Here is a 134382-nt window from a genome sequence, read left to right as displayed (position 1 = left end):
AGGACCATTGTCTTCTCCCACTGGCCCCAGATGCTCCCTTGCTTTAAGAGCCTTGGTGCAACCCAGCCTTCCCAGCCCACTGTGCCTATGAATGTCTGTGGGACCAGAGCAGGGCCTGCCCTCGGGGACTTCTTTGTCTGCAGCCTACCTTGGCCTCCTGGATGAACTTGGAGATGACCACAGGGTGCTCCTTGGAGACGGCTGCTGCGCTGCTCAGGAAGCGCTCCAGGTCCCCATCAGTGTAGGCCACGTTCATAGCAGCGCCACTCAGCACGTAGGAGGGGCGCACCACGCAGGGGTACCCCACGGTCTGGCAGAACTGGCGAGCAGACTAAGGGTGCAGGGAGCTTAGCTAGATTGGTCGCACTCACCCATGACATCCTACAGCCTCCCACGAGGTCCCAGCCCACCTCTAGGTCGCTCAGCTCCCTCCACTGAGGCTGGCTGATGCCAATGGTGTCAAGGAGCCGGGAGAACTTGAAACGGTTCTCAGCCGAGTCGATGGCTTCAGGGGAGGTGCCCAGCACCCGGCACTGCTGCCGATGCAAAGCCATGGCCATGTTGTTGGGCAGCTGCCCTCCCATGGAGAGGATCACGCCTTCGGGGTTCTCCAGCTCATAGATGTCCATCACCACCTACAGGGCAGGAGGAGAAACAGCGGTGGGGACACGTGGGGTCGGGGCCTCAGCCTTCTGGCTCACTGCTCCTCACCCTCCACCACATCCCTTCACATCCCACAACTTCCAAAGGATCTTAGGTCGGCCAGCTACTCCTACTTGATCCCGGCCCCTCAGGCTAAGAGAGCCTGCATCCCTCTCACCTCAAAAGAGATCTCATCAAAGTAGAGTCGGTCACACATGTCATAGTCGGTACTGACTGTCTCCGGGTTGTAGTTCACCATGATGGTCTTATACCCCATCTGCAATGGGGAGGGACTGATATTAGCCATCAGGTGAGAGGAAGGGGTGGAGAAACCAAGCCAAAGCCCCTACTCTGGAGAGCACCGCCTCAGCTTCCTCAATTACTGCGCAGCGCACCCCGCCGGTAGGTATTGAAAAGTGGGCACCAAGTGCTGGAAAGGAGACACATGCCTGTGAGGGGCACACGATAGGCTAAGGGGACCTTTGCCCCAACCCAAAGCCCTACAATAGATGCAAAGAGGAGCAATTAACAGAAAGGGCCAGGATGGAGCATGGGTGGAAGGCAGCGTCTGGAGCTGAACAGAGCAGCAGGGGAAACAGAATGAGAGACCAGCTCCCGGACCTTCCGGAGCTGCTGGATGCAGCCCACGGCACACCAGTCGAACTCGACGCTGGAGCCGATACGGTAGACGCCGGAGCCAAGGACCAGGACGTGAGGCGTCCGAAAGGTGAGGTCATGGGTGGTGCTCCAGTAGGTCAGGTACAAGTAGTTCGTCTGAGCTGGCCACTCAGCTGCAACTGTGTCAATCTGTTTCACCGCTGGGCAGATCCCCAGTTCCTGACGCAGCTTGCGAACAGCCAGCTCTGTGCTAAAGGGAAGAGGACAGAAACAGAGGCCCTGGGAGAGGGGTACAGACTGAGCAGTGGAGGAAGATCCCAGGGCCGGGGTCACAGAGGAAAATACCCTAGGGAATCCGGTCAGAGGCCGCCAAAGCCCCCACTCTCCCTTTCTGAGGGCCTCGCACTAGTACCAAGGGTCACTGGCCCACATTGCTCAGCCCAAGGCCCTCGCCGCCATCTCTCACCTGAGAACCGCAAGGGCGATCTGCTTGTCTGAGAAACCAAGGCGCTTGGCCTGGTGCAGCAGGTGCGGGGGCAGAGGCTGCCCACGGTGCTGCTCCAGCAGCTGGGCGTGTGCCACGATCCGCTGCATGCGGTGCAGGAACCAGCGGTCGATGCGTGTGAGCTCATACAGGCGCTCCACCGAGTAGCCAGCCCACAGAGCAGCTGCCACCACAAAGATCCGCTTATCTGTTGGCGTCTCCAACTCCTAATGGGAGAGGGCAGACAGATGGAGACAGCACTGTGCAGAGGCAGGAGACGGCAGAATGTTAGGCAAAATGTTCCCAATCTACTGTCAGCACCTCAGACGGCCTGGAGCATGACTGTCATCATCTTAGAAGAGGGAACTGCAGACCAGCGCAGAGGCTCTGCAGTCGTAAAAACCTGGCCGTGGATCCTGGCTCTGCCTCTCACCGCCTACGCGGCGCCGAGCAAGTTCAACAACCTCCCTAAGCCTCAGTTTCCTCATCTATAAAACCAAGTCTAATCCGTCCTCATATAACAAACGAGGTGACATCCCAAAATTCTCAGCAGTGAAAACACAGCAAGTGTCCACTAATGACTGCTGCTACTATTGCTGGGAACGGGCTCCCGGGCTGGGACAGAGAGCTGCAGCGTCCACTTTAGGGGGGTTCCCAGGGGGAGTGGTGGCCACTTACCATGTCACTGACCGGCTTCACTGTGTGATCAAAGCCCACACAGTTCTCGTCCACCATGCGCAGAGCCTTCTGGAAGGCCTCCTCAAAGGAACGCCCAATGCCCATGACTTCACCTGGAGACACAGGATGTAAAGACTGAGGGCCTGGTGGTCGGGGAGCTGCCCGGAATGTCTATGGTTTACAGTCAAGTAAACCTCCTCTCCGGGAGGTTCTCGGGTCCCATGGTGGTGAGATTTATGGTGTTTCATTATGGAGAAATCTTAAGCTTTCAGCTCTGCCCTCTACGATTTTCATGTTTTATTAGTGAATATGGAATTCAAATGCCTAAAATGGGCCCTGGCCAGGGTAGCTCAGTTGGTTGGGCAACGTCCTATTCACCAAAAGGTTGCCGGTTCAATTCCTGGTCTGGGCACATGCCAGGTTTGCGGGCTCAATCCCTGGTAGGGGGCATGTAAGAGGTGGACAGTCAATGTTTCTCTTTCAAACTGATGTTCCACTTATGCATTCATTGGCTGATTCCTGTATGTGTCCTGACCGGGGATCAAGCCTACAATCTTGTATCAGGATGATGCTCTAACCAACTGAACTACCCAGCCAGGGCTGTTTTCTATGCTTTGGGTTAGACCCTTAGGATAAATTTCCAGAAGTGCAGGGGAAACAGGTAAGATACATTGTCTGGCTCTTGTTAAGTATGAATTGCTTTATAATACAAAGTATACGTTTAACCAACCTTCTAAGAAATGTGTATCATCATTTAAAACAATTTTTGTTAAGCCCTAGCTGATTTGGCTCAGTAAATAGAGCATCAGCCCAAGGACTGAAGGGTCCTGGGTTTGATTCCAGTCAAGGGCATGTACCTTGGTTGCAGGCTCAATCCCCGCCCTGGTCAGGTTGGGACTCACGCAGGAGGCAACCAATCGTGTTTCTCTTTCTCTCACATTGATGTTTCTATCTCCCTCCCTCTCCCTTCCATTCTCTCTAAGAATCAATGGGAAAATATCCTCAGATGGATTAACAACAATTAAAAAATCTTTTGTTAAGCAATTATCTCATTTAACTAGATTTCTATTTATTTAAATCCTTACCCAAGGATGATGCTTTTATTTATTTACTTTAATCCTCAACAGAGGACATGCTTTTATTGATTTAGAGAAAGAGGGAGGAATGGAGGAAGGGAGAGGAAGAGAGGGAGTGACAGAGAGAAAAAGAGAGAAACACTGATGTGAGAGAGAAACATTGATCAGTTACCTCCCATACACACCCTGACTAGGGATTGAACCCGAAATCTTTTTGGTGTTATGGGATAACGCTCCAAACAACTGAGCCACGTGGCCAGGGCTAGATTTCTATTTATTACTAAGAGGGAGCTTCCCCCCTCCTCTCAGTTTGTTTACTGATTTCCTGTTCTGTAAAGTTTTGTTTATGTCCTCTGAAAATTTACTCCATGGTTTTCAAGTATTTCTTACCAACTGTATTTATTTACAATCCTAATATTTATTTCTTTAGAAAAAAATTTAAAACACCAAGATACTAACAGCAGTGTTAAGGAACTGGATTATAAGTGATTTTAATTTCTTTGTAATGTGTTTATATCATCAAAGTTTTATCTTGGGTAAAAGAAAAACCCAACACTCATACTTGCATGCCTAGAAAATTCCTGGACTCATATATATGCCCAAATTAATCTCTGTGTGACAATATTGCAAGTGATTATTCTTTGGTTAAACTATCTTTTCTAATTTCTCAATGATAGGTGTATCTTACTTGTATAATAAAAGTTACCCAAGATCACATTCCAAGAATACTTGAATAGATGTAAAACCCTGAAATGTCTCATCTAGGAATCAATCTTTGATTGTCCTATTTTCAATCCACTTCTTTTAGCCACAATTTAATTATGGCTTCGTTCCCATGTTTACTATAATTTTCATATAACAAATTCATCTCCAGAAGGAACAACTTGGCAGTCTTGTAAGATTTCTAAAAATTCTGAAGTATCTGAGCTTAGACTTAACTTGTGTAAAGGCTACTATTGCTCTTAATGGGAAGGGGAACACAATGAAGTGCTCTTATCCTTAGCCGGCAGCACTTTGGCTTGTGCACATGCGTGGTGGGCTGAACTGTCTTAGAGGACGGCCTAAGGCGACTTAAAAGGACACGAACTCCCTGTTCACCACTAAATTTCCTTCTTTTTTGAAAAAGTTCTCTGAGCCCGGCCGGTGTGGCCCTGTGGCTGAATGTCAACCCATGAGTCAGGAGGTAACAGCTCAATTCCTGGTCAGGGCACATGCCTGCATAGAGGGCTCGATCTCCAGTAAGGGGCATGCTGGAGGCGGCCGATCAATGATTCTCTCTCATCATTGATGTTTCTATCTCTCTCTTTCCCTTCCTCTCTCTGAAGTCAATAAATTAAAAGAAATAAAGAAAGAAAAGAAAAAGGTCTCTGAAATCCTGCTCTCATCTTATACACTGTGTTAAAAAAATAAAAATAAAAAATCTCATTTAGTGATCATGGCAGAGAGGGCCCAGGACAGGAGATGTGCTGAGTGGCCACCACGGCCCTGGCTGGTTTGACTCAATGGAGAGAATGTCGGCCTGTGGACTGAAGGGTCCTGGGTTCGATTCGTCAGGAGCACATGCCCGGGTTGCAGGCTCGATTCCCAGTAGGGGGCGTGCATGCAGGAGGCAGCCGATCAATGCTTCTCTCTCATCATTGATGTTTCTACCTCTCTCTCCCTCTCCCTTCCTCTCTGGGGGGGAAAAACAAAAGAATGGCTACCACTGTGCTGACTTGGATTTAGAGGGTTCACAGAAAAGCAGCAGCCACTGTTTGCCCCAAGCATCAGTTTTAAACTAGCACAGTCACTCCCATTACCAGCCTAAGGCCGTGGGCAAGATGCCAGGAAATGCCGTGGGTGGAGTGTCACGGAACCGGCCTCAGTCAGAGGAACACCGGCTAGCAGGTCGTTCTCAGTTCTTGGCGCTGCCCTCCATTTGGCCACAACACTTTCCTGTCGTGGTCCCGTCAGTTACTCAGTGGTAAGATGAGAGATGGGACTCTCTGATGGCTGTCACCCCCCCCCCACAGTCTGACCTGCGTCTGGGAGGGAGGGGGCATGCGTATTCTGGCAGAGATTTCCAGATGCCTTCGATCCCCACTCCTAGTAACAAGACCTCCTTTCTTCGTTTGAAATGTCCCTATTAGCTCCGAGGAACTGTATTCCCAAGAAGCTGCTAACACAGATGCTGAAAGGCCATGCCGGGGAACTCTCTCTGACATTCCAGATTCCTGGGACAGGTGGGACCCCGTGGGGGTGACCTGGGGAGGGGTCTCCGGACGTGTCTCACCAACGCTCTTCATGCAGCTTCCGATCTTCGTGCTGACGCGCAGGAACTTGCTGAGGTCCCAGCGGGGAATCTTCACCACACAATAATCCAGGCTGGGCTCAAAGGCTGCTGTTCCCCCCGTCACCGAGTTCCTGGGAGCCATCAGGTGGGGGTGCCAGAAGGACAGAGGGGGAGATACACACATTGAGCCTGCAGATAGTTCTCTCCATCCCCATACATCCAGACCAATGTCCTTCCAATGTTCCCTGCCCATGAGAGCTTTCTTTACCTCCCTGACCTCTCCCCACCCGGTACCTGAGCTCGGGCAGAGGGATGCCCAAAGCCAGCTTGGCTGCCACATAGGCCAGCGGGTAGCCTGTGGCCTTACTGGCCAGCGCAGAGCTTCGAGAGAGCCGGGCGTTCACTTCGATGATATAATACTGCAGAGAGAGAGAACAGAGTCACCAGGTAACTGGCCTAGAGGCCCACCTAGGAGAGATCTCAGAAAGGTAAGAAAATACAGCCCCCCGCAAAGGGATGGATAGCAACAGCCCCCTCCCACCAAGGCCCAACCCTACCAAAGACAATCCCAGTTTCTACTCCGGGGTCTGTAGGCCCTTTTGGCCTCAAAATTTTGGAAGGAGGGCCCAGCATTCATGGCTCGGGCCCTCCTTGAGCGTCGACCTGCAAACCAGGAGGTCACGGTTCAATTCCCTGTGTCGGGGCCTATGCCCGGGGTGCGGGCTTGATCCCCAGTGTGGGGCGTGAAGGAGGCAGCCGATCAACGATTCTCTCTCATCACTGCTGTTTCTCTCTCTCTCCCTCTCCGAAATCAATAAAAACGTATTTTTAAAAAAAATTTTGGGGGGAAGGAGATCCAATAGCTAGAATATCAGCTCCAGGACCTAGAGTCTCACCTGCTCAGATTCAGGGTTCAAGGCATACTGCACATTGCACTCCCCGACGATGCCCAGGTGCTGGGTCACTTTGATGGCCGTCTGCCGCAGGAGCTGGTACTCCCTGTCATTCAGCGTCTGGCTCGGAGCCACCACTATGGACTCACCAGTGTGGATGCCCAGTGGGTCCAAGTTCTCCATGTTACACACCTGTGAAGAGAGGGTCCCATGGAGGTCACTGCCAAAGGGCGTCAGGAGAGACAGGTGGCTGTATCCATCCTGGATCTGAGCCCTGGCCTCTGCCCTTACAAGAGCTCGTACTGCCCGACACGGCTCCCACCCTGTCTCCATCTACTCACCGTGACACAGTTGCCATAGGCGTCTCGCACCACCTCATACTCAATCTCCTTCCATCCCTTCAGGGACTTGTCTACCAGGACTTGGCTGGTATGGGCAAAAGCTGGGGCCACGAGAGCACAGAGCTCCTCCCTGTTGGACGCAAAGCCAGAGCCCAGGCCACCCAGGGCAAAGGCTGCCCGCACCAGCACAGGGTACCCCAGTCGCTCAGCGGCTGCCTGGGCCTGCAGGGAGCAGAAGAGATAAACCAACAGGTCAGGCCTTGACTGCGGGCTGCACAGAGGGTTCCTGGACACAGAGGAAATAAGATATAAAGAAAACGACACCGTTCTACCTCCCTCCAGCCACCTCAAACCTGTTCAAGAGAATTTGCTGCCTCACTGGGGGCCACGTGCTCGCCAATCTCTGCCATCCTGGAGGCAAAGGCGCGCCGGTCCTCCGTCAGCTCAATGGTCTCCACGGGTGTGCCCAGGACCCGGACCCCATACCGAGCTAGCACTCCGGCCTTGGTCAGCTCCACACCACAGTTCAGAGCTGTCTGGCCCCCAAAAGTCAGTAATATGCCATCCGGACGCTCATTACGGATCACCTGAGGAAGGAGAGGGGCATTAGGACCTTGCAGTTAGGAAATGGATCAAAGAAGTTTAGAAGCCCAGTGTGCCCGCCTGGATCCCCCTCCTCAGTCCAGCCTTCCCCCAGTCGTACCTGGGTGACGTAGTGAGGTGTTATGGGAAGGAAATAGACCTTGTCGGCCAGCCCCTGGGAGGTCTGCACTGTGGCAATGTTCGGGTTGATCAGCAACGTCTGGATGTTTTCCTCCTTCAGGGCTTTGATTGCCTAGGGAGACAAAATGGCACGTCCACCTCGACTGCAGAAGACTGTAAACAGTCTCCGTCTCCTTTCCTCTCTGTTCTCGTAGCCCTAACAGCCACTCCTCCTCCTCAGCCCCTCACCTCTCGGCACATTCCCCAGACTTCCTCCTTCATTTCCTCCCCACAACCAAGGTTCAAGCCTCCGCCTTTCTCCTCAAGACTCTAGCCATCCCTGAGGCCCACACGCCCAGAGGGGCGGATGGACATGACTTACCTGAGAACCTGAGTAGTCAAACTCGCCAGCCTGGCCAATGGAGAGGCCCCCCGAGCCCAGGATCAGGACCTTCCGTGGCGGGGGAAGCCCAGAGCCTGGGCTGGGAGCCCCGAGCAGACACAGGCGCTCAGACAGCCGCGCTCGAACTGTGGAAACAAAGTGAGTCATGGACAGAACTAAGTGAGATCTGAGAGAAATCATCCGGATTAACCCCCTGGTTTCACAGAAGAATCCAGAACAAGCAATGACTCTAATGCAGTGGTTCCCAACGTGGGGCACACGCCCCACAGGGGGGCAATCTGATTTTTAAGGGGGGCAATTTGAGAATGAGTTATTAACAGCGAATTTTTTTGCATTTCTTATGGTCCTAGGGGCGGGCCTCACGTACAGTATATAAATATGTACTGTGACATATTTATGCATTTCAATTCTCTATTATGTGTTTTGAAACTTTATTTGCCATTTTAAAAAAATCTTTTAAATATATTTTATTGATTTTTTTACAGAGAGGAAGAGGGATAGAAAGTTAGAAACATCGATGAGAGAGAAACATTGATCAGCTGCCTCCTGAACACCCCCTACTGGGGATGTGCCCGCAACCACGGCACATGCCCTTGACCAGAATCGAACCTCGGACCTGTCAGTCTGCAGGCCGACGCTCTATCCACTGAGCCAAACCGGCTAGGGCTATTTGCCATTTTTTCATATCACTTCATATTATTATTATTTTAACAACTTCTTAGTGATTTCTTCCTCAGTACTTCAACTGTCCTTTCATTCTTTTATTTTTCTCTCTCATGGATGCCATGCTCTTTAGAAGCTTTTTTAGACCAAGTTAATAGCCTTTTAGGCTTCCTCACTTTTTGAATAATAAGAATTATATCTCATGGTGGTGGTGGGGGGGTAATCAGGATTTTAGAGATGCTTAGGTGGGGCATGGCCAAAAAAAGGTTGGGAACCACTGCTCTAGTGAATGGCAGTCAGAACCAGAACCCAGCCCTAGCCAGTTTTGACTCAGTGGTTGCAGCACCCACCGTGGACTGAAGGGTCATGGGCTCAATTCCAGTCAAGGGCATGTACCTCAGTAGCAGGCTCAATCACTGGCCCTGTTTGGGGCGTGTGCGGGAGGCAACCAATTGATGTGTCTCTCTCACATCCGATGTCTCTCTCTCTGTCTCTACCCCACCCTTCCACTCTCTCTAAAGATCAATGGAGCCCTGGTTGGTTTGGCTCAGTGGATAGAGCATCAGCCTGCAGACTGAAGGGTCCTGGGTTTGATTCCGGCCAAGGGCACATGCCTGGGTTGCGGGCTTGATCCCCAGTGGGGGGCATGCAGGAGGCAGCCAATTAATGATTCTCTCTCATCGTTGATGTTTCTCTCTCTCCCTCCCTCCCTCTCTGAAATCAATAAAAGAAATATATATATATATATATATATATATATATATATATGATCAATGGAAAAAATATTCTCAGGTGAGAACAACAAAAAAAGCCCGGCTGGTGTTGCTCAGTGATTGAGTGTTGACCTATGAACCAGGAGGTCACAGTTCGATTCCTGGTCAGGGCACATGTCCGGGTTGCAGGCTTGATCCCCAGTGGGTGGCATGCAGGAGGCAGCCATTGATGTTCTGCTCTCACATCATATCAATGTTCCCATCTCTCTATCCCTCTCCCTTCTACTCTCTAAAATAAAAAAAAATTAAAAATAATAATAAAAAAGAACCAGAACCCAGGACTCATGCGTCAGGAGCTGCTTTCAATAGAAGTATAAATAAATCATGGTTTGGGTGCTTTCCCACCCCACCTCCTTACTTCCCAAACATGTATCAGTTTCCTGGGGTACGTCCATCCTAGAGCCAGCCCTGTTCTTGGTTCCACAACCCAGTTCTCAGGTACTTACCTGTCTGGCCCCCAGGGTTTCCAGCGATGGCTTCTTTCACAGTTTCCAGAAAGATATCAAAAAGAAGCTCCATATCTGAAGGGCCAGCTTGGTGCTCTGGGTGAAACTGGACACTGTTGAAGAGATTGGATCACGAAACCTGTCACCATCACTGGCCTGGGCAGTGGCCGCCCCGGAGGTGGGGAGTGGGATGGATGACTGGGGCCCACGGTCACTCTTTACTTTTGGACCTTCAAGTCCCAGGAGGCTTCAAAGCTGCACACACCCAGCCCCTGTGCCAGAATCACCCCGGCTCACCTGAAGAAGGGCAGGCTGTCATGGACAATGCCCTCGTTGGAATGGTCATTGGCGTTGGTGAAGAGGGGAAGCCAGCCTGCCGGCAGGGAGTCTGTTTCCACGGCAAACCCGTGATTCTGGGATGTCAGGAAGCAGCGCCCAGAGCCCGCCAGCAAGCAAGGCTGGTTGTGGCCTCGGTTCCCGTACCTGCGGATGGAAGCAGCCGATTAACAGGCCCCTTTCACCCTCCTTCAACCCTGGACCAAACCCAGCTCTCATTACTCCCAGGACTCTCACCAGCTCCTGCTCTGTTTCAACACTAATAAGTACCAACTCCATGCCCTTTCCCAAGACTCCCCACCCCTCTTGTCAGTAGTGCAGGCTCTTCCTCTCCCCATAAATCCCACCTCATCTTATAAGTCTTGGCCCCAATGGCTAAGGCCAACAGCTGGTGTCCCAGGCAGATCCCGAAGACAGGCCGGGGGTTAGGCTCAGATAAGACACGGCTCAGTGTGGATATCACATTGGGATAGGAGGCAGGATCACCAGGGCCGTTACTCAGGAAGAGACCCTCATATTCTGGAATGGGCAGAAAAGATGACGTCATAACCAGTATTCAACTACAGACACACTTGCAGCCCTTACCATTAGAGCAAAAGCCCTTATCTCCATTGTCTTCCCTGCAACTCATGTTGGCTTTAGCAATCAGACCCAGGGACAGATCTTCCACACACACTGTTTGCCTGTGGTCCTACAGAGACCCCAGCTACTCACCCTGGCTGTCCAGTGCATGGTCCCAGGGTACCACAGTGACCTCGGCCCCACGCTGGCACAAGCATCGGATCTGATTATACTTCAGGCCACAATCCAAAGCAAGAATGCGAGGGGTACCCCCTGCATTGAATACCTGTGGAACCTGAGAAAGAAAGGGCAATGGTTGGCAGCTGTGATCAGTGGGTATCGATAGGCACACACCAACCCCCTAACTTGGAGGCCTCTTCTGATTCTACCTTAAGGGCTCTCCATGGTTATGGACAGACTGTAATTACTGTGCTATAGCTTACAACACTCGCCCACTGTACCTTAATGGAGACCTCCGGCACCAGGGGGCGGGCATTGGGGTCCAAGAATGGCAGGGCTGAAGGATCTGTCCCATCCTGGACCAGCTTTCCCAGCAGAGACCCTTGTTCTCGCAACTTCTTAGTCAGCTCCCGAGTGTCCACTCCTGTCAAAATAGCTCACTCTGAGAGAGCCCACTCCCCCAACTCAGTCATGCATGAGGTTAAGACTGCCAGGAGAACTTCCATTCCAGAGCCACGTCACACACAGCTGGTCTATGGGCATCAAAACCCTAAGCCATCCTGATGGAAACTCACTACCATCCAGTATTCTCGCCAAGAATCTCACGTCTGAATTGTACCATGAATCCAGATCTGTTTGTTTACAGAATATCAAGATTTATCTGTTTACAGAAAAAGAACATGCTAAATGATACAACAGGAATGTAATCAACAAAATGCAGACTGGGATACTCCAAAGAAAAACTGACCTGTTTCTGTCAATAGGTTACAAGGCCCATAGGTTAAAAAGATATAATCAAATGCAATGTACCAATCTTGTTTAGATTCAGATTCAAAGAAACAAGCCATGAAAAAATAACTTAGATATCTGGGAAAAATTTAAACCTTGATTGGGTATTTGATATTAAGGAATTACTGTTACTTTTTAAAATGTATGATGTTATTGTGGTCATGTTTTAAAAGGATTCCTTTTTCAGAGATATTTAAATATTTATGGATAAATGACACAATGTCTGAGATAAGCTTCGAAAACCCCGGGGGTGACGTGTGGCCATGCTCCCGTCAGGGACCCCTTTCTTACAGGGACTCCCTGTGGGTTTTGGTAGCTGTTTGTAGCCAGAACTTGGTACTGCTCTTATCAGGGCTCTCTGCCCTCTCCTCTTACGGTTCATGAACCTGCCCTCTCCTTGGAGTAGTTAGTCCCTTCACTAAACTTTTCAGTGAGGCTTTTGAGTTGCATGTGCTTCCTGTCCCAATTATGACCTGACTTATCTGTATGGAGACCCTAATAAAACTCTCAAGTTAAAAAATAAATAAATCTGGGGGTACCCCGCTGGCTTGCCTCAGTGATTGAACCAGGTCAATTTGATTCCCGGTCAGAGCATATCCCCACTGGGGAGTGTGCAAGAGGCAGCCAACCAATGATTCTCTCTCATCATTGAAGTTTCTATCTCTCCCTCTCCTTTCCTCTCTGAAGTCAATAAAACATATATTAAAAAATAATAATAATCCGGGGGTTACAGTAATGGTGATGAAATAAGTTTAGCTCTGAGTTGGTGGCTATAGAAGCTGGGGGTTCATGATATGCTCTTCTTTCCTTTTGTACGTTTGAAATTTTCCATGTGAGCAAGAGCTCAGTTACTGGCTGCAGACCCCAATCTAACATTCAAATCAGATTCTATCACAACCTTGAACTCAAGTCCCAATAGTGCAGATCTTCTCGTGATTCTTCCCATCGAGGCACCGGTCCTCTGCCCAACCACACGTGTGCTTGCACCATACCTTGCAGGCCAGGTATGCCATGCTGCTGCAGCCACTGGTGAAGGGTGCGGATGGAACTCCAGTGGCTAGGGGTGGGGCAGCACTCTCCCACCACCAGTCCTGCCACGTGGATCCCCGAGGATTCAAACCACTGTTGATGGAAGGAAGAGATCATGAGAGCCCAGGGCCTTATACCTTGCTATGTCGTCTTTTCCCTTCGTATGGCATGAACCCTGTGCTTCAGCCACACTGAATGACCTCTCATTCCTTAAGCACACCAAGCCCCTCATGCTTTTCCCCTTTACCAGCAGTGCTGTCCCCCAAATTTGTTATCGAATAGATAAGCATTCAACAACTAGAGAAACAGGTCCATATGAAACACTGAACACATGGGCACCGGGTGCCTGATTAATCATTGAAAATGAGCCCTAGCTGGTTTGGCTCAGTGGATAGAGTGTCCGACTACAAATGAAGGGTCCCGGGTTCGAATCCAGTCAAGGGCACATGCCTGGGTTGTGGGCTCAATCCTCAATAGGGGGCATGCGGTAGGCAGCCAAACAATGATTCTCTCTCATCATTGATGTTTCTCTCTCTCTCTCTCCCCCTTCCTCTCTGAAATCAATAAAAATACATTTTTTTAAAAATTGAAAATGACATTTTCCTTTTTCCTTCCTTTTCCTTTACCCAAAACTGAGATCACAAATCCCCTTTTCTGTGAAGGGACCCCCAGTCACCCACTGCAGTTTGTGCCTCCTCCTTAGAGCTCACCTAAGCTCACTTCATTTCCACTGTTCTTGCTTTTTACATAAAACCTCAATTTTGCAGGTGTATAAAATCAATTTTGTCAGTGTGTTTACAGTTGACAAAGCTGGTGATTGACATGTTAACCAAGATACTGCATTATAAACTAGAATGCAGTATATTCATAGGTTTGTGATGAGACATGGTCCTTTGGAGGAATAACATGTCCCTTACCTAGAATTCCCTCTCCCAAGTGGAAGGCAAATTCAGAACTAAGGCTCAGTAAACCTGGAATCAGGACAAAACAAGTTTGTGTCTTTTTCACAGAACTGTGAACTCCTCAAGAACAAGGTGACTGATACATGATAGTAGCCAATAAACATTTACTGAGCGCTGGGGAAGGAACAATGAGCATGGTCCCTGTGGTCACAACGTTAATTTGTTACTTAGGGAGCATGAAAATTAACAAGGTAACATGTAAATAAACAAGATCATAATTATAGAGTGTGACAAAAATAGTGTACCTTACTAAATAAAGATAAAGGCTCAGGGAATATCCCTAGGCATGATTACACCCTCCTCCTTCACAGGGGATTATATACATAAAAAGATAACAGAAATTTGTTATCTAATAGATAAGCATTCAATAACTAGGGAAACAGGTCCTTTATGTGGAAGGGAGTTGCACATTCAAATTACATCTGCTTAGTGGAAGATTTAAGAAAAGATGGTTCTGGAGCTTGTTACTTAGGGATTTGAAGGATAAGTTTGGCAGAACCCTCAGATCCAGGAAGTCTAGTCTGCACATGGACAAGTGTGCTTACAACACACGTGACAGAAAAGCATCCGTGGTGATCTGGTGGCTCCAGGAGGCCTTACCCTGGTTCTGTCAGGGCCTCAATTTTGCAGGTTTATAAAGTCAATTCTGTCAGTGTGTTTACGGTTGACAAAACTGGAGATTGACGTGTTAATTTGCACTCACTTGCTTTTTTCTCGATTCCTTTATTCTAATGCTAACCGTGTCGAGTCACACTCGACATCACAGTGCAAAAGGTTAATGAAGATACTGCATTACAGACTAGAATGCAGTATATTCATAGGTTTGTGATGAGACATGGTCCTTCGGAGGAATAACACGTCCCTTACCTAAAGTTCCCTCTCCCAAGTGGAAGGCAAATTCAGAACTAAGGCTCAGTAAGCCGGGAATCAGGACAAAACAAGTTGGAGAAATACTGCACCTAGGCATTGGGTGTGGCTACCTTGCTGAGACCGAACTCATCCACTTCATCTGGGGGGATGCCATAGTTGCCGATCAGAGGATAGGTCAGCACTAAGATCTGTGCTTTGTAGGATGGATCTGTGAGGGCTTCGGGGTAGCCGACCATGCCGGTTTGAAACACTGCAAGAAAGAGGCAGGGCTGGGGCTCAGGAGGGCCGCCTTGACCATGAGATGAACGGGGCTGGGCTGGGGACCTGGGCGCCGAAAGGGGGGTGGGGGTGGGGTTGTGTAGGCGGGAAAATGGCGGGGTCTGGCTAGGGCAGACTGGGCAGAGCAGGGCCGCAGAGAGTGGGACGAGAGCGGCAGCCGGACCGGGCTTGCTTACCCACTTCTCCGGCAGTCGACACAGCGGCCCCAAAGGGCTGGCCCCGCAGGACCAACCCATCCTCCAACACCAGGGTCGCCATGGGAACGGAGCTCCGCGCCGTGGGCACTCAGAGCTGGAAGCACCGCAAGTTTCCGCCAAAGCTGGGACCACGTGAGGACCGGGAGCCCAGAGTAGGTACACGTGGCTAGCGGCGCGCCGGCTGGAGATGGTGCGCGGCGGCGAGCAGAAGCCCCAGGAGTGCCGGGAGGCGGCGGACTGCGGCGGCGCGGGCAGCGGGCGGCGTGAGGGGCGGGGCCGGCGCGTAAGGGGCGGGGCCTGGGCGGTGGCGAGGTCGGAGGAGGCATCGGTCTACCTAGCGCAAAGCCTGGAGAAACGTGTGAAAGAAAACCCACTTCCACCCCAACCAAGAAACACACAAAGCCGGGGTACCTTCCTCTAAAAAAAAAAAAAAAAAAAGTTTATTATCGTTAACAGCACAAACGGGAACTGGGACTAGTCCACTCCTCGATTGGAGGGTGACACTCCAGCATTGTGCAATGTTCCATCTTCCTTCCAACCGTGGCCTTCTCCTGGAGGAGGCTCCTCGGACCAGCCTGTCGAGGAAGAAAGTCTCCCTGGCTGGGCTAAGATAGAGTGGGATGATCTTTAGGTCAGTAGGAAGAGGTAGTTCATGAAGCCTTGGCTTTCCGGCGTTGGGTTCCCCAAAGAATGATGGAGATGAATAAGGTGGTGGATCCCAAAATCCCAAAGAACATAAGCAGCGAGAACGAGCCCTGTGAATAAAAGATTTTTTTTTTAAAAAAACAAAACAACCTCATACACCTCATATTGTGTTACTCCAAGGGCTACATCCTTAGGATTAACACCCAGTTTTTCCCTAGTATACCTATCCCTCATCCAGGGCAATTCTGTCAGAGTTTCCTTCACTAAGTGATTTGCATCAACTCCTGGTCTTATGGCTCTTCTTTCTGAGAGGGTTTGCTCTATGCATTTCTCTTATCCCTAATTAGAAGAATTAATTCCTCACCTGGCGCATACACTTGTAGCCATGGAAACCATCAACACAAACACATTGCAAAAGACCTGGACCATCAGGCACACAAGATCCATTCTCAGGACATATTTCTGGGAGTCAGAGAGAAACAGAGAACATCACTGGATCTCATTATATTTCTCAAATATCTACTTCAATTTAGATTCAATTATTTCCATGTCAAAGGAGAAGAAAGATTATAGATAATCAGAACATAATAATATAAATATATTTTAAGATCCTTTCTTTCCAAGGGGTTACGGCCTCAGAAGCCTGAACAAGAAGGCACATAAGCAATTTTCCTATCTTTCTGATCTAAGGGGGAGAATCCAAAGGAGGAAAGGCAGGTGCCCAAAAGGGTGGAGACGAGACAGCATACCTGTGTCCCCAGTGCTATTGCAGAGGTTCCTTTGTCCTTCACAGGTTTGGTTGTTTGGGTAAAATGTGACAGTATTCCAGGCATTAATACCTCCAGGACAGTTGACATCTGGTGGTAGTATCCTGAACACAACACAAGCAGTCTTAATATGCAACCCACGTTGCTGAGCTCACAGCACTGCCCCTCTTTGATTCTCTCCACAACCCCATACCCTTACTCACAGAGTCTGGAGCTGGATAAAGCCCTGGAAGGTGTTGGCCAAGTCATCCTTGAGGGGGTTTGCGTGCAGGTCTCTGAAAAGCACCCACCGTTAGCACTGTGCTTTAGAAAAACACTCTGTTAACACAGCTTCCTGGACTGGTATTCCAGTTCTCATTCTGAGCTGTCCAAGTTTAGGTATCAGCATTCAAACATTTTTTGAGGAGTACATCCTCAAAAACTTTCCCATCAACCCTTCATCATAGTCACTTTTTGGAAAGTAGGATAACTAAGCACTTACATGATGACAGCAGTATGTGCTTGAGGAAAGTTTGGACCAAGGTCCTTCAGAGAACAGTTCTGGAGATCCAGCCTGAGGAAATAAGGTAATCAGTGTAACTACGTGTCTCTATCCATTAGAGGCCAATACATCCCTTTTCCTGCTAAATATTAGTTGAACACAGATGTGTTCAGGGCTACAAACTAGGTGCTGTAGTAGATGTTTTAATGCTGCACTGCCCAATCTAGTCACCACTAACTAGCTACATGTAGCTACTGATATAAATTCAGTCCCTCATTTGCACTAGCCAAATTTCAGTGTTCAGTTAACCATTAACATGTGGGTAACAGCTACCGTATTGAATGGTATAGAAATGGAATATTTCCATCATGGCAGAAAATTCTTTGTATCTATGCATATATTGGAAGAAATCTGTTTCTTGTCTAGATTAGTGAATCTCATATTATGATATGACCTCAGATCCACAAAGGACCTTCAAATGGAAAAAAAATGCAAATCACATAATCGAAAGTTTTTTCCAAGTGCATTTTCTACCACAGATTGGATGTAAAACACTGGATATTAAGGAGCATGCCACATTATTTTCTTCAGTATCTATTGCTGTCTGTTCCTCTAGTCTACAAATATTTATGGAGCACCTACTAACTGCAGAAATTTGGAATATAAAAATAAAACCCTCAGTAACTTAACTTTTTTTTTAAGCTTTCAAATGGCTTACAATGTAGTAGGAGAACAAGACCAAAAATAGGATCAATATAAACATTAAAAGCCTAACATGCTAAGTGTCCAACCATGGTTGGACTATTCCACCAGTCTTTATGATGTGCACTGACCATCAGGGGGCAGATGCTCTGACCGGTAGGTTAACTTGCTACTGGGGTCTGGCTAATCCGGACTAGGCTAGACCAGCAGGACACGCCCTGGAGCCCTCCCCCAGCAGATGGCGCACTGGTGGGGTCCCTTCGCCTGGCCTGTGGGGGTCGGGTGGAAACCGGCAGTCTGACATCCCCTGAGGGGTCCCAGATTGCAAGAGGGTGCAGGCCAGGCCAAGGAACCCTGAGGAACCCCACCGGTGCACAAATAGTGCACCGGGCCTCTAGTATGAAATAAATCACAGGGTAGTTCATAAATAAAATTGATTAGTACAGACATTAGGATTAGTGGGAGTAAAAAAAAATACTACTGTGGTATTTAGTAGTAAGGAAAATTCACAAAAGATGCTGGAATTAAAGAAGCAGGTCACTGTTGGAATGCGATCCCCAGTAGGGAGCATGCAAGAGGAAGGTGATAGCTGGTTCTCTCTCATTGATGTTTCTACCCCTCTCCCTAAAATAAATGAAAACATAAAAAAACAAAAAAAGGCTTGTATGTAGTTTCAACCAGGATGAACCACAGGGTTGTTTACCTAGCCAAGAATGCTATAACAGGTTTAGAAGTCTGAGAATTATGGTCGAGATGCCTCCAAAATAGGCACCAATATTTATCCCAAAAGCCAATCAGGCAAGCCTTGACGAATCTGGGTTTGGAACTCTTTTCCACTATCCAGCGAAGTCCTCTCCCTCACCCCAGGATGGTGCCATTCTGATTCAGGCAGCAGCGGGCGTGCAACATTAGCTCTGGCGTCTGCTTACAATAAAGGGCCACTTTTGACCAATTCCGCACACTCCCTGGGCACTGGATGCATACCTGCGGAAGAGAGAAAACTATTAGGACCCAGGGGGGAAAAAAAAAAAAAGACAAGAAAGAACAAACAGGGATCCAAAGTTACATGCCAGTACACCTCTCCAGAATTCCTCGAACAGAGGGACGTGTTCTACCTCTGTATCAGGTTTCACTAGACACCTGTCTTCCCAGGCGCCAAATCAGCGCACCAGAGCCTCTCAGCACCAGACCACACCCAGGGAACGCTCTCGTTCTTGAAGATCACTATCGGGACAAATTATTATGTCCTCTCCAGTGAACTTTGCAACCAGACAGCGGGGCTTGGCGGGGTGTAAAAGGACTGCAGGTACACACTCATCAAGCAGTACAGAAAGCACAGTCCGGCCACCGCACTACACACTGCGGCATTCGTGCGTGGAGAGCCTGCGGTAGAGCCAAAGGGCTCATCTGCAGAAAGAACTTAAGTTATTCAAAGATCCAGGCGCGAGGAGGTCAAAGTGGAAAGGTCTTGGGACCTCGGCAGGGCTGGGGAACCTGCGCAGAGTGAGTCATCTGGAGCGGGAGCCCGCTGGGCTGGGGCTGGGAAGGCCTCAAGGGCAAAATCGGAGCTGCGGGCCGGCCGGGGAGGGCCGAGGTCGGCGAGCGCGACACGCGCCGGCCCAGCGCCTCCGCCTCGGGCGGCCCTCGGACCCGCTGCTGTACCTCGGGTAGCGCCAGAGCCCTTCCCACGCGCAGAGCGAGGAGCAGGGCCGCGGCCCAGGGCAGCGGGATCGGAGGGCCGCCCGGACCGCGAGGGGACATTTTTCCGGCCCTCTGTGTCCTTCTCAGCTCTCGCGAGACTGGCGCTGTGGCCCCGCCCCCCGGGGGGCGGAGACTAGGGGGGGTGCAGGCCGGTTGGCCCGGCTGGACTAGGGGTGCCGCTGCCCGCCGAGGTCCACTTTCTTCTCCGTGCGCCCCAGGCCTCGTTAGGGGAAACTGGCCTGCCCCTCTCCTGCTCCCGCTTCCACCCCCGAGAGCCTTGCGCCGGGACGCCGAGGGCGCGTCTCCGCCGGGTCTCTGGGCTACACCGCCAACCCCCAGGCGACATGGCGGGGCGGGCAGGGGCGGGGCCCGGCTCACACCCGGCGCGCGTGCCGCGAGCCAGCCCTTGGCGGGCGGCCAGACCCAGGCGTGGAGACCCGGCAGGTGGGCAGGTCGGGGGCAGCCGGAAGGCTGTGGAGCACCGCGTGGGAGCGAGGAGGGCGGGACCGAGAGGCGAGGGGGCGGGGTGCCCGGTGCCCAGTGCCCGGCGCCCGGCGCGGGTCCCAGGAAAATCGTAGGTGCGGGCGACGAGGTGGTTGGTGGTCCTTGCCACCCCGCCCGTGGAGGGGAGGTGGGAAGCGGGAAATAAAGAGGATCGGAGCGTGGAGGAATGGAGGGCGAAGGGCGAGCCCTGGCGGGAGGAGACGCTTCGGGCACCCTGTCCCCTTCACCTCCGTCCCGAGAGCACGCGGGGGCAGGAGCCCTGGCGCGGAGGTCGGGGCGGGAGAGATGCGCCCCTACAGCCGCGTCTCCTTTCCCTTCCCAGAAAAGGGGAGCGATGCCGACCTCAGGTAGAACGGCGGGACCTCCTAGCGCCGTCTGAGCCACGAGGTAAGGAAAGGGGAGCGCGGTCCTAGGGTGCCCGGGGCTCTGGCCAAAGGTGCGGGGCGGGGCCCTAACCGGTTTGGCTCAGTGGATAGAGCGTCGGCCTGCGGACTGAAAGGTCCCAGGTTCGATTCCGGTCAAGGGCATGTACCTTGGTTGCGGGCACATCCCCAGTAGGGGGTGTGCAAGAGGCAGCTGCTCCGATCTTTCTAGCTCTCTATCCTTCTCCCTTCCTCTCTGTAATAAAATCAATAAAGTATTAAAAAAAAAAAGTGCGGGGTGGCAATGCTGAGGCCGAGAATTAAGGCCTTAGAAAAGAAAATTAGCATTAAGTTGTAAATTAAAAATTAACATTTTAGTGAGGGCCCCTAAAGCCTTTCAGACCTTGAGGAATTCTAGGCACAAGATTTTGAAGGAATCTTTTTGGGACGCTTGGTCCCGCTGTGGCCCCGTATCCTTTGCAGGAGTCCAAGCAATCCAGTGTAGTTTGTGACTGAAGTGAGGGTAGGGGTAGGGTGGTGGAAAAGATTATCTTCCTTGTCTTAGGCATTTTAAAAGGGGCCCACAGCCAGCTATCTGTGCCCTGTGTATTACAATTTTAATGAAACATCTCAGTTCTTTTGACTCACAGTCTTTCAGAGAGATACAAGGCCATAGGGTTTGGATCAGTGTAGAATTGTTAGCCACTACCCTGTTCTTAGAATCATGTCTCATGAAGGCTTTTTTCCTGGGTCCAGTTTTTTTTCTGTCTTGTCTAGATGGCCATCTAGGAGGGTTCCCCATGCTTATCAGAAAGCCCTGTCAGTTTTCTCCAGCTGTCTCCATTTCTGTATGCCTGTGTTCTAGTTTATACTAGAATCTTCCTTTCTCCAAATACCTGCCTATCCATATCACTGACCCTTTACCACTACACCTTCTATTTGCACACAGCACCATCTCTTACTTTCCAGTAGTTCCAGTCACCTCTATCACAGCAGTAAAAGATTTGCTAGAGGAGTGAGAAAACTCAATGTTGCAATCTACAAAGACCCAGGGCATCTTTAGGTTAAACCACAGTGGCCTACTGGGAACATTGTTCCGAGTACTGACATTTGTACCATGTGATACAAGAGTTGCCAGCTTTGATTTCCTCTCTCATTGGCCCCAGGAGTTTCAGAGTTCAGGTTTCATTGGTGCGAGGCCATATCTGTCAGTCCAGCAGGCAACATCTGCCCAAGAACACAGTGTGGGAGAGCCCGAAGACAGCCAGGATCTCCGACTGGGCAAGAACAGAAGGCTTCGCGTATAATGATCTGTGTCTATTTTTAAAAAATATATTTTTATTGATTTCAGAGAGAGATAGAAACATCAATGATGAGAGAGAATCACTGACTGACTGCCTCCTGCATGTGCCCCACTGGGGATGGAGCCTGCAGCCTGGGCGTGTGCCCTGACCGGGAATTGAACTGTGACTTCCAGGTTCATAAGTCAGTGCTCAATCACTGATCCATGCCCATCAGGCATGATATGTGTCTAGACTAGTTGAAATCTAAACTTTGTTCCACAAATGACTGACTACAATGAACATTCTCTTTCTGTCCTAGTTAGTAAGGATTGGGCCACTGGTGAAATTTTAGTAATTAGGTTGTGTGTGCCGTGAGATGAAAAAGGTTGAAAAGGTAGGAAAGTCTCTAAAGACCACGTGGTATACACGGAGAGTGGATGGGTGGGGCAGTCACTAGACCTGGGTTCTAATCTAGCCTCTGGCGACAATCAGCCCTGTAGTTTGAAAAGATCAGCGTTATCTCAGCCTGGTGTCTTTGTAAATGAGGGTGTTGCTTAGTGATCTCTTAAGATCCCTTTAAGTTTTTAAATACTATGATCCTGTCCTTGTTCTAAGCACAATGGCATATTCTTTGAGGATTAGTATCTCTTGTTTGGGAGTCAGAAAGGTAACTTTCCCCTCTTTCAGCCCCTCCTTACCAGTTCCCTCTAGGACACAGTGCCAAGTGTGACTTAGAGTGAAAGCCTAATCCATCTAGGAATGTTGTTGCCTGTGAGCTCCCTGCTTCCCGTTCTGGAGCTAGAGTTTGAGGGTCATCAGGAAATAGGGCCATTTGGATCACAGTGATTGGTTCCCTGAAGGGGCCAGAACAAACAGCTGCTGAGTTTCCCTTCGCCTTTCAATTCCTGATCTCAGCAATAGCTGCTTATATAGAGCCAGACCTTCAGTCTGCCTAGCTTCAGACACAGCTTCTCCAGGCAGCTCTGCCTCAGACCGGGATTGCGTCTCTAGGTAAGTTGTCTGCCCCAGCAGGGTAAGACCACTCTCCCTGGCTGTTCCCCTGGCCCCAGCTCCTTGGCTGGTTTGCTTCTCCCCCAAGTGTTCTATGATCCTAACTCTGAACTGCTGGACCCAGCACATTGCCCTCTCACTGTTTATTAAGAAGGCATAACTTTATTAATGATAGAAACAGGACAAATTTCAAACCAAGCTGCAGTTGTTACTCTTTTGAAACTCAAAAAAAAAAAAAAAAGTCCTCATTTTTATTTTTTAAAGAGTGTTTATTTATTTTTAATATATTTTTACCAGAGGCCTGATGCACGAAATTCATGCAAGAGTAGGCTTTCCTTCCCCCAGCTGCCGGCACCGGCTTCCCTCTGGCACCCAGGACCCTGGCTTCGCTCAGGCTGCCAGCAGGCACCCAGGACCCGGGCTTCCCTCTGGCCCCGGCTTCATCCGGAATGACGCCCGATCTAATTAGCACATTACGCTTTTATTATTATAGATTGATTTCAGAGAGGAAGGGAGAAGAAGAAAGAGCGAGAAACATCAATGATGAGAGAGAATCATTGATTGGCTGCCTCCTGCATGCCCCACACTGGGGATGGAGCCTGCAACCCGGGCATGTGCCTTGACCAAGAATCAAACCCAGACCTCCTGGTTCATAGGTCAACTCTCAACCACTGAGCCACACCAGGTCGGGCAGTCTTGTTTTAATTTTATGTCCTTAACTGTCACACCTGTTTCATCAACCTCTTCCTCTTCAATTTTGTACAGTTGGAGTCTGTGTTTTATTTAATGTTTGAGACAGCTTCACCTTAAACTTGAATTTCTCAGCAGCTGCTAGTGGTGCTTGTTGAGATAATCCTGATCTTGGCTTCCCCAGAAACTATGTAGATATCTGAAGCTGGGCTCTTATAGACGTCTGGTTTTATGATGACAAAGAGGATATTCTTAGATTTCCAGATAGTGACCCCAGGAACCCCCGTAACCTGTTGAAGACCCAGGTTGGACAGAGCCTTCCGTGCCTTTTCATTGATTTCAGCTGCTGCTGCCAGCTGGGCTTGGGTGGCCTGTGTGGAGTCTGTTCCTCGGGCTCTGCCACTGATTCATCACTGTCAGATTCTGTTCCAGAGCTGGTCTCCGCCGGGGCTGTGGCCACTCCTGCTGTGCAATAGGGATGCTTTGTGTGGCTTCACCCGGCATTTTGTGCAGGGAACCCCTCTCACTTTTGAATCCCACTTCTCTTCCATGATCTGCTATTGATTGTGGTGTTACAGGTAGAGGAGCTGAGAGATAAGTGGCAGGGCTAGCAGTGTTGGGGAGAATGGAGTGGTTGACCTGGCGATGCCTGGAATGGAGTTTGGGGCTGCCATGGAGATGATCTCATTGGGATGGGAATCAGTGCTGAGAAGGGGTGCTGTCAGCATGATGAAACTGGGAATCGTGGGAAGAGGGAGTTGAGGTCAGGGGAACGGAGAAAACCATGCTGTTATTAGTCTCCATTTCTTCTTTCCCACTGGGCTGTGGCGCCAGGTTGGGCTCTGCTGGCTTAGTATATTGTAGTGACTGGGTCTGTGCCTACAAGTGGGGGCTGAAGCAGAGAAATCTGATAAAAAACAGGGGCTAGAGTTGATTTTTCTTTTGTTATGGGGTGGAGACCTAAGAAGGTTCTTGTATTTCACAGCTGTGGATGCTCAAAAAGGTGTTGGCCAAGTAGTTATCTCCTGGTGTTACTGGGGAGAGGAGGAGACCTCGACTCTTATCTTGAAGGAAAAATTTCAATCAAGAGACAAAATGTTGCCCTGACCAGTTTGGCTCAGTGGATAGAGCGTCGGCCTGCGGACTGAAAGGTCCCAGGTTCGATTCCGGTCAAGGGCATGTACCTTGGTTGCGGGCACATCCCCAGTAGAGGGTGTGCAGGAAGCAGCTGATCAATGTTTCTCTCTCATCGATGTTTCTAACTCTCTATACTTCTCCCTTCCTCTCTTTACAAAATCAATAAAATATATATATTTTTTAAAAGAGACAAAATGTAGAGAAGCAAGCAAGAATTTATTGATCGCAGTAAAAACATACTTAGGGCAGTGAAACCAGGAAGGGCATGGAAGAAGCAGTAGGAGAGCCTAGGCTGGGCTGCTTTGGCTCCCTGGGCAGTCAGAGGAAAGAGGGTCTTGGATCAGGTTCGGGGGGTGAGCCCAGGGCGAGTTGCTGCTGCCCTTTGCTCCCCTGATTGCAAGTCTCATGGGGTCCCTTTGAGGTCAGGGGATACGTGCCTGTGGGGGAAAAAGAGGGGAAGGGAATGGCACAGGCATGCTCGCTGGAGGGAGAGCGCACTGGGACCTTCTGTCTCAATTCCCTATTCCACGTGTCCTGGAATTGTCCTCGCTTCTTACTGTTCTGTAGCATTGGCTGTCTCACTCTGCTGCTTCCTCCCTACTTTTTTCAAACTGAGACCTCCCAGACTTCCAAGGCCTGCCACCGAAGTGGCTGGTCCAAGTTTGGCGGGTATGGGACTCACAGGCCTGCAGTGGGGGGCCACGAAGGCACGATAGGCCTGGCGAGCAGCTGATTCCTTTGCAGGTCACCCTGGACTGTGCCCCTTGGTGGAGAAGGAAGACTGAAACCTGCTTGAGAGCCAGGTGGTAGCCGCTGGCTTGCCACTGCCCAGCCAAGTGGCAGCCCAGGAGCAGCAAGTAGCTGCAGGTCATAGACAGTGAGAACATGAGAGTGGGGGTGACCACCTTCGCTCCTCTCTCCCCTGCCTCAAACACAAGCACCGTAAAATCCACCTCCTTTTCCCCTGTGGACTATGTGGTCTTCGTCCTGCTGCTGGTTCTCTCCCTTGCCATTGGGCTCTACCATGCCTGTCGTGGCTGGGGCCGGCATACCATCGGTCAGCTGCAGATGGCGGACCGCAAAATGGGCTGCCTTCCCGTAGCGCTGTCCCTGCTGGCCACCTTCCAGTCAGCTGTGGCCATCCTGGGTGTGCCGTCCGAGATCTACCGATTTGGGACCCAGTATTGGTTCCTGGGCTGCTCCTATTTCCTGGGGCTGCTGATCCCTGCACACATCTTCATCCCTGTCTTCTACCGTCTGCATCTCACCAGCGCCTATGAGGTAAGCAGAGAGGAAGGGAGGAGCACATTGAACCCTCAGGCTCTCGGGGAAGGAGAGGAGGAACAGGGCACAGATGAGGGATCTGGAGCCCCAGATTGCCTCTGCCTCATGAGAGTGACAGCACCATGTCCTGTGTTCATAGGTTCTTTCTGGTGAGGCCAGATTGGGGGAGGAGGGTGCTGTACTGAGCTGGGCCAAGAGTGGATATGAATTGGATATTCCCTTGTGTTTCTGGACCTCTTGAGGGAAATTGGGGGTGGAATAGGGACGAATACCTTCTTCTTATTTTTTTATACTACCTAGTACCTGGAGCTCCGATTCAATAAGACTGTGCGGGTTTGTGGGACCATTACCTTCATCTTTCAGATGGTAAGTAGAATGAGGCTAGAATTGAGCCCGAGGCATGGGAGGGGGACCTGAACTCAGGCATGCTGAGGCAGTTGGAGCCTCCCTGCTCTCAAACTGGCACGTTTAAAATTCCTGCTCGGGCTCAGTGTTACTGAAGCCCCAGAGGCATGCTACTTTCCGTCCCTTCAAGTTCCAGCACGGAGAGCAGGGTGGCAGCAAGCCAAGCTTTGGCAGAAGGGAGAGGGTAGTGAGCCTAGGGGAGAGGAGGCCGTTGGGATATTGGAGCTGAGGTCCATCTTTCCTCCTCTGCCCACCCTCATCTCCTCTTCCCCTCACGTTCTCCTTTTCATACCCAACAGGTGATTTACATGGGAGTTGTGCTCTACGCACCATCACTGGCGCTCAATGCAGGTGAGGAGTCCTAGCCCCTGGCTCCCAGGCTGGGGAAGCTCCTTTGGGAGGGCAGGTGACCAGATACTTCCTGTCTTACCTGGGCTTCTCTGGCTTCCCCTCCTGGCAATCCTCTCCCAGAGACACAAGTGTGACTTTTATCTCTTTACAGTGACTGGCTTTGATATTTGGCTGTCAGTGCTGACCCTAGGCATTGTCTGTACTGTCTACACTGCTCTGGTAAGTGCAGGAAGTCTTAGGGGCGGGAGGAGAGATAAAGTAAGGAGGGAATGGGAAGAAAAGGAAAAGAAAGGATGGGTGAGATAAGGAGGTAGGAGATGGTAAGAACATAGTTGAGCCTGCGGACCAAAGAGTCCCAGATTCAATTCCGGTCAAGGGCAGGGACCTTGGTTGCAGGCTCCTCCCAGCCCAGGCCCCCATAGCTCATTCAGGAGGCAACCAATTGATGTGTTTCTCTCACATCGATGTTTCTCTCTGTCTTTCCCTCTCTCTTCCACTCTCCCTAAAAATCAGTGGGAAAATATCCTTGAGTGAGGATTAACACACACAAAAAAGAATATAGGTGAGAAGGTGGAATAAAATGAGATGTAAGAGATGGGATGGGATGGAATTATGGTGGGTGGGATGTAGTAGAGGGGATGGCAAATGAAGGTAGGGGATGGGGTGAAATGATGTCAGCGGGGTCTCAGTAGTTGTGCCCCTGGCAGCAGTACAGTACCCTTGCTGGTGGTAGGGTGTCCTTGGGTGGTTTTGAAGACATTTGTGTCAGGCATGCGCTTTTTCTTACAGGGTGGGCTGAAGGCAGTCATCTGGACAGATGTGTTCCAGACACTGGTCATGTTCCTAGGGCAGCTGGCGGTTATCATTGTGGGGTCGGCCAAAGTGGGCGGCTTGGAGCGTGTGTGGGCTGTGGCTTCCCAGCATGACCATATCTCTGGGATCAAGTAAGTACACCCCTCGTGCCTACGGGTCTCGCGCCTGGAGCTGGACCTACCCTAGAGTCTGAGCTCAGGGTTGTAAGCGGAGGGCAAGCTGTGGAAGCCTGAGGTGCGGCACTGAGACAGGTGGGAAGCCGGCACGGCAGATGTGGGGGCTGGTCACGGTGTGGCTGGTGGTTAAGGGGGTTCAGGATGTTTTTAGTACCTGGGATGAGGCTGCAGGTTGGAGAAATGGAGCCCTCCCTCCAACTTGCTACCCTCTCTTGGGTCCAGCCAGTGCTTGCCTTCAGCAGCTCCTTAGCCCTCACAGTGGGGTCTCTGCTCCCCGCTGAGCCCCGCCGAAGGAGAGTGCGGAAGGCCGGGTCTCTCTAGGGCTATGGCACAGGGACCGGTGGCGTTCATTGCAGGCTAGATCCGGACCCTTTCGTGCGGCACACTTTCTGGACCTTGGCCTTCGGGGGTGTCTTCATGATGCTCTCCTTGTATGGGGTGAACCAGGCGCAGGTGCAGCGCTACCTCAGCTCCCGCACGGAGAAGGCTGCTATACTGTGAGCACACGGACAGGAGGGCGGGAGCAAGGGCTGGAGGGAGAGAGTGGGCCCTAGGTCTGGGTGGGGACAGGATGTCAGAGCTCACAGCCCCCCTTGGGGTCAGGACGTGAGTCTGCTTTTTGGGGCTCGGGGACATGCTTGAGGGTATCTGTTAAGCCCCTCTCTCTCCCCTGGCCTCTTGCAGCTCCTGCTATGCGGTCTTCCCTTGCCAGCAGCTGGTCCTCTGCATGAGCTGCCTCATTGGCCTGGTCATGTTCACCTACTACAAGGAGTATCCCATGAGCACCCAGCAGTCTGCGGCAGCGCCCGACCAGGTGAGAAGGCCTTCCTGGCCGCCTTCTGTGCCAGGAAGGGTCACCTGGGCCCCTGAGGAGGAGTGTCTGGGCGGCTGCAGGAAGGACCCCCACCCTGGGCAGCAAGTGGATTTGCGTTCTTTTCCACTCTGGGATTCTCTCCATTTGGTGAGGATCACGTGGCTCACCCTGCTGGGTGGCTCACCATGGGGCACATATGCCTTGCTGGGAGCTGCCACCACCTGGTCTCATGTAACCCCCCACAACAGCCTCCCTTCATAGAGAAAAGAGGCTCAACAAGGCGGCTGGTGTGTTGGGGTGCGAACTGCGTCCTCTTTCCAGAGTCCATTTTCTCTCTTCTTACTGTGGGGTCACCCTCAGTGCCTGGCCCTCTTCCTGATGATCCGGCTGGCTGGGGCACGTACAGGGGGCTTCCTGTGCGTCCTGCTCTGGGGAGGGGCTCCCCTCAGGAGAGCTGTGCATTGTGTTCTGCCCGCAGTTCGTGCTGTACTTTGTGATGGATCTCCTGCGGGACCTGCCCGGCCTGCCTGGGCTCTTCGTTGCCTGCCTCTTCAGTGGCTCCCTCAGGTATCTCTGACCCTTTCCCTCGGGCTCGGCGCAGCTGACCCTGCTTAGTACAGAGTGACGGGCACAGGGGACGATCCCTCGTTATGCCATCCTTCTGGGTGATGAGGGGCAGCTCATCTGTGTAGGACGGAGCATGTCCTCTCTGGAGATGCTCCCTTCTTTGATAAAGGAGTCTTCTTTTATTTTATAATAGCAGTTGATCTACAGAATAAAACCTGAACCCCACTCAGAAAAGGTCACGTGCCCTTACCTTCCGGGCCTCTTCCTCGGCTGCCACCTGGGAGGAAGGTTTTTTGGCTGCACGTGTCCTCTACCTCCAGGGCACTGTCCCTCAATAGCCTCCCTTGTTCGTTTGTTTCTCTCGGTGCACCTGTCTTTCTCTTCCTCCTTTCAGCACCATCTCCTCTGCTTTTAACTCACTGGCAACTGTTACGATGGAAGACCTGGTTCGACCCTGGTTCCCTCGGTTCTCAGAAGCCCGGGCCACCATGCTTTCCAGAATCCTTGGTGAGATGATGCTTCCTCCTCTCAGTCACGTCTTGCTCGGATTCGCCCTAAGCACTGTCACGGTGTGCTTTAAAGCACCAGCTGTAGCCGGGCTCAGCATTCGCTGCTTGCCGAGTGGTGCACACAGCCTCGTGCCCAGCTCAGGGCACTTCCCGGGGTCTGAGTCAGGGGTGAGGACAGGGTGGGAGGGACCTGGAGTCGAGGCATGGAGTGTGTGCCCTGTTTCCAAGGACACAGAGGTAGTGATTCCTCTGGGAAAGACTTTGCTCTGCTTCCCTCCCCTTTGTAGTGTGCTAACCCACCTGTTTCCTCCCTTCTCTTCCCAGCCTGTAGTTATGGGCTGCTTTGTCTGGGAATGGCCTATATCTCCTCCCAGATGGGACCAGTGCTACAGGTAATGAAATGACTGTGGGGGAAGAAAGCCATTTGGGGGAGAAAAGGAGCAGATTGAAACTGGAAATTGAGGAGGTAGCTATTGTGAAGGGAATGACCTAGGGGCAGGCATCAGAAATTCTGCTTTGATGGACTGCCTTTAGCTGTAAACAGATTCAAGTAGCCGGAAGTCCCAGGGTCATTCCTGGGGCGTTGTTGGCTCTGAGACGTCTAAGGATCAACTTCAGAGGAGAGCCCAGAGCACTTTCACTTTCCCATTCCTGACGTCTGAAATCCTGACCAGGAGCATGGGGGCGGCTCCCCGGTCAGAGAGCTAGGCGGGCAGATCCGGCCAGAGGGCTCTGAGGCCATGCTGGTGAGGCTGGGGTCGCTGAGCCTACGTGTTCTCTTCCCAACCCTGTTCTCCACAGGCAGCCATCAGCATCTTCGGCATGGTTGGGGGGCCGCTGCTCGGACTCTTCTGCCTTGGGATGTTCTTTCCCTGTGCCAACCCTCCTGTGAGTGACCGTCCGGCTCCCTGTCACATGCAGGGACAGACCTGGGAGATGGCTCGGCAGGGCCGTCACCATGAGTGCTGGGAACGTGTGGAGGTTGGTAGGGCTGGCATTGTGACGAGAGTGTGCCGTCTTTGGCAGGGTGCCATTGTGGGCCTGTTGGCTGGACTCATCATGGCCTTCTGGATCGGCATTGGGAGCATAGTGACCAGAATGGGCTCTGGCATGGCACCCTCGCCCTTGAATGGGTCCCACTTTTCCCTGCCCAGCAATCTGTCCACCATCGCCAGGACCACGCTGATGCCCTCAACCACCCTCTCCAGGTGAGTTGGGCCTCACTAGCTTTCTCCTTGGGGAGCCTTAGGGAGAATAGCTCATTTTTGAGGGGTTTCCCAGGGGCCCTGATAAGGAATGGGCCACCAGAAACCCCAGGGAAATGTTGGATCCCAGGAACCTAGGACCTGCAGGTGAGTGGAGCCAGGTGGCCAAGGAATACCCTGTCATGGAATTGTCCTCCCCCTCCGTCTCCTCAGGCCCAGCGGACTGCAGCGGCTCTACTCCCTGTCATACCTATGGTACAGCGCTCACAACTCCACCACAGTCATTGTGGTGGGCCTGCTTGTCAGTCTCCTCACTGGTGAGAGGGTGTGGGAGGGATCACCCAGGAGAGGATGGACAGGGAGGGCACTCAGGGAATCTGGACTTTGTGGGGAGAATTGACCCCACCTTCTGGGCTCCGGGTATCTTTAACCATCAGGTTTCTTGGCTGAGCTCCAGCCAAGGTGGGCAGGGCTGGAGCTGGGAGCCCTGAGAACAGAGGGCTTTCTGGGTTGTGTACACTGGTTACCTGGTAACACTCAAGCACCTTGACCTTCAGGGGGAATGCGGGGCCGGACCTTGAACCCTCGGACTATTTACCCCGTGTTGCCAAGACTCCTTGCCCTCCTGCCTGTGTCCTGTCAGAAGCGACTTCACTGCAAAAGCCACAGCCAGGTAGTGCCCTTATTGTCCAGATTGCCCCCCTCCTTCCCTCTCCAGACCACCGCCGGACCTTCCGGGGTCCCTTCCATCCCTTTGCTTCCTCCCCCACCCAGCGCCCCTTTTTCTGGTATTTGCCTCAGGAGAGCTCTGGCCTGGTGGGCAGAGGGGTCTGAGCGGGGAGAGTGCACCGGGTGCTGGCCTCTCCTCCCCGCTCCCCTCATGCTGCTCTCCCTTCCTGCTGGGCTCAGAGCAGGGTCTCTCACCTTTTCTGCTTGAGTCGCTTCCCCAGCCCTTTGTCTGCTGCTCCCTATTTCACTCGCTTTGCTCTGTGTCTGCAGGACTTCTTTGGGGACACCACAGTGCTCCCCGAGAAGATGAGTAATGGGATGCTGAAGGGCATCAGAGACAAGGAGGCCGTGACAGAGCCTGAGGAAGGCCCAATCCACCCAGGGAGCAGCCCTACCTTCGTCGTCCAGGAGACCTCACTGTGATCTGGACTCGGGCACCAGCCTCAGTCTACCCTGTGGTACAGGGGTGCACACTTGGTGTGTACTGCAGGGGGCTGGATGACCAGATGACCGAGCCCACACCAAAGGACTCTGTAATCCTGGGGGGTCTGTGCTAGAGGCTGCCAGGCCTTGGAGGTGTGAGGATGGGGCAGGGCGTTGCTGGAAAAGAAGATACAAGGGAATCCTCTGGGGAAAGGATAAAGTTCCTTTGAAGTGGGTGGAGCCCGCAGCGCAGGTTGCAACTGCCATGGGCCTGTTCTGGCAAGGTCGACCACCTCCACCACAGAGTGCTGTTACTTCCCATGTGCCCCAGCGAAGCCACGGGGCCCTGTGACTGCTTTCAGGTTATCGGTGACTCACAGGCCCCTCTGTTCTTATCTGTCTACCTCCATTCTTGAGAGGGAGGTTTTGCTGTTCCTGGGAGGCCTCTCAGAACAGACAGGTACATTCATCTCCTTTGTGTAGAGTAGGGGAAGCGTTCTGCCCACGTCCTCCAGCCCCACGTCCAGTGGGCACTTGGGAATGGCGTAGATTTAATCTAAGGAACCAGGGCATGACCAGCTCCACTGTGGAGTGTCCATCTTCACTCCTGAGCCACACCACCCTAGTATTTTGTTACTCATGCTCCTGTTTCCTTTTGGAGTTCCTTTCCCACATATCTTTGTTCCTAGGGAATAAAAATTGCCATTGGATCTAGAATCTGGGCTCCTGTTCTTTCTGCAGCTGCTCTTGTCCGCCCCAATCCCATCCTGGGAAGAAGCTTTGCTCTACTTCCCTCCCCTTTGTAGTGTGCTAACTCGCCTGTTAAGAGGATAAGAGCCTTCATTTCCCATGCACAGGTCTTCTAAGGAGAAACAGGAAACTCAGTCTCCGTGAGATTTCAAGTCATGTATGTCCCTGGCGTGTCTGCAGGTGGCAGCATTGTGCTCATGCTCATCAGGGTGGGAGACATACTCTCTCCCTGCAGCTTCTCATCCCTGTGGCTCAGTCTGTCCCTTGTCCAGCCCCAGGGACAAGAAGCAGCAAGGGAGACCTGTGCTCTCTCCCCCTGCTGCTCTGAGACTTTCACTTTGGGGGCTAGAGGAAGAATGCTGCTATTTGGCTTTAGAAATAGAACATTCAAGATGGACCTTTATGGTCTGTGAAGAACACTGCTCATCCCTACACCTGCTCTCTACCCTTGCTTGCCCCTGTCCAGCTGCCCAGAAACAAGTCTGCACAAGCTCTCGGCCCCTCAAGAGAGACTTGGTCCCAGGCAGGTCTGTGGACAGTCCCAGAAAAGCCAGGTTGGCTCTCCTGAGGTCTGCCTTCCTCTTGGCAGCCCCTCCACCTGAGGGCCAAGGGGACATTGCTCCTGGCCAACTGCCCCACCCCAGAGCTGCCTGCCAGTGTTCTAGGCCTAACTGGACTCCCATGTGTTCATTCTTCAATATATTTATCCACATACTGTAAATCAGCTCTCATGTGGATTTTCAGTCCAATTTTACATTGCTCAACAGGAGTAATAGATTTCAACTTGGGCAAAAAATGGTCAAGGAAAAAGAAGCACAAATAGAATTAAAAAGGATACATAGCTCCAGCCGGTTTGGCTCAGTGGATAGAGTGTCGGCCCCTCGACTGAAGGGTCCTGGATTCCATTCTGGTCAAGGGCAGGTACCTCTATTGCAGGCTTGATCCCAGCCCTGGTCAGACGTGCAGGAGGCAACCAATCGATGTGTCTCTCACTTTGATGTTTCTCTGTCTCTCCCCCCTCCTTTCTGCTCTCTAAAAACCAATGGAAAAATATCCTCGGGTGAGGATTAACAAAACAAAAAGTGACAGCACAGATGCCATTGATGCTAATGATGTCTCAGGATCACCATCCTCAACTTCTGAACTAAAGGTCGCCATTCTCACACCCACAATTGTGAAATAGCATCCATCTGTTCATAAAGTTGGCCTGCCTGGCTAGCACTTCAGTTCAGATCTCTGAAGCTGTCAGTAACAGAGTACATAGAGGACTATTAATAAACACTATTCCATCCTAGGAAGCAAGACTCTGTCTCGCATCCGTCCACCCGCCCCCCCCCCCCCCCAACAATCTGGGGGAGAATTTCTGTGATTCTTTCGTGACAAGTTGAGAAAAACCCATGCAATACTACTAGGCCAGTGATAAAATAATTTTACCTGGGTAGGATAAGGCTCTTTCGCTGAGACTGGGTCTATTAAAACCTGCTGAGTGAGATTCAAAATACATTCAGCTGAACCATTTAGGATGCTTCCAGCAGCATAAATAGAATACCCACCTAAAAGAGGCTCAAACAGCATTCAAAACAAAAAGCCCCCCTATTTGTGATGGGCATGAGCCATGAAAAGTATGACTCCCTCAATATTGTCAGCAATGCCTCTTGCACCAACTGCCTGGCTCCCCTGGCCAAGGTCACCCATGACAACTTGGGCATGACTAAGTGACTTATGGCCATAGCCCATGCCATCACTGCCGCCAGGAGATCCTGATGGCCCCTCTGAGAAGCTGTGGCATGATGGCTGAGGGGCTGCCCAGAACATCGTTCTTACTTCTGGTACTGACAGTGCTGTGGGCAAGGTCAGCCCTGAGCTGAATGGGAAACACATGGGCATAACCTTCTGTGTCCCCACACACAATGTGCTGGTTATGGATTTGAACTGTCATCTGGAGAAAACTCAGATATGACGACATCAAGGTGGAAAAGCAGCATCAAAGTGTTCCCTAAAGGGCATCTGGGCTACACTGAGGACCAGCTTGTCTCCTGCAACTTGAACCCACTCTTCCATCTCTGATGCTGGGGCTGGCATTGCCTTCCATGACCACTTTGTCAAGCTCATTTCCTGGGATGACAATGAGCTTGTCGATAGCAATGGGTGGTGGACCTTATGGTTCAAATCACCTCCAAAAAGAGCCCTTGGGCCACCAGCCCCAATGAGAGGACAGAGGGAGAGAGGGGCCCTCAGCTGCCAGCTGCCGGGGAGTCCTCGCACCAACTTGACCCCTGACACACTGAGAATTCTATCCTCAACACAGTTTCTATCCCAGAACCTCTGAGGAAGGGGAGAGGCTTAGGGAGTCCTATCTTATCATGTAGCATCAATAAAGTACACTGTATCTGCCCCTTTCAAAAGAAAATCTTGATTTACCTGGCCCAGAAGATCATCTATAGGCAGCTGGTAGGTATGAGTAGGTATGACGCGCACTGACCACAGAGGGGGGTGAGGGGGGGCCGAAAGCGGGGAGGTAGACATTCAATGCAGGAGCTGCTGAGTGACAGCAACTTTACAGCGTGCCCTCTTGTACTCTGGGACCCCTTGGACTGCCGGTTTCGGCCCAATCCCTGCAGGTCATGCCGAGGGACCCCACCTGCCGGAGGGACCCTGCTCACTCCACAGACACCCTTAGAGCCCCGGCACTACCCCAGGTGCGGCCAGCCAGGGAGGGACCACGGGGGGTTGGCTCCAGGGCGTGTCCGGTCCTTCTCGCCCAGTCCTGCCCCTCCGGCCACCTTCTAATTAATTTCCTTTCAATGTGCACGAATCCATGCACTGGGCCTCTAGTCGTTTTGTAAAATTATAAAACCTAAATTTTTAGGGCCAGCTGGCAAAGATGAACAGTGGCAGGTTTGTTAAAAAAAATGAGATGTGTGTATGCAGGGCATGTTGCAACCTGCAATCTACATCTGTGTGGCCCAAGCCTTCAAAGCCACCACTGGGCACCACTGTAGCTCTGCTGTGGCATCTAAAGAGGGGACACAAGCCCCACTGTTGCCTGGGACCCTGCCGTTTTCTTGGTGTGGAAGACTTGAGTATTACTGTCCTGTCAAAGACCACTTGGGATTGAAGGTCAAGATGCCGTAGGAAAAATTAGAACAGGAATGATTCCTATGGGAGTCAGTGCCAGTTCCACACTATTTTTATGCCTTTCTATGAAGGGATGATTATGATGTAAGTGATGAAAAGGCATTTCTGGGTCCTGATTATAAGTGTGACTACTGGGAGGCTGCTCATAGACATACAAAGACCCTCGTCTCCTTTGCCAAGTCGCCAGCTCACCACTATTAGTGGGCAGCCCAGTTCCCACAGCCCTGTGTAAAACCACTGGTTTGTCGGATTCCCAGGAACTCTGGCCCACGCCCCAGGCAGCTGCTGGAAATTCTGGCTGCTAGACCTGAAACCATGTGACAACTCTTACGTGTGTCCATTCTGGGAGACAAAAATCCAGTGGCTTGCATGGAGATACTTACTGCAATCATGTCTGGTAAGCATCTATGTTTTCTGAGGTTGGCCAGAGAGAGAAAATATATATGAAAATAATACCCATTAGCTAAACTATATGTTTTAGACTCGATTAAAGAAGAGCTTGTGTAAGTACACTGAATATGTATTTATCTGTTTCCTCCCAAATCCTCACTGTCCTAACAGTAAAGAAATAAAAAGACCATAAACCCATAGGGTTAAAGAGAAGGGAAAAATGATGACGGGGGTCAAGAGACGTCAACACAGTTTTGGAAAATGAAAGCAGGTGAGGAGCCATAACTAATATGCAGAATGTAGAGGCTTAAACCTAAGGGAGCTTGTGGGAGGGGAGCTTCAGGCAGAGAGGGAGTGAGGGGCACAGCAATTCAGAAAAAGTCCAGTGTCCTAGCAGAACACAGGGGCAAGAACTGAAGCCGCAGTGTATCTCTGACAAGCATCCATCCGTTCCTCATCCCTATACAGTACTTTTGCTTTTTCCAGGAATTTATATAAATGGGATCATGTATATATGGTCTTTTGAATCTGGCTTCCTTTATTTAGCATAATGCATTTGAGACTCATCTATGTTGTTGTATCAATCGTTTTTTTTTCCTGTCCAGCTAGCATGGCTCAGTGGTTGAGCATCGACCTATGAACCAGGAGGTCACGGTTTGATTCCGGTCAGGGCACATTCCCGGGGTTGTGGGCTCCATCCCCTGTGTGGGGCCTACAGGAAGTAGCCGATCAAGGATAAAAAATAAATGAAGTTATTTTAAAATTACTTTTTTCCTTTTGATTGCTAACTAGTGATCCCTGTTATAGAGGTGGCACAATTTTTTGGATTGTTTCCAGGTTTGGGTGAATACAGACAATGCTACTGTAAACATTTGTACAGTGGTTTTTCAGTTTTTCTATAAACATGGGTTTTTACTTCACTTGAATTAATACCTAGGAATGAGATTCTTGAGTCGTGTGATATGTGTGTTGTATGTTGAAGTTTGTAAGAAATTGGCCAACTTTTCCAGAGTGGCCTCACTATTTTGCACTATCAGCAATATATGAGGGTTTTGGTACCTCCACATTCTTGGCAGCACTTAGTGTTGTCATGTTTGTTTTGTTTTATTTATTTTTAAAATCTTAGCCATTCTAGTAGATATGTGGTGGTATCTTACTGCGCCAATTCAGTGGTCTTTAGTATATTCGCAAAGCTGTTCAACCATCAGTACTATCTGATTCCAGAACATTTCCATCAAATTCTACTATGGAATGAATTGCTCCCAAAATTAATATGTTGAAGCCTCCTAACCCCACAATGTAAAGATATTTGGAGAGGGGGCCTTTGGGAGGTTATTAGAGAGAGAGAGGAAATAATATTAGGAGGGTAGGGCCCTTACAATGGGACTAGTGCCCATGTTAGGAGAGAAAAAGAGGTATCTCCATGCTCACACACCAAGGAAAAGCCATGTGAACACAGCAAGATGGTAGCTGTCTACAAGCCAAGAGAAGAGACCTCAGAATGAAACCTACCCTGCCAGCACCTTGATCTTAGATTTTCCAGCCTCCAGGAGCATGAGAAATAGATTTCTGTAAGTTAGGTCATCCATTCTATGATATATATATATATATATATATATATATTATGGCAGTCACATCTGACTAAAATACCTCACGAGAGAAACTGTGCACTCAATCGCCTCTACCCCTCATCTTCTGACTATAACTAATCTGCTTTTTGTTGTTATGGATCTGTCTGTTCTGGACAATCATATAAATGGAATCATATCATATAATAGGTGGCCTTTGTGTCTGGCTTCTCTCATTTAGCATGTTTTCAAGGTCCACCCATGTTGTAGCATGCATCAATAGTTCATTCTTTTTTATGGCTGCATAATATTTCGTTGTGCGGATATACCATTAATTTGCTGGTTCATTCATCACTTGAATATTTAGATTGTTTCCACTTTGGGCTATTATGAATAATGCTGCTATGGCTACTGGTGTAGAAGTATTTGTGTGAACACATGTTTTCAGTTCTCTTGGGTATACACCTAGGAGTAGAATTGCTGGGTCATATGGTAACTCAATGCTTAACTTTCTGAGGAAACTGTCAGACAGTTTTCCACAACAGCTGTGAGCTCTTATGTTTCCATCAATGGTGTATTGGAGCTCCAATTTCTCAACACTTGTTATTGTCTGTATTTTTATTATAGCCATCTCAGTGGGTGTGAACTGGTATATAATTGTGGTTTTGTTGTGCAATTTCCTAATGACTAATGATGTTGAGCATTTTTTTAATGTGCTTATTTGCCACCCATATGGCTTCTTTGGTGAAGTGTCAGTTCAAATCTTTGCCCACTTATTATATTGGCTTGTTTTCTTTTCATTGAGTTTTGAGAGTTCTTTATGTATCTTGGATCCAAGTCCTTTGTCTGATATGTGATTTGTAAATATTTCCTTCCCATCTGTTAAGTGTCTTTTTATTCTCTTAAGAGTATCCTTCATAGAGTAAAAGTTACATTTTGGTGAAATCTGGTTAGTCAATTTTTTCTTTTATAGATTATGCTTTTGAGGCAGGTTAGTAAGAAGCTAGAAAAATTCTGTGGCCGAAAGGGGCCACATGCTAACCTGACAAGCTCAGGGGAGGCCTGCATGGCGGTCTTGCAAACTCAGACCTAAAGTCACCACAAAGGATGGTCTGAAATGAAACTTTAACTAACAGCAGTTGTGGTGGGTAGTTACGTCCTAGGCCGGTATCTTCACTGACAAGGTCAACCTTTACCTTAACTGAGCCTATCTGTCTTTTTGCACCTATAATAACAGACCCTTGAAATGTCTGGGTAACTTGTAACTTCCCTTTTTCTGGACCCCTTGAGGCACAGCCTAAGGTGCTGGGCGCCAGGACAGATAACACAAATTCCTTCATTATCATGTTAATGGTTCCTGCACCCACCTAAGTATGTGTCTACCGTTTTACTTTTTATCCAATTCCACGGGTTTCCCCGCTTTGCTTTCTCCCACCTCTCTAGTCTATCACCGATGGATTTTGTGTAACCACCTATGTCCCTTCCTTTGATTGCAATGTATAAATACAGATGTAACCTGCCATTCTCCAGATCATTATCTCAATTCGTTGAGGTTCTGCTTCTCGGCGTATGTCTACAGTTTGGCTCGAATAAACTCACAAAATTCTTTACAGGTTTCAATGGTTTTTTATGTTAACGTTACTTGGTAAATAGAATGGGAAAACTGAAGCAGATAGCTGAACAAACTGGTTGAGCAATTTACACGTAGATAATAAACCAAATGTCTTACCTTCCCTAAACAAGGACACTGAGGAGCAGAGTTTACACATTCCAGACGGTGCTGGGGCAGACCCTGCCTCAGGGACATTCTTTTTTTTTTTTTTTCTTTCTTTTTTTTTTTAATATGTTTGTAATGATTTCAGAGGGAGAGAGAGAGAGAGAGAGAGAGAGAGAGAGAGAGAGAGGGAGAGAAACATCAATGATGAGAGAAAATCATTGATTGGCTGCTTCCTGCATGCCCTCCACTGGAGATTGAGCCCAGGTGCCTGACCAGAATTGAACTGTGACCTCCAGGTTCATAGGTCAACTCAACCACTGAGCCACACCTGTGACATTCTTTGAAGGTGAAATTAATCAGAAAATGATCAGTCCCTCAATGTGCTCACTTTTGTACATCAACATATCAAAGAACTCGCCTGGAAAGCTAATGAATGTTCTGCTGAGCCCTCCCCTGAGAGCTCCTAGGCCCTCTCCCTTGCTGCTGGCAATATTGGAAAATAAAAACATTTGCGTATGCAACCCAGTCTCTGCTTAATTGGCTCAAGTAGTGACGAACAGCCCGAACCCAGGCATTGTCCGGTCTCCCCTTCCCCAGAACCCAATCGTGCTGGCACCCTGATTTTGGACTGGGAGGGGGATGGGCCCTTGGTGGGTCTGCCTAGGGCTGGCTGGTAGTGTGTGTGTTCCCTCCCTCCCTCCCTCCCTCCCTTCCTTCCTTCCTTCCTTCCTCCCTCCCTCCCTCCCTCCCTCCCTTCCTCCCTCCCTCCCTCCCTTTCTTCCTCCCTTCCTCCCTCCCTCCCTTCCTTCCTTCCTCCCTTCCTTTCTTTCTGTATTACATATGTGTCCTTATCCCCCCAACTGTGTGTGTTCTTGATTTCATGCAGGAAAAATTTCACAACACAAGTTCAGGTGCATTTTAGAGGATGTTTATTAAAACTGGGGATGGTGAAACAAGGAAGGGCCTAGGACAGGCGTCCTCACACGACGGCCCGCGGGCCACATGCGGGTGTTTTTGCCGTTTTGTTTTTTTACTTCAAAATAAGATATGTGCAGTGTGCATAGGAATTTGTTCATCGTTTTTTTTTTTTAACTATAGTCCGGCCCTCCCACGGTCTGCGGGACAGTGAACTGGCCCCTGTTTAAAAAGTCTGAGGACCCTGGGCTAGGCTAACAGGAGAGGGACTGGGTGGGGAAATGTGCCCCGAGGGGCTGCTTTGGCTCACTAAGAACCAGAGAAAAGGGGCCTCGGGACAGGGTCAGGGCTATGCTGATGTGCCAAAGTGAGATTTACTCCTTTAATAACTTCATCCGTCCTTTGGTGTGGTTGGCAAAGGTCACTAATGGATTCCTGCTCTCTGTCTCTCCCAGTAGGGTGATTTACGCTATTTACCCTCTGGCTGGGGAGGAGAGGTACAAATCATCTCCTCCTAAGTGTGCCTGATTTAAGGAAGATAGGATTTACTAGGTGGCTGCAAACGGCTTGTTTAACTGTCTTGGTTTCCCTACTCTGCTTGTCCTAGCTTACTGGCCTGTGACAGGACCCCCAGCCGCCAGAACTGTGAGAAAGAACTTTCTGTTGTTTACAAGCCACCCAACCGGTGGCACTTCATTACAGCGGCCTGATAACTGGCTTGGTGTGTGTTCCCTTCCTTGTCAATTGACTCTTCTGTCGCTACAAAATGTCCCTCTTTATAGCTGGTACTTTTCATTGCTCTGAAGTCTCCTTTGTCTGACATTAATAAAGCCACTCCAGCTTTCTCCCCCCACCCACCCAAACTTTTATTGTGGTAAAGTATACATAACATAAAATTTACCATCTTAACTATTTTTAAGAATATAGCTTCGTGGTATTAAATACAGTCATAGTGTTGTGCCACCACCACCACCACCACCCATCTCCAGAACTCTTTTCATCTTGCAAAACTGAAACTCTATACCCATTAGTCAATAACTAACTCCCCATTTCTTTATATATATATATATATATATATATATATATATATATATATTTATTGATTTTTTACAGAGAAGAAGGGAGAAGCATAGAGAGTTAGAAACATCGATGAGAGAATAACATCAATCAGCTGCCTGAAACCAAAGTACATGCCCTTGACCAGAATCGAACCTGGGACCCTTCAGTCCATAGGCCGACGCTCTATCCACTGAGCCAAACCGGTTAGGGCAATAACTCCCCATTTCCCACTTCACCCAGCTCCTGGCCATCACCATTCTATTTTCTGTCTCTATGATTTTGACTACTCTTAAGTACCCCCCATAAGTGCAATCATACAGTATTTGTCTTTTTGTGACCAGCTTATTTCACTAAGCTTAAAGTCCTCTAGGTTCATCCATGTTGTAACATGCTGCAAAATGTCCCTCCTTTTTAAAAAAAAAAAATATTTTATTGATTTTTTACAGAGAGGAAGGGAGAGGGAGAGTTAGAAACATCGATGAGAGGGAAACATCAATCAGCTGCCTCCTGCACACCCCCTACTGGGCAGATACATGCCCTTGACCGGAATCGAACCTGGGGCCCTTGATCCGCAGGCCAACGCTCTATCCACTGAGCCAAACTGTTTAGGGCAAAATGTCCCTCCTTTTTGAAGTTGAATAATATCCCTTGTACATACATACACCATATTTTGCTTATCCATTCATCGTCAATGGACACTGAGTTTGCTTCCACTCAGTGGAAGCCCTTCAAATCAATTGATCATGAGGCCTCTCCTGCCCAGTTAGAGCATGTTTTGAATGATGGCTGGGATGCCAAAGTCTGAGGCTGCAAATGTTTAGTGACAGCATTTCACTTTAATCTCCATCACTGCCCTGCCTTTCTGGCAACCCACAACCACCATGTTCACATGTTTCACAGGGAATAAGCTCACTGTCATTGTGTGTTGCCAGGAGGATTCCCATCAGGAGAGTTTGGGGAATGTGTTGTGACATCCTGTATAAAGCTGCCAGACAGCCATTGCACCATGTTATTTTTATTTTTTATTTTTTGGCTTGTTAGATGCTCTTTAATCACCTTTTTTGATGTAAACAAGTTCCCTGCCCATTCGTTTTCTCAAAAATAGACAGTCATGCCAGAATGCACAAATATTTTTGCAATTGTACATATAGGACTCATCAGTCATCAGGGTAAATTTCAAAAGTGTTGGATACTTTAAAAAAAACAAAAACAGTATTGTTTTTATTACATATAATGATTTGCCTTTTGTCATATATAATGCTGCTCTCTTGCATGACTGTCTTTGCTTGATTTAGCTTCCCAAACTGACAGTTGTTAAGCACAGGATATTTTAGGCTGTCAAATTTGACCCTTGGTGCCATAGCCAACATTCAAATAAATACCCTTGCACCTCAATCACTTTCTTACCACCTATAATTTTCATCCTTCTGTGACTCGGGGCAACAGAAACAAATAGAAAGGTGTTCCCCTAGTGGCAGTTGGTAACAATGGCATCACAAGCAAAGAAAACTACAGCCCACAGTAAGGACAGTTTTAGCTCTCCCTCCAGAGAGCATTTCCTTCCCCCTCTCCTTCCTGCTCCCCGTCCCCCTCCGCCTCCCCCCACACCACCACCACACCTATCCCCTAACCTCTAAGGGGCCCCAGGAGACCTGCGTCCAGGGGAGTAATGGGCAGCGGCAGCTCGTCCCAGACGAACCCCCTGAACTTGTCTCCAAGGTCCCCTGTTCTTTGACCCCCCTGTGAGCCAAGGCAGCCCAGCCTAGGCTCTCCTGTTGCCTTCTTCTATGCCCTTCCTGGTTTCAATACATTTTTGCTGCAGTCAACACATTCTCGCTTGCTTTTCTAAACACACGCGCGCGCGCACACACACCAAGGACAGGCATTACCCCCAAACAAGATGCCTAGGGGCGAGGTGGCCCAAGGTCAGCTCAGAGCCTGGAGAAGGTCACTACCGATCCAGATCCACCAACGAGTCCATCCTTCTGTCTTGCCGTTCTCAGCAGGTGGGTGACGTTTCCACGTGGGGTTTCAGGGTGGCTGCAGCAACTCCAGACCACGCGTGGGCCTGATTTCACCCAGCGAAGAAGAGAAGGGGCTTCTTCCCCGGCATCCCTTTACGTCAGAGCCGACACAGAAACTTCTGACACTTTTCGAGACGGTTAATATGTTACATTCGTGATCATATTGATAATTCTTTGACAAGAGGAAGAAGCCAGCAAAATACAACTACAACCCTTTTGGCAAACAACAAAATCCAGAAACTCAAGTGGCTACTTCAGTACGTACAGATTCAAGACGGACTGCTATTTTACAAGATAAATTTCTGAACTACAGGGGATAGTAGGAAGCTGTTGGAGGCCAAATGTCTACAAGAAAGTTCTTACAAAAAACAAAGACATGTTTATGATTACAGGAAAAGAACAGGAAGATCAGAGGACAATGCACAGGTAAAAGTCTCACAGCAGAGGCCGGCGGGCGAAAAGGGGCCACATACTAAATTTAAAAAAAAAATGGCTTTAGCCCTAACCGGTTTGACTCAGTGGATAGAGCATCGGCCTGCGGACTGAAAGGTTCCAGGTTCAATTCCGGTCAAGGGCATGTACCTTGGTTACGGGCACATCCCCAGTAGGGGGTGTGCAGGAGGCAGCTGATCGATGTTTCTCTCTGATCGATGTTTCTGACTCTCTATCCCTCTCCCTTCCTCTCTGTAAAAAAAATCAATAAAATATATTTTGGAAAAAAAAAAAATGGCTTCATTCCAGAGCCTGTCAGAAAGCCAATACTCAGAACAATCAAGTAGCAGTGATACCTGAGCAAGCCACAGTTTCTAGCCCACAACAAATCACGTTTTTTGCATAAGCAATAAAATATTTGTATATGTAATCTCTATAATATAGATCTGTGTAATATAATGGATTTTTATAGCTATCAGCTCTAAACAAAAACATAAAATATTTAAATATTTTCTCTCAGGTTTCCTAGATTCAAATTTATGTCTTTATGCAATTGGATTGCAGTTTTAGAATATTAGGATCTGCCTATGCCATTTCCCCCTTTCAGTTCTCAAGACTTGGGGAACATTTTAATGAGGACCTTGCAGACTAGCATGCCTTTCCTCAGTCTCCCTTCCCTTCTTCTTTCTTTCCTTTCTTTTTATCAACAAGCTCCTAATTTATGCTCAGTCCTTAGCCTCACATTTCCCACTTTTTTTCATACAGAATTAAATATGTAAACTTTTTTTATGGCAAAAGCAATTTACTTACATCAAAACACCTCAAAGCCTCAAACAGCACTCGCCTCTGAACTGCCTCGCTCTCCCCTGAGGAGCCTCAGGCGGATCCTCTGAAGGAGCTGATGCGTGAGTGAGGCACAGAAAGTTCCAGAGGGAATGATTTTAAGACTGGGGCTCTTCAGAAGGGCAAGCCTCACCCAGCGTGAGCCTGGGCACACAGCTGGGAAATCGGTAGGTGTGACGGCTGGTATAACAATGGAGGTGTCCCTGCCGATTGCTCTTGCTTTCTCCAGGAAGTACGTGGTGAAGGCAAGTGGAAAATAAATGTGCTCGAAGGTGGGAAAGAAAACATATCTGGGAAGGCTGCCACAGCGTGCTGGGTACCCATCTGAGACTCATGGTGAGACTTCCAAGGGAGGCCAGTGAGCGCAGGTGTGTGTGCAGGACAGGCCTGGAGTGGAATGGCAGTGATGATAGCACAGGGTCAAGGTGTTGCCAAGCAAAAGCAATGGAAGGGGCGGGGCAAGGGATAAGGGAAATTTGCAAGGAAGCAATTCTAGTATTGAACATGGAATCTGGGAGGAGGGAAGAGGTGGTAAGGACCTGAGGGAAGATGGCTAGTAAGACAGAGGTCGTAAATGAATTAGAGGTCTCCGTGTCACCAGAGAAGGGGTTCTTGCCCCTTTTCTTTTCTTTTTTTAAAATATATTTTTATTGGTTTCAGAGAGGAAGGGAGAGGGATAGAGAGATAGAAACATCAATGATGAGAGAGAATCATTGATTGGCTGCCTCCTGCACGCCCCCCACTGGGGGGATCGAGCCCGCAACCCCAGCATGTGCCCTTGGCCAGAATCGAACCTGGAACCCTTTAGTCCTCAGGCCAACGCTCTATCCACTGAGCCAAACCAGCTATGGCTTCTTTTTTTTATTTTTTATTTTATTGATTTTTTACAGAGAGGAAGGGAGAGGCATAGAGAGTTAGAAACATCGAGCAGCTGCCTCCTGCACACCTCCTACTGGGATGTGTCCGCAACCAAGGTACATGCCCTTGACCGGAATCGAACCCAGGACCCTTCAGTCCGCAGGCTGACGCTCTATCCACTGAGCCAAACCGGTTAGGACTCTTGCCCCTTTTCAAGGACAGAAATCAAGAGAGGAGGTGAAACTGATTCAAAAGAAAAGGTTTATTGAAAACAAGGCAGAGGGGGCTCGTGCATCCAGGGAGACACACTTACTGAAGAATATGGCTCCCGATCTGCTGTTGGGGTCTGGCTTATAGAGGGCTGGGCTCCTCACGCAGGCGCAGAGTCGGCATCTCTGCTTTCCAGGTTCCCTCGGGGGCCTGGCATTCACCGGCACAGGTGCAGAGCAAAGCTCTTGGGGAGGGAAACTGACCTCGTCTAGGAGAGGCTTCCGAACTGAAGAGCCTTCCTATCTGTTTAAGAACGGCTCACCCAGTGGATAGAGCATCAGCCAGTGGACTGAGGGTTCCGGTTCGATTCTAGTCAAGGGCACGCACCTCGGTTGCAGGCTCCATCCTGCCCTACTCCCTTCCCCCCAGCATGTGTAGGAGGCAACCAATCCCTGTGTCTCTCTCATTGATGTTTCTCTGTCTCTCCCCTTCCCTTCTACTGTCTAAAAAAACACATGGGAAAATATCCTCAGGGGAGGATTAACTAAAAAAACAGGCGCATCCTATCTCATCAGTAAGATTGAAGAGATAGTGGACCACAAACACTAACCTGAGTGAGATAGAAGACTAGGACATAGGGATCAAAATACCAAATCAGAATTCCTGAAATAGAGATTTTGGAGATGGGGTAAAGGGCATGACCCTAGGAGTGGCAGGCATGAGGGAAGTTGCATTTGAGGTCAGAAGCATTTGAAATCCCAACATGTTGGATGTTGCCTCTGGGCAGACCGAAGATTGGCACAATATAGAACGCATAACATTAGGGAAAAACCTGATGAGAATATTCTGGCTTAAAACGAAAAATAGATGTTTGAATAAGCAGCTTGTGTTCTGCTTGTTTTAGACACCGATTTAAGATCGTGGGAACTATGGAGATGTGTACGTAACTGGGTTAGGAGAATTACATGCCACGGGGGTCTCTGGGGGCAGGAGGGTGGACTGGTTCATAATCCTTTGTAATGGTTGGTACAAGCCTGTGGGGGAAGAACACTGAAAGGTCCTGGCCCACTGAGATGTTAGCTCACGTTGTTGTTTATTTTATTTTAAATGTATTTTTATTAACTTCAGAGAGGAAGGGAGAGGGAGAGAGAGATAGAGACATCAATAGTGAGAGAGAATCACTGATCGGCCGCCTCCTGCACGCCCCCTACTGGAGATCGAGCCCACAACCCAGACATGTGCCCTGACTTGGAATTGAACTGTGACCTCCTGGTTCATAGGTCAACGCTCACCCACCGGGCCACGCGGGCTGGGCTCAGCTCCCGTTGTTTTGCTTACAAATTGCACAAACGTTTTGTTCCTTTGTTGGGCAAGCTCCGCACACATGTTTACTATCTGGTTACAGAATCAGCCCCAGCAATGACGTTATTAAACACTGGTGCACACGTACACAGTGGTGGCCATAGTGACAGCATGGTGCCTCTGGAATGCGAGGTTCTCAAATCCGGTTTCCTCAGCAACCTATCGGAGGAAGGCCACGAAGACTTTTAAAAAGACGCCATTTTCCCAGTCACAGGAGAAAAATAAAAGCCCAGCCAGGTAGTGTTCACAAAGATTGTTGTGAGCCTCGCTGTCCTCCTGGGAGGCGGTCACAGCAGTAAACCCCCAGGATGCTCTGCTGTCTGTCTCTAGTCGACTTCCGTAACCATGTCAAGAAGCCATCAACAATCAACCAAGCAAGGCTGTGAGGCCCTGGGACCCTTATCAACCGGTCTGCAGCCCTGAGATTCCCTCTTTGAAACAGGAGGCTGGTCAGATGCCAAAAGAATGGAATCTTGGCTGCATCCAGTCAGGCACATAAAAACCAGAGGGAGCTTTTATAAGGACCTCAAAGGCCAAAGGAAACATAGAGGTGGCAACTGAAGGAAGCCCCTGGAGGGGTGGGGGTGAACAAAGGGAAGAAGTGGGAGTTACTGGAATTCAGAAGCTTGGGGGAAGAGCGTGAGGGGAAGTGGGACTCAGACCTCAGGGGAAGAATTGGAGCAACGTGCTTGAGGCACACAAGGACAGCTGGTTCTGAGAAGGGGAAAAGCTGAAAAGTGGAATCAAGCCCAGCTGCCAGGTAAAGAGCTGTTGCCACCAGGAAACTCCAGGTGCCAGAAGCAAACAGCAAGAAGCAGATGCCTTTTCCTCCAGCCTTGCGGGCTTCCTCTAGCGCCCCCTACTGGCAGAGCCTCGCAAGGTGCCAGCGACAAATCCAAATAGGGTTTGCAGAAGCCCAGCTCCAGCAGCCTTAGGAAAAGAACCTAAGTTTCCACTTCGGGGCGGTGACAGATAATGCTGTTGTAAGCATTCTTGGACATACCTTTTGACACACTTGTGCACTCATATTTGGGGTGATATGCCTAGGCGTGTACTTGCTGACTTAATAGATACACTGATTAACCATTGTGGTTAAGGTGTGGTTCAACTGTGATTCCAATTTGCACACAGTATTTCAAATTACACTATTGAAGTTGACCAGCTTTGGCCACTTGGATATCCTTTTTACAAAGGCGCCCGATTAAGTCTCTAGCCCATTTACAACGTTCTTAATGCTCTATCTATGAAGACCTTAAAATATATTCTTTTTTAAAAATATATATATTTCTTTATTGATTTCAGAGAGGAAGGGAGAAGGAGAGAGAGATAGAAACATCAATGATGAGAGAGAATCATTGATCGGCTGCCTCCTGCACGCCCCCTACTGGGGATCAAGCCCGCAACCCAGGCATGTGCCCTTGGCCGGAATCGAACCTGGGACCCTTCAGTCCGCAGGCTGATGCTCTATCCACTGAGCCAAGCCGGCCAGGGCAAAATATATTCTTGATACAAGCCCTTTTGATGATATGCATTACAAACATCTTCTCCAGCCTGTGAACTTGCGTTTTTCACTCTCTCAGTGGTGTCTTGTGATAAATAGATGTTCCTATTTTTTTATTTTAATCCTTACCTGAGGACATGCTTATTGATTTTAGAGAGGGAGGGAGAGGGAGAGAAAAAGAGAGAGAGAGAGAAACACTGATGTGAGAAAGAAACATCGATTGGTTGCCTTCCCATATGCGCCTGAATGGGGATCAAACCCACAACCTAGGTATGGGCCCTGACCAGGAATAGAATCTGCAACCTTTAGGGCAGTGGTTCTCAACCTTTCTAATGCCGCGACCCTTTCATACAGTTCCTCATGGTCTTAGGCGACCCTGCTAGTGGTTCTCAATCTGTGGGTCGCGAACCACACGTTGAGAACCGCTGCTGTAGAGCCTAAGACCATCGGAAAGCACAGATATTTACATTACAATTCATTAACAGTAGCAAAATTACAGTTATGAAGTAGCAACGAAAATAATTTTATGGTTGGGGGTCACCACAACATGAGGAACTGTATGAAAGGGTCGCGGCATTAGAAAGGTTGAGAACCACTGCTTTAGGGGTACGGGATGATGCTCCAAACAGCGAAGCCACTCCCGCCGGGGCAGATGTTCCTAATTATAGGTAGTGCAATTCATCAGCCTTTTTCTTTAGGGTTAGTCCTATCTGTGTCTTCTTTAAGAAATATTCCCTTATTCCAGGGACATGAAGATATTCTCCTACATTATATTCTTCTTCTATCTCTTTGTTCATATGTACTGATGTCTGAGTAATTTCTTCAGATCTATTTTCTGATTTTCTAGTTCTGTTTTTAGCAGTTTCTAACCACCCACTGGGTTCCTTATGAAAATACTATATTTTTAATTTCTTTTTTTTTATATCTACAACTTTTTTTAAAAAATATATTTTATTGATTTTTTACAGAGAGGGATAGAGAGTTAGAAACATCGATGAGAGAGAAACACCGATCAGCTGCCTCTTGCACACTCCCTACTGGGGATGTGCCCGCAACCAAGGTACATGCCCTTGACCGGAATCGAACCTGGGACCCTTGAGTCCGCAGGCCGACACTCTATCCACTGAGCCAAACCGGTTTCGGCTATATTTTTAATTTCTAAAAATTTTATTTTTTTTCTCCAATTCTGCCAGGTCATGTTTGATAGCCCTTGTTCCTGCATTGTCTTTTCACATTACTTTTTATTTCTTTAAACGTACTCAACATACGTAATGTGTATTTTGTACCTAAAGATTACAATACCTGCTATCGCTGCAGGTGTGAGTTTACAGTTCAATGTTCCTGCTCTCACTTCCTTATGGTGGCTTCCTTCCTTCTGATTTCCAGAATGTTTGCGATGAATTTAAAAGTTTGTTAAAATTTTATCTGTGGGAATCCTTCAAAGCCTGGATTTAAAGCATGTTCTTCCAGAGAAGAATTGTACTTGGTCATGCCTGGAGACACTCCTAAATTGAGACCACTTGAAACTTTTGCTTTCCCAGCACCCCCCCCCGCCCCCCCCCCCCAAAAAAAAAAGTTTACGGGCTTAGTAATCGGAGTCCTCCCACTCCCATCCTGAGCCAAGACCTGTTTGGACCAGCATCCTTATCTCTCTTTTATATACTGAGGGTGTTGCCTTTGGGGGATCCCTGCTTTATGCCAGGGTCTCTGACTCAATACCCTATTTTGTGTGGGCCTTAGGCTTTGTCTCTAGGCCCCGGATTTGGTCTGTTAAAGCCTGGCCTTGGGCAGAGGAATCTGCAGATACTGCCACGGCCGCACTGGCCTCAGTGCAGGCTTACCATTTTTGGTTTCATGCTTTTTAAAATCCCTTCTGTTATTGCTTTCCTTTATCTTTCTACTAGCCCAACCATGCACTTAAAATACGCTTTTAATAGTTTGTTGTTGTTAATCCTCACCCGAGGATATTTTTTCCATTGGTTTTTTAAAAAAGAGAGAGTGGAAGGGGGGCGGGGGGGGGGGGAGAGACAGGGAGAGAGAGAAACATCGATGTGAGAGAGACACATCGATTGGTTGCCTCCTGCTCGCACCTGCATGCCCTTGACCGAAATCAAACCCATGACCCTTCAGTCTGTGGGCCGACGCTTTAACCGCTGAGCCAAACCGGCTAGAGCTTTAGCCATCCTCTTGAGTGTTCTGTACCAAGAGGATTTCCCATCCGCCATATTGTCAGAAAATGGAAGTCCGATAATTTTTCGTAGAAAATATGTCACTCGTGCAGGAGTCCTATAAGCGGGAAATTTCTTCAGCAGTTGGTTCAGTATGTTTTACAAACCCACGTTTTCTCTTTCCTGCTCTATTTCTTCATGTCTGTTTAGAATGTCTCTGGAGAAATTCCTTCTACAACTTGCATAGTTGCCATAAGTGAGCACAAACTGAATGAAGGCTCTGTAAGAATGGTAATGATTGCACTAAATAACGAGATGATTCCCAGGACCACATTAGGTTGGGAGGAAAGAAAGGCTATGGGAGAAGTGATCAACCCCACTGATGCCCTCCATCAAGGTCAGAGCCATCTTCTTCCACGATTTTGCAATTCAGGAAGATCCAGGAGTTGTTTCAATGAGGTGATTTCCCTGATTGGGAAAATGCACTACATGTAAATGGAGAAGATCCTGCCCAAGCGAGAGGGGTGATGTCAACATAGATGCTCTGTCAACTTTGTCTTTGTGGGCCGCTTTTGGACAATTCCAGGTCCCACCTTGTGCGAAGACCATCATTACAGTGCTTGAAAGAAAAATATCCTCCCATCCAGTTGGTCTGGCAGAAAGCCCACCAATCTCTGTGTCTTTTTAAGCCGGAAAGAACACCTTTCTCCTTCTGAACAGGGCTGGAGGAGGAGGACCAACATATAATGAACAACTTAGGGTTTTTACTGTTTCTGGGAGGCTGCCGATAGCTCTGGCTTCTCTTAATATGCATGTCACCATCCCCTTTCTGATTTAGGTCTTAGATAAGCATGCCATTAATAGCACACCTCATCACTTCACTGCTAGTGTTTGTAACAGCTGGTTTCTCGGTAGGATTTGCAATATCAAGATCTTATCTACAGCCCTGACCGGTTTGGCTCAGTGGATGGAGAGTTGGCCTGCGGACTGAGGGGTCCCAGGTTCGATTCCGGTCAGGGGCATGTACCTTGGTTGCGGGCACATGCCCAGTACAGGGTGTGCAGGAGGCAGCTGATCGATGTTTCTCTCTCATGGATGTTTCTAACTCTCTATCCCTCTCCCTTCCTCTCTGTAAAAAAATCAATAAAATATATATTTTAAAAAATGACCCAACTTAAAAAAAAAAAGATCTTATCTACAAAGTGACACTGCCTTTCAAAAGAGCGAAGAAGTTCCTTACCCGCCCCCCGCCCCCCCCCCACCCCCGCCACCCCGCATGGCTCATACATAACAGGAACTCCATGAAAATCTGTTAACCCCGGGTCCTGTAGTTACCAAAATATAGCCTGGAATTTCCTAAGTTTTTAGTAATACCATTTCCCCCATGAAGAGTTCCACTTTTTCAAGGCACAGGTAGGCATTCAATGTATAGTAATGTATGAGGAGCCCAACTGTCTGGGTCAATAGCATATATATATATTTTTAAATATATTTTATTGATTTTTTACAGAGAGGAAGAGACAGGGATAGAGAGTTAGAAACATCGATCAGCTGCCTCCTGCACACCCCCCACTGGGGATGTGCCCACAACCAAGGTACATGCCCTTGACCGGAATCGAACCTGGGACCCTTGAGTCCCCAGGCCGACGCTCTATCCATTGAGCCAAACCGGTTTTGGCAATAGTATATTTTTATGACAACCTTCCAAAAGCAAAACCGGTCGGTCCCGGTCTGCCCTTACGTCCAGGGAAACAGTGGTGGCGGCGGGTTGTTGCCAATAGGCACTTGGTGAGATTGGTGGAAAGGAAGCCTCACTTGCCCGGCCAGTGGGTGGAGTATTACCACCGTGTTTGCCAGGCCCATTCAGCCCGCCTTGGCGTGAGGAGGAAGAGGAACTGGCTGACGGGCACACCCCACACTGGCAGCTCTCCCAGGGTCGGGGCCAATGGCTTCTTGTAATGAGAGGCAGCCCTTCCCAGCAAGTTTGGCACATGCCCACACGCCAGCAGGCACAGCTGGGCTTTGCTGCAAATGCTGGTTCATGCCACTGCACTTCTTCTGAGAGCAGGTCAGATCTTGACAGGTTTATATTCACCTGTCATGGACGCATCAGTTATGGCCGGCTCCCTCCCCAAGCCCTACTCCAAGTTCTCATGTGGAGAGGGTGAGAGTACCTGTATTTTCACCAGAGCCCAGTGCAGTGAGCTGTGGTTTCCGGGATGTGTGGTACAGAATCTATTTCCATCCAATTTGGACCCAACCCACAGGTTCTGACCCCCTGAAGTATTTATATAAATATATTATTGATTTCAGAGAGGAAGGGAGAGGGAAGAGAGATAGAAACATCAATGATGAGAGAGTATCATTAATTGGCTGTCTCCTGCATGCCCCCCACTGGGGATTGAGCCTGCAACCCGGGCACGTGCCCCTGGCGGGAATCGAACCCGGGACCCTTCAGTCTGCAGGCTGACACTCTATCCACTGAGCCAAACCAGCTAGGGTGACCCCCTGAAGTCTGATGTAACTGTTGTCATTCGGGCCAGCCTGATTCACTCAGCGGTTTTCCTCCTTCGGGACCCTTCCTGTGGAAGATGGTTTCTATTCTGATGACTAGATCATACTTCTTTAGAATTTATTTTCAGGTTAAAAAAAAAACCAGTCATCTTTGCCCCTTCACACCTCTCAGCTTTTTCCATGGCACTGGTCCTTAGGTCCTGCTTCTGTCCCCAGTAATCGCTCGCTGATGGCTGGCGGTCAGCTCTTCTGCCTTTCCAGCACCTCCTGTCAGTTACCCGGATTCCTGCTGCTCCTGCCCGAGGCAGTCCAGGTGGTTGGTCCCTTGTCCTCTGTTTCGCTGCTCAGCAGCTGATGCCTTGTTGTGTTGGTGTTGGGGTCAGGTGATCCCTTCCCCACTTGAGTCTGGGGAGGCAAGACCCCCAGAGAGGGGAAGTCATACGGGCCCCCTAACCCCTGGCCTGAGAGGAGTGGGAAACCAGGCTCCACTAGGAGGAGATGGATACTCACCCCTGGGGGTTCTCGTCATCAAAGCATGGACTGTGGTGGTTCCTCTGGAGGCCGGGGCGGGGGGACCTGTGGCTGTGTGCTTGCTGGGTGAGCCTGGGTCACAGGATAAGACACTCAAAGGCTCCTTTGCCTTCAGGGAGAATGCAGGGCGAACCCTCGGACCATTTACCCCCTGTTGCCAAGACTCCTTGCCTTCCTGCCCGTGTCCTCAGAAGCTGCAAAAGCTACAGCCTATGCTGTCCAGCTTGCCCCCTTCCTTCCCTCTCCAGACCCTCGGGGCTCCCTTCATCCCTTTGCTGTCTCCCCGACCCAGCACCCCTTCCTCTGGTATTTGCCTGAGCCTGGGCCAGCCTGCAGAGCTGCCCCGGCTCCTCAGGAGAGCTCTGGCCTGGTGGGCAGAGGGGTCTGAGCGGGGAGAGTGCACCGGGCGCTGGCCTCCCCCCCTCGCCCCTCATGCTGCTCTCCCTTCTCGCTGGGCTCAGAGCAGGGTCTCTCACCTTTTCTGCTGGAGTCGCTTCCCCAGCCCTTTGTCTCCTGTTCACCCCACCTCACACCCTTTGCTCTGTGTGTCCGCAGGACCTCTCTGGGGCACCACAGTGCTCCCCGAGAAGATGAGTCATGGGGTGCTGAAAGGCATCAGAGACAAGGAGGCCGTGGCAGAGCCCGAGGAAGGCCCAGTCCATGCGGGGAGCAGCCCCGCCTTCATTCCCCAGGAGACCTCACGAGCAAGACGCAGGCCTCTGCCCACACTCTGCCAGGCACTCCGGGACCCCAAGCCCTTTGTCTCTCAAAGACCAAAACCAGTGCGCTGTCGGCCCAGGGCAGAGGGCACAGCTGTCACTCAGGATCGGGGGTGAGGTAGGGTCACCCATTTCTTCTAGAGCAAAAATTCTAAAACCTTTGGTCTCAGGACCCCTTCACATTCTTTAAAAAGTAAGACTCAAGAGCTTTTACTTTTGGGAGTTGTTTCTATTGGCAGTCACCATATTAGACATTAAAATAGAGACTTTTAAAGAATATTTATTTTAAAATAACATTCATTAACCCACTCTGTGTGAACATGTGTAACACTTTTATGAAAAATAATTGCTTTCCACATTGGAGACAGCTTTGCCTGGAAAAAGCCTGAGGCAGCAGCAGCCTTAGACCCCTGTCATGTGGCACTTGCCCTTCCTCAGCCCTCCGCCGGCTTCCTCTCTCTCTTTTGCCCTCCTGTCTTCTCTACCAGGGTGACGTGGGCGCCCCCCACCCACCCAGGGTTGAGTCTGACCTGGGTGGGATGGGGCAAGCTCCAAACCAGTTTCCTCAGTTATCAGGAGGAACCCGACACTTTGGGGGGTAGAGCTGTCACATACAGGATCATGGGTGAGGCAGGGTCTCCCCCTGCACACTCAAAGCCCGCTTTCCCAGTTCCATTCCTGGAAGAATGTGTGTCACCAGCTTGGGAGGAAATTCATCTGCTCCTCTTCCTGTCAAACTCAACCAGGAAGATACCGCTCATTGGTTTTAAGAATAGAACACTCGAGCTGGACTTTTATGGTCTGTGAAGAACACTGCATTCGTGCCCACCCACACCTGGTCTCTGGCCCTGCCGGGCCCCGTCCAGCTGCCCAGAGCAGCTCTGCACAAGCTCTCCAGGCCCTCAGCAGAGACTCAGGAGATTTATGAGGTCAGCCTTGGCTGAGGCCCTCTCCCCATGGCTCCCAGCCACAGTCCAGCTGCTCTCCCACATCCCATGCAGCGTGACTAGGACGTTCTGTGTCTCCTTTCCTGCCTCCACCCCAACTTGCTGAGTCACCCCTTCAGTCCCCTTCCCCCTGTTCCCCGGGCCAGCCCTGAGGAAGAACAGCAACTCATCACACCGGTGACCCCCAGCCACTGCCAGCCTGCCCCAAACCTCTTACTCTCGTGGTGGCGATGGTGGCTCTAAGGCTACCCCTCTTGGGATTCTAGTCGTCTTGGCCCATCCCCTCCCACTCAACAAAAAGGTGATTCTTTCTCTGTCTGGACTTGGGGCTCCTGAAGCTATACCTGATCTGGAAGATTCCTCCCAGTGTGTGCAAACTCTGTGATTAGTCCTCATATTATTTCTTCAGGACCAGAGGGAAATTCCACTAGAACTCTATCAAATTTCTGGCTCCCCATGGCAGGACTTAGGGAGAGCCTGGGAGAGCAGTGTCTGTGGGGAGGAGTTGACCCTAGAGAGGTCATTTGTAGACAGACTGTAGAAATAATTTTAGAGCCAGCAAGTCCTTAGGCCAAAATCGTACAAGAATCCCACTGGACCCGGACCTTGTTTTTCCTGGAGGTTAGATTCCTAGCATAATGGGAAGAGAAGACTGTGATTATCATCCCCTGGAAAAGATACACATTCTTCTTCTAAGGTCCTTCAAGGATGTAACTGAACCAATCAACATTCTTCTTACGCAAGGCCTTAAGGTGCTGCGGGTTCAGTTTAAGGTGGAGCTGCCTCGGGGGTAAGGTCTTCTCAGACTAGGCAGTGGGGACTAAAAGTGTCTCTGGAAACTGGAATGTAAGCCATGTGAGCTTTATGGCTTCCCCTGTAAATAGAACTCATATCAAGGAAAGAGTGGATGGGTGCAGGGTCCTGAGAGGGAGACAGTGTAGTGATGAGGGGCAGCTGGAGAGACCATGATGCAGAGACAAGCCTCCTAAATGCCTTCCTGCCTCTTTGACATTGTATGTCGAGTGAAAGAACAAAACATTTCCTTCTTCAGTTTCCCTTCTGCTTATGTGACCCCAGCCCAGCTCTGTTCACACGCACAGTGGCCAAGAGCCTGTCAGGTCCCATCAGCCCCTGCGGCTGCTGCCATCCTAGGCTCCTTCCTCTGCTTGCAATCTCCAGAGGGTTTGCAGGAACTTTGGGGGCCAGGGGGCGGGGGGGGGGGGGGGGGAACAAGGGATAGTGCCATAACTCAGCCTCCAGCCCAATCAAACCTCTTCCTCTCCCATTTCCCTTGTAGTTGCCATGGAAGAGCCACTGGGAGTCGCCTCCTGGTGCCAAGATGAGGACTGACTCCCTGGTGCCCCTGAGCACTCCATCACAGACATGCCTGCGGCTTTGTCTGACCTGCAGGCTGGTAGTACCTGGAGGCTGAGTCAGATCCAATGGGTAAGAGTCAGCGTGAAGACAGGCAGGGCCTGGTAGAGAAGAAACCAGGTCCCTAAGCTTGAGTCGCAGTCCAGGGGTGAAGGTGAGTGTGATGGCCATTTATCACCAAGAACTGGTGGGGAGGAGAGCATCTGCCTCTCCAGGGACTTGGGGCCTGGCCTCTGCCTCCTTGGTTCTTTGGCCCAGGGTGGTGGCTGTGGTGGAGTCAAGGCCAGAGCACCCCAGGCCTCCAGCATAGAGACGAGATCTCATCGGCCACTTCTGCAAGACACGGAGATGGAAAGTGAGTAGTGAGTAATGCTCACTATTGCAGCCCCTCGTAGTCCTTGGCACCCAGAGTCCGCCTTCCCTAGACCCCCTCCCTGAGACCCTTCCCTGTCGTGACTGCTCTGATGACAGGAGTCTCCAACTCACCACCATTGCGGGCCCCATGCATTCTCCTGACCACCTGAGCCTGGCGGGGAAGCACTTGAGGGGCCGGCTCAGGAGCAAGGGCCCCAAGAGGAGCCCTCCCCCCCCCCCGCCACAGTAAGAGCTGGGGGTGGGGGAGGGGAAGGGCAAGAAAAGACTCCTGGCACTGATCAGTCCTGACTGCTTCTCTTGCACAGCCTCCCACCCAAGTGCCTCTGACCCAGATGTCAGTGCTGCCCACACCCTATCACACCCTATGACTGGGGACCTCCCAAGATGGTCCCGCCTTCCAGCAGGAGTGTGGGCAGTCCTAGAAAGTCCCAGGTTGATTTTCCCCGAGGTCTGCCCTCCCCTGGCAACCCCTCCACCTGGGGGCTGGGGTGAGGGGCACTGCTCCGGGCTAACCAGCTCCACTGCCAGAGCTCCAGACCTTACCCGGCTCTCCTTGGTTCATTCAGTGCAGTTACCCATTGCTTCCTCCATGCAATGGCCTTACTTTGACCACCATTGTACAGCTAAGGGAACAACTATGGACCCCAGGGGCCACCACCGTCAGTACTTCAGAGTTGCCCCCATTTAGTCTCAAATGCTTGCATTTTGGCTACCTTCGCATGAAAGGAAAAAAAAATCTCAAGTTTCAAGACATTTCAGAACTATGGTGTTTAGGGGAGACAGATGGTGAAAAGTAGCCTCCCTAAAAATAAAGCTGACCCCATTACAATGCTACCCTCAGGGGTAGAATGTCTCTTCCTTTGTAACACAGTTATACTCTACAACCAGCAATTTACAGGCCGTCTCCTGGGCCTGCTTGGTGGCTGTGAGCAAGGGAGGGGGTCTGAAGGCAGACACGCTTGGGTTCAAACATTTAGTCACTGAATCTCCCTGAGCGTCGGCTTCCTCATCTGTAAAGTAGCCCTGCGTTGGTTCTTGTGTGGATTAAGAGACAAAAATGGACTAAAGCACTTAGCGCAGCTCCTGGCATAACCTTAGCATCCAAATCCTGCTAGCTGTTATTGACATGGTGACTTACTGTTCATTATACTTTTTATGAATAATCTCATTTCATACCCTGGAGGAGAAGTAAGGCTCATGTTATCTTTCCTCTCACATCTATCTATATAAAAGCCTAAGTGACTGGCCGACTGGTAGCTATGACGTGCACTGACCACCAGGGGGCAGATGCTCAACGCAGGAGCTGCTGAGGTGCAGTGACGTGGCAGCTGCGGTTCTTGGGTGACACACCCAGAACTAGAGAGGAGAGAGCCTGATTCTGGGATGCATCACCCGAGAACCACCCTCTCACAATTCAGGACCCATTGGGGGATGTCGGAGAGCCGGTTTCAGCCCAATCCCCGCAGGCCAGGTGGAGGGACCCCGCCCGTGCACGAATCCGTGCACCAAGCCTCTAGTATAATATAAGCAAGGTTCGGGACAGTCTGGTAGGTGGTGCCCCCAGCTTGGTGCCTTCTACAGCGATGCTTTCTTAGGCTATTGCTCTCCCAGAGGGGATCTCTCCTGCCACAGAAGTCCCGAGGTCACTGAGGCCTGGTACAGGGGACGATGCCCCCCACATCCAGGACTCTCCGAGGTGCGGTTTCCTTTCCCAGGCACCAGCCCGGAACCTGCTCCTTTTTCTCCCCTGCCACTGGGCACCCCCTAGTCTTAGGGCCTCTGTGAATGTCCCTGCTCTCAGAAGAACCACATTCTTGTAAAGTCATTTCCAATCACCACTCCTCACTGCAGGCCGGGGACCCGAGTCCAATATCCCTCTACCCCAGACCCCCTTCCCCGAGGCCCTGGCCCCGTGGCCTACCTTGAGGGGGTGCAGGAAGCAGAGTCCACGCAGGAAGGGTGGCCAGGCGGGGCCAGGCAACTCGTGGCCAAGCGTGCGGGTGAGGTGGGCTATGTAGCTGGTGGCCAGCACCAGCACGTCCAACTTGGAGAGCTTGGTGCCCGCGGGCACTGCAGGCAGAGCGGCCTGCAGAGCCAGGAAGGCCTGGCGCAGCGTCCTCACCCGGCTCCGCTCCCGCGCGGCGTTCTCAGGACTGACCTCACTCTGCACAGAGGACCAGGTGAGTGAGTCTGACCGGACCCCCTCACCCACACCCACACCCCCAGTCCCTGGCTTCTAAGAGCATTCTAGTGTGAGGTCTTCCATCAGAGTGGTAGCGCTCCGAACAGCAGGGACCAACGACATCACCCCCATTTGTCCATTCTTGGCCCTGCCCCACCTTATAGCTGAGGAATGGCGAGAAGGGATCGCCTGGGGTCCCAGGAGGGCAAAGCTTGGCTCAGAACCTGAGATCCTGTTCTCTTTCTACTTCTCCCAGGTGCCTCGTCCTAGCCCTCCTTCCATCCACACCCAGGTCTGAATCCTGCTGACCCCGTGCCCTGGGCCACAGGGAGCACAGAGCCATGATCTGCTCGGTAGAGATGACCCTTGGCCCAGCCAGGTGCTGCGAAGAGGCAGCTGTGGTAAAGCGGGAATGCCACCAGACTGGGCGCAAATCACAGACTGAAGTCCTGGCCCGGCGGTTGCTGGCTGTTGCCCCGGGGCCTTGGGAAATGCACAGCACTCCTCCGGGCGTAGTGTCCCGGAGAGAAGTGAGTTGGGCCAGGTCTCTTAGCCACACTCCCAGCTTATCCCAACCACAAAGCATGGAGCCTCAGCGTCGAAGGGGCTGGGCTCCCCTATTGAGGGCAGGGATGGTAACACTGAATGACGCTCTGCCATCGGAGGTGACCTCTCTCCACCCCTCCAACCCCTGCCTCCCCAGCTCCCTGTGCAGGGCCCTATTTCCTTACCCTGACACCAGCCAGGCTCCCGGCCCTGGCCCCTCTCGGGGCGGGGGCAGCTCTGCTCCACGTCTGGCTGCTCCAGCTGGTCCCTTCCCACGGGTCCTGCCTGGTCCTGCTCAGGCGGCTCCTCCTGCTGTGGGTGCCCGCTGGCAGCCTCGGCCTGGCCTTCGCCGGGCTCTGCCCCACTCCCGGCATGGCCGGTGCCCCTCTGGCCTTTCTCTGTGACATGCCACACCCTAGGGATGTGGTGTCACAGCCCCCAGGACGGGCACACAGTGCCCGAGGGAGTCCCTGGGCTCCAGCTAGCCGGGCAGGCCGGTCATCTGGCCAGCGGTGCCTATATCTGAGGGAGCTGGCGCCAACGCGGTCCGGCCTCGCTTCTTGCTCTGGGAAAACCGCCCACCGGCACAGCCCCCGCGAAAACCCTCCTGCCTGCCTCCCAACCAGCCGAGGGGTGGGGGTGCTGCACGCTGGGAGTGACCAAGCCCTGGGAGGAGGCCCTGCTGGAGAAGGCAGGAGGGTGGTGGAAGGGAGCTTCCTTCCAGGAGCCTTGCCTGACCCTGGCAGCCGTCTTATGATAGACCCGCGACTTCAGCTTTGGGGTTCAAGGTCATGGAAGGGCCCTGGACCTCCTTCCCTGTGCACATCCTTAGAAGGACTTTTACGCCCCTCGTCAGGGAGCAGGCCCTTCCAGCCACAGGGCACTGCTCCCCAGCCCCCATGCATTCCTCAGGTCTTCAGCCCAGTGCTGTTCCTTGTACCTCTGCGTCCCCTGGAACACCTTCTCCCACGCGGCCAGGGCGAAGGCTGCCCATCCTGCAGGTGGTGCCTTCATGTGGGCAGGCCCGGAACCCAGCGCCCAGGCCTCGCTGTTTCACTGGGGCTCTGTTTATGCTTGACCGCACCCTGGCTGGCGTCCTAGCAGTTCAAAGTCCTCAGATCATGGCCGGGCCGTGTGCTAAGCACTTTGAGTGCATTATCTTTCTTTCAACCTTATAAGAAAATAGACTCTTACACCTCATTTTTTTTTAAAAAAAAAATGTATTTCTTTATTGATTTCAGAGAGGAAGGGAGAGGGGTAGAGAGATAGAAACATCAATGATGAGAGAGAATCATTGATTGGCTGCCACCTGCACGCCCCCTACTGGGGATCGAGCCCACAACCCAGGCATGTGCCCTTTGCCAGAATCGAACCTGGGACTCTTCAGTCCGCAGGCCAATGCTCTATCCACTGAGCCAAACCGGCTAGGGCTTACACCTCATTTTTACAGATGGGAACACTGAGGTGTCAGGAGGTGACAGCACCTGCCCAATGTCACACATCCAGGAAGTGATGCGGGTACAGAAACCCAGGCAGTGAGTGAACTTGGAAGTCTGCCCGCGCTCCCACCTGCCATACTGCTCTGCCGTGGCTGAGTTACTCACCTGTCTGCCCCCAAGCCAGATGTGAGGTCTCTGAAGGCAAGGACCCAGGATGTCGCTGCGTGGTGTTGTGTCCTCCGTACAGCTAGTTAGGAGCAGGTGGCTGAAGAAATAGCCCATCTGCCACAGTCGCCCCTGCCTGCCCTCAGGTTGCAACCTCTGCCTGCAGCAGAATCGTCTTGCGTGTCCTTTGTCCCTCAATCTTGAACTCCAGGGGAGACCCAATAAGTAAAGGGAAAGTGCAGAGAGGACAGGGAAACAAAGGTGACTGTAGGGACAGTGAGGCAGACACCCAGCCGACCAGGGAGAAAGGGAAAGAGAAGATCAGTAAAATGGACTGAATAGCCACCAGTAATAGAAAGAGTAAGACAGACCTCTGTAAAATGACATGGAAAACTCTCCAAGCTGCACAATTAAGTGGAAAAAACTCATTTGTAAACTAACAGGTATAATAAGATCCAGCCAGGATGAAAAACACCAAAAAACAAAGCTGTGTGAATGTTTATGTACTTTTGTGAACACAGAGAAAGGAGCCTGAAAGATGTACACCAAGCTGCTTCTTCTTCTCCTCCTCCTCCTCCTCCTCCTCCTCTTCCTCCTCCTCCTCCTCCTCCTCCTGCCCCTCCTTACGCTGGATGCAGAGACTTAAACATACCCCTCAGTTTGTGTCAATCTGTGGCACACAGAGTCTTGGGTCCACACAGGGCCGGTTGTTGGCCTCGCTCCCACCTGCCTTCCATTTCCTTTTATCCCATTCCCATTCGTCTTCCCTATCGCAGGCTGCCATTCCAAAGATGTGCTATTAAATTTTTAAAAGTTTATCTTGAATCCTGCAATCTTGTTGAACTTTATTAGTCTTAATATCCTATTGGTTCTGTTGGTTTTTCTAAGTAGATAAAATAATGGCAATTTTATCTCTTCCTTTTCAATCTTTATATTTCTTATTTCTTTTTCTTTCCTTAGAGCATCTTCTCTAAAATCAATACAAACATTTTTTTTTAAGGAGAGATTTTTTTTTAAAAAAAATATTTTTATTGATTTCAGAGAGGAAGTGAGAGGGAGAGAGAGATAGAAACATCAATGATGAGAGAGAAAATCATTGATCAGCTGCCTCCTGCATGCCCCCTACTGGGGGTTGAGCCTGCAATCTTGGGCATGTGCCCTTGAATGGAATTAAACCTGGGACCCTTCAGTCCACAGGCTGACGCTCTACCCACTTGGTCCTGAGCCAAACCAGCTAGGACAATATACAAACATTTTAAAAAAGATTTTAAAATTAAATATAGACTCACTGTGACTCAACAATTCTACTCCTAGTTATCTACTCAAGATAAATGTATGCCAATACAAAACTTATACAAGAATGTTCATAGCAGCATTGTTCATAATTACCAAAAAAAATAAAACCAACAAAATGTCCATCAATTGATTAATGAGAAAGCAAAATATGATGTAGGCATTTAAAGGAGTATTATTTGGCAATAAAAAGGAATAAAGTAATGATACATGCTACAACATGAATTAACTTTGAAAACATTATGTGACGTGAAAGAAGCCAGACACAAAAGGCCACATATTGTATGATTCTATTGATATGAAATGCCTAGAATATGCAAATCCATAGAGACAGAAAGTAGATTTATTGTTTCCAGGGCCTAGGGGAAGGGAGGAAGGAAGAGTGACTGCTAATGGGGATGGCCTTATGGGAACAGGGGGTAATAAAAATTTTCTAAAATTAGATTGTGTTGATGGCTGCACAATCATGTGAGCATACTGGAAAACAGTGAATTGCACACTTTAAATGGGTGGATTGTATGATATATGAATTATATCTCAATAAAGCTGTTAAGAAAATAATTATTTTTTATATTTTAGAGGTGGGAGATAGGAGCTCTAGGAAACTTTTTTTTTTTTTTTACAGAGAGGAAGGGAGAGGGAGAGAGAGTTAGAAATATCGATGAGAGAGAAACATTGATCAGCTGCCTCCTGCACACTCCCTACTGGGGATGTGCCCGAAACCAAGGTACATGCCCTTGACTGGAATCGAACCCGGCACCCTTCAGTCTGCAGGCTGACACTCTATCCACTGAGCCAAACCAGCCAGGCCAAGAAAAGAATTATTAAAATACATAAACACTAGAGGCCCAGTGCACACAATTCGTACACTTGGGGTGGGGGGTCCCTCAGCCTGGCCTGCACCCTCTCACAGTCTGGGAGCCCTCAGGGGATGTCCGACTGACGGCTTAGGCCCGCTCCCCATGGGCCTAAGACGGCAGTTGGACATCCTTAGCACTGCCGCAGAGGCAGGAGAGGTTCCCGCCAAAGCCACTGAGCTTGCCAGCCATGAGCCCCGCTTCTGGCTGAGCTGCGCTCACCCTGTGGGAGCACTCTGACCACCACTCTGCCGCTCCTGCGTTGAGCATCTGCCCCCCCTGGTGGTCAGTGCGCATCCTAGCAACCAGTCGTTCTGCCATTCGGTCAATTTGCATATTAGCCTTTTAGTATATAGGATTTCCCAAAGGGGGTGTGGAGCATGACCCCTGCTCAGAAAGCAAGGGAAAATAAGAAGTTGACGGGAGGACCCCGCCCAAATAGGCGGTGTGGTCCAGGGGAACCCTTGGTGGAGGAAGTGGTATACGGGCAGAGAGCAGAGGTGGTCACGGGGGTCTGAAGAGGAGATGAGTGCCCCAGAGAACTCGGCTGGCTTCCCTTTTGTCCAAGGCCAGCCTGTGGGTGGTCTCTGAAGAAGGTCCCGGAGCCTAGAGGCAGAGAGCCCATGATGTCATACCTGACCTTTGTGACACAGGCACTAGATGTCACGGAGAACTACCCCCAGGAAATGGGACTTCTAGCTCCCAAGGGGGTGGCAGTGCCACCCCTTAGACAAAGTCCCAGTCTCTCAGAGGCTTTCACCAGCTAGCCACATGCTCCTGCTGCTGCTGGGTGTGAGAAGCCATATTGACTAGGGCCAGGCTGAGCCAGGGGACCTCAGCATTAGGGGCAGCGAGGCGTCAGGGGAACCAGAGTGTCAGGAAATCAGGGTGCTTGCAGAACCCCTGGTTCAGGTCTAGGAGAACAAAAGCCTGTCACAGAAGATCCCCTCCTGTCTGAGGAGGACTAGACCAGGCTCAGACAGAAATCTGGGTCAGAGTGAGTTTAGGGGAAAGGACGCTGGGGGCAGAAGAGAGGGGTGGATCCACTCTTTGGTGACTGCTGCTTTTTCTCCCAGGTCCCCTCCTTTCTGAAGTGCCTTGTAAAACAGCCCAGAGGAGCCCTCATGGGTAAGAGCTTACAACACCAGATCACCCTCAATTCCTAGCCGCATCTCAGCCCCCATCCCCTCTTCTCCAACTCCATCCTATCCTCCCTCCCTCCCTGTTTCTCCCCTCCTCAGCTCTAACCTTCCCTCGAGCATTTTGCCAGCTCTTCTGCCCCCAAAGGTGACATGGGTTTAGGGTCTTAGTGAACCAGCCTGGAACTGGCCGCTGAGACAGAGCCAGAAATGGACCCATTCTCTCACTCTCTTGGGCTCTGTTTCTTTCTCTACAGGTCCTATGGGCTGTGCCTTCCTCCCTGGCCAGTTCAGATCATTGCTGTCACCCTGAGGCTCCCCAGAGGCAGCTCGGATTCTCCATCCCTACACGTCCCTCCTCAAATGGCCAACGGCAAAGAAGAGAGAAGCCAAGCTTAGATCCCAGCTCCTGCCTGAACACCCAGCGAGCCTGGTGCTACTGGCCTGGGTGTCTCCTGCGCTGCAACCAGAGATACTGGTCCTGGCTGCCAGGTCTCTAATCTCTGGTCTCGCCGCCTCAGTCCTTGCCGGTTTCAAGGCGATGTTGCCTCCAAACAAGGACCAAGGGCTGCTACAGAAAGCAGCGCCCCCCGGGCGTCCCCCTCAGGGCCCCTCACAACTTGTGGACTCCTGTCCTCAGAACCTCCAGTCTTTGCCTCCCCAGAAATCGCTCCCTCCCTCCCCTCCGCCTTGCTCCCCTCCTCCACAGCCCCACTCTCCTGGCTCCCATTCCTCCTCTTCTGACTCCAGTTCTGACTTTGTCCTACAGCCCTGCTCCTCCTCTCTCCCAAGTTCCCCCGCTTTCTTTCATCAGAATCACCCGTCTCTCTCCCTTCCACGTTCCTCCTCTCCCTCCTACCATCTATACCCCTCCCCTCCCCCTACTCAGTCCTCGAACCCCTCTCAGCCACAGAACTCCTCCCCCCCACACTGCCAGTCCCCTTTCCACTCCGAAGACCTACCCAGCTCCACACTCACCTCCCAGAGCCCCAGCCTACCTTCTCCTGGGGTCCACCCTAATAGGCAGACATGGCACTGGCCTCAGTACCAGGACCCCAGACCCCCTGGGGTGGCGGCGGGATGCGTGGCAAGCGAAAGGGACGCTGCCGAGTTCCGGAACCCGGGAGCCCTGGCCCAGGCCCTGGTGGTTCAGCTGGGGTACCGGCGCATCGCACACGACCTCCGGTTACTCATTTTGCAGAGCCTGTGGCTAGGCAGACCCGACCAGCCTCCAGTGGTGGAGTACCCTATATGCCTGGTGTGCCTCCGGCCCCGCAGTCCCTCCTGCCCCACGCCCAGGTACAGGACTGGGCCGCGCCTGCTTGCCTTCCCCCAGCTACTGCCCTGTGCACCAGACCAGGCATCCAGACCACTCCGCATAGGCATCGGCTTTGCTCTCCGCCTGCCTCAAGGCCAGGCCAGGGCTTTGCATCTGTTGCCAGAAAGAAGACCGGAGGAAGCAGGACCTCAGGGCGAGGCCACGCAGGCCCCTGGGTATCAAACCCACGCGTTTCAGGCCCCAGCAGCTCAGGCCCCAGCAGCTCAGGCCTGGGCAGATTCAGCCTCAGGCAAACCCTCCCAGACTGGGAGCCTCCGGTGTGCAGGCCCTCAATCCCCAAATTCCACTCCATGCTCAGGGCCTCCGCTTCAGGCGCTCAGACAGGCCGTGGTCTCCCTGACGCCCGGGCTGTCCTCTGCTCCAAGGCCGCCCCCTCCAGAGCCTGTTCTCCCAAAGTCGCCATCCTATTTCCAGAGCCACGGAGGCTCGCTGGAGCACCTCCTCTAAACCCTGCCGTCCCCACCAGGCCCCAGATCTCGGGGAGCCCCCGAGACACCCTGAAGGGCTGGCTGGCTGGAGGTCAGGTGTGTGCTCCAGCCCTGAACCCTGGAAGTCCCTTGTGGAGCCTGCTCTCTCCTGGCTGAAGAGGACCAAGGGTACCTACCGGAGGCCCCATGCAGCCTTCAATGTATCCAATAAAGCTTAACCCTGCACAGCTTGTGTTTGTGTCCTGTTGAGCAGACACGGTGGGTACCTATGGGGGCAGAGGGGGGCGGGGCTGAACCCAACAAGGGGTGGGGGAGAGTCAAAGGGAACAGGGTGGCCAGGGAGAGTGGATGCCATGTACCTGAACAGGGCAAGGGCCCCCACAAGGCCTGAGCACCTGAGATGGGCGGGGCTCTGGCTGGCCCTCCCCACATTAAATTTGGTGAAACAGCTAATGGCATCCCCAAAGACGAAGCCACTGGGTCCCTACCTCTGGGTGCACCTTAGGTTAACCAGGATGCATGCCGGTGGCCAGGGGAGCAACCGCAGGGGTCTCCTTGCAGGAAAGGGCACTCTTAGCATTCACTGGCAGAAAACCACCAGGATGCTCACATTGGAGATGAGAAACCCAAGGGCCCCCTCAGGAGGGTGGAAACTAGATCTGCCCTGCTGGGGGCCGGGTTGCCAGCCTCTGCGATGTCAAAGGGGAGCATCCCCCACCCACCAACCCTAGGGCACAGGTGCAGGGTGGGAGCCACGAGGATGGCCAACTCCCACCGCTGCCAACCATGGACAGGTGTTAAGGTGAATCGTTTCCTCATACTAGAAAGCGGTGGATTCGGGCTTTGAGACCAGGTTTGCTTTCAAGTTCGCACTGCCTGCATGAAGAGGCAGGACGAGCCACATTTCCAGTGAGTGAACTTGGGACAAACCACGTTCCTCCCTGGGGTAAAGGCTGCGCTTGTATGAGTCTGCGTATCAGTCTGGAAGGCAGACAGCCCTAATCCCAGGATTTCTTTATTAAAGGTTCATGAACCTCCCTCAACCTTTATTAGCTCCTCTCCACGCAGGACATTCCCGCGAGGCCTGAGCGCGCTGCTCCCGCCCCGCAAAAAGATGGCGGGGTCTGACGTCACAGTGGGGGCGGAGAACGGGGTCCGGGCGCTGGAGGTCGGTCCCCCTCCCCCGGCGGCAGGCTATTGCTGACGCGTATCGGCGGTTCTGCGCCTGCGCGAGGGGAGCGGGCTGGGCGCGCTTGCGCACTGCGCGTCAGCGAGGCCGGGGTAGGTGGCCGGGAGCGGAGACGCCGGCTGCTCAGTGTGTGGGTCGAGTCTGGGCATTCCCGCGGGGTGAGAGGGGTCGGGAGTCCTCCCGGCGGCGATCGAATCAAGTTCAGCAGCGGCGGGGGAAGAGGGGAAGGCCGGGCGCGGCATGTCGCGGAGGCCGCGGTGCGGACGGTGAAGCGAGCGGCGAGCGGGATGGGTCGGCGCCGGGCGCCCGAGCTCTACCGGGCCCCGTTCCCGTTGTACGCGCTGCAGGTGGACCCCAGCACGGGGCTGCTCATCGCTGCGGGCGGAGGCGGCGCCGCCAAGACGGGCATAAAGAATGGAGTGGTGAGAGCGCAGGCCACTCTGGCCGGGTCACCGTGGGCTGAGGGCGACTCCGGGAGGGTCTCGGGGGCGGGCCGCACCCCAGCTTCGGACCCTGCCCCCGCCCAGCGAAAATCCCCGCCAAGCCGGGCGTCCGACGCGAATTTCAGCCGAGAACTTAAGCACAGGGCTCTCGAGAGACTCTAAGGTAAAGCCGCGCTTCCGCTGTACCCCAGGAGCAGCTCCGGGGGGTCCTATCGTCCTGTCCTGGCTGTCCCGGGAGCCCCGAGACTGCCTGTGCTCCGCAGCGGCGACAGGGCTGCGTTTGGCCCTTAGGCTAGGTTTCCTTTCCTCTTCTAAGCGTCTCCCTATCGCTCTGTAACCTGGAGGTCATGATCCCAACCCTGCCTGCTGTACAGATTGGTGAGGTTCAGAAAAAAAAACAAAACGGGTTGGGGGTTGGAGAAAGCCTTGTGAACTAGGAAGGGCGGTCAGCAAAGGGTCAGGGTATTAGACCACAGGAGGCAAATTTGCCCTTGAGATGAACTGGCCACCCCTGAACCTCGCCCATGCTGGTTCCCTCTCCCACAGCATTTTCTGCAGCTGGAGCAGATTAACGGGCGCCTGAGCGCCTCCTTGCTCCACTCCCATGACACGGAGACACGGGCTACTATGAACTTGGCGCTGGCTGGCAACATCCTTGCTGCGGGCCAGGATGCTCACTGTCAGCTCCTGCGCTTCCAGACCCACCAGCAGAAGGGCAAAAGCAAGGCAGAGAAGGCAGGTGAGGAGCCGGCTCTCTGGCTTTTGGGAAAAGGATGGCATGAGTCAGATCGTTCTCATCTTGGTCTCTGAAGGAGAGGGGCTGGCAGGGGGGTTACGGTCGCAGGCGGGAGGCTGCGTAGAGAGGGGGCTGGTATCGCTTACTCACTGAAGCCTGGACTCTGGTGGGCTCTCTGTACGGCAGGCACCAAGGAGCAGGGGCCTCGACAGAGGAAGGGGGCGGCCCCGCCAGAGAAGAAATCTGGAGCTGACACCCACCAGGAGGGGGTAGAACTGAGCGTAGAGAATTTGCAGGCGGTGCAGACAGACTTCAGCCCCGACCCGCTGCAGAAAGTTGTGTGCTGCAACCACGATAGCACCCTGCTGGCCACCGGAGGCACCGACGGCTACGTTCGCGTCTGGAAGGTACAGTTCAGGGACTTGGGGAGGATGTGTGTCCCCTGCAGCAAGGCCGGCATCGTGAGAAAGCGAACATGGGTTCTGGGAAGTAGTGAGCGGAGTCTGCGTCAGGGGCCTTTAGAAGAGAAGCGGGTGGGGATCGCTGCGCTCTCGGGGGGGGTACCGGGGCGTTATAACCGTGGCGGTGGTTTGGCTGCAGGTGCCCAGCCTAGAGAAAGTGCTGGAGTTCAAAGCCCACGCTGGGGAGATTGAGGACCTGGCTTTGGGGCCTGATGGCAAGGTGAGGAGGCGAGAGGGAGGAAAAAGGTGGTTGTGCTGCTTGTTCTGTCAGTGGATCTCCTAACTGTCCCTCCTTGAACTCTTGATTCCTGACCAGTTGGTGACTGTGGGCTGGGACCTTAAGGCCTTCGTGTGGCAGAAGGATCAGCTGGTGACACAGCTGCACTGGCAAGAGAATGGACCCACTTTTTCTAACACGCCTTACCGCTACCAGGCCTGCAGGTGTGAAGATCCTGGAGGGGGGCTCGACCTAGGTGTGGAAGGGGAGTGGGAAGAGATCTGGGGGAAGCTGGTGGCCGTGGCCAGTATTACCTCGGGCCTCAGCAGCGCGCAGGAGGGTACAGAACTCCTGAGGAGGGCTGGGCAGGCCCCAGGAGCTGAACAGCTTCTCACCGGCCCCCAGGTTTGGGCAGGTTCCAGACCAGCCTGGGGGGCTACGGCTCTTCACAGTGCAGATTCCCCACAAGCGTCTGCGCCAGCCCCCAGCCTGCTACCTCACCGCCTGGGATGGCTCTACCTTCTTGCCTCTCCGGACCAAACCCTGTGGCCATGAAGTCATTTCCTGCCTTACTGTCAGGTCTGAGCCAGCTGGCGCGGCGGGGTGTGAGGGTGGATGGGGGAGCTCCACAAGATCCCGCTTGAGCCCCTGAGGATGCTGGTAGTGCAGGCGTGGTGCTGCGCAGGCCTCCGGACAATGAACGTTCCGTTGTGTGTTGCAGTGAATCGGGCACCTTCCTAGGCCTGGGCACAGTCACTGGATCTGTTGCCATCTACATCGCTTTCTCTCTCCAGGTAATGGGCAGAGGGGGGCACAGTCCTGAGGGCTCTTTGGGGAGGGGACTGTAGGCCTGCTTCTACCGTGAGTGCAGGGAGGAGTCTGGCCCAGCCGGTAGAGGGAAAGCCTTCTGTGGCAGGGGACATGTCTCCAGGAGGAATGTTTCCCACTGAGCCTGCCTTCCCTTGTTCTCCTGTCCCAGCGCCTGTACTATGTGAGGGAGGCCCATGGCATTGTCGTGACGGATGTGGCCTTTCTACCCGAGAAGGGTCGTGGTCCAGAGCTCCTTGGGTCCCACGAAACTGCCCTGTTCTCTGTGGCTGTGGATAGTCGTTGCCAGCTGCACCTGCTGCCCTCACGACGTGAGTCATTGCGGGGGCAGGTACCACCCAGCCTCTAGCGGCAGCAAAAAGGAGCCTCGTGGAGAATGGGCTGCTCGTTTATCGCCATCGGTCCCCTCCTGATGGAGTCGGTTGAGGGTTCTGTATTTTGGCATGTGAAGCCCCTTTGCCCACTGACTTCTTCTCGTATCCTCCCCTGCAGGGAGTGTTCCTGTGTGGGTCCTGCTGCTGCTGTGTGTGGGGCTTATTGTTATGACCATCCTGCTGCTCCAGAGTGCCTTTCCAGGTTTTCTTTAGTCTCCTGCTCCCAGGGAATCCGGGGTCTGGGACTCTCCCACCTTCTGGACCAGAGTGGAGGCCCCGACACCATTGTTCACTCCACCGCTACCTGGGTCCACAGCAGAGGTGGCCTCTGAGGAGACCTGACAGGAACAGCCTGCCCTTCCCAGTTAAAGCTTGACTGTGACCCTGTGTGACTGAGCTCTGGGAACCCTGAATTCATCTTTGGATCCACTCAGGACAGTGGTGACTGCAGCCCAGGCCACACCACCTGCCTCCTCTCCTGTCTGCTAGGGGCTCCAGAGTGGAGCTTATCCTTTCTCCAGAATATGTGAAGGTGCCCCAGAATTTGGAGTCACTGCTGTCCTTTCTGCAGAAACAGTCCGTTTCTCCTCCCTCACAACCTGTGGCCCGTTGCTCTTCACATGAGCCCCTGTGTTTGCTGGGGCAAGCACCTGCCTGGGAAGGAAGGAGCAAAAGGAAGACCCAGGCAGTATCTGTGGGTTCAGCTGGGTAGCTCTAAGCCAGCCAGGCTAAATATGCAATAAGTTCCTAGATGGTCTACCCTGGCTTTGAGAAAAGGGAAAACGAACCTCAGCCCGTTCGACAGGAAAAGCTGATATTTAATAAACAGGGAAGACTGAACTGAGACCCAACTGGCACTGTGGTCAGCTCTTGCCTCCCGCAGACGGTGACAGCGCCCTGCAGCCCAGCAGTTCCGCTGAGTGCTGGAAGATGGCTTTGGCGTACTGATGGAAGAGGCGGCTCATGTAGCAGTGCTGCCAGGGGAGCAAGCCTTCCAGGAAGCCGATGTGGCCGCCCTGGGCTGTGACGAGCAGTGCGACGTGGGGCGATTGTTGGGCAGCTTGTAGCGGAAAGGCTGGAGGAGGGGTTGGAGAGGAGGTCTGAGACCCCAGGCTCTCTCCACTTACACCACATGGCCCATTGTCCTTGGGGCCTAAAGCATCAAGATTCGGGGTGCTCACCATGGGCCGGGGAGAAGGGGTCATCTGCTGCATTGAGGCAGAGCACAGGTGTCTTGATGGCATCCACTTTGGTTCTTGGGCTTGCTGCCTGGTAGTAGGTAGTACAGTCTTTATAGCCAAAGGCCACAGCTGTGTAGCGCTCGTCAAATTGACGGATTGTGCGGGCCTGTGGGTGGTGGAGGGTGGGATGGGCTGGGTTAAGGATAAGGAATAGGAAGATAATGGAAGAGTAGTTGGAAGAGGGGAGATGGTTGAAAGACTATACCTGTATCACAAAGTCTACATTGACCTCCTTTTCCATCACCTTTCTATTTCTGCAAAAGAGCACAGGTTTGGCTCTCCTCCTGGACCTGACCCAGAGCCCCCAGCCTCTTTGATTTCATGAGTGAAAAAGCCCAGATACAGAACTGACCCAAGCACTGGGCGGACCTGGCATGCCTGCCATCCTACCCTGTTTGCTGCCCCCTCCCACTTGCCAAGACCCTACCGGTCCACAACTCGGCAGAGCTCAGCAGTGAGGCGCTGATTAAAGAGCAGTGAGTTGAGCGGGGTCTCCAGGGAGCTGGTGGTCTCAAAGGAATCCCAGCAAGCAGATAGCGTCAGTGCTGCCACCAGCCCTGCAGCCTGCCCCATTCGTGCCAGGTGGTTCAGCACTAATATCCTGCAGGATTGGACCGGTGACCAAGAAAGAAGGGTTTGCATCAGTGAGTTGGGGCAGAGAAGACAGAGGAGAGAAGCACAGGGAGACGGCGTTTGGGTTAAGTCCAGGCGGCCTTTACCCTCCAAGAGAGATGCCCACGGCCAGCAGTGGAGCTTGGGAGTAGCGGTGCTTTATGTGGTTCACGACTGTCTCCAGATCTTCAGTATTGCTGGCACAGAAGGTCCTGTGGGTCTGAGGCAAACCATGTCATTGGCTAAGGAGGGAAGCCCTGGCCAGAGGCAGAGAAATGGGAGGATAGGTTAAGTGGAGCCCCAGGGCCAAGGATCTCCAAGGAGCTTCCTCAGAGCTGTTCTGAGGAAGTAGGGTACTCACCAGCAGTTCTTCCCCATGGCAGCCCCGGTTATTGAGTACAACAGCCCTGTGGCACACAGGTACATCTTAGCCAGCCTGTCCCTAAGAGCCCCTCCCCTTTGCCAGCCTTCAGAAAGACCCCAGTCCAAAGGTGCCTTCCACATAGCACCACCTCCCCATAGCTCTGAATTGACGTCCCTATTACCAGTTCTCAGATACCACCCTGCTCCTCTGGGTTGGGCCCATCCTTACCGGTAACCATCCCTCAAAGCTTGGTCAACTAGATGCAAGATATATGTCTCCTGGCTATTGCCTGTAATACCAGGAAGCAGTAGCACAATGGGCTGGGTGGCAGGGTCAGGGTATTGACAGCTGTCATGCTGGCCAGCCCAGTCTAGCAGGAGCTGTCCTCCATCTGGAGTGTGGAGGACTTCACTGTGGTTTTGGAGAAAAGGACACACAAAGATGCCATTAGGAACTCCATCTACTTCAAGAGGGTTACCCTTGCCTCGCCAAAACAACTCCCACAACTTCCCACTGCCATCATTTGAGGGCATACGTTAGGCAAAACAAGACTATAACAAGGTGTAATAGGGACATAAAAGGTTCAATATTACCTCATGTTGTGCAATTAAATAGCCCTCCATATAGCCACTCGCTTTTACCCTCAACACACTGTGAGGTGGATGGCAAAGACTACCTTCATTTTAAAAGAGATTGCCCTGTACTTGCAGCATGGTGTTCACCCCCTTCTGTCCCTACTTACCTCCAGTAAGAGACTGGAGGCCGAGGATGCAGTAAGGCTCGGAAGATGGTTTGTAGCCGCCCCTCAAAACACCATAGCGTAGGATAGAAAGTTTCCACAGTGATTGGACAGTGTTGCTCCAGGAAGGCCAGAAACCGGGACCCAGTCACCAGTTGGGGCCTCTGTAATCACAATACAATCTGCCTCACTCCCCTGGTTTTTGTGCCAAGCCAGAGAGGGCATTGCTTCGGCTGGGAATGAGTCCAGCATACCCTAGTCTGGAGTAGCCAAGTCACCTGTTAATATAGTCCAGCTAGAGGCCCGGAGAACTGCCGTCCTGGAGTGTCACCTCTCCAGAACTGACCCTACAGACTCAACCAGGCCTGCTGCTGCAGCTGACTAGGTGCTGACTCTCCCACTTAGCCTACCCATGCCCCAGCCCCACTTTGGAGAGAGCAGTAATATAGATAAATTGCCCAGCCGATCCCCTGCAGGAAGGATTGGGACCCCAGACAGAGGCTGAAGAGACGTAGCACCATTCAACCTGTGACCTTTGCCTTGCAGGTGCATTTTCCACTGTCATCTTTCTAAAACCAGCGCTCGCCGTGCTGGCTCCCTGATCTGAGCAGCCCATTGCTGCATATTCCTATTCCCTACTGTGTGCTCACTGCTGAAGGGCTTCTTCCTGCCACAGCACCTCATTTTCTCGCTCCTGGGCCCCTGCTGGTAGGCCATACCCCAAAGGAGGAATAGTTGCCATGTGACTAGATGTTTCTCTTCCTTCATGCCGCAGGGGAGAAGGCAACAGGATGGGACAAGAGGGACAGGTGAGGTGAGTGAGCACTCCACCCTGACTTACAACCCCTCTGCTTGGTCCTTCCGGGTAGACCAAGTGAATGAGAAGGACTAGCCACATAGGAGGCGTATGAAGGAGGAGTATACTGTGCAGACTCGAAAGAGAAACGGCATTTCTGTCCCAGGCCCTAAGGAACCTGAAGACCAGATTCCTATCTCTTCTGTAGTCTTGGTTCTCAAAGGGGGCTAGGTAAATGATGAGCTGGTGAGGCCAGGTCGGTAGTGTGCTGGAGATGTGACTCACACCCTGGTCCTTAAGCCCTGAAATAACACCTGTGATTCATTGTGTGCTACATTCAGGCACTAGGCTAAGCCCACCCTATGAGATAGGACATTTTATAAGAAACTATCACTCACAGAGATTAAGTTGTTTCCACAAATCACACAGCAAACAAGAGGCAAAGCAGAATTAATATTATATTACCACTAATACTAGGAGGTAAGATTTATTGAGTGTTCATTATGTTCCAAGCATTGTGCTAAGTATTTTTGCACGATTATATCCTGGGGTTTTCACAACAGCTCTTTAAGTAATGTGATCCCTCTGTGGATACAGGCTTGAATGTCCAGTAAGTTGTCAAAGGTCGTGAAGCTTGCTAAATCTAGTTAGTGGGGGAGCTGTGATTCAAACCCAGCTCTGTTCAACTCTAGAGTTTGTGCTCTTAGTCACTATACTATATATTACCTCCTAATCATCAAGATTTTGAGTTATCAATTTATTAAATCCTTGGTCAAGCAGCTCAGTGGTGTAGAATAAGGTCCTAATAAATTAGGTCACAGGTTTGATTTATGTGGGTTTCATTTTAACTATAGTGAAGTATTTCTTGCCTCATTCCTGAGAATTACATAGTCACATGCCCATTGGTCACTGGGGATAAATCAAAATTAGTCTGTTACCATGCTAGACAATTCCAACGCCACATCTCCAGGGCCTCCGGAATGGCACTTTCCCTGCATTTTAACCAGTAGGTGAAAGTCAAGGAGGGGTTTGCAGAATGAAGTGCCAGAGGTCTCTGACTTCTGTGTGGCTTGTTGCAAGCAAAGGAAAATGTTTAATTAAGGTCTGAAATAAGTGACTTTCCAAATCAGACATATAAAGTAGGATCTATAGGGTATTGTGAGGTTTGGACTTTTTAAATTGTTTTATTAAGGCAGACTTCTTGTATAAAAAATACGTGTGAATGTTGAAAGCTCTGGAAATACAGAAAAGTCTAGGTAACATTAAGATTCCTTATTCATAAAGGGCTTGAATCAATAGGTTTCTTGTTACACTCAGCTACTTAGGACAGAGTTCAATGAAGATGAACTCTTTAGATTTTTCTGGATATATAAATTATGTATTTTACCTAAATTTCAGTGAGAATATAATCTCCAAGTTCATCAAAATCAGCCTCCTCATACTTTCTCACTTCACTAGACACGGAGAGCCCGGGACTCAAAACCAGGCTGAATGAGCGAGGGCAGTTAGGGTTACCCATTAATCCTGAGGCGGGAGAAGCAAGGCCTACTATCTGATGGGGTGGTGTGGGGAGTTAGCCACAACCCCCAGGCTCAGGTTCCTTCATTCACTGCAGCTAATGAGGAACTTGGCTAGACTGCTGGGAAAGACAAGGAAACATCGCGTGATGTTTTCCTGACACTCGGGGTGCCTTCCACCCCGCCTCCCCGAATGCCTGTCCACACCATAGAGAGCAGAACCCCTCGATGCCTGAACGGCCCATCTGGCAAGCGGAGCAGGAGATTTGCAGAGAATCCAGGCAGGCAAAGGAACGACTCTCCATAAGGCGGTGATCGCAAAGTGAGCCTGGCCGGAGCGCGGGGCGGGGTGGTGGTGGGGTTGGGGCGTCAGATTTCACCTGGGAAGCGAGGCCCAACCATGCCAGCTCCCACCAAGGGCTCGGGCTCCCTGCTGGAAGCTGCCCCTAGCCCCGAGCACCCCCAACTCCCCGGCCAGAGCGCTGGACCCGCACCCACCTGGGGCACACATGCCCAGTAGTAGCCCAAGTAGAGGGCAGCGCCAAGACTCAAAAGCAGAAAGAACAGATCTGTCCAGGGGCACGGGGGGAGACTCAGCATCGCGCGGCTGGGCTTCTGCTCCCGAGGTCTCGACCGGCTCCAGGGCCTTGGCTTTGACCAGTGGGTCCGCAGGTGAGCGCCGGCCTCGCCGCTACACCCGATTGGACGCCGCGCCGGTCCCGCCTCCACGGCCCGCCCCCCCCCCGCCCCCCCGTGCGCCCGGGCGCGGAGAGCGGGGCGCTGGGTGCGGGGCTGCGTCCGTCCGCCGAGCTGAACCGAGTGACCCGCAGCTGTCTTCCCCGCGCCTCCCGCTTCCGCTGGGTCACACGCGGGGCAGCCCCTGGGCGGGACGGGCGGCCTCGCCCGCAGCCGCCATCTCCGAGAGGGGCCCCGCCGCCCCCTCCTCTAGCCGCCCGGCGAGGTGAGTCCCCAGCCTGGGTCCTCACACACGGGACTCAGCCGCTCCTGGGGTGACGCCCTGCCCTGTCACACAGAACAGCCACTCACCGTGACCTTGACACTCAGGAAGTGGCAGTGCACGTGGCGGCTGACCCTGCAGTGTCACAGTGTAGCCCTCCACCCCGGTCCTCACCGCGGGGCTCCACAGTCACACACACACAGGTTCAGGTCGCTCAGACAGGGCCATTCGCTGTGTGATGTGACCCCTGCCAGTAAGTGCAGCAGACATTCACTCCTCACCCACTTGGCCCTGGATCCCCGGCTGCTGTCCCTGTCTTCACCGGGATGTAGAAACAAGCCATCTGCCAGAGCAGCGGCTCTCAGCCGTGGCTGAAGGTCAGAATCATCCGGGACTTCTAAAACCGACCAGTGCCCAGGCCGCACCTCCCATCTACATACATACAATGTGTACACAGCCAATGACTCAATATTTACCCCTTTTCAGGCTTAACGGATTTGAAATAATGGATGAAGCCAGGCTAAACTTCGAACAACGAGTATTTATCCTCAAGTGCCACTAGACTTTTTTCCATGGGGATACATAAAAGATAAAGTTTACAGACAAAACCGGCAACAGTGGACAAACTGAGGGCACACAAATACCAAACAAAATGACTCGATGTTTGTGATTCCATTGCTTTGAGTTATCAGCAGTGCCTGGACCAGAATGGTCACCAGTTTGAAAATAAGCATTGATTTAAAAAAAAAAAATCATTCACTTCTGTAGATTCTTTAAATTTTGAAAATGAACTGTGTGTTAATAAACACTGGTTTTGTAATCATTCAAAGTGCGTATACATTTTTTTTGGGGGGGGCACCCTGTAGTTGGTCTGAGGCAGAGCTTAAGTATCAATATAACTGAAAAGCTCTCCAGAAGCTTCACGTATGTAGTCAGGGTCGAAACCCTGCAATAGGGCATGGTGTTAACACCATGGGATCAGAGAAAGTATACCCAAATGTTAAATGGCAATACACTTAAGGCAAAACCAAAAGACGAGCAGGAGATTTCCAGGCAGGCCAGGGGGAGGCAGGCAGAGAACAGTTGTTCCAGGAGAGGGAACAGCTGAAGCAGAGCCTGGATGTGAGAGGCTTCTCAGGAACCAAAATAAATTTGGTGTGGCTGGAGCCAATGAGATGGTGCAGAACCAGGCTGTGCGCAGCTACATAAAGGATGTTCGAGTTTATCCTAAGGGTGGGGCAAAGCCATCAGAGAGTTTGATGGAGATGTGGGCAACATGTTCAGATTTGTTTTAGAAGAATCACAATTCTGGAGACTAGAAGCCCAAGATCAAGGTGTTAGCAGGATTGATTTCTTCTGGGAGCTGTGAGAAAGAGTCTGTCCCGGGCCTCTCGTCTAGGTTCTGATGTTTTGCTGGCAATGTTTGGCTTTCACTGGCATGTCCAAGCTTCACCCGATCGCTGCCTGCATCTTTACATGCTCTTCTCCATGTGTGTGTCCACAGTTTTATATGGATGCCAGTCATATGAGATTAGGAACCCACTCTACTCCAGTATGAAGTCATCCTCACGAATTATATCTGCAGTGACTCTACTTGCAAGGAAGGTTACATTCTGAGGAATTAGGGCTTAGGACCTCAACGTGTAAAATTTTGAGGGATGCAATTCAACCTATCATACAGAGTGATGGAAGCTACAGGAGCAGATGCACACATGAACAGATGGGAGTGAGGAAAGAGCCCAGAGGAATTCTGAAGCATGAAGAAAACGAAGAAGAGATGACTAGAGAGAGAGAAACGGTGTTGCCGAAACCAACAGTTACCGAGATCCAAGGAGGCAGAGTCCAGCCCACCAGGAAAGAGGGCAGGAGGACCCCGATGAGAGCGGGTTTGTTGTGATGGGAGCTGGTGGAAAGCAGCTGATGGAGAAGAAGATGAAGACTCCAGCGAGGTAAGAAGTCATTTATTCCAAGAACTAAGTCCTCGGGCCGGTGGGCGAAGGTGTAGTCTGGAGCCCTGGTGGAGGGACTGGCCGCTGTGACTAAAGTTGATGACACTCCCTTTTGACCACAGAGCTGCAGCCACACTCTGCGCTGGCAAACAGCTGCCACCACCACCCTTAAGATGAGACGTTTCCCAGACCCCCGCTCCCGGCCTCACAGGGAGCCACTTCCCGGTGAGGTGCAGTCAGTCACAGTCACACAATGACACCCGCCGGCACTGGAAACCAGCAGTCACAGCTGTCACTGCGGATCTCAGACAACTCAGGCAGAGTCCGCCCAAATACCCTAACACCGGCCACCATCCCCCTCCTGCACCATCACACACCAGACCGTCAGTCACACACTGTCACCCCGGCCACACAGCCACACAAAACACCCCCTTCCTGCAACACACAGCCACGTGCACCAATCTCTCTCTCTCTCTCTCTCTCTCTCTCTCTCTCTCTCTCTCTCTCTCTCTCACAGGGAGACTGGTGGAGCTGCGGAGGGCCGGCGGGGCGGATCCGGGCGGTGCGGTGCCCTGCCCTCCCTCCGGCTGGCGACCAGGACTCTGCCCGGGCCAGGGCGGCGGCTGCAGCCGGGAGGGGACGTGGAGCGGCCACGTGGAGCTGCCCAGGGGAGGGCGGCGGCGAGGAGCTGGCGCACAGCCCCGGCCACGCCGAAGCTGCCCTGCCGGAGCCTCGCGCGCTGCCGCAGGTGGGTCCGAGCCCCGCCCGGGCCAGCGGGCTGGGTGGGGGAGGGGGGGCGGCCGGGGACCCTCGCCCCAGCCACCTGGGCTCGCCGCGGGGCCCACGCGGCCTCCCGGCCTCGGAGCCGGATGCTGCAGGCCAGTCCCTCCGCATCCCCTGCGGCTGGACGCGGCGCAGCGGGCCCTCGCCTCGGGGCACCGGGGAGGGGTGACCCTGAGAGCAGGTGGAGGGAGGGGGGAAGCCGGGCTCCCTCCGCCTGGCTGTGAGGTTTCAGTCACCCAAGTGCTTTTCCCTCCTGACGGCCTGGGAGAGGGGCTGCAGGAGTCCCATCCTCGTTAGACAACGGAGAGGGGACGGACCCGCTGGAAGTGGCAAGCTGGAGCCAGCTCCCAGGTGGGGGGCCCCTTTGGCTGCAAGCCACGGCCTCTTCTCTTGGGCAGGGGGAGGGGCGTGGGGTGGAGGTGTGAGGTGTGGGGTGGGGGTAGAGGTATGGGAGTGGGGGTGATGCTGGGCGGCACCAGAGATAAGTTAAGGGAGAGGATTCCGTTCCAAATAACTTCCTGACAGAATTAGCAAGAAATGGATGGATGCCCTGTGGGTGCCAGGCTCCCTCCTGAAGTGGCGTGGAGGTGGCGTGGAGGTGGCGTGGCCGCGGGCAGGGCGCTGGGGGAGACGTTTTGCACTGGATGCAAAGGCCCTGCCACATCCCAGAGACTCTGGGCTCCCCAAGAAGCATCTGCTCCCCGCCAGCCATTAAGCTGACCTACATCATCGGGTGGCACCCTCCCATCCCCCACGGGAGGCGCTACCCTGGGTTATTGAAATGAAGATCCCAGGGCCGGAGACACCTGCCTAGACCGCCCCCTTAGCCTGCCAGAGGCAGGATTTGATCAGAGGTCTGACCCCAAGGCCGCTGGCCTCTCCTGCACAGGCGCAAAGGCTTGAAGAAACCAGAGGCCAGAGGGTGGTGGGATGTGAGTGTGCGTGTGCGTGTGTGTTGTGTGTGCGCGTGTGTGTATGTGTAGGATGTGAATAACTTTACTGAATTACATCGCAGCGGTTAACTGGCAGTTGTGGTGGCTTTCATGTGGCCATTAGGGTAAATTATGTTTACACATATGGTTATAGAAAATGATTAGAACATTTTTATTTGACAGGCAGTGGTTCAATAATGGCTTTATTTCTGTTGCTTACAGATGCTTTGTAAATACTTAGAAATGTGTGTGAATGAATCGCATTATGCCCACCTCATTACTCATTCCTGGAAGTGCCTTAGGCTGACTTCCTTCCTTTATCTATTTATTTAATCTTCACCTGAGGACATGTTTAGAGAGAGGGGAGAGAGAGAGAGAGAGAGAGAGAGAGAGAGAGAGAGAGAGAGAGGAACATTGATTGGTTGCCTTCTGTACACTCCCTGACTGGGGGTCAAACCCACAACCCAGGCACGTGCCCTACCCAGGAATCAAACCGGCAGCCTTTCAGTGCACGGTCAGTGCTCAACCAGCTGAGCCACTCGGACCAGGCTGAGCCTGACTTCCCTTAAATAATGGAGGAGGTGGGTTACCTGCACCAAAAATGTCACCGTTGGAAGCATCACTTGAGAGAGTATTACTTAGATGACACGCAAAGTCCACAGGCACTTGGTTAAGTTTGTGAAGTGCACCACAACCCGACTGTTAAGGCTGTCACGAGGGCCCGGGGTATTCCAGGGAGAGGGTGGAACAGCTCGGGCAAAAACACTGAAAAGTGAAAGTGAAAAGCCCTGGCTGGTTTGGCTCAGTGGACAGAGTGTCGGCCTGTGGACCAAAGGGTCCCAGGTTCGATTCCGGTTAAGGGCACATACCTTGGTTGCAGGCTCCTCCCCGGCCTGAGCCCTCGTCAGGGTGCATGCAGGGGGCAACCAGTCCATGTGTTTCTCTCTGTCTTTCCCTCTCTCTTCCACTCTCTCCTAAAATAAAGGGGGGAAAAATATCCTCAGGTGAAGATTAACAAAAAAATCACCACCCAAAAATCGAAAAAATAGTGAAAGTGAAAAGTATGTCAGAGGCTCCACTAACCCCTCTCTGGAAGCAGAGTGTTAGTGTGAGGGAAGATGAGTCTAACGTGATAACTTGACATCTGAGTGTAGAAGGTCTTGAATGCCCAGTGAGGACTCTGGACTGTAATAGAAATAGGGAGCCATTGAAGGTTTCGGAGCAGTGGAGTTCCAGCAAAGGAAGATTAATCTGATATAAGTATGGAGGGGTCTTTAAATGGAGAAGATAGAAAAAAAGAATAACAACAAAACAAACAAATGGAGAGGATAGCACAGGCAGGGGCAAGAATGAGAGGCTACTCATTAGTTTGTGCAAGAAGTAATTCATTACCCAGTTAATATTCACTCTAACCCTGTGATGTAAGTACTCTCTACATTATGCAGATAAGATAGCTAAAGTTTTGTGAGGATAATTAACTTCCCCAAGGTCATAGGATTCGAACCTAAGTCTGGCTGGTTCCAAAGCTCTGTTCTCTGTCAATTGCACATACTGAATAACTGCATAAATGTGAAGATACATAGAACGAAGAGGAGAGTGATAGCAATTCATGTGGGCAGGGTTCAGGACCAAGTACATACTCTTCAGGGCCCAGTACAAAAATAAGATTAAGAATTTCAAGACAATGAGAGCAGAGCATTAGACTAAGCACAGGGCCCTTCCTAGAGCGGGCCACACACTCATGAAACCCGTTCTTTTTTTTTTGAAGTCAGTCAAATGTGGTTGTGTGGATGAAACCCGTTCTAATTACTGTGATGCCCTGGCCGGTTTTCTCAGTGGTTAGAACATCGGCCCGCAGACCCAAGTGTCCCGGGTTCAATTTCTGGTCAAGGGCACGTATCTCCATTGCAGGTTCATCCCTGCTCTGGTCATGTGGGAGGCAACCAATCAATGTGTCTCTCTCACATTGATGTTTCTCTCTCTCTCTCCCTCCTCCTTCCCTCCTTCTCTCTCTAAAAGTCAATGGAAAAAATATCCTCAGGCGAGGATTAAAACAAAAATTACTGTGACGGCCCTAGCTGGTTTGGCTCAATGGATAGAGCATCGGCCTGTGGACTGAAGGGTCCCAGGTTCCATTCCAGTCAAGGGCACATGCCTGGGTTTCAGGCTCGATCCCCAGTAGGGGGCGTGCAGGAGGCAGCTGATCTAGGATTCTTTCTCATCATTGATGTTTCTGATTCTCCCTCCCTTCCTCTCTGAAATCAATACAGACATATATATATATTTTTAATTACTGTGACAATTTAACAGATTACCTCAAACCTTAGTGGCTGAGCACAAGAGCATTGCCTTTGCTCATAGCGTGCAGTCTGGGCAGGGCGTGAAACGAGTACATTTCTGCTCCATTCTGTGTTGGCTGAGGCAGCTTGAAGGCCGGGGATTGGAATCGCCTGAAGGCTTGCTCTCTCACCGTGTGGTCCCTGGGCTGGGAAGGTGTGAGCAGCTGGAGGCCCGGATAGCTGGGGCTCCTCCGGCATCTCTCTGTCTCCTTCTCCACTTGGCCTTTGCAGCACGGTGGCCTCAGGGCCGCCAGACCTCTGCCATGGTGGCTGAGGGCTCCCAGGTGCATATCTGCACGTCATTAATTCTCACATCATCTGTGTCTAATCCGTGTAACTCACTCACTGTATTTTTTTAAATCAATCTTTTCTTTATATTTGCATACATTATATTGGGCTCATCTTCACATCTACTTGGTCATTTTCATGTTCTTATTCCTTCCTCATAGTTGAAAGCTTCTCTTTAATTTCTTAAAACGTGCTAAGTATTCTTTATATTATGTGTGTGAGTATTGTAATATCTTTAGATTTCACAACTCTGGCTTTGCCTGCTATTGTTTGCCTGGCTCTCATTCACAGGGTCTTATTTCCTTGTCTGTTTATGACTTTAGACTGTGAGTCCACGCTCCTGGAACCTTATCCTATGGAGCTTCTTTGAGCCTGGATTGGAGTTGTGTTCCTTCAGACAAGGTGTACGTTTTCTTCTGTCAGTCAGCTGGGCGCACCATCAACCAGGTACCCCTTCAAAATAAATGATCTGCGCAGGTTTCTGAGCCACAGAGGCAGCATTCATTTGGCCTCGAGCCCGCCTTCGAGCAGGCTTATTACACATTCTCAGGGAGGATGTTCTTCTCCTTTCTTCTCAGCACCAAGGTCAACATAAGCATGACTCTGGGCGGCCCTCCTTACTTTTCGCTCAGCCTTAGATTGAGAGTGGAGCTGTTTGAGTCTCCCATTAGTCTCCTCCCATTGCGTGGTCCACGCTTTCTCTCTGGTCTCCGCTATTGCACCAAGCACTCACCGGGGTTGATAGCTCTGGTTCACCGGGGCTGGGTTTGGCCAAAGCTCTTAAGGCAAAGGCTGACTCCGAGCTAACTTTTCCTCGAGATTACCGGCTTTACTGCTTCTGTACTGAGAATTTCTTACTTTCTTGCCAACGCGTCACATTGGAAAAGATACTTTCTATTTTTATCCAGCCCTGGAGTTACTTTTCACTGGGACGTTTACCAGCAGACTCCCAGACACGAGGCCCGGAGAGTTCTCTAGTCCACTCTTCTGCCGGGGGGTGTCCACTGTGGTGGGACCTCTGAGGGTCCCCAGTTACTCCGGGGATCTCAGCTCCAGCTGCCTCCCCCTTGTATGGGCCCAAGACCTCATGTTCTCTCCCGGGTCCAGCAACGAAAGCACCAGGACCTATGTTGCCAGCCAACGTTTGCGAACACCTTTGGGCAGCTGCGGCTTCGGAACCCACTGGGCCACTGGCGACTGTGGACCAACTGTGCAGACTCACTGTATCCTTTGGGGTCCACGGATGCATAGAACACGGAGAGCAGTTTCCAGGACTCTCGGCAGCTGCGTCCCCATGTGGTCTTCCACGTTTAGCTGTGCTTCGCGGGGCAGCTCCCAGAGCCGGGCTCCCACCTGTATCTTGCTGCTAACCGGGTGCTCGCCCGCTCCTCCGCACCATTCGGAGGCTATGCCGGCCCTGCAGTGGTTCTGAACCTTGTCGGGGTCATGGTGCTCTTGGAGAATCCGCCGAACGCTGTGAACCTTTCTCCAGAAACGTGCAGTGCAGCCAGGGCGTAGGGCACCGCTCCAGCGGGTCCCCCATCCCCTGCCTGGACCTGGAGATGGGCACAGGGTCTCGGGTCTCGGCTGTGCTGTGCGTCTGCTTCCTCGGGAACGCGCAGCTACGGACCCGCACCCGGGACTAGTCAGAAAGCTTCACGCTCCTCTCTCTCTCTGACTGTTTCTGTATAATCAAGTGGCTTTGCTGCCCGTGGGCCTACACAAGGCAGGTCTAAGGGGGAAGCGTTTGTTTTTTCCTTCATGTTGGGATCTGATTTCCTACTTGCCCTTCGTAGTTCCTGGGGCCACTGCTGGTGTGACTCTGGTTTGTTGTTTTCGATCGCTACCTGAGTTTAGACCTGTTTCAAGGAGTCTGCGCCTCGTTTGATTTGTTCTTCGGTGAGGTTTTAATAAATGCAATCGAACCGCCTGCCTCTCTAAGTGTTGATCTGCTTGTGACTCTCTCTGTTTCCAATTTGGCCCTTTTCTTAACCTCTCTGAGCTGGCTTCATCTGTAAAGCGGGTGAACTGAACCAGATGAACATGCACTGCCTCCTCCCAGCCCCTCTCGGGCTGCAGGGCCAGAGGACCGGGTGTGGGCGGGTCTTCGTGCACTTTAACCCTGGATCTGGAGTCAACTTTACTTTGAGCAAAGTTCCACGGGGGGGTGGGGGGGTGGGAGGTAGGGGTGAGGGGGTGGTGGTGGTGGTGGTGTCACAGATGTCTCTGTGTCCTGTCACCTGGGCTGCAGGGAGAGGTGGAGGCAGGGAGAGGAGCGGTTCCTGTGTACCCCCAATCCCCACTCTGTGCAGACACCCCTCCCCCTGACTCCCTAACTCTGCTCCTAGGGCAGGTGTTACCGGTTCCAGCTCCAGGAGAGATGTCACCTCTGACGATGAGGATGTTCGTGCTGCTGCTGCTGCCCCTGAGTCAGGCTGCCCCCAAGGATGGAACCACCAGGTAATGGGATCAAGGGGTCTCTGGGCCGGGGGCTGGGAGCAAGGAGAGGGTGTGGTGGGCCCCCCTGGGCGGCAAGAGACTGGGGGATGTACGCTGCCTAACCTCTGTGTCCCTGCCCGCCCACTCAGCCTCTCTGCCTTGAGCCTGTTAGAGTGCCCTACACCCATGGTCGGCAAACTGCAGCTTGCGAGCCACATGCGGCTCTTTGGCCCCTTGAGTGTGGCTCTTCCACAAGATACCACGGCCTGGGCGAGTCTATTTTGAAGAAGTGGCGTTAGAAGAAGCTTAAGTTTAAAAAATTTGGCTCTCAAAAGAAATTTCAATCGTTGTACTGTTGATATCTGGCTCTGTTGACTAATGAGTTTGCCGACCATTGTCCTGCACAGAGTGGGCACGTGACCTGTGTCTGCTGGACTCACTGGAGCCAGGAGCTCAGTTCCGATGAGGCAGGAAGCTCAGGGAAGAAGCTGCGGGCCAGGGAAGGGGCCGCAGTCCTCTCAAGACAGAGAGGGAACGCGAAGACTCAGAGGATCGCCTCTCTGCGCACCTTTCTCTGCGCACCTTTCTCTGCGCACCTTTCTCTGCGCCCCTTTCTCGTACCTATGCAGCGGGGGCGCTGGCCGGGGCGGGGGGCGGACCAGGAGCGGCAGGGCCAGCAGCAGTGACCAGAGTTGCGGCCGCAGCTTCTGCCAGCTCGCTGGCGTCACAGGTCTGCATCGGCTCGGGCAGCCAGACAGCCTCGTCCAAAACTGAGAGCAAATCTTGAGCTTTATTTTTTTATTTATTTTATTTTATTAAATTACTTTATTGATTAAGGTATCACATATTTGTCCTCATCCCCCCCATTCCCATCCTAAACCCCTCCCCACGCATGCCCCCACCCCCCTGTTGTCCGTGATCACTGGTTAAGCTCATATGCAAGCACACAAGTCCTTTGGTTGATCTGTCTCCCTTATCCCCACCCTCCCCTACCTTCCGCAAATCTTGAGCTTTAAAGACGGACCCAAACAAACAAAAAAGACTGGCAGAGACCCCAACCAGATTTAAACTCCTACACCAACACAGGTGGCCTCAGCTTGGGGAAATAAAGAGGCCCGTTTGCGTCCTGGTGTAAACAGGGCCGGTATCAGGGTGGGCAGTGCCTCAGCTCAGCCAGAGACCTGCCCGTTGGCCCAGCATCAAAATAGAACCATTGCCCCAATCCACACTGTCCGACCCCCGACTGCGCTGTTTGCTTGGGTCTCCAACGTGTCCGGACGAGGTGTGGCCTCACCTGGCCTCCACCTGACCAGATGTTTTAAGGGTTTTCACTGACCATCTGAGAAGGAATCTGCAAACACAGAGTCTGAGAGAGGAAGGCTCTGCTTCTGAGGAGCCCGGAAGGGCCTCCCCCGACCAGGTTTTGGGGAATTGGGGAAAGCAACTCCCTCTGGGTCTGGAGAGAGAACTCTGCGTGAGGAAGGGAGGCTGGGAGGCTGGGCCCTCGGGGAGGCTCTTTGCAAGCCTGGTCCTCCCCTCCCTCCTCCAGGCTGGCCCCTGAAGCGCAGCAGCAGCCCCTGCCCAACCCCTTCAGGCCAGGCCCGGAGCAGCTGCGGTGAGTCGCTGGGCTGGGGCCTGACCGTGAGGCGTGGGGTGCAGGCCGGCCTCTCAGGGACTGACGGTCCACTTTCCTGGCAGACTTCTGCAGAGCTACCTAAAGGGACTGGAGAGGATGGAAGAGGAGCCGGAGCACATGAGCCGGGAGCAGGGTGAGGGGCTGGGCCGGGGGGGTGGGGGGGGCCATGGACGGGAGGCTCAGGGCAGCCAGAGCGGGGACTGACCGCGGGCCGTCCCGTTGCCTCCTGCTTCCTCCTGTCCTCTGACGCGCCTCTGATCCAGCCTCTTTCCCCTAGTCCTGCTCTACCTCTTTGCCCTCCATGACTATGACCAGAGTGGACAGCTGGACGGCCTGGAGCTGATGTCCATGTTGACAGCAGCTCTGGCCCCCGGAGCCGCTGACTCTCCCACCACCAACCCAGTAAGCCCTGCTGGGGGAGAGGGGGGGGACCTTTTCCTGCAAAGGAGCCCCAGCTCCTCGGGGCTTCGCTCTTTCTCATCTTGACTCTTTTGGCGAATCCCCAGGAATGCTTGGAGCCTGCATGACAGGGATGGGGGAGGGGTGTTGGGAGGGCCAGGGCTCGGGAAACACCTCAGGTCACTGTCGACCCCAGGGCAGCTGTGTGCTTCCGCAGGTGGTCCTGGTCGTGGACGAGGTGCTGGAGACCCAGGACCTGAACGGGGATGGGCTCATGACCCCCGCAGAGCTCATCAACTTCCCCGGAGAGGCCCCGAGGCGCTCGGAGCACCACGAGCCCCCGGAGCCACAAGATCCGGGGAGGCAGCCCCCGTTAGCGAAGAGCCTGTCACGACAAGAAGCACAGGAAGCCGCGGGGCCCAGAGAAGATGAGGGACAGGTGGAGGCCCGAACGGAGTCCTTGGAGCCTGGACAGGAGGCCGCCGGGGAGGCCCCCGGGCCCGGAGGGGAGGCTGGGGCCCAGGCCGAGGCCAGGGACGCTGGACAGAAAGCGGAGGAGCTTCCAGGGGAGACACTGGAGTCTAAGAACCCCCCAAGTGAGTTTGAGGTCCATGCTATTCAGCTGGAGAATGATGAGATATAAACCTGGAGGATGCAGGGGTGCGCCCCGGAAGTCTCAGTGCCGGAACATGAGCTCCGGAGGGCGGGACCAGGACCACCTCCGGCCCCTTCCTGGTCCTGGGAGGCGCAGCCCTTTCTGGGTGGCTCATGGAGACCCTGTGTCGAGGCGCAGCTTCAGGGCCCGGACCACCAATAAAGAACTGAACAGACTCATCCCCCTGGGCCATCTGTCTCCTGGCCCAGCCTGGCCAGGCCTCAGGGAGGGGGTGGGGGGTATGAGGACTGGACAGGCCTCTTGGAGGGGCAGGGATTCAGCTTCCCCAGTGTTCCCAGCGGGTGCGAGCGCTCAGCCTCTCCCTGTCCCCCTGGGGCCCAAACACTCCTGAGCCCCCCCTCACCTGGTGTTCAGGCACCCAGCTCCCTCCTGAAGCTCAGGGCAGATCTGCCCCATCACCCTGTATCCGACCCCCCCCCCCCCCATAATATTAACAATAACTACTATTTATCAAGAGCCTAGTACACACCAGCATTCTACTGGGCGTTTCACATTGTGTGATTTTATCCTCACAATAATTCTATGACCACACAGAATAAGCTCCACTTGACAGATAAGGAACTCGAGGAAGATTGAGTTCAATAATGTACCCAAGGTGACCCAGCCACCCAGGCCTGCCCGTGGCCTCACACACCCTGCCCCACCTCCCCTGTGCCCTCAGCCCTGGTCTCCCCCAGGCACAGCAACACCCAGTACCCAGGTCACATTTGTGGCAGAGGCACCGCCTTAACTGCAGGGTGGCTCCATGGGTGGGGCTTTCAGGCTGCAGGGCGGTCACTGGGAAGCTATTCTTGGAGGCAAAGTCCCCACCAAACCACAGAGCAAGTTGGCTCAGTTGAGCCACTCCCGGGGCCACGGAACCGGAGTCTCGTGGCAGCACAGGGCCCAGAGGAGCTTTGCTCGTGGTTTGTGGCTATTTGGGAGGTTCCCTGAGCCAGCTGCAGGCCGCTGAGTGTCCTCCGCAGCCAGGAAGGCTCCCGGTGACTACCGGTCCCGGAACCCGGCCTCCAGCACGGGCACCGCTGGCAGCAAGCCTGGAAACTTCTGCTGCTCTGGTCTAGCAGCCCCTCCTTCGGGCTTGGGTGGGGAGGCGAATTGGGAGAATGGGGGAAGCCCCAGCCAGAGCAGCTTGGACGGCAGGGACAGACAGACGGCCAGACGGAAGCAGGTGCTGGGGAGCAGATTGATTTATTTGCTCCGTGGCTCTGTGGTGTGAGACGCAGGACCCAGGTGCAGGCAGAGCCCTCCCACGGCCAGCATCTGCCCAGGAGCAGGGCAGCCCTGAGGCCAGGCTGGACAGAGGGGAGAAGGCAGCAGCCAGGGATCCTGGCCCCTACGGGGGTGTGAGCCGATGCCGGCTGCCACCGGGCCTCACACGATGCCATCGAAGCCCTGCAGGCCACACTTCTTGCCGGCCACCTGGCAGCCAAACCTCAGCGCCTCCTGCATGCTCTTTCCTGGAGGGAGGGCCCAGCCGCCGGATCAGCCAGGCCGCCGGGGCAGGGCCCGGCCCCAGCCTGGTGCCTTCTGCCCAGGGACTCACCTTGAGACAGGCTGAAGATGACAGAGGCGTTGAAGGTGTCGCCGGCCCCCAGAGTGTCCACCACGCGGGGCGGCGGGAAAGCGTCGGAGTGGAGCAGCTGCCCGTCCGGGCCCAGGGCGTCGGCGCCCTTCTCGGCCCAGGCACACACCAGCGTCGCCCTGCCGGACCCTCCACTTAGCTGGGCGTGAGCCACCCCTGGCCCCAGTCTCATTCCCTCTCCCCAGGGCAGACCCGAGGCCAGGCTCACCCACGCCCCACACCCACCCTTCCCGGGCCCCCCAGCTCACCCTTTCCTCACACGGCTATACAAGCCCCTCAGGGCCTCCACCGCTGACTGGAACCCCAAGTGTTTGGCCACATCTTTGCTGACAAACACCTGTGGACCGTGGGAGACGATCACCCTAACTCTAGTCCGAGCTCAGTCACTCCCACCAGCAGCCTAGCACTGCCCCCATAGTCGGACCCCGCTCCTCCCACGTGGCCACCCCAACCCCCAAAATAGCATTTCGCTGCCCCACAGGGACACGTTTTCAGGCTTGCTCAAGATATGCCAGGATACGGCCTGTGTAATGAGGACACATGCCCTGGTCTATTTGTTCTAAGATCCATGAATTTCCTCCCAATTGGAAACCCAAAGCGAGCCTGGAGCGCCCTCTTGGGGTGAAATCTACCACTGCCAAGTGAAACCGCCAACTCGGGGCAGCTTTGTTTGGGGTTTGTTTTTCTCAGTCAACTATGCCCTCCAGGTCTGGTTTCTTTATCTTCAAAACAAAGGAGTAGGGCCTCAAAAGTTGCCTCATACGAACCACACATTAGAATCGCCGCCCTAGCCGGTGTGGCTCAGTGGATAGAGCGTCGGCCTGTGGACTGAAGGGTTCCGGGGTTCAATTCCAGTCAGGGGCACATGCCTAAATTGCGGGCTCGGTCCCCAGTAGGGGGCATGCAGGAGGCAGCTGATCAATGATTCTCTCTCATCACTGATGTTTCTATCTCTCTCTCCCTCTCCCTCTCTCAAATCAATAAAAATATATTTTTTTAAAATTGCCAGAGACAGTTTTGGTAAAAAATACTTCAGCCCAAGCTCCACCCTTACCCAGCAAATAACCAACAGGGGTGGGGGCTCAGGCATCCACATCCTTTAACCCGCAGCCAAGGTTGAGGACAAACCAGCCCCCACAAGGATGCTAAGATGGTCAACCCGATCCCATTTACATCCCGCCCTGCTCAAACCCACGTGTGCAAGTCCCCTTCCCATCCTCCCTCACCCGCTAGTGCAGTGGTTCTCAACCTTTCTAATGCCGTGACCCTTTAAGACAGTTGCTCATGTTGTGGTGACCCCCAACCATAAAATTACTTTCGTTGCTGCTTCATAACTGTAATTTTGCTACTGTTATGAATTGTAATGTAAATATCTGTGTTTTCCGATGGTCTTAGGCTCTACAGCAGCGGTTCTCAACCTGTGTGTCGCGACCCCCAGGTTGAGAACCGCTAGCAGGGTCGAAAGTAATGTTATGGCTGGGGGTCACCACAACATGAGGAACTGTATTAAAGGGTCGCGGCATTAGAGAGGTGGAGAACCACTGCTCTAGTGGCTCCTACAGCCTGTCACCCACCCCAGAGCTGGCGGACACCTGGGAAAACAGTCCGATCCCCTCATTGGACAGAGGAAAAGACTGAGGAGGCCCGGGGAGGAGACGCTTCCACACAGGCTTGCCCTCAGGCTGTCTGCCTTCGCCCTGTCCACGCCCATGTGGCTCCCCTCCTACCTACGCACCTCCTGGGGTACAGGAACTTTCCTTGGCTACAGCCGAGGCCTGCACCAGAGCCCAAAGCTGGGGGTGGGCCTCTGCTCTGTCCCCCTCCTGCCAACACCAGCGGGCCATGAGGAGCTAGCTGGTCCAGGCACGGCGGACCGGACAAGGGCCTTCTCAGGCTCCTTTCAAGAACCAAGTTAGCTGGATGCGGCAAGAAGCGGCCTGGGACGCTTACCACGTCTCCATAGCCGAACAGCTGGAACAGCTCCTCCCGGGGCTTCTCCACCTCCACGGACACCCGGACCCTCTGCCCCGGAGGCTGCCTGGCATTGTGCTGCTCGATCCGCTGCAGCATCTTCACCTGCTCCGACGCGTTCCGGCCCTGGAGCGGAGCAGGGCAGCTCAGGACCTGCTGGGGAGTGCCCGGCCACGCTGGCTTAGGCATCCCTTCCTGCTGAAACTCTGGGCGAGGGCGTAGAGTGGCCTGGGAACCCCATTCCCAGTCTAAAAACCCCAGAGCTATCGCGGACCTTAGAGACCTGACCGACCAGTCCCTCCATTTCATAGATGAAGAGACTAAAGCATAAAAGAGACTTCCCTAAGGACCTGCAATAAGTTACTGACAGGACTAGGATGAGAACTCGGGGCTTCTTGGGGTTCCCTCCCACCCAGACTCCAAAACCTCTCTTGCAATGAAGATTCTAGTTCCCTTCATTTGGGAGGGAGGTAAAGGGTCAGGCTCCGGCCGGTGTGGAGGAGGCAGGGCGGCCTGCAGCACAGAGAGCACGGGACTTTGCCTGGAGCCAGCATCCTGCTTCTGATGCCTACAACCTACTGTGTGGTCTTGAGTAAGTCACCCAATCTTTGTGGGCCTTAGTTTTCTACCTAGAAACATAAAGTAGGATGGAAAGGGGATTGGGGGGGGGGGGTGGTGGTGTCAGGTTTATTCATCTCTAAGGCACTTCATGGTTCAAAGAAACCAAGAAGGAGGCAAAACATGAGGAGGGGCGGCAGGTTGAGCCCTTCAAAACACAGGTAGGGCAGAGCTTGCCTCAATGTGGATCCACTTGAACCGAGTCAGATCAACCTTCTCAAAGTCCACAGCAGAGACATCTGGCAGATTCCTACGTCACAAGATGGAAAGGACAGAGAAGACGTGGCATGGTGAGAGGCTGGCCAGGGCCAGGATCTCCAACAGGCTGCTGGAGTCCTTATGCCTGGCACTGACTGATGCATGGCAGGAGGCTGGATCTACAGCACAGGCTTCCGAGGCTCAGCTCCGGGACTGACCCTGTCCCAAGCTCAACTCACAACCACTCCTCGCCCCACTTGGCTCCATCCAGACGACTGCAGGCAGTCTGCTAGGGTGCCCCTTCCTGGGTTGGGGGCTGTGATATTATGTAAGGGCAAACTCAACCGAAGTATATGTCAAGGAGCCAATTCTGTGTGCCTTGGAGACCACATCTCCCAGAATGCCCTAAGAGCACCAAGGACTACAATTCCCAGAATCCCCCCTTGCCAGCCACACACACATCGCTCCCAGCATGCAGTGCCCTGGGAAACTACAAAGGCCATGGCTCCTCTGTTTGGAGCTCACTTCTGGCACCACAGCAGTGACCGCACCACGGCCTGGAGTTTGGCAGCTCCGAGTCACAACCATGTGGTTAAGCTTAGTGCTTGAGGATGAGTTCATATTTGACTAATTTAGGAGTGGACACCCCACAGGGTCTGCCTTGTCCTCTCTGTATTCCGGAGCTGAATGAAGCCTTCATCCACTTCGCTAGCTGTGGCACCCGCACCTCTCGGAAGCTGCTTCCCCATCGGTAAATGGGGCCAAACCCCCCCAGCCTCACAGGCCTGCTGCAGTTGGTTGCAGGTAATATGAAGTGTGGCTATGCCTGGACTGAGGCCAGGAGGCAACAAACATTTCTCCTCAGAGCTCTCTGCCTCCCTTCCTGGGAATACCCATGTTGTGTCCTTGATGAGAGTTGCTACAGATTGGTGCTTAATGGGCAGATGACTAGGATTGCCCCATGTGAATGTTGCCCACCCACTCATTCACTGGGACGCACAGAGCCCAGGGACCCCCGGCCATAAAGCTTGTCCTAGGATGGCTGTCCCTCTCTAGATGCAGTGGTCATGCTGGGCAGTAGGGAGGGCCTGAACCCCAGGGCAGCTGAGTTTAGGCCATCTCATCCCTAACATAGCCCCTGGCACATACTGTGTGCCCAGTAAACTAAACCTCTGAGATTCTTCACAGTTTTTAGCAAATCCAATGACCCTGATCTGCTGGCCCAATGCTCCCCTCATCAATGGCTGCGGATGGTGTGTGCTGTGTGGTCTGGCTTCATTATGCTGGCCTCATCTTTTCTGAACACCCAAACCCCAGCTCCTTGGTGCCCGGCTGCAGGCCGGCAACTCTGCGGCTGACCCTGGAAATCCCCCCAGGTCCCCTCGGGGCTTAAGATGGTTTGAATCACATCTCCCATCCCTCTACCCCCAGAAAAATTTCCCGACTCCCAAACCCGGGCTGCTGATTGGCTAATTATGGAGGAATCACATCACCAATTACGTTTTGTGCATTCTGCCTGCCCATCCTTGGTGCTGACCAAGGCCAGGTTGCCAAGCAGAGCAAAGCCCACCCCTTCCCACCTCACTTCTCCCCTCATTGAAAACAATTCAGAAATCACTGAGCGGCTTGGCATAGGGACAATTTCTGGTGCAAAGAGAGGGGCCACAGAGGGTGGGCAATTGGGATGCCCGTGGCAGCAAGGGAGGGAGCTGATTGGTGGGTGTGGCAGGGCGCGGCCCAGGGGCCTTACGTGTCATAGAGCACAATGGTGCGGGAGCCATTGGAGTTGTTGACGATGCAGCAAGAGCATGGGGTCTCTCCCCGGCTCTGCCAGGCCACCTGAGACACGTCCACACCCCGCTGCCTGAAGTCAGCCACCAGGAAACTTGGGATGGAGCCCGGGCCAAGGGAAGGGCAAGGAGACACCAATTAGAGCCTAGAAGGGGCCTGGACCTTCCCCGGGGGTGGGGAGGTGCTGGAGCACGTGCGTGCTGGGTGCCCCTGCAAGAGAAGGCCCTGTTCTGCGAGTTCAGCGATGGCGGCGGCAGCTGGCGAGGCGCAGACGGTGTACAAACCTGTGGGCATGTAGGATCGTGCGGCTGCCACTGGTCTCGTTAACGATGACTGTGGAGATGGGCACGGAGCCCGTGGTCTGAAAGACCGTGTAGTGGAGGTCCACGGAATAGCGGCGGAGGTCGTCCAGGACAAAACTGCCGGCGGAGGAACCCGGGGGAGGTGCAGTTGACAAGGTTTGGGGGCCGGGAGGACCCAGGGTGCAAGCAGAGGGGGCCAGGAGGGAACTAGAAATCGCCGGCTGTCTGTCGGGCTGTGCAAGGAGGCGGGAGAGGCAGGAATGCATGGGCTGGAGCTCGGTGAGAAACACACTAAGGGACATTCTTTTAGGTCCTGATCGAGCTGGAAAGGATCTGCTCGCACTCCTCAAGTTCCCGGGTAGACGTGGGGCCCACAGCACTGCCCTGTCTGCAGCAAGCAGGGGAGGGCACCGTGGCTGCTTCATGCAAAGCCCAGGCAGCATTAATCATTACCACGGTGAGACTTTGCCCCCCCCCCCCGCTCCCCCCGCCCTCTGCACAGGTCCTCGTGGCTCTCTTCTCTCTGAAGTCCCTTCCAGGCCCACAGGGAGGCCTCGCCTTCTACACCGGCCTCCACTACGCCCCCGAGGAAGCTGGGGCTTGGGGAGCCGCTCACTGCCCTCTCCCCTTGCAGCGAAGCCAGTCCTCCCGGGCAGTGAGCAGCTCCCAGTGCCGGATGGCCCCCCCTCTGGGCCTGGTTCAGGACTCTGACCCAGAATCCCCTCCAATCAGAGTGAGTCGGGGGCAGCCCCTCAGGGAGACGGCACCTCCCCGGCCCGCTCTGAAAAGGCAGTGCTGTGCCCAGGAGCTGGCACTTATGCCAGTCGCCCAGCCATCATCCTGGCTTTTCTCACTGAGGCTGGACCCCATTTCTGGCAACACCGAGCTGGCCAGTACAGGTGTGTGTGAAGGTGAAAAGACAATAATGCTGGGAGAGATAGAAGGCAGCGGGGAGAGAGGAAGAGCAAATCTGAGATGGACGGGCTCCCTAAGAGAAGCCACAGGGGCTGGGCAGGGCTGGTGAGGACAGGACACTGTGGACATCGCTCACTCACAGGGCCGCCAGGAGCTGGAGCCGGCTCAAGGGCATGTGATTCACACAGCAGGTCAGCACATTGATCCTTGTCTCAGACCCCAAGGGCCCTTTAAGTAGTAGCTTTTCCACAGCATAAGAAATATGGTCTGGTTTGCCAAATCACTTTTTGTACCCAGTGCCTGGCACGTGGCAGGTGCTCGTTCCATGTTTGTGGAACACATGGAGAGAATTGGGAATGGCCCGCCATCAGCGCGATTGCTACATACAGGTGGGTCCACGACTCTAAGCAAGAGCCGGTCTTGCCTCTAACTGGGGGGGGGGGGGGGGGGGGGGGCCGGGGGGGGGGGTGGAGGCAGCTGCTGAAGAGGGTTAATAAGTGACCCGCTGTTGGCTCCGGGTCCCTCCGTCCCACCTCACAGGGCAGGCTCTCGCCCCAATTCGCTCCGTGCCAGTTCACCAAGGAAAGGAACCTGGCTGTGGCTCAGGGGGCTGGGCGCGTGCAGCAGGTCCCCCTAACCCCGGGTTCAAAGGGCTCGGCTTCACAGGCCAGCAGCCCGGAGCCTGCCCCGTGCCCGCAGCGGGCAAAGTGTGGGCCTCACCTCCTGATAAACGCGTGCTGCGTCGGCAGTGCCAGGGGTCAAAGGACTCTCGGTCCCTGCAGCAGCCAACACGGAGTGCGCGTGGGCCGCTCACGGACGGCAGCCTCACAGCCGAGGAGCCGGGAGGCGGGGGTCTGGGCCCGGCTTTACCCCGTGGCTTCAGGGTATCCCGGGTCAGGGAGCTCTTGCTGCTTCAGAGAACAACGGGGACGTGAGCACTGGTCCTGCCCCCTCAACTGGGAGAGAACCTGTGAGCCTGGACCCTTGGACCGTGGATGATGGACAAGCCTGAGGGAGGATGGGCACAGCAGGTCCCTAACTGCCTTCTGCCTCAAGCACAGCCAGGGTGAGGGATTTAGGCAGGGCAAAGGCACACCACCGCAGTCTGTGGGGGGCAAGGAAGGGGAAGGCGGGGAAGCGGAAGCAGACTCCAGCGACTGGCCCAGGAACCAGGCTGTGGGAAGGAAACCTCTCACAGGAGCAGCGTTAACACCTGAGCAGCAGCGAAGACACACCAAGGAGGCTCCGGGAAGCTGGTACTCCACTCCGGCCCTCCCACCCGCTCCCACCCGTGGCTGGTGGCCACAAACCACGGCTTATAGCCCACCCGTCCAGGGTTAGGACTGCGATTCCCCTTCCCTCTGTGGGCAGGCCGCCCCTGCTCCCTCCTCAACTCACTCAGCAACGTGGCCCGGGGCCAGGGAGCCCATGAAGGCACAGGGGGCGCCGAGCAGGGAGAGCACGGTGCAGGAGTTGGATGCGTTGCCTCCACGCTGCCATCGCTGGGACAAGCACCTGTAAAACACAAGGAGGGTCCCCGCAGCTTCAGCAGGCTCATCCTGGGGTGACCAGGGCTGACCACAGTGCCCTGGGCAGGGCCCGCGGAATGTCATAGCTAGGAGAACTCCCTCAGAGAGCACCCAGGCCAGCCCCCGGCCGGGTAGCTCAGAGTATCACCTCGATGCACCAAGGCTGCGGGTTCGATCCCTGGTCAGGGCAATTAATTTCTACCTTCCACCTATTCTTAGGACATCAGGAAACCACGCACTCAGGTCCATTACAATTTGAGGGTTCCACTCTCGCTGGGTTAGCTCCTCCCCAGTTATAATGCCCCCCCCAGTACAGCTGCTATACCTTACCCCTCCTCTTAAGAGCTGGATAACTGAAGTGCCACTTCCCAAAGGTTTTACATTTACTGCCTGCTCCTGTGTTAGTAGAGCCGCTTCAATAATAACTCGGGTTAAACTAAGACAGGAAGCAAACCTGGACACTGTGATCATCTAAGAGGAGGAGAGCTAACTGCTAGGATGTCAAAAGTTAAAAGATAATTGGGCGAAGACCAGTTATTCCTCTGTTATTTTTGTTTTGTTTTCCCTTTTCCAGCGTTATTGAAATGTAGCTGCATTTAACAAGTTGTAAGTTTAAGAAGCACAATGTGATTTGATATACACACACATTGTGAAATGATAACCACATTCATCACCTCACGCAGTTACCTTTTTGTCCTTTATTTTTTTCTCCATCTTTACTGAAAGTCTAACAAGAGGAAACTAACTCGCCCTAGCCGGTTTGGCTTAGTGGACAGAGCATCAGCCTGTGGACTGAAGGGTCCTATGTTCAATTCTGGTAAAGGTCACATGCCTGGGTTGCAGGCTCGATCCCCAGTGTGGGGTGTGTGGGAGGCAGCCGATCAATGGTTCTCTCTCATCATTGATGTTTCTGTTTCTCTCTCCCTCTCCCTTCCTCTCTGAAATCAATTATATATATTGATACTTATATATATAAGTATTTATATATAGTAAAAAAAGGAAACTAACTCAAAACACACCTGTATAACTTCACTGTCATCACCAAGAACAAAAAGGATAGCATGCATAATAGTCAAAAAGCTTTAATGATTTCTCAGTTGTGCTCCAATAATACTGTGAAGTAAGCGGTGCAGGCTGCGACTCCTATTCTCCCAGTTCCAAATAATAATAATAACTGTGAGCCAAGAACCAAAGAATCACTGGCGAAGGGAAACGAATGCAGCAGAATTTTCAGACAAAGGTGTATCTGTACACAAAACTTCACCCTGAACTTCCCTCCAGCCTTGGGAAAAGGATCGCATTAGGAAGGGGACTCATTTGTAAAGGGTCACCCCTTTCTCCAGCTGTGACCTTCAGAGAAACCTGCAAGCCGAGAAGAGAGGAGCCGAGGGGAATCCGCTTTGCTCCAAATCACACCCAGTTACTCCTGACTCCCACACCACGGCGATGCGCTCCGTGTTTTTTAATGAAGAGCAGTGAGGCCCCACCTTGGAGGAGTTTTCGGAGGAAGACGATGCAGTTTTGCTCTGTGGACACCCTTCAAGGTCACACCGATGCCCACCCTCACGTTCAGAAAGGATCTGCTGACCAGGAGGACGCCCTCTGGAAGGCTCTTCTCGGCCTGGCCTCGGCGAGGCAGGGCATTCCTCAGGGGAAGGACTGGGTCCCACTCAGGCTTGCTCACCTGGGAGGCACCACGGAGTGGAAGAGCCGGGCCGGGTGGGATGGGGGCACCGGAGAGCGGCCCTGAGCACAGCCAAAGTGCTCTGCGGGGCAGCAGAGCCAAGGGCGTGAGGGGGAGGGAGGCACACCCTCACGAGCAAGGGGCTTGGAGAGCCCGGGAAAGGTGTTCAGAGAGGCCCTCACTCACTGTATTCCTGCCTTCGGAACCAGCCCCAGTCCGGGGGCCACCTCGCTAGGCAGGCACACCCTTGAGCCTCTCCCCCACGGCCCCTGCACCCCTGGCAAGAGGCTCTAAGCCCTGGCAAACGGAGCAGCCAAAGCTAAGGGCCAGCTCCAGTGGGACAGGGAGCACAAGGAAGGACTGTGCTGGGGCCGGGGGGGGGGGGGGGGGGGAGAGGACTGTGCTGAACAAGGGCTGGAGCACTAGACTCGGAGTCAGGAGGCTTGGGAGTGGCCACCGCGCTGCCACTCATTAAGCACACGGCCTCACAAAAACCATCTAATTCCTCCACATCCACAAAGAAAGGATCTGGCTGATCTCTCCACACTTCCCCTGGGCTGCTGTGGTCCAACAGTGCTGGACGGGCCCAAGGCCTGAGGAATGCCCTGCCTCTCGGCTCCATGAGCCCCATGGCTCTCAGACGGGCGTGTCTTGCTGGGCTCAACCTTGGCCTTTTATCCAGTTGGTGGCTGAGACAACTGAGAGCCAAGGAGCAATTCTTCCCCGAGTCCCAAGCACTGGGCCGCCCCAAGAGAAAGCCCTGTATCCCGCCCTCGGAATGCTTTCCTGGGATTGCGGTGTAACGGTGTCGTTCTTATCAAGAGTAAATACAAGAACCAACAGATGACTCTTGGACTTCCACCAGACCTGCGAGAAGGGTGTTTCCCACGGACTTTTGTAAAAAGGACTCCTGGTAAAGTCCTTGGGGAATGTAACACCGGGGAAGAGTCTGTCCTGGCACATGAACCCACGCCATCCATAACCCACAGCACCTCCAACGGGCCCGCCAGGGCCAGCAAGCCCTGAGCTATAGTGAAGCTCAAATACTTTGTGTTCCTGACCAGCCTCACTAACCATACATATTGTAAGCTCCCTCAATTTCTTTAAAGAAATAGATGATAGAGGGGTGAAGGCGGGGGAGGGGGGGCGGGCTGGAGGGAGTCAATGGGGGGAGGGGACATATGTAATACTTTCAACAATAGTTTTTGTTTTTTTTAAGAAATAGATGAGATATATATGTGGTAAATAAATTAGAAGTAAATGCTGGTTGGGGGGCAGTGGGGGGTAATGGCACATGTAATACCTTAATCAATAAAGAAAAAAAATTTTTTAAAAAGAAGTAAATGCTAGTGAGAGGCAAGGGCATAGATATTGTTGTTAAAATAATAATAATAATAATAATAATAATAAATACTGGCCCTGCACCGGACCAGCTGCGTGCCCTTGGACAAATCACTTCCTCTCTGAGTCTCTACCTGCTTGCGGGTAAAATGGGGATAATCACGCCTGTCAGTCCGGGGTTGAAATGGGAGTTGGTGAGCACACTGCTCTCTGGAGCCCGCGTCTTGTTACTAAGGGACTCAGTCCTTTCCCCAGGCCCCGGACCGAGGGCGCGGGGCACCGGCTCCTGAGGCTGCACTCGCACAGCCCCACCCCTGTGGTCTTGGCCTCCGGGCACCCACGCGGGGCTGCAGCGGCCCCTGGGCTCTCTGAGGGGCCCGAGCGCCCCTACCTGCTGTCCGCGTCCTCCTCCGGGTACTTGTCCACCACATTGATGATGTCCAGCACCACTAGCCCCACGCACAGGATCTGCTTCTCTCCCATGAGGCCGCTCACGCAGCTTTCCGCCCGCCGGGGTGCAGGGGTGCGTCCCGGGCTCGGGGTTTTAAGCCGGAGGATTGGGTCCCCGCTCCCCGAGGCTGCCCGGGCTCCGCCTCCGCGTCCCGGGCTCCGCCTCCAGGGAGCCTCCCGCAGCCGCGGGCGGGCAGCGTCGGGCAAAGAGCGCCGCGGGGCCCTTGCTCCCCACGCCCACCGACCCGAGCGGTCCTGGGAGCGCAGGCTCCGAGGTCCGGGTCCCCGGCCTCGCTTTAGCGGGCTGCGTGGCCCCGCGGATGGCAACACCCCCACTTCTCGGCCTCCGTTCCTTCATTGGTCAGACGGACTCGGAGCTGTTGCAAACCTCCCTAAAGCACGGCCGGGCAAGCCCGTGAACAGGTGCCCTGGCCCCGCCCTCTCCTGCACCAGCCGCGGCCGCTCCGCCCGCTAGATCCGCGGGTGGGAGCCGGCCTCGCGGCGGCGGCCCGTCCCGCTAAGCCGAAGCGGCGCTGCACCCCGGCGCCCCGCCTCCGCCCGGGGGCCGCCAGGTGCGCCGCGCTGGTCACGTGACGAGAAGTGGCGCTCAGCGCCCCCTGGCGGACGCCGGCGAGACGGGCGGGACCGGGAAGAGGGTCCTGCTGGGGCTCGGAGCCGCAGACGCAGACCACCGCCCACGCGTCCATCGCCAGTGCGGGCGGAGCTGCCCCGCGCAGAGCGCTGAGTGCTCCCATGTACCCCCGAACAGACTGAAGCAGACGGTGTGTTTTGTTTTGTTCTGTTTTTTTATAAAAACCAAATGTCTTTATTCCTGAATAGTTTAGTATGGCGGTGGCTGGCGGAGCGCCTCGGGAGGGCCCTGGAACCCGGGGGATCGGCCTAGAAGCCGCTGGGGGAGCTTCCAGGGTCCAGGGCCCGCTCCTCCGCAGTCCGGGGCCTGCGGGGGACAGCGATCGGGCTCAAAGTCTGGACGAGGGGACTCCGGAGACCCCACCTGATGCGCTCCGTTTGCAGGGAGGAGGCTGCTCGGGGCACCTCTGCCGCGTCGTCGGGTCTGGAGACTGCGATGCACCTGGGGCTGGAGTGCCCGCCCCCCCTCCCCCCCATGGCTCTTTGGCGGCACAGACTCTTCAGGCCGGTCGGGCCGGGCCCCCTGCCTACGCCTGTTCCAGCTCCAGGTCCAGGTCCCCGTAGAGCAGGGCTCCGCTGAACATGGTGAGCGGCTCCTCCGAGTGCGCCAGCTGCCCCATGACCAGGTCGATGCAGACCGTGTCCCCCGCCTGCAGCGGCAGGATGAGGCTGAAGACGCCCAGGGCGCCCGGGCTGGGCTGGCTCTCGGCCACCGGCTTGTTCTCCAGGCCCTCAGGCTCGTAGCCGCCGGAGTCTATGCGCGCCACGCCCAGGTTGGAGCGGGACAGGACCGCCTCCACCTTTTCGTGCCGGTGCCCGGTCAGCACGGCGCTCAGCAAGTAGCGTCCAGCCAGCGGCGCCGTGAACACGCCTGGGGACAGGATGGCAGTCAGGAGGAGCAGGTGGCAGGGGCCCGCGAGGCTTCCGGACCCAGAGCTCCAGGACTCGGGAGGGGCCTGCTGCGTCTTTTCACCGCTCCCCCCACAAGACTGTAAGCGCCACGAGGGCAGATCTGGTGTTGTGTTCATCACCGCACCCCCAGCACTCAAAACAGTGCCTGGGCATGAGCTGCACCCCCCCCCCCAAAAAAAAAGCTGTTGAACTAATGACTCCTCCCCTCCCCACGCCACCCCAGCAGTCAGCCCAAGCTGTGGTGAAAATGGACAGATGAAGGGAAGACGAGGACTCTCCCCAACAGGAGCAGGGAGAGATCCACCTTGTCTGAAGAGGGGGAATGAGGGAATCACTGCATAACCTCTCTACTGCCCCCCCTCCCCTCCTCCCTGGGCCCAGCCAGCCCCCTACCCGGCTTACCGGTTTCTGGATCATAGAAGTCCCCATCATTGAGCAGGACTCTGTCGAAGGGCACTGTGCCTGGCTCAGACCTGGGCAAGCTCAGGGCAGCTGAAAAGGCCACCCGGGGCACGGGGGCTGCTGGTGCCCCCTCCTCTCCTGCGTGGGGGGAGGGTGGGTGTCAGAGTAGATGCTCAGTGCAGAGCTGCCCGGCCACTTCCTTCCCCTCTGGAGTCTCTACCCCCGGGCTCCCTGGGGTCTTCCATCCTCCAACCCCTAGTTCAGTTCCCCTCCCTCCAGCCTCAACGGAGAGAACTTACCTTGTTCACCTTGGGGACCTGTGAGAGGAGGAAAAAGAGAGAGAGAGTGTCTCTAAGTCTTCAGCAAACATCTGCTGAGTCTGTCCGGCTGTGCTAGGTGCTGTACAGACTTCCAAGCAGGAATGGGGGTACCAAGGAAAGGAGGAATAGGTCCATGCTGTCAACTGCTGGGCCTATGCCTTTAGCCTTTCACACCCAACTCAACCCTTGTAGGCTCAACCTTGGTCTTCAGTTCAGCAGTGAGCCACCATATCCAATCAGCCAACACAGTGCCTATCCCAGGTCCTGGTCACCTTCCTAATCACTGTCAGCCATCTGGGACCCCATCCCTCATCCCTTTCCCCACTTCCCTGTCCAGTTCAAAGGGGCATGTCAAGCCTGGGGCTGCCCAGAGGGGTGGTAACCCTGCTGCTCAAGGATCTCAGCCCACATACCTGGTGGCCCAATGGGCCCCTTCTGTCCATCTTTGCCTGGAGGGCCTGGGGGCCCGGCAGGGCCTGGGGGTCCCTGTACTCCCGGAGGCCCTGGGGGCCCAGCTTCACCTGCAGGCCCTACAGTGACAAAGGTTTGTTGTAGGCGAGCCATAAAAGGGATTTCCAAAAGACAAAGAGGGTGATGGTTCCACGGGCAGGGTGATGGGACCCCTCGCTGCCCAGGCTGGATGCCTGGCTGGCAGAGCAGCACCCCACCCCCACCCACAGCCCCGCCTGAGCTGCCAGGGGAAGGCGGGGAGCTGGGGCCTGGGATCCTCTCGTGGATAAATCAACCCTTGGGACAGGGTTGGGTCTGCAATTCATGCTGCTGAGCAGAGCAAAGAACAAGTAGACGGGGTTAAGGCTGGGCTGTTGTGAGGGAGGGAGAAAGAGCTCGAAAGGGGCCCCCCCACACCCCAGGCCTCCTCTTGCCCCCTCACCGGTGAGGTCCCTCAGGCCGAGCTGGTGGAGCCGGTCCTCCAGGAGCAGCAGTGAGCTGTTCAGGGCACCGAGCCGCCTGCCCAGGCCCGCCTGCCCCCCCAGCAGCTTCTCCAGCAGGGCTGCCTGGGTCTGGCTGGTGCCGTTGGCTTCCCGTAGCCCAGCCCAGAGCCCAGCCACATGCCTGGAAAGGCCCTCACGTAGGCCCTGCAGTCCCCCGGCCACCGTGTCCAACCGCTCACAGACTCCCTCCAGACGGCCCAACCGCCCCTCCAGGCTGGGGCACCGGCCGGCCTGCGCCTGTCCCTCCTCCAGGCCTCGGAAGCGCTCCTCGCTCTCCATAACATGCTCTGTGGCCTCCTGCTGCAGCCTGTTGATCTCGGAGATGATGCGGTCCTTGGTGGCTCCCAGGTCGGCCAGATCAGCGCCCTGGCCCTCCACCGTGGCCTGGAGCTCATGCAGGGAGTCGTTGAAGGAGCTGACGGTGAGGATGACTTCGGAAAGCTCTCCTTGCAGGGCCTGGAGCGCTGAGCCTGAGCTGCCCCCGAACACGCTGAAGCCATCCAGGGGCCCCCGGCTCGGCCCCCCAACACCCGGGCCGGCCCCCGGGCCCCGCGGAGGCAGCAGGGGGCAGGAGCAGCGCTCCACACCATCCCGAAGGCGGCCCAGCTCCTCCTGGACCCCACCGCAGGCCCCGCAGCCCTCATCGCCACGGGCCTGCAGCAGACCCTCTAGCTGGCCCAGCCGCGCAGCGGTGAGATTCAGCCGGAGTGTGAGCTCTGCAGCTGTCTCATCCTGAGCATCGACACGACCCTGGAGCCGGCCCACGACCCCTTGCAGCCCTTCCAGCGTGGCCTGCCGTGTCTCCCCGGCTGCTCCCACCTTGTGCAGGCCGGAGATGACCAGCCGCAGCTGCCCCTCGCCGTCCAGCACCCTGCGCTCCAAGGCACTGAGGGTCTCACCGACCTGGGAGTCCTTCTCCCCCAGGGCCCCGGAGCAGAGCTGCCCGCAGGCCTGCACGGCCCCTGCCACCTGCTCTTCCAGCAGGTCCAGCCGCCCACCCGCCTCCTTGCTCACGTTGGCCAGCAGCCCCTCCAGCTTCTCTAACCGGCCCCGGGCAGCAGGCAGCCAGTGGCTCAGTCCCCCAGGACGCCCAGGCCGGCCCTCCTCCTGCTCCTGCGAGGGACCCAGGGTAGAGTTGAACCGGTCTTCCAGGCGGGAGAGGCGGGAGGCTAAGCTGGTGTAGCCTGGGGGATGGCCCCCCTGCCCCGCTGCACCTCCCAGCTCCGCGCCTCTCCGCCCACTCAGCACGGTCACGGAGCCGGCCACGACCTCTAGCCTCCGCTCCAGCTCTGCCAGTCGCCGGCCCAGCTCCGGCGGGCAGCACTCCTGCGGGGGCCTGCGGCCCACGGCCTGCCGCTGCCGCTCCTCCAGGAGCTTCTCCAGCCTTCGCAGCCGCTCCCTGTCCTCCTGCTGCTGCCGGCGGAAGCCGTCGAGCCCGGCCAGGCACACGGAGCAGGACTCCTGCAGCCGCTGCTCCAGCTCCCGCAGCAGGTCCTCGCTGGGGCCGGGAGCGGCTGGGGCCAGGTCCAGGGCTCTGCCGCTGCCGCCACCACCGCCGCCACCACCGTGATGGTTGTCGAGACGGCCCAGCTCCTGGTCGTGGGTGGAGACACGCTTGTCCAGTTGCTGCAGCTGCTGCTGGATCTCGTGGAGGGTTTCGTGCACACCAGGGCGGGCAGCTGCGTCTGCTGGCTGCTGCCTCCCATTAAAGGCCGTCTCCACAGCCTTCTGGACATCCTCCACCAGGCGCCCACTCAGTCCCTGCAGGACACCTCGAAGGCCCTGCAGCTCCTTTGTCAGGCTCTGTACCTGCTCCTCCAGCTGCTGCACCTTCTCTGACTCCCCGGGACCTGGCAGAGAGGAGAAGACATAAGGCAGAGGGCCTGGACTCAGTGCCTACCTCCTAGGTCCAACTCCAACAAGAGGTCAGAGGTCCTAACCGGTTTGACTATGGCTTAGCGGGGTGATTTGAGCAAGAAAAGACAGAAACTCTCATTCACTGAATGCTCAAGGCCAGATCTTTCCCCCTTACAACACTCCATTGGGCAGCTACCATTAGCTCTTCCCATTTTGTAGAGTGGGAAACAGAGGACCAGAGAGCCTAAGTATTTGGGCCATGGATTATAAGTTAAATAAGTGGCAGAGCCAAGTTTCAAACCCAGGTCTCATCCGTCTGACCACCCAGCCCATGTCCTTTCACTGTCCGGAGGGCCTCTTAACTTTACGGAAACGGTTTCCTTATCTGTGAAACGTATGACACTGCCACTCCCAGGGAAGTGAAGTGGGAATGTGGGGAGGCTCTGTGGACTGCAGGACAGCGGCCACTCCTGGGCAGCACCTCTCCACACCACCACAGGAGACAAATGAGGCTCTGTGGCAAGCCTCTGGGGGCTCTGGCTGGATGAGGGGAGAGTCAGCCAGAAGTTCCTGTTTCCATAATTACAACATGGCTTGCTCCCTGGCAAGCAAACACAGCACATCCGCAGGGCCCAGCACACTGGGGAGGGAAAGCAACAGGGACCGCTGCATTCTGGGACCTGCAGTCTCCAGAGGCCAGGGCGGGGCCTGGGACCTGTAGTTGGTTGCAGTGCATGCTGGGACTTGTAGTCTCAACAGTCTATCCCCTTGGACCAAGCTTCTGAAGGAATTCCCCCTTCTTCCCGCAGCTGTTCCCAACTAGGAAGTATCCTGGCCACATGTGGGCATGTGTAAGCACATTCACTTTCTCTGCCTCCTTTTTCTCTGGTCCCTCTCAATCTCTCCATCTCTGTCTGGTGTACACACACACACACACACACACACGCATACACATGCAAATGCACGCACACACATGGACAGGGAATCTCAGAGATCCCATTAACTCTTTTCTGTCCCCTTTTTCTGACTTGGGACATGGGGGTTTCCCTCAGCAGCCTGGTCCCACATCTTCTGCCCAGCACCATTTCTCCACCAGGGCTCCCCTACTCACCTTCCCCCCCTAGTCCACTCAGGTGGCTTCCTGCACTGGAGCCAGAGAGGTTGGGGCGGCCAGGCCGTGGCCGGGGGCGTGGTGTGGTCGGGGCAGGACCCAGCACTGGGGCAGGATTCTCAGCACAGTCATCGCCCCCGTATCCCTGACAGCACCTCCACTCCATATCCGTCACTGTTTTGTAGGCCACGCGGTAGCGAGGACGGAGGAAGCTGCGGTACCTGGGAGAGGTGGAGGGAGGGCTCTTTACTCCTCCCTGCACCGTCAGTGACCGTGGCCCCTGTCCTCAGAGATGGGCAGCTGCTGGGGGGCAAGGCCTGTGCCTCAGGCTGGGTCCCCCTCACCGTTCAGCATGTGGTCTTGCTCAGCTGACAGCTGTCAGCTAGCCGGTTGGCCAAGGGCCAAATCGCTGTTCTTCCTCCGCCGTCCTGTGCTGGAGCCTTGAACGCCTCTCCTTGAGCATGACCAGCCCGGAGGAGGCAGTTAGGGGCCGGCAGAGGGCTCTAGTTAAGTGTGCCCACCAGCCAACGGCTGCCGCAGCATCTCCTCAGAATGGCTCTGACTGAAGCCCCTGGTCCTGCCCCTTGCTACCTGCTTGGTACACATTCCCGGAGTTGGCCGCCCCAGTGCTGTCCTGGCCCGGCCCCCACCAAGCACCCACTCCCCAGCGCTGGCTCACATGATGCTGCGGGGACACTGGGGCTGGCCCCAGCCACAGGGCTGGTAGTCGGGCTTGACGAAGGTCTCTACTCCATCCTCCAGCACACAGCTCACTGTCCGAGTCACCACGAAGGCACACCAGTTCCTGCAGGCACAACCCCACGTGGGCCCAAGAGCCAGGGACACGCACCCTGAAGGGGGGCCCAGGGCCACCAGAGGGCCTGAGGGAGGGTCCAAGGATGAAGGGCCCTGGGGGACCAGTGGGAGCGGGGCTCTGGCAGGGCCAGCTCCCCCACGCCTTCCTGTCCGCCCCGGAGCCGATAAAGACTTTTCAAGACAGGAGAGGAGGCGCAGAATGGAAAACCACAGCTAGGAGAAGTCGAGCCTCACGGCTGGGGCGGGGGGTCCTGGGGAGCCTCTGGATTCTCCCATTCATTCATGTCCCTTTTCTGTCTCAGTCTCCAGCGTGGCGTGGCCTGTGCGAGCGGGCTGGCTGGGGCCCTCTGGTGATTCCCAGGATGCTGGCTTCCACCCACCCCTCAGGGGAGAGGCCCCGGCAGGCAGGGGTCCAGCTCAGGGTTAAGCAGAGAATAAGCCATTGATGAGCCCTGTCCCTCAGGGGGTTTGCTGGCCTCGGATCTGTGTCGGCTGGAGAGGCCGAAAGGAGCAGAGCAAAAGCGTGTCAGGATCATGGGTCCCTGGAGGCGCTGAGGCAGCCCTAGGAAGGTCCTCTGGCTGCCCGGGGACCCCAGGCTGGCACCCCAGGCTGGCACCCCAGGCTGGCACGCAGGGCAGGAAGGCCCGGCCAGGCCCCTCAGGTCGTCTCCCTGGACACCTAACTCCAGGTCCCATGGGGAGGCCGAGGGAGCTGATCCCCCTGAGGTTAGACAAGAGGACCTATCTATTGGGGGCGGGGGGGGGGGGGGCATGGAAACGCCCAGCAGGAAGGTGGGCTCGTGAGGAGCCATCTGATGGATGGGCCTCCTCTCCCTCTCTTCCCTGCATTGGGGAGACAGCCCAGGAGAGTAGCCAAAGTGGGGGCCTCGATACCCGCTTCTGACCCACCCTCCCACCTACCATCAGCCTTGGGCTGGGACCCTCTTCACCAGACACTTACCTGTGGCGGCTGGCAGGCCGAGGGGCGCTCTGGGCCTGGGGCCCCCCAGGGCTGAGGGCCCCACCGTTCCCTGTGTAGAGGCTGTACCCGCGAGGGGGGTAGCTAGCTGCCCCCACGGCTGTGGTCAGCAGGCAACAGAGGTAGCAGCTCCAGAGGGTCCTGGGGGCCATGGTGGGGCGCTTGGCCGTGGCCCTCAGAGGCACATCCCGCCTGGTCACTGGCGCCTCTGCCTGGAGCGGGGATGCCCGCGGCTCCGAGGTCGGGTCCTGTCCCCAGCTTCCTGCCAGCAGCCCCCAGCCACACGCCTCCTCCTTGGCCTCCTGGCCTGACCCCTCTCCCCCTCCTCCTCCCGCCTCAGGCTCCCGTCTGTCCCTCCCTCGGTTCCTTCCGCTCTCCTCTCCTCCACCTCTGAGGGGAGTTTGTTCTCGGTGCCCCCGGGCCTCCTGCGCCTGGTCCCTGCCCCTCTCAGATGCTGCTTCCTGGGCCTCCGCCCCCTCCCCCCCGCTGGCCCTCTTCTGGTCTCCTTATCCGTTTTCCCCAATGACTGGATCCTGGGGGTGACAGGACTTTACCCCTGTGGCCGTTCAGAGGCGCAAGAGTGGCTGTGTGGGGCGGGCCCTGGCCTCCTGCCTCCCTCTCTAGCTCACTCCCCTCCCTTCCCCCCTGTCTGGCTGGCGGTCCAGCCTCCCCTTTCCTCCCCCCACCTCTCCAACCATCGTGCGCCACATCTGCTTCTAGTTAACTCCGGGAAAGAGGGGGGAAAAGAGGAAAAACAGAAATGTGGAGTTGCCGCCGGGCTTGGAGCCAGCCTCTCAGACGGGCCACATGGAGTGGAGCCGGGGCCAGGGCTGGGGAGGAGGCCCAGGGCTGGCCGCTCAGCTGGGGAACAGGAGCTGAAGCCACAGCTCCCCTGGGCGAGGGCAGGCCTCTCCTGGGAGAAGAGACCTGACAGCAGGGGGGCGGTGGGGGGGGGAGTGGGGAGTACCAAAGGTGAGAGGAAGAGGGGAGGACTGCAAAGAGAGAAGAGCTTGGAGGCTCAGCAGAATATCACTCACCACCCAGTCCAGCTCCCTCCTTTTATGGATGTGAAAATTGAGGCTCAGAGAGGGAAAGTAACTTGTCCAAGGTAACACAGCAAGTCAAGAGCAGAGCTGAGATTAAAATCTAAATACCTAGTAGTGACTTGGCAGAAAAAAGGAGAATAGGAGAGAGGGCTACTGGGCCAGGGAAAAGGAAAAGGACTCCACCGAGGCAGGCGGGGAAATTCAGAGAAGCCGGAAGAGGAAGAAACGAGTCTGTAAATGGGGGAGCAAGCTTGTCCAGCATGGAGACCTTGAGCCAGAGGAGACTCTCATTCTAAAAAGGCCAAATGAATATGGGCCCCAGACTAGTCTTGGTGAGGGTCAGGACGTAAGTAGGGGAGGGGAGGGAGGTAGATAAATTGAGCCCTACTACATAGTAAAGGAAGTCACTCCCTAGCATGGAGGCAAGTCGGATAGCCTCTGTAGAAGGCTGGGGACTCATAGGACTCAGCGTCAGCCTGACCCGACAGGCAGCGCCTCCTGAGCTGTTCGGATCTGTCAGCGGGCCCCTCTCCACCACCTGGCCCTCAGTGCTGTGTTCTGGACCAGGTCCCTGTGTGGAGGGACACTGGGGAGGGCTGAGCGGAAGGACTAGGAGAGCGCTGTGTGCTGAACGCTGTGGAGGCGCCCAGGTGCAAAGGCATGTCTGTATGACTCAGGAAGGAGCAGCTGGGGCTATTGAGGAATGGGACGCAAGCTCCAAAACAGAAACTAACATAAAGCGGGACAGACAGAGTGCCCGGGAGGCCAGGCAAATGGAGGAGGCTGTTCCGGGTAAGAGGAGCGGAAAGACAGCGGCTGCTGGGGAGTCAGAAAAGAGACAGAGAGGTTTCAGGTTGGGAAATGTGGTCTTCCTCAGCTTCCCCATCTACAACCCGGGAGTAATAATAGTGCCTCCTTCCTAGGCCTGTGCGGGTTAACACGCATAGAGTTTAGAATACTGCCTGGCATGTGGCAAATGCCCCGCTAGCTTTTATTTGTGTCAAGAAGTAGCATAGAAAGTCAGAGAAGTTGAGTGTGGGAAAATCAGGGTGAGACTCAGATGACTGGCGAAGGGCCTGGATTGCACGATTTCTAGGAGGGGATCAGTACACACGCAGAGCGAAGACCTCAGCGAGAACAGTGGGCAGGGTGTGAGGGCACGAGGATGCTGGTTCCAGCGCCTCCTCTAAGTGTGTTATCACTTTGAGCAAGTCCCGGGACTCCGCTGGGGGTCTGTTGTCTAAGGTCCCTTCCAAACGCTGCACTGCAGAGTGGTGCAGACCTGAAGGAGAAGGCTGTGCCGGCGTGGCGACGGCCTGGGTACCAGGGGAGCCGAGGAAGGGAGACACCAGCGAAGATGCCAGGGTTCCACCAGGGCGGGTAGGCTGAGAAGAGGAGCAGGTTTGGAGGAAAGAAAGATGACCTTCATTCAAACACACAGGCCTTTCGCTTTATTAGGCTTCACAGATGTTGCTTTTTTTTTTTTTTTTACAAATAGAAAATGTTACACATTTTTACAAATGTACTTCCGTCACCAGCAAAAGCATTACGACTCGCTTTATTGCAATATTCACTTTATTGTGGTGGTCAGGAACCGAACCCGCAGTATCTCCGAGGTAGGCCTGTGCTGAGTTTAAGATGAGAGTAACACATCTCAATAGAAATAAACGTCCAGGAGAGGATTTAAGTTGTGGGTCTTGATTCTGGGAACCATTCGCAGGGCAATGATTGGAAGCCCCACGAGGATGCTACCACATCTCCAGTGTGACTGAAGGATCTGCCTGAGGTCCTCTGCACCGGAAGGGGATCCTGAGGGTGGGGAGCAATGCAACAACAAGACCGGATGGTGAAAGCAAGCACTGGAACCCACAGACACGGGAGTCTGTGGCTGCCCTTAGAGGAGTCGGGCGGAGACCCCGATTTCAAAGTTGCTGCCGGTGGAAGGTTGCAGCTTCGTCCCTGGTCTCAGCCTCAGTTCTAGGCCCTGGCTCTGGCAGGAAGCCAACCCACTTCCTCTCTGGGTTGTCCTGGCTACTGCTGTGGCCTTTATTTCTCTGTTCTTGTCCCCTCTTCTCTCCCTCGGGAGGCCATCTTGCCACCGCCCAGGTGTCACCCATCCCTTTGCCTGCCCCCTTAAGTTTAAAAACCGGTTATATTTTAAGTGTGTCAAGTCAGAAATGTTGGCTTTGAAATACAATTGCAGTGTTACGTATCATTTAGTCCTATAATTAGGGGCCGAGACCTAGGGGCTGACATGGATGTTGGTGAAACATCAAGTAAATCAGTGGCTCCGGGTTCACTGGGAGGCCCGAGGTGTTGGGCAAGAGGCGGTAGTGGAGCCTAAGAGGAGGGAGAACGCAGTGGTGGCTGCGGTGGTGGTATTGGCAAATAGCCACAAATTTCCAAAGCAATTGGAATTCTTGAGGTCAACTAGGCTGAGTGCCTGGGGCACTAGGGCAGTATCTATTTTATAACCTCTCCGAGATGGGGAATTTCCAAGGGTCTAGTGCCGATGGGCAGTCTTGGCTCTACGAGACAACTCATTCAGTCAACCATCACTAACTGAGCGCCGGGCTCGGGCCCAGGGCCAGGCCAGGGGACACCAGTAGTAGTAAGGAACATTTTATGTCTAAGCCTCTGTCAGAAGATAAATATTGAGAGGGGGGAGAGAGGGGGGGATAATATGAATTAGGCCTTGAGTCATGCAAACCCAGATGGGAATTCAAACTTGTGGGGACTCTTGAGCAAAAGTCTCCTCCTCCTCAAATGCATACATTTCCTTCCCCTTCCAACCCTCTTTCAGGTGCAGTACTTTAGGAACCAACCCCCCTGGACTCAGGGTTCAGTCGCCTTCTCCCAGGTCTTGTTGATATTTTTTCTCCTGAGTCTAATTCTAAACTCGTCTTTTCCTGGAAAATGTCACACTAATCACCAAGATGAAGCTGCACACGTGCCCCCTCCAGATCCTCTCCCTCCTCCAAGTCTTCACAGGATGAGGCTGTGTCTGTCCCGTTTCCCACATACTCTTCTACCCAAGCTGTTTTCAAGCTTCATTCGCTCTTAGCTGGGTCTAGTTTTGTCCTGGAGACCATTTTTGTTTCAGTTCCTCCAGGCACCAGGCCAAGTGACCCATCCAAGGCTGATAAAGTCTCAGTGACCTAGGCACAGGAAGTTGTGGGAGGTGAAGGACATTTCTGGATGGCTCTAACATAAATCCTTTTCCTCTTGTCCCTGACCCAGGACAACCTACTGATACCAAATAAACCAGTGGCTCTGGGCTCACTGGACTAGAGGAAAGAGAATCAGGTGACACTGTCTCTAACCGGTCGTAGAACCTTGGTCAAATCGATCGCCTTCTGGGCCTCAGTTTCCTTCTTTGTAAAACGATCTTGGAGGCACCCTTCCGCTCTGACCGCCCGGGAAACTGCACCTGGCTCCGCGGGTCTCAGGACAGTCTTGAAACCCTGAAGCACCTCATGTCACTGCAGTCTGGACAGTCTGCTTTCCAGGATCCAGTTCTGTTCCAATAGCAGTTCTAAGATCTGCTTGGACTTGAATCTGCTTCAGATTTCCAGGAGACATGAAGCCTAATGTGTGTAATCCTTTAAGACCTAGACCCTCGTTCTCCCAGAGCAGAGCTGGGAACAGACTGGCCCTTTGAGGATATACATTCTGGGGGTTCAAGGTTATGTGGAGGGTACATGGGCTCGGGATTCTAAATAGGAAACTTCTGGGCAATACTGGGTGAGGGCTGGGGTGAGCGGGGAGGCCAGAGGAGCTCGGCTACGAAAGGCAGAGACTGAGCTCAGGAGTTACTGGACCAGAGCAGGGAGGACAAGCTGGTGATGGTCCCAGGCAGGGAAAGCCACTCTGGGCGAGTGCACACTAGCTCACTGTGCACACAGGCGGCGAGTTGGTCCCCGCACCCAGCTGTTCCGGCCCCGTAGGAACTCCTGTAGTTTTCTTTGGCTCAGAAGCAGAAGCGTCCCCTGAGCCCGGGCCCCCCTCTACCGCAAAGCAACTGGCTTCCATTACCCCTGTCAGCTCCAGCCCAGCCCCCCGCCCCAGCCTGGCTCAGTGCCGTTCCCTTTTATGGTGAAGCCGAGGGAAGGGAAAGCAAGGGGTGAGGGTGGAGTAGTTTCTGGCTGGGCAGAGGGTTATAGAGCCTGAGAGGGCTTCTCCCCTCACCAGACCCCCGGACATCTACCCCCAGTCATCTTTCTTCTTTCTCCTCCGTGACCCTACTCTGCTCGGAACCCACGGCCCCTCTTGCTTATCCCAGCCATTCCTCCCCTCCCCCCTCCCTCACATCCGGGGGGTGATTTCCCACTTGGCCTAAGTCCCACGGTTTGGGTTTAGGTTTAGGGAGGGTCCGCCCTATTTCCGACGCCTACCTCGGGGGGGATGGGGGGTGGGAGGGGGCCAGGGTAAGGGAGGCACTGGTCAGATCGCAGGCAGGCTCGTTCTACGGGTAGGATATGGGGCGGAAAGGCTGGCTCCGAGGAGAGGAGCACCCAGTTGCCCCAGCCCTGTCTCCATTCGGCACCGCCTCTCATCCCTCACCCCACCACCCGGGCCAGGGAGGGGATCCCGAGGGCAGGGCCCAAAGGAAGCACCTGGCTGGGCCGGGCCGGGCCGGGAACGGGTGCGCAGCATCGTGGGGGGTCGGGACAGGAAGGGGTGTCAGAGTCTAAGGTCAGGCCAAGCCTCCCGCCCAGCCCCGCTGCCGCACCCTCGCCCTAGCACCCCGCGGCTCCGGGGAGGCGGCCACAGCGCTGTCAAACACGTCCCCCGCCGCGCCAGCTGCCACCAGCTGCGCCCAGCTGCGCCGCGCTGGCCTGACGCGCGCCACCCCGCGGCAGCCCCACCCCAGACCACGCCCCTTGCGAGCGCGCGGTGGGGAGCAGGCGAGACGGCGGGGCTAGAGAGACCGACCCGACCGGAAGTGCCTGTCCTGGAACTGAGCTGGCGCAACAAACTTCCGGCTCAGGTCTCCTACCTGGAGCTAGTGCGCAGACCGCGACGGAACCGAGCGCAGCTGGTCAGGTGAGGGGCGCGCAGGCGACCCGGGGGGCGAGGACGGGCCCTGGCCTGGGCAGGGAGAGTGCCGGCCGCAGGCTCAGCCCGTCTCTTCTCCGCAGGATGATTACCGACGTGCAGCTCGCCATCTTCGCCAACATGCTGGGCGTGTCGCTCTTTCTGCTAGTCGTTCTCTATCACTACGTGGCCGTCAACAATCCCAAGAAGCAGGAATGAAAGTGGCGCTTTCTCCGCCCCAGGTAACCGTCTGGGGCTGTAGCCCCCAGCCCCCAGCCCCCGGATGGGCGAGGCCGCGCCAGGGCCTGCAGGGTTCGAAACTTCAAATCAGAAAGTGTGGGGCCAAGCATGCTACAGTTCCGCACAGAGAAGAGTGCCTTTTCCCTCCCTCCCCCCTAAACTGTTCCCTGGGGTGGGTTTCCGAGTCCCCAGATGCCCAAGTTGGGGGTATGGGTACAAGGTGGCCCTGACACAGGTAGGGATTAGGGTACTGAGGATGCCATCCACGAATGAGGATTTGAGCTCTTCTTCACTTAAACAGTCCTCACTTTCCCAAGATTATTTAGACTTATTTAGGCAGATTTTTTTTGTGAGTGAGGGATTGTAAAGATATAGAATTCTATTTCCATGTTTGGGGCAAGAGACACTGATTAGGGGTTAGCGGCTATAGACCCAAGTCATAGAGAAGAAAGGGGGGGGGGGGCGGCGCTGAAGGGCTTGGAAACCAACCTTTCCTGTGGGTCACAATGTAAAGGGGAGAGAGGGTGGATGGGAGTTGATTCCCGGAGGACTTCTCCAGAGTAAAACTCTGCATTTTCCTTACCTCAGGTCTTTCCCCTCTTTTCTAGGGTTCCAGGACATAGTCTGAGACAAGATGGAGGGTGTGAGGGGCCTTCACACTTCACTTCATCCCTTCTACCCATCACAGCATATAAAGCAACTACACCTGGATTTTTCCAAACAACTTTTATTTCCTCAAAGTCTTCTTTAACCCTATGGAACAAGAAGCTGCCACTGAGTAGGGCCCAGTATAGGGGCTGCTTTCTTTTCTACTCCCTCCCCCCGATATAAAAATATAGATTTTTTTTGTGGTCCCAAAATCTTGTGCTGTGGAGGGAGGGAAGGGGTGACACATTCCCTGCTTTGTCCTGTCTCAAGGTGATGCTCTGTGATGCCTCAAGGAGTTCTAGTTGTCACATGGAATCAGCAGCTGAGGCAGGGGACTAGCACATTTCTCACAGTGTTCCCCATCTTGTGGCTATATCCTGGGCATGAAGGTCAAGGCATCAGACCCGGGGAGAAACAGTGAGTGGGGGAGATTTAGGGACAAGACAAACCTCAGGCTGGCCCAAGGGCCCCCCGCTGTAACAAGTCCGAGACTGGGAGTCAGATAGACTACAGGAAATAGGAGAAATGGCAGGGGCAGAGTGGGGCCGTGGAGGCGCGGCCTGAGGCAGCCTGCAACAGAAAAGAGAGGAATCAGGGTTGTGAAAAGTGGGCCCCGCTTCTGGTCTGTTAGCCAGGAGTGAGAGGTGAGAGAGGTGGGATGGGCAAGGATAGGCACAGTATTGAGTATTGCACAGTGGTCTGATGCTGGAACCTGCCAGCTCCTAGACCTTAGACCAGTGATGGGCAACCTTTTGAGCTTGGTGTGTCAAACTTCGCCAAAAAACTGAGCATAACTCGGGTAGTGTGTCACTTTGAGGAAAAAACATTATTTCGCAAATGTTTCATCCTCAGGAGCAGCAAATGTTTCATCCTCGGCATGCGGCCGCCTCAGCGGCCATGTGTCATCAGAAATGGCTATGCGTGTCAGTGCTGACACGCGTGTCATAGGTTCGCCATCACTGCCTTAGACCCTAACAGTTGTTTTCTTATTCACTGGAGTGAAGACTGAGGCCATGATGGGGGAAGAAAACAGGTACTAGATTCCTAATGAAAGTACATTTAATCTTTTGGGGGGTCAAGGATTCGGGAAGGAAGAAAATGATCCTGAATGGCAGAATTGGGAATGAGCGGGTAGAAACAAGAAGTGGGGTGAGGGACAATCTGCTCACCCTGGTGCAGAGCGGGGTCCCGGCTTCGGCTCACTGCTCTCCCTGGTCCAGAGGATAGGGGATGTGGGGCCCGAAGAGCCTCTCATCCCTCTGCAAGTCGGCGGTGAGCCCCAGCCCAACCTGGGCCTAGCCTGTGGACAGGGGGTGGGCTAAGAAGCTGGGTTCTTCCGTGAATATTTGTGCTTCTAGAGTTCCCATGAGTAATGCTGTAGTTTAGCAGTCAACACAGGTACTAGGACCTTTATTTCCTGGGCACTGTCCCTAGCTGAGAGGGTAATAGAGAACTCAGGTTCAGTCTATACCTATATACTCTGAGTCATATTTAACTAGGGGAGGCAAAAGGATCCACCATTTAACCTCCATGGCTATATCACGGCCAAGATTTGTACCAAAGACAAGTACTGTGTAGAAAGCTATTGGAGGATTGGTAGATCTTTCTCAGAGCCTTCTGTGCCTCAGCCCCTGCCAGACCAGCTTACGTTTCACCCATCCATTCACCTTCTGCCTATACCCAGCTTTAGCCAACCTAGCATGGGGGTCTGGACTGAATTGGAGTTGGTGGCACAGCTGTTCCTAGGAGCAGCATTCAGATGTGTTACCTGGGGAATCCGGGACCCCTCCTGGCGGGAACTCTCCTCGGGCAGGTCTGGGCAGAAAGAGAGGAGAAACTAAGGGCAGGGGCAGACAAAGCCAAAGCTAGCAGGCTGAGGTTGGGGTATATCCGGCAGGGACATGGGGTTGAAAGCAAGCAAGAGACCTGGCTTGAAGGGGATGGGACACTGGACAGACAGGCACTCAGACACCAGAACAGCTCTTAAATGGTTGGGGGAGAGGTAAAGCAGTGCTGGGCATTTCCCCTCCTACTGCCCAGATGAACAGCTGCTTGTTGGGTTCTGCCATAGTTGTTATGCTGGGGACTGGGGAAGACACAAAAATCTTACCTGTAATCGGGTCCTGATACAGGGGATCCGAGGTCCAGTTCCTAGTAGACCTTTCCCAATCACCATGACAGCCTCTGGCTTGTCCCCTGAGGACAGGAGTGAGCAGTTGCTCCCTGAGAACAAAAGAAACATATCAGGGTAGGGGCCATGGAGAAGAGGGAACTTCCGTTAGATCAGGGTTTCTCAATATTGGCAGTTTTGACATTTTGGGCTGGATAATTCTTTGTGCCATTGTAGGATGTTTAGCAGCATCCCTGGCCTCTACCCATTAGATGGCGTTCCTCTTCCTGCCCCTCCCCATTTGTAACAACCCAAAAGGTCTCAGACATTGCCACACGTGCAGAGGTGGTGAGGTGGTTGCCCTTGGTTAAGAAGCTTGGCATACACTAGTCTTGTTCAGGGGTGGAGCCGCAAATCAGAGCTTGAGTTAGTCTGAATTTATAGACCTTAGAGCCTGTTCCAATCAAATGTGTGAGCATTTAAGGATCAAGTCAGCAGTACCCAAGACTGGTGGGTTGAGGACTACCCAGTGGAGAGAGTTAACAGATGAGGAGAAGCAGGCTCTGAGGGAGGTATAAGATGCTGGACTGGAGTCTTAGAAATCATTCCTACCCAGTCCTTTATACAGCTGGGCTATAACAGAGAACAGATGGCCAAGGTTCTGTGTGCTCGATAAGGTCACACATTTGTGGTGATGGCAGGCCTATCCTTTTTTTCATTCTGCAGGGTTTTCTTTTGTTTTTCTTTTTATTTAAATATATTTTATTGATTTTTTACAGAGAGGAAGAGAGAGGGATACAGAGTTAGAAACATCGATGAGAGAGAAACATCGATCAGCTGCCTCCTGCACACCCCCTACTGGGGATGTGCCCGCAACCAAGGTACATGCCCTTGACCGGAATCGAACCCGGGACCCTTGAGTCCGCAGGCCGACGCTCTATCCACTGAGCCAAACCGGTTTTGGCTCATTCTGCAGTTTTGTCTAATGTTGCCCAGCTCCTGGAGTCAGGGAGCTTCAATAAGTAGCAGGTAGGAAAAGTCATGCTCCTCAACTGTAAAAGTGAGGATTAAATGAGATCATGAGTTTACAGCAGTGCCTGCCACACAGTAAATACTCAATAAATGGTAACTACTATTTTATTATACAAAGACATTCATTAAATTCCAGCTTCCTGTACAAGGGCATGGGTGTTTGGGGTTTAGGATAATCTGGGCGATAACTGATGTCCCTGATCTAGAGAGGCCTATACCACATCAAGTCAAGAAGGAGGTCCAGCCAAAGCCGGTTTGGCTCAGTGGATAGAGCGTCAGCCTGCGGACTGGGGGGTCCCGGGTTCGATTCCGGTCAAGGGCACATGCCTGGGTTGCAGGCTCAATCCCCAGTAGGGGGTGTGTAGGAGGCAGCTGATCGATGTTTCTGGCTCTCTCTCTCTCCCTCTCTTTAAAAAATCAATAAAATATATTTAACAAAAAAAAAAGAAGGAGGTCCAGACCTAGCCGGTTTGGCTCAGTGGATAGAGCACCAGCCTGCGGACTGAAGGGTCCCAGGTTCGATTCCGGTCAAGGGCACATGCCTGGGTTGCGGGCTCAATCCCCAGTAGGGGGTGTGCAGGAGGCAGCTGATCAGTGATTCTCTCTCATCATTGATATTTCTATGTCTCTCTCCCTTTCCCTTCCTCTCTAAAATCAATAAAAATATATTTAAGAAGGAAAAAAAAAGGAGGAGGAGGTACAGCCCTAGCTGGTTTGGCCCAGTGGATAAAACATTGGCCTGCAGGACCAAAAGGTCCCAGGTTCGATTCCGATCAAGGGCATGTACCTTGGTTGCAGGCTCCTCTCCGGTCAGGGCTCATGCAGGAGGCAACCAATCACATTGATGTTTCTGTCTTTCCCTCTCTCTTCCACTCTCCCTAAAAATCAATGGAAAAATATTCTCGAATGAGAATTAACAAAAAAAAGGAGGTCCAGGTCCGGTGGCAACGGAGCTGCAGGGATTTCCTTAGGAGGGTCTTCACCCTGCGTGGTGAGGAAGGAAGGAGGCTGGCAGTGCGGTACAGACCTGATATGCTGAGTGAGCTGGGCAGTAGGCAGGGGCCCATGTTGCGTGAGGAGGCTGGGCTAGAACTGGCAGGAGTTGGGGATGAGGCCAGGCTGCTTGAAGTAAGGCGATAGGTGAGTGGCTGCTGCCGCCGTCTCCTGTCCTGGCTTCGGGGCTCTGAGTGGAAGGGACACAAGCAGAGGGGGCAAGTAAGTGAGGCACTCATCACCACCCCACTGGCTCTCCTTGTCAGAAGATGACCGTTTTCAGACTTGCCACACCAGCGTCCCTTGTCTGAAGAAACCTAAGATGAGTAGAAAGTCCTCTAATACTTATTCCAGTATCCAGTTCTCAGCCAGCCCTCATCCTCACTTCTCTGGCTAACCAGCTTACCCACAAGCTCATTCTTTTGGCAAAGGAATTATTGAGCTTGGCTTCTAAACAGCTTTCCTAGGTTCTCCTCTTACCTCTAACTGCTCTTCAACTAATCTTCCTGCCCCTTAAATTGTGGTGTTCCCCACCATTCTATCCTTGGTCCTCTCTTGCTCAGCATATTTTATATTCCCAAATCCCCCTCTAGCCCTTTTCCCCTGAGCTGCAGTTCTAACTGTCCACTGGACATCTTTCTACCTGGCAAAATCCCAAACAAAATCCATTTTCTCCCACCCTTTCTTTTGTTCTCCCTATCTTCGGGAAGATCTTGCTAGAAACCTTGTTTCATCTTTCAACTCTTCCCACACATTTATATTTGTGTTTAACCAAATCTGGACAATTCTACCTCTACCTTCATTTGAATTTCTTTATTCTCCCTTGCTATTGCCAGTGTCCAGATACAGGTCTTTAGAGCTCATTCAGGCTTTTGAAAAATATTCTCCACTGGCCCCCTTCCTTCCTTTTTACAATCCATTCTTTATGCAGATGCCAGGAATTGTTATTCTAAAACACAGACTTGATCAAAAATCATTTTGGCTCAGAGAAGGGGGAGATACTGAAGGTCTTTTAAAGGACAGAGTCTAAACCTTTGTACACAGCATTTAAAGCCCTGCCCACTGATTCGGATTTACTCATCCTCAGAAGGATGCTGACTGACTTGTTCCTTCACATCCTCTGCTACAACCCCTGGGGCTCCTAGCTGTGCGGTTCTTCTAAAATGTCTGTTGCCTAGGGAAACCTTGGATATCTTATGAGTCCCATCTCAAATGTCACCTCTGTGAGACCTCCTTGACCATTACTGGTAGAATTAATTGTTCTCTTCATTGTCCTTTATTCATGTGGCTAGTAATTATTTATGGTTTCTCCCTAATTAAATAATTTACTACATATAAAGGACTTAAAATAGTATCTGGCACATACCAAGAACTCAATAAATGTTTGCCGATATTCTAATTAGAACTTGAGTCCCTTGAGGGTAGGGACCTTCTCTAATACTATGTATGCTGGGTACCAATTAGAGGCTAAGACTGCAGCCAAGAGTCAGAAACAACCAGAACTTAGGGAGCTAGGAAGAGTTGGTACAGCAATGCCAACAAGACAAAAGTCAGAGACTCAATGCCAGTCAGGTAACCTGCAACAGAAATGCAGTGGAGTCCAGACCTGGGTAATTCTTTGGTTAAAACAGGGATGTCGCTATGATCTCCAAGTGACCGTGCACAGTAGGCAGAAATAACGAACTTGGTAGAAGGGGAAAGAGCCGGGTTCTAGATGGTCTGAGGAACCTCCATACACAGATGCATGTTGAAAATATATTAAGGGATGAAGCCCTACCCACCCCAAGAAAGGATGAGAGAAAACAAGCAAGAGTGGGCGACAGCCTTTGGGACATTTGTAGGTTCTAGTAAGGAACTGCATGATAGTCAAGGAGGTATGAAGCAAAATAGGCAAATGATGTAAAAAAATGTCATGTGACATGTAGGGAACATGGGAAAGATACTAAGGATACACGCAGGAATCCTGCCCTGAAGGAGAGTTTCAGGATAGAAGACAAGGTCTGGTTTAGGGGAGAAGGCTGATCAGGAAAGTGTAAGGCATTTAGAGACAGCATTTCAACTCGTCACTAAGACTCTTAAGGTCCAGCCAGCCCTGCTGTAAATCTGGCAGTGTGAGTGCACAGCACTTTCTCATGTTGGGCCTTTGGCCTTCTCAGCCCCCATTGAGACAAGAATTAAAGGGAAGAGCCCCAATTCTATTATTTCTTGGTTCTGAGGTATAGAAATGGCAGCTTAAGGCTGAGTGCAGGAGTGATAGCAGTCAGCTCTGCTTCTAGAGGTGTGAGATGATGTTTTATGGTCATCTGCTATAAGTTCCATTCTGGCAGTGGCAGGATAGTCCTGGGGCAAAGGTCTGAGAGGAAGAGCTAGACTGACCTCACCGTTGTATGAATTAGGATGGATATTCTAAAGCTCCTTTTATTTGTTCAGCAAATATGTGTTGATTGTTTAATAAGGGCCAGGTAGGTGCTGGGTGATAAGGGATAAATAGATATGTTATGAGACATTTCCTGCCATCAAGTAAGTTTTAACAGGAAACTTGTTTGCAGTAGAAAAAGTAAAGGTAGTGATAGTGCTAGAGGCATTCTTCTTGTGTCCTTTGACTCACTTCACAAAGGAACCTCCACTCACTATTAGACTTTAGCTTCTCTACCAAAAGCTGCCTGTCAGCTGAACCATGGATCAGAGGCCAGGAAAGGGTTCTAGTAACCTCAGGTTAAGCGTCAGAGCTGGGAGGAATGAGGCCGGTGGTGGAGGACAGGAGCTGAAGATGTAAAAAAATGCAAGTCCCTTGTCCTTTACCCCAGTGTCCTACTGGATAGGCTGGAGGGCAGGGCGTATGTTTCAGGTATTGAGACTATTGCTTGAATCCAGGGCCAGGACCAATATGAAGCGAGTGAGGCACAATGTAAGGAGACCCTGGCCTGACCCTGAGAGCATTTGCCTTCTGTTGTGTGGCCTGGGCACCTCACTGGCCTCCCGTCCTTGCCGTTTTTGTCAGTATGTAACCAACAGAAGCTGGTTTGCCTCTCCACCCTCTCCCTGGCCTTCCTTTGGCCTCTGTTGCGTCCGCTTTTACACCAGTATCTCGTAGACTTTTGACTTTCTTCACTCTACCATTGTATTAGATATTCCCATGACCTCCTGCCTCCTCTGCAGCAGCTGCTACTAATGCTGTCTGCGCTTCTGAGCCTGGTCTGGGAAGGCGGTGCTCATGGCCTCTTTGGCAGCCGGGGGACAAGGAGGTGCAGAAGATCCTGGCACTGTGGTCAAGGGCGTTGGGAGTGAAGGTTTACTCAGAGGCTCTTCTGACCTCCTGCCCCGGGAACACTCCTGATAAACCCAAGCTGGTTACTTGTTAGCCTTCTAAAATGTCATCCCTGAAGACAGAATCTGCCAGACTAGTTTCCTGAACCTCTGCCTTAAGCTTCTGACTGGGCTGCCTGGATCTTTTCTGAAATTTCCTGGATAGCCCAATCTCATGTTTTGTTCTAGCCAATAAGGGATAGTCACCAATTAAATGTATAGTTAAGTGTGATATGATTTTTATACATTAGAGGAAATCTGATCTAATAAAAGAGTAATATGCAAATTGACCATCACTCCAACACACAAGATGGCTGCCCCCATGTGGTCAAAGATAGATGCCCCCATGTGGACACAAGATGGCTGCCACAAGATGGCCAGCAGGGGAGGGCAGTTGGGAGGGACCAGGCCTGCAAGGGAGGGCAGTTGTGGGCGATTAGGCCAGCAGGGGAGGGAAGTTGGGGGCGATCAACCCTGCAGGGGAGGGCAGTTAGGGGTGACCAGGCTGGCAGAGGAGGGAAGTTGGGGGCAAACAGGCTGGCTGGGGAGCAGTTAGACATCAATCAGGCTGGCATGGGAGTGGTTAGGGGGTGATTAGGGAGTGGTTAGGGAGCCAGCAGTCCTGGATTGTGAGAGGGATGTCCAACTGCCCGTTTAGGCCCGATCCCGGTAGGATCGGGCCTAAACGGGCAGTCGGACATCCCTCGAGGGGTCCCAGATTGGAGAGGGTGCAGGCTGGGCTGAGGGACACACCCCGCCCCCGTGCACGAATTTCGTGCACCGGGCCTCTAGTTTTCTTATAAATAACTACATAAGTGAAAAAAATCTCTGTCAAATCACAGTCCCATTTTTTGGGTTCGGAAAGTATAGCTGCTTTATACTTAGATCTCAGAGATACGGGGTCGTGTTCTTCCTGTTTCGGAAGACCAAGTATGTCTGTATCACAGGTCCCTGTCCCAAGACAGGGCCAGTCTACCATCCTCGGGTCACATCAGGGACTTTAAGAGATGAAGCAGCAAAAACTGCAGCACCAGTAAATGCCCAAGAGAACATAGGAGGCCGGATTCCTGGGATCTGACCTTTCAGCTACTCATAGTATTCCTGGTTTGTTATTAGCAACCCTCTTCTTGACCCCTTTACTGTAGACATAGTTTCGTAGTTCTTACAAATATTTACTCAAGTCCCTGGGATGTCTCTTTACACAAACCAGTTCTCTCTGCTTCTAAGCTCATTCACCTGGGGGAACAGCGTCTCACTTGGTTTTACCTGCGCCTGTATGTGGGTGACTCCTAGATCTGACCCTGATGTCACCTTTTCTACACTTTGGCCCTTTTTCTGCCTGCAGGACATCTCCATTTATATAAACTCATCACCTTTTCTTCCAACAATGTCTGTGTCACCATGATCTTTTCTTTAGCTTGTAGCCCTGAAGCTCTCCCCCACCATCACTGAGGCCTACCACTCTGTTTCTTATTCTCTAGACCCTGGTACAGGCGCTAGTCTTCTCATGCATAACCCACTCCAAGGACCCACGTCCCCTGCCCTGCCGATATACACAGTTCAGACAGCTCTCTTAACCTAAGTCTTTTATTCCCACTATTCTCAGAAGCAGCACATATGTCTCATTAACACATAATCTTTGTTTTCAAGACCTTCTTCTTCACCTGACTCCCATGGTAAAAGGTTTGGTCCTTGGAGCCAGCTAGTACACTTGCTTTTTGTCCTCTCTACGCAGCAGCCCTGGTCTGGCTATCATTCTCATCTCTGGAATGTTTTTGTCAAACCATACACAAACACCCATTCTTCAAAACCACTTCTCAACTAAACATTCTTTGGCTAATTACCCTCTTGTTTACCTATGACAGTAGCTCCCCAAGTTCCCTGTATGTTTATAATGTGTGTGCGCTTTTATGTTGTGTTTACTGTCCTGTGTCCCTATTAAGTTTCAAATCAGCCAACTGAAAATTACTTTGTACTGACTGAGAAACGCAGTTCTTGTCCCTCACTCAAGGAGTTCAATACAGCACTCTGCATTGGGAGGGGTCAGGGAGGATGTCTGAAACTGCCAAGAATCCTCCAGTGAGGACCTAGAATAGGCTCTTTACTATTTCCCTTCTGTAGAAAGGGAAGGAGAATTTATAATGCTGATATTCCTTCCTACGAACTATGAGTTAAGAGGAAAAGAAATTAGAAGAAAGATGGGAAACTCAAGTATACTGGGGCATGAAAAAACATGTGAATAACTGCCACTAAATAGCTGTGCAATTTTGGATAAGTCACCCTTAAACAGCCTTAGTTTCCTCATCAGAAAAATAGAAACGCCATCCATCCCGCATGGACCTCATGAGTGTTAAATGAAATCTATGTGATACTGTTTTGTTCACTGTTTAATGTTATTTAAATATAAGGCATTTTATTACTTTAATACTCCCATTCAAACACAGTATACAAAAGTGCCCTTTTCAATGAAGATAGAATCTCAAAGAATGGGACTTGGACTATAAGCAGAGGTAACGATGCTGCATGCCTGGGATCGAACACGGTACTGCCAAAGCTGGGAAGGCCCATTGCTCTCCTCCGGCCACTCTAACTAGGGCAGTCAGATGCCCACGGCAGTGACCCCGTGCATGTTTCTGGTCTGCCCAAAGCTTTGATGCAAGCTGAATAGCAGGGAAATGCTAACTAGGCTGAGTGTGGCTTGGAGACCAGCAAAGCTCTCAGTTCCAGCTTACAAGCCTCCATCCTCTGGCAAGACTTCTGTAGCCCAGAAGCCACATACAATATACCTGTGGTTTCGTGTACTTCCAGAAGTGGCACTGCAACAGTCTCCCTACCACAGCCTGGCCACGCCCCAGAAATGGCTCCACAGGACTTTCCTCTTCTTTTTCCCTCAAGGCCCTTCTGCTTCTGGTGTATGTTTTGACCCAGAATCTGGTCTCATCAGGCCAAACTGCGGGTACTGAGGCAAAGCTAAGCAATTGTGACCACTGCTGGAAGGGGCTAGACTGCTGCTTGGTAAGCCTACAACAGAATCTGTCTGCAGTCCTTTTTTCTTTGGAAACGTTAGAATCCTTCTGATAACTTTCTGAATAGGCTCTGAAGCCAGGAATAATTTCAGCTCATAGGACCTTGGATAGGATTCTTCATCATTTCAGTGCTGCAATTTGGATTGTGAGGGCATTTCCTTATACCGCCTCCAAGGCAGCTTGACACTGTCCTTGAAGTGGAGGCTCCATGTCTGTACGGCCTTGCTTCAGCCAGCGTTTCATCCTCACACACTCCTCTGCCTCCCAACATGTGCTGAAGCTCAGCCCCCCGGGACACCACCTCTGCCACACAATACCGCGTGGAGCTCATGCCGCAGGGAACACCAAGGTCACAGGAGAGGCTGCAAATTCTGCTATAAACTAATTTTATTGGTTCACTTCCTTGGTCCCAGTCCAAGTGTATTATCTTCAAGCTCTCACTTCCCCCAACAGTGCCCCAAACAACTAAACACCTGTTGCAGGGGCTCCCAGACTAGCTTACCTCTCACGGGGGCCAGCACCCGGTGGCTGACCTTTTGGGTGCTAGAGCCCAGGCCCGGCAGCCCTGCAGACCGACTGCCATGAAAAGGAAAGCTGGGGGAGGTCTTCATCTGTGGAGAGTTTTGTTGGCTGCTGAGGCTACCGCCAGCACTTGTGCCAGTGCTAAAACTTCGCGCGCGGCTCAAGGTATTTTCAGAGCAGGAGACAGGCAATCCACTGCAAAGAAGCAGATGCCAGTCAACCGTGATTCAGGAGGTTGTGTCCCAAGTCTTTCCCCATGGTCGATGCTCAGTAAAACTTCACCTCTGGGGTGAAAACACATAGGGACTCATTCACAGGGAAAGGGAGGAATTCTTTTGCTGACCGGGGCATCTCAGCTGATCTCAGAAGGCCTAGTGCCCTTGTTCACACACATGCTCCTGCAGAAAATACATCAGGAGCCAGAAGGGCCATTCCTGGGCATCTTAAACCCGTGTGAATTCCTCATTGCCTTGGTGCTGGCCTTTGGACCCCTCAACCAGTTACAACCACTGGAAGCTGAGCCCTGCCCCCACCCCAATTATATTTGACTTTGTGCAGGGCTCTGATTCCCAATACCTAGGAAGCATGTAGCTCCAGGTAAAAAGGAAGAGGACCCATTCTCGAAAAATGAGCTGATGTTACTCATTTTAATTATCCCTGAAAATATTGACCGTGTGGTCCTTTTAGAAGTAGGAAAGGAACATAGACGCCTGGGAATTCCTCGCTCGAGAGCACTATTTCACTCACACTCTCTCCCTTCCACCCTGCTGGTCTTACTTGTTAGTTTTGGGTAGAGTTCGAGAGCCTCTCTTCTTGTTGACACTCATGTTCATAGTGCTGCTCGGGCCTCGAATGCTACGCACGTGTTTTAGCATCCAGGCCCGGAGGTTCGTGAGGCTGCTGTGCTCGGACAGCACAATCCGGGGCCATGGATTGCATTCGGCCATGTCCAGAGCTGCAATGGCCATAGCTCGTCCCACCTGTGGGGGAGTCGTTTGGCTCAGTGTCTTGGTCTTCCAACCAAGGCTGTTGTGTTGGGGTGGGGTGCACAGCACAGAGGAAGGGGAAGCCAGACCTCAGATTTGTTCAATGGGGACTCCAAACTTTGTGCCTAGGCTGTTTATTGATAGTGTATTTAGAGCTGCTCCCTAAACTGTTGTTCATTTGGGGCCCTCATCCATCACGAGTTGGGGCAGGTGTGCTTTCTGGCTGGCACCAGGAAGGGTTTCTCTTCCATAACCAACAGCCCTTCCTACCCCTCTTGTGCCCTAGGACACCAGGGATCATCAAGACCACAGCACACGGGCTTTTAGCCCAGGGGTGAACTAACCCAATATAAGGAAGACAGGCTCAGAGGCAAAGAATCTGACTTAGATGTGCGAGGGGATTCTGTGGTGGTGAGGTCAGAAATAGAGCCTATCCATCCTCTCAACACTATTACAGTCAGAGGCCTGCTCCTATTAACTGAGGAAAAGAGCCAGTGGTGAGCCTCTCATCAGAGGAGCTGAGAGTCAGGCAGCAGGAGAGAAGGCCTTCCCAGACTTTGAGGTTCTCCTGTCTCCCACTTATCCCTGTATTCATACCTGCTCAAACAACTCCACAGTGTATCTGGAGGGGAAAGCCGGCGGGGGTGGGGGACTGGCACGCCCGTTGTCATGGCAAGCGGCAGGGATGCTGTTTACTGAGCGTCCAGTGTTGTAGTTGCATTCAAGTGTGTAGCTAAGACACAGAGACCTTCATCAGTGTCCTGCCTGGACAGAATCAGGACAGAACTATGGGGGACAGCCTAGTAGTCTAAGAAGGTAATCACTTGGGGGGAAAATGGACACAAATAGAAAGTCCTAATTCCTAGCCACCAGCAACAGACCTCGGCACTATATCACATACACAAGAAGTCCCAAAAAGGTAGACTCCCAGACTAAAGCCAATAATGCTAATTGTGAGCTTGCCTTTTCAGAAGACTTGGGCCGCCCCCTGCCCTGCAAACCCCGAGTATTGCTTTCTTTAGGGAAGCTATCTCATCTACCGTATCCCGGTTTCCACCCAACCTGTGGATGATCCCTGAGGCTTTGTAGATTGCAACCCGGCCGCTTCCCTCCTTAGACTGGCCATCTCTGCGGTCCCGGGCATACATGTTCTTCTCTGAGAAATTGCAGCCCTGGAAGTCGAAGTGGGCTGAGTTCAAGGAGATGAGCTTTGGATAAAGCATATTTTCCACCTGTTTGGGGAGGAAAAGGCAACTCAGAGACAGAAAGAAAGCTTGAGGGCAAGGAAGACATGCAAGCATGGGGCCATGTGACTAAGATACCTTCACAACCATCAGACAGCGTTTCTTGAATTCTCACGGAACGTTTGACATTATTTCCAGCTGTTGGAAAGGTGCAGTTCTACCTTTTTAAGCTCTTAGATTCTGCTCTTCAATAATGCAAAATTTTCCTTTCCCCCTGGTTTCCCCAATTCTAGAAAAGACTGTGATGCCAACAGTTTGACCCTCTTTTAGGGTCATGATGTAACAGGCCCCAGTGTCATTCCTTCTTGGCCTTTTGAAGCTGTAGTCCACCCTCAGAAGTAGTCTACTTTGTGTGTGTGTGTGTGTGTGTGTGTGTGTATAATATATTTTTATTGATTTCAGAGAGGGAGAGGGAGAGAGAGAAAAACATCAATGATGAGAATCATTGATCGGCTGCCTCCTGCACACCCCCTAATGGGGATTAAGTGGGCAACCTGAGCATGTGCCCTTGACTGGAATCCAACCCAGGACCCTTCAGTCCGCAGGCCGATGCTCTATCTACTGAGCCAAACCGGCTAGGGTGGTAGTCCACCATTTGCAGCCACAGGCTTTCCTGACCTGACAGAAGGTCATCTTCCCTCTGTTGGCCCAACCTTTATGTCCTAACCCTGCAACACCTCCCACACTCACATGACATTCTGTGGATTCCTACCTGGGTGGTCTCGTCACTAAAGCTGTTTCCATACATGAAGCAGCCCCTTTTGGAAGCATGTCCGTGCAGGTCCACATAGTAAGCCACACCACTCTCTTTGGGGGGGATGGTGTCGGGGGCTGGCTCCTCAGCCTCCGTGGACTGTGGTGGCATAATCCACACACCGCTGGCCTTCTGTTCTGCAAGCTCAGTCTGTATCCAGGGCTCAGGGTTATCCCCATCACACAAGGGCCCAAGGTGAGCTTCAATTTGGAGATTGTTGGCTTTCTCAAGGTCAGAAAGCGGGGCATCAGGATGAAGACGAGGACTGTGCTGTTGTGCAGAGGGACTCTGGGAGTTCAGACGGGAGTGCACATGGTGGTAGAGAAGCACAGCTTTAGCCCCGTAGATGGCCGGGTGCAGGACTGCATCGGGCTTCAGGTACTGACGGTTCAGGTTCACTCCACGCGAGTCTGTGCTGTAGGAAAACAAGGGCTGAAGCAGGGTCCAGAGGGCTGGACCAGCAAGGCAGACACTAGAGTAGATGAAAAGAGACTATGGGAGACTGACTTGTAAAAGGAGAGGCTGAAGTTGCATCAGGAAAGAAAGAACTGGGGATAGGCGCTCTCCTTAATCTGCTGTCACTCCTGCAGACACCTAAGGATAGTTCCCAGGTGGACTTGCAGTTATTCTAGCTCTGCTCCTTCCAGAGAATGCTAGGAGATGGGATCCCATTCCTTCTCAGGTCACTGGACGATTAGATGGGCTTACCCTTATTAGGGTGCAAGAGGGTGGGGAATACAGGAAGAGGTAGATGAGAGGCTAATAGTGTTTCACTGAGCTGTAGGGCATGAGGGGGAGGCTTCTTACCGGTAGTGGCCCCGGACCACACCATCGGGGTTCAACATGGGAATCAGCTTAAAGACAAAGAGGCGACGTAGGGTTTGGGCCCGGGGATCATCAGGTCGAAGGATGAAGTCCAAAAAGCCATTGAAGACAAAGCTAGATGGAGTCTCTCCAGGGTGTACCCTACTGCTCAAGAAGAATATCTGACACGGAGAAGAGAGCAGCCATTAGGTCAGTTACACTATAGTTGGACTGGAGCAGTACTTAGGGGGCGCTGTGGGGAAGGGGATGAGGCAGGAATGAAGAGCCACTGGATTTCCAGCTGCTGAGTCTATAGGTGGAGTGGGAGCTGTTGCCCTTGCCTCAGAATGCAGGCTGAGCCTGTGATGAAGATGCCCAGTGATAACGTGACTGTAAGCTCTTAGTGCCTGCACTAGGAATGGTCAGGGTCTTGTCTTTATACTATTCCCACTCACCCTCTTGCCTGTGAAACGGAATGGTCGGGGGGTGCTGATATCAGGAAATAGCTGCTCTAGACGGGGCTCTCGATCTTCTTCAAGCCCATGGTAGGAACTGATCGTTAGCAGATCTACACGAAGTCCATCCAGAGAATAGCAAAGGATCTCCCGGTGGTAATAGATGGTATCCAGAGGGCTGTAGGGATACAAATCATTAAGCCATTAGAAGTCCCTAAAGTCCTAGCAAGAGGTGGGCCTTGACAGGAGCCCAGGATTTGTAGGACCTGGTACTTCACCCTGCCTTGGGGATCTTACAGTCCCTCCTAGTGTTTCAGGGGGCTGAGGATTTGGGCGGGTCTGCATTGCCAGAATGCAGAGTACAGGACAGGATGAACTTGTTTTTTCCCCAGTTTATGGCTCCCTAGGATAGATTATTTTGCATTGACAAAGAGCTGCCCTCTGTTGGGACAGAAAAAAAAGGTGTGCTGACTAAATCCTGGATAACTGATGGGAGCTGGGGTATTAAGGGCTTGAACTGCACAGGGGGGTGAGTGGAGTGTAGGTGGAGGTATGCTGAGATCAAGGTTACACAGTAATATATTTGTCAAAGGTGCCCCAAATCCCACATTCTGTACCGAGAAAAGAACCGATGACGTTTTGGTTCAGGGTCTTAGGGCAAGTCCCAGAGGGAGCAGAGGTGCTGTGCGGTCCAGGACTGTGTGGCAGGAGTAAGAATGGGGCTGGCACCTGCTATGGGTAGGGTGGTTCTCCAGAAAGCGCTGGTCTAGCTGGTTTAGCAAATCCTGGCAGTCACTGTAGGAGAAGGGGTAGCAGAAGGCGAAGAAGGTGGTGGCCCCACGGCCCTCCAGGAAACGGTGAACAAAGGATAGCACAAACTGCGTCTCTGTCATCTGAGGAGCAGAGGAAGAGGAGGGGCAACATGCCACGGCTGTCAGAACCAAGACCCTCGCGGAGTCACCAGGGGCTGACCTCACCCCCTCATCACATTTACCAACTTCCCTCCCATCACATTCACCAACACACACACTCAGAAAGCCCCGCGGAGACTTTCCAGATGACAACCAGCTTCTCTGGGGCTCCGGGAGGCAGGGGCTTCTCTGGGACTCCTGCCGGCACTGCAGGGAAAGCAGGTACCAAGACCCGGTGTCCTGCTGCCGAGCGCTCAGTGCCAAGGGTACCTCCTCCTCCTTTCCCTCCTCTGCTTTCAGCATCCAGGTCTCTCTTTCCGCCTCGTGATAAACTTACCTCAAAGGTAGGCCGGTCTCGGATGCGTTCCCAGCGTGGCCGGCTGGGCAGTGTGCGCACAAAGGGGGCCATGCCCTGGGAATACAGCTTGCTTTGCTTGTTCATGTTCATGACATTGATCTTGATGAGTTTCCCTGGGGATCCTCCCCGGACGCTGAAGTAAAACCATGACCTGAAGGCCAGAGTGGGAGAGGCTGGTCATTATAGAGAGGGGGCTGGAGAGGGGAAGGTGGGAGAGCAGGAAGGAGGCGGGAGGGAGGAAGGAGGGGTAGGGAGAGAAGGAAGGGTAGTGTGCTGGTATGAACTGCAAGTCAAAGGGCTAACGGAGCACGAGCACGGGCTTGGGGACAGGGGCATCCCTCTCGTTTCTTTCTTCCACCCTCCATTGGTTTCCTCTTACCTGTTCCCATTCTCATATTCTGTTTCAGCACAGTCTGGTCGGGTCCACACGTTGAACTCATAGTCAGGGGAAGAGGCAGTGCTGCTGGTGGGGGGTAATGCGCCCCCTAACACTCCCTCCGCATCACTAGACACAGACTCCACTTTCTCCACATGGGCTAGGTTTCCGGAGTCAAATCGAGAACTGAACAGCAGTCCCCCACAGCGCAGCTCCATGGCGGGGCTGGGGAAGCATCCTCCTGCTCCACTCTGGCCCTGAGAGCTGAAGAAAGAGGGGGGCTGGGTTAGAGAGAGCGAGGAAAATGAAAACATTTTTTTTTTTTGGGGGGGTACCTCCAGATAAATGAGCCCTACTCTTAAGGAGTGCCCTACGAAGTAAGAGGCTTCCTCCCTGTCAGAAAAGGCAGCCTTCTGTCCTCACACCAAGGGTTAGAACTGACCTAAAGGGACTCCATTTTACTGCAGGTGGGCTAATCCAAAAGGAAATACTCAACGGCTTACCTAGGTTGAGAAATACTACGAAATACTAAACTCTAAGCTTCTCTGCAGCCCAAAGATTAGAGAATATCATCAGAGAGGCCGGACCGCCCAAACCTAGCCAAGATACACCCGCGGCAGCACATGGCCATCTTGCAAGATGGGCCTAGATCAGCCCCCACTCGCCAGCAGAGTGGAGAGAACAAAGTTTCTAAGTTTCCGTGGGCGGCTTCCTGCCTCCACTCCTCTGTCCTCGCAAGGACTGACCAGGCATTCTCCCGGGGCCCCACCGAGCCCTGCAAGGGCCGGCTCTTCCTTTTTGTCATTCCCCTTCGCCGATCGTGGCAGAAAACCAGGGACGTGTGGCCTTTGCCAAGCCAAAGGGCACGGGGCGGAAGCCACTCGCTCACCTAGAGGCTGCAGCTCAACTCCAAGTAGGGCACGGCTCTGTTTCCACCCTCCTCAGCCCTGCAAGCCCGGGAGCCCCGAACAGCCTACTCTGGTAGTTGAGGGTGAATAATGGGTGTTGTCAGTACCCCTAAAAAAGTGGCCGGTAGAGAGCCATTTGGGGGCGGGGGGTGGCTTCACCACCCTGGACCCTGAAGGACCGGGACTGCCCTGGGCGGGGTGGGGCTGGAGGCAGGCAGGGGGCCCGACAGACTCCAGTAGAGGGCGGGCGGGGGCTGGGAAAGGAGGCAGAGGTGAGGCCGCCGGGTGGGGGTGGGGTGGGGGTGGGGCCGGGAGCCCGGGCTGAGGGGCGGGGTGGGATTCCAGAGGCGCTCGGGGCTGGAGGGGCTCGGAAGGGGGCGGCGCCGGGGCGGGCGGGGCCCGCACTCCACGCACAGCCCCTCACCTCTCTCTGGGCCGGCGATCCCGCTCCCTTTCCCGCTAGCGAGGCGCCACCTCGGGCCCCGGCACCCAGGACCCAAACAAAACCCGAGCGCCGCGGTGCCGGGACCCCGCTCTGCCAGGAAACAAGAAGTCTCTCGCCTATTGGCCGCGGGTACAGCTGGCGACCCGCCCAGTAAAGCCCGCTGTCATTGGCCAGTGCGCGGGGTTCCTGGGGCGCGCGGTACCTGGGCCAGTGCCGTTTGCGGGCTGACCCCCCGCCGGGCGGGCGGTGCCGCGAGCGTTTTCTCGGAAGCTAGCCAACGGCCTGCCTGCCGGCAGGAGGGGACGAAGTGACCGAGTAGTAAACTGAAAAGACTTACGTTAAAAATA

At 53.2% G+C, this 134382-nt stretch overlaps 12 protein-coding genes and 1 pseudogene across 27 annotated transcripts in view; 5 read left to right on the top strand and 8 right to left on the bottom strand.

Annotated features, from left to right (window-relative positions):
- The window catches only part of CAD (carbamoyl-phosphate synthetase 2, aspartate transcarbamylase, and dihydroorotase), a 24766-nt gene extending 9309 nt beyond the window's left edge, over positions 1-15457 (bottom strand). For both annotated transcript variants that reach the window (XM_079792393.1, XM_079792394.1), the window contains exons 1-21: positions 15174-15457; positions 14829-14968; positions 12850-12979; positions 11350-11492; positions 11042-11183; positions 10675-10846; positions 10289-10474; positions 9992-10104; positions 8089-8234; positions 7708-7839; positions 7358-7591; positions 7005-7226; positions 6667-6855; positions 6065-6189; positions 5771-5901; positions 2423-2535; positions 1727-1971; positions 1264-1510; positions 821-919; positions 411-635; positions 149-331 (exon numbers count right to left, since the gene is read on the bottom strand). In XM_079792393.1, coding sequence (XP_079648519.1) covers positions 149-331; positions 411-635; positions 821-919; positions 1264-1510; positions 1727-1971; positions 2423-2535; positions 5771-5901; positions 6065-6189; positions 6667-6855; positions 7005-7226; positions 7358-7591; positions 7708-7839; positions 8089-8234; positions 9992-10104; positions 10289-10474; positions 10675-10846; positions 11042-11183; positions 11350-11492; positions 12850-12979; positions 14829-14968; positions 15174-15255 — 3399 coding nt within the window. In that variant the 5' untranslated portion in view covers positions 15256-15457. The remainder of the gene's footprint in view (positions 1-148; positions 332-410; positions 636-820; positions 920-1263; positions 1511-1726; positions 1972-2422; positions 2536-5770; positions 5902-6064; positions 6190-6666; positions 6856-7004; positions 7227-7357; positions 7592-7707; positions 7840-8088; positions 8235-9991; positions 10105-10288; positions 10475-10674; positions 10847-11041; positions 11184-11349; positions 11493-12849; positions 12980-14828; positions 14969-15173) is intronic.
- Positions 15458-15602: 145 nt separating this feature from the next.
- On the bottom strand, positions 15603-19606 carry ATRAID (all-trans retinoic acid induced differentiation factor). The gene is made up of 7 exons (XM_079792398.1): positions 19452-19606; positions 18652-18773; positions 17088-17159; positions 16810-16881; positions 16589-16710; positions 16204-16301; positions 15603-15949 (listed from the first exon to the last, which is right to left on the bottom strand). The coding sequence occupies exons 1-7, from the start codon at positions 19548-19550 to the stop codon at positions 15845-15847; spliced, it is 690 nt and encodes a 229-aa protein (XP_079648524.1). The 5' UTR covers positions 19551-19606; the 3' UTR covers positions 15603-15844.
- A 12-nt stretch (positions 19607-19618) lies between these two features.
- Positions 19619-32457, top strand: SLC5A6 (solute carrier family 5 member 6). 3 transcript variants are annotated; one of them, XM_079792395.1, is made up of 17 exons: positions 19619-19934; positions 20317-20381; positions 25222-25758; positions 26062-26127; positions 26466-26517; positions 26669-26736; positions 27307-27461; positions 27863-28003; positions 28191-28320; positions 28799-28887; positions 29282-29394; positions 29721-29788; positions 30198-30284; positions 30423-30604; positions 30815-30918; positions 31159-31274; positions 31601-32457. In XM_079792395.1, exons 3-17 carry the CDS (start codon positions 25363-25365, stop codon positions 31751-31753), a joined length of 1920 nt encoding a protein of 639 aa, XP_079648521.1. In that variant the 5' UTR covers positions 19619-19934; positions 20317-20381; positions 25222-25362; the 3' UTR covers positions 31754-32457. The 3 variants fall into 3 exon arrangements, with proteins under 3 accessions (XP_079648521.1, XP_079648522.1, XP_079648523.1); XM_079792396.1 differs by lacking the exon at positions 19619-19934 and adding an exon at positions 20002-20068; XM_079792397.1 differs by lacking the exon at positions 19619-19934 and adding an exon at positions 20043-20064.
- On the bottom strand, positions 20450-23970 carry LOC307111600 (nascent polypeptide-associated complex subunit alpha-like; annotated as a pseudogene). Its single transcript has one exon. The product of its transcript is annotated as a nascent polypeptide-associated complex subunit alpha-like (transcript).
- Positions 32458-56832: 24375 nt separating the features above from the next.
- TCF23 (transcription factor 23) lies at positions 56833-60283 on the bottom strand (the record flags this gene model as incomplete). Its single annotated transcript, XM_079791592.1, is given in 4 exon segments — positions 56833-56965; positions 56967-57106; positions 59070-59312; positions 60062-60283. Coding segments are annotated over 4 exon segments (738 nt in total).
- A 5027-nt stretch (positions 60284-65310) lies between these two features.
- On the top strand, positions 65311-66555 carry PRR30 (proline rich 30; the record flags this gene model as incomplete). The annotated part of the gene is made up of 1 exon (XM_079792582.1): positions 65311-66555. One exon carries the CDS (start codon positions 65311-65313, stop codon positions 66553-66555), a length of 1245 nt encoding a protein of 414 aa, XP_079648708.1.
- Positions 66556-67788: 1233 nt separating this feature from the next.
- Positions 67789-71617, top strand: PREB (prolactin regulatory element binding). 3 transcript variants are annotated; one of them, XM_079791678.1, is made up of 9 exons: positions 67792-68147; positions 68715-68907; positions 69091-69311; positions 69505-69585; positions 69682-69806; positions 69988-70161; positions 70304-70376; positions 70562-70721; positions 70903-71605. In XM_079791678.1, the coding sequence occupies exons 1-9, from the start codon at positions 68013-68015 to the stop codon at positions 70995-70997; spliced, it is 1257 nt and encodes a 418-aa protein (XP_079647804.1). In that variant the 5' UTR covers positions 67792-68012; the 3' UTR covers positions 70998-71605. The 3 variants fall into 3 exon arrangements, with proteins under 3 accessions (XP_079647806.1, XP_079647805.1, XP_079647804.1); XM_079791679.1 differs by lacking the exon at positions 70562-70721 and having other exon boundaries at positions 67791-68147; positions 70903-71610; XM_079791680.1 differs by lacking the exons at positions 70304-70376; positions 70562-70721 and having other exon boundaries at positions 67789-68147; positions 69682-69889; positions 70903-71617.
- A 30-nt stretch (positions 71618-71647) lies between these two features.
- On the bottom strand, positions 71648-77564 carry ABHD1 (abhydrolase domain containing 1; the record flags this gene model as incomplete). Of its 2 annotated transcripts, XM_079791681.1 has the most annotated exons (9): positions 76552-77564; positions 73744-73904; positions 73230-73412; positions 72999-73044; positions 72745-72857; positions 72453-72626; positions 72231-72279; positions 71966-72131; positions 71648-71859 (listed from the first exon to the last, which is right to left on the bottom strand). In XM_079791681.1, the coding sequence occupies exons 1-9, from the start codon at positions 76651-76653 to the stop codon at positions 71648-71650; spliced, it is 1206 nt and encodes a 401-aa protein (XP_079647807.1). In that variant the 5' UTR covers positions 76654-77564. The 2 variants fall into 2 exon arrangements, with proteins under 2 accessions (XP_079647807.1, XP_079647808.1); XM_079791682.1 differs by lacking the exon at positions 72453-72626.
- A 1973-nt stretch (positions 77565-79537) lies between these two features.
- CGREF1 (cell growth regulator with EF-hand domain 1) lies at positions 79538-88752 on the top strand. Of its 2 annotated transcripts, none has more exons than XM_079791523.1 (6): positions 79538-79708; positions 85651-85762; positions 87291-87356; positions 87440-87510; positions 87655-87779; positions 87994-88749. In XM_079791523.1, the coding sequence occupies exons 2-6, from the start codon at positions 85683-85685 to the stop codon at positions 88417-88419; spliced, it is 768 nt and encodes a 255-aa protein (XP_079647649.1). In that variant the 5' UTR covers positions 79538-79708; positions 85651-85682; the 3' UTR covers positions 88420-88749. The 2 variants fall into 2 exon arrangements, with proteins under 2 accessions (XP_079647649.1, XP_079647648.1); XM_079791522.1 differs by lacking the exon at positions 79538-79708 and adding an exon at positions 83696-83749 and having other exon boundaries at positions 87994-88752.
- A 776-nt stretch (positions 88753-89528) lies between these two features.
- Positions 89529-101365, bottom strand: KHK (ketohexokinase). 5 transcript variants are annotated; one of them, XM_079791521.1, is made up of 9 exons: positions 100775-101365; positions 97228-97344; positions 94897-95031; positions 94572-94706; positions 92801-92873; positions 91985-92131; positions 90283-90371; positions 89996-90153; positions 89542-89909 (listed from the first exon to the last, which is right to left on the bottom strand). In XM_079791521.1, exons 1-9 carry the CDS (start codon positions 100864-100866, stop codon positions 89824-89826), a joined length of 1032 nt encoding a protein of 343 aa, XP_079647647.1. In that variant the 5' UTR covers positions 100867-101365; the 3' UTR covers positions 89542-89823. The 5 variants fall into 5 exon arrangements, with proteins under 5 accessions (XP_079647645.1, XP_079647646.1, XP_079647647.1 ...); XM_079791519.1 differs by lacking the exon at positions 94897-95031 and having other exon boundaries at positions 89529-89909; XM_079791518.1 differs by lacking the exon at positions 94572-94706 and having other exon boundaries at positions 89552-89909.
- A 268-nt stretch (positions 101366-101633) lies between these two features.
- Positions 101634-109340, bottom strand: EMILIN1 (elastin microfibril interfacer 1). The gene is made up of 8 exons (XM_079792146.1): positions 108817-109340; positions 107719-107844; positions 107040-107260; positions 104011-105921; positions 103532-103648; positions 103098-103115; positions 102799-102936; positions 101634-102355 (listed from the first exon to the last, which is right to left on the bottom strand). The coding sequence occupies exons 1-8, from the start codon at positions 108984-108986 to the stop codon at positions 102012-102014; spliced, it is 3045 nt and encodes a 1014-aa protein (XP_079648272.1). The 5' UTR covers positions 108987-109340; the 3' UTR covers positions 101634-102011.
- A 5481-nt stretch (positions 109341-114821) lies between these two features.
- Positions 114822-116002, top strand: OST4 (oligosaccharyltransferase complex subunit 4, non-catalytic). The gene is made up of 3 exons (XM_079791677.1): positions 114822-114926; positions 115022-115159; positions 115766-116002. Exon 2 carries the CDS (start codon positions 115023-115025, stop codon positions 115134-115136), a length of 114 nt encoding a protein of 37 aa, XP_079647803.1. The 5' UTR covers positions 114822-114926; position 115022; the 3' UTR covers positions 115137-115159; positions 115766-116002.
- A 127-nt stretch (positions 116003-116129) lies between these two features.
- AGBL5 (AGBL carboxypeptidase 5) lies at positions 116130-134123 on the bottom strand. 4 transcript variants are annotated; one of them, XM_079791674.1, is made up of 15 exons: positions 132686-132949; positions 132286-132457; positions 131767-131930; positions 131038-131215; positions 130586-130764; positions 129737-130193; positions 128843-129012; positions 128378-128513; positions 127572-127774; positions 126775-126989; positions 119975-120130; positions 117916-118028; positions 117574-117620; positions 116975-117105; positions 116237-116375 (listed from the first exon to the last, which is right to left on the bottom strand). In XM_079791674.1, exons 1-14 carry the CDS (start codon positions 132898-132900, stop codon positions 117057-117059), a joined length of 2454 nt encoding a protein of 817 aa, XP_079647800.1. In that variant the 5' UTR covers positions 132901-132949; the 3' UTR covers positions 116237-116375; positions 116975-117056. The 4 variants fall into 4 exon arrangements, with proteins under 4 accessions (XP_079647799.1, XP_079647802.1, XP_079647800.1 ...); XM_079791673.1 differs by lacking the exon at positions 117574-117620 and having other exon boundaries at positions 116130-116375; XM_079791676.1 differs by lacking the exon at positions 117574-117620 and having other exon boundaries at positions 116130-116375; positions 117916-118024; positions 119971-120130; positions 132686-132940.
- Between the last annotated feature and the right edge of the window lie 259 nt (positions 134124-134382).

This window comes from Cnephaeus nilssonii (assembly GCF_951640355.1).
Source record: "Cnephaeus nilssonii genome assembly, chromosome: 15".
Classification (NCBI taxonomy): Eukaryota; Metazoa; Chordata; class Mammalia; order Chiroptera; family Vespertilionidae; genus Cnephaeus; species Cnephaeus nilssonii.
Note: the sequence above shows the minus strand (reverse complement) of the source record. Positions and strands in the feature narration are given on the sequence as shown.

Coding starts and splice junctions, on each gene's coding strand:
- ATRAID (XM_079792398.1), bottom strand. CDS start 19,550: ATGTCCCCTCGCGGTCCGGGCGGCCCTCCGATCCCGCTGCCCTGGGCC. Junction 16,711..16,809: donor TTTATCCAGCTCCAGACTCT/GTGAGTAAGGGT, acceptor TGTTGTGTTCAG/GATACTACCACCAGATGTCA. Junction 16,302..16,588: donor CAATAGCACTGGGGACACAG/GTATGCTGTCTC, acceptor TCTGACTCCCAG/AAATATGTCCTGAGAATGGA.
- SLC5A6 (XM_079792395.1), top strand. CDS start 25,363: ATGAGAGTGGGGGTGACCACCTTCGCTCCTCTCTCCCCTGCCTCAAAC. Junction 28,888..29,281: donor CTCTTCAGTGGCTCCCTCAG/GTATCTCTGACC, acceptor TCCTCCTTTCAG/CACCATCTCCTCTGCTTTTA. Junction 31,275..31,600: donor ACTGCAAAAGCCACAGCCAG/GTAGTGCCCTTA, acceptor CTGTGTCTGCAG/GACTTCTTTGGGGACACCAC.
- PREB (XM_079791678.1), top strand. CDS start 68,013: ATGGGTCGGCGCCGGGCGCCCGAGCTCTACCGGGCCCCGTTCCCGTTG. Junction 69,586..69,681: donor CTTTGGGGCCTGATGGCAAG/GTGAGGAGGCGA, acceptor ATTCCTGACCAG/TTGGTGACTGTGGGCTGGGA. Junction 70,377..70,561: donor ACATCGCTTTCTCTCTCCAG/GTAATGGGCAGA, acceptor CTCCTGTCCCAG/CGCCTGTACTATGTGAGGGA.
- CGREF1 (XM_079791522.1), top strand. CDS start 85,683: ATGTCACCTCTGACGATGAGGATGTTCGTGCTGCTGCTGCTGCCCCTG. Junction 87,357..87,439: donor CCAGGCCCGGAGCAGCTGCG/GTGAGTCGCTGG, acceptor CTTTCCTGGCAG/ACTTCTGCAGAGCTACCTAA. Junction 87,780..87,993: donor ACTCTCCCACCACCAACCCA/GTAAGCCCTGCT, acceptor GTGCTTCCGCAG/GTGGTCCTGGTCGTGGACGA.
- KHK (XM_079791521.1), bottom strand. CDS start 100,866: ATGGGAGAGAAGCAGATCCTGTGCGTGGGGCTAGTGGTGCTGGACATC. Junction 92,874..94,571: donor ACCATTGTGCTCTATGACAC/GTAAGGCCCCTG, acceptor CTTGTGACGTAG/GAATCTGCCAGATGTCTCTG. Junction 90,154..90,282: donor TATAGCCGTGTGAGGAAAGG/GTGAGCTGGGGG, acceptor AGGGTCCGGCAG/GGCGACGCTGGTGTGTGCCT.
- EMILIN1 (XM_079792146.1), bottom strand. CDS start 108,986: ATGGCCCCCAGGACCCTCTGGAGCTGCTACCTCTGTTGCCTGCTGACC. Junction 103,649..104,010: donor CGGCCTGAGGGACCTCACCG/GTGAGGGGGCAA, acceptor TTGTCACTGTAG/GGCCTGCAGGTGAAGCTGGG. Junction 102,356..102,798: donor CTTCTATGATCCAGAAACCG/GTAAGCCGGGTA, acceptor TCCTGTCCCCAG/GCGTGTTCACGGCGCCGCTG.
- OST4 (XM_079791677.1), top strand. CDS start 115,023: ATGATTACCGACGTGCAGCTCGCCATCTTCGCCAACATGCTGGGCGTG.
- AGBL5 (XM_079791673.1), bottom strand. CDS start 132,900: ATGGAGCTGCGCTGTGGGGGACTGCTGTTCAGTTCTCGATTTGACTCC. Junction 130,194..130,585: donor GTGGTCCGGGGCCACTACCG/GTAAGAAGCCTC, acceptor GTTTTCCTACAG/CACAGACTCGCGTGGAGTGA. Junction 120,131..126,774: donor GGTGCTGGCCCCCGTGAGAG/GTAAGCTAGTCT, acceptor CCTTCCACTCAG/AGCCCCGAAGCCAGGACAGG.